The sequence below is a fragment of the Ylistrum balloti genome, unplaced genomic scaffold (genome assembly GCF_031769215.1).
Source record: "Ylistrum balloti isolate Yb309-2 unplaced genomic scaffold, AGI_CSIRO_Ybal_v1 Utg369764, whole genome shotgun sequence".
In the NCBI taxonomy this organism is placed as follows: Eukaryota; Metazoa; Mollusca; class Bivalvia; order Pectinida; family Pectinidae; genus Ylistrum; species Ylistrum balloti.
The window spans coordinates 912,651-1,056,829 of NW_026781961.1; the positions used below are offsets into that span (position 1 = coordinate 912,651).

General features: G+C 37.9%; 5 protein-coding genes across 5 annotated transcripts in view; 2 read left to right on the forward strand and 3 right to left on the reverse strand.

The window, feature by feature from the left end:
- Positions 1-19,912: 19,912 nt before the first annotated feature.
- On the reverse strand, positions 19,913-30,926 carry LOC132543743 (uncharacterized). The gene is made up of 2 exons (XM_060207267.1): positions 30,870-30,926; positions 19,913-21,256 (listed from the first exon to the last, which is right to left on the reverse strand). Exons 1-2 carry the CDS (start codon positions 30,924-30,926, stop codon positions 19,913-19,915), a joined length of 1,401 nt encoding a protein of 466 aa, XP_060063250.1.
- A 459-nt stretch (positions 30,927-31,385) lies between these two features.
- Positions 31,386-100,575, forward strand: LOC132543787 (SH3 and multiple ankyrin repeat domains protein 1-like). Its single transcript, XM_060207311.1, has 20 exons — positions 31,386-31,571; positions 31,729-31,800; positions 35,676-35,801; positions 36,273-36,344; positions 37,419-37,527; positions 37,903-38,060; positions 39,334-39,501; positions 39,773-39,889; positions 40,317-40,461; positions 42,860-43,117; positions 43,450-43,512; positions 48,677-48,781; positions 49,542-49,626; positions 75,305-75,378; positions 83,950-84,083; positions 86,068-86,245; positions 88,088-88,177; positions 88,528-88,572; positions 88,949-88,990; positions 92,615-100,575. Exons 1-20 carry the CDS (start codon positions 31,386-31,388, stop codon positions 95,764-95,766), a joined length of 5,379 nt encoding a protein of 1,792 aa, XP_060063294.1. The 3' UTR covers positions 95,767-100,575.
- Positions 100,576-102,691: 2,116 nt separating this feature from the next.
- LOC132543763 (rab-like protein 2A) lies at positions 102,692-122,918 on the reverse strand. The gene is made up of 8 exons (XM_060207284.1): positions 122,821-122,918; positions 122,417-122,446; positions 118,605-118,684; positions 113,485-113,564; positions 109,664-109,775; positions 109,173-109,270; positions 107,552-107,635; positions 102,692-105,825 (listed from the first exon to the last, which is right to left on the reverse strand). The coding sequence occupies exons 1-8, from the start codon at positions 122,916-122,918 to the stop codon at positions 105,736-105,738; spliced, it is 672 nt and encodes a 223-aa protein (XP_060063267.1). The 3' UTR covers positions 102,692-105,735.
- Positions 122,919-124,180: 1,262 nt separating this feature from the next.
- On the reverse strand, positions 124,181-124,615 carry LOC132543744 (uncharacterized). Its single transcript, XM_060207268.1, has one exon. The coding sequence runs from the start codon at positions 124,613-124,615 to the stop codon at positions 124,181-124,183; it is 435 nt and encodes a 144-aa protein (XP_060063251.1).
- A 14,060-nt stretch (positions 124,616-138,675) lies between these two features.
- LOC132543745 (probable serine/threonine-protein kinase pats1) overlaps positions 138,676-144,179 on the forward strand; it is a 6,535-nt gene continuing 1,031 nt past the window's right edge. Inside the window, exons 1-6 of the mRNA XM_060207269.1 lie at positions 138,676-138,916; positions 139,533-139,666; positions 139,845-140,203; positions 140,384-141,326; positions 141,511-141,544; positions 143,712-144,003. Coding sequence (XP_060063252.1) covers positions 138,676-138,916; positions 139,533-139,666; positions 139,845-140,203; positions 140,384-141,326; positions 141,511-141,544; positions 143,712-144,003 — 2,003 coding nt within the window. The remainder of the gene's footprint in view (positions 138,917-139,532; positions 139,667-139,844; positions 140,204-140,383; positions 141,327-141,510; positions 141,545-143,711; positions 144,004-144,179) is intronic.

Genomic DNA, 144,179 nt, shown 5'->3' on the forward strand with positions numbered 1-144,179 from the left:
TGCTGTAATATTAAATATGACTATAATGATGTCAAATACATCCTGTTTGAAAGGAAGCCAATAGAAGTAAAATTATGTTCCTTTAAATTGATCCTTATGTTCTGACAGTACTCCAGGTAACTTCCCTAACAGTGTCCTGATGTACACTCGTGGTGTTATTTTCCCGAAACACTTGCACTAATCTGGCCATATGGGCCCTTATCATTGGCTGTGTCTGCAACAAAAGAGGTCTCATCATCATTATCAATCCCTAGTGGTGTGTTGTAATGATAGCTTTGTGTCTACAGGTTGTTGTGGGTACACCGAGTTCAGGATACAGGGGAGGTCACTCGGGTTAGCTCACACACTGGTATCGTGTTGTAGTGACTTTGTCTCAGTTTCATTAAGAATCTGTATAATGTCCATTTAGAGTTCCTAGGTCTTTGTTTGAGTCACAGTCTTGTTGTTTTTTGATATGTGTTTGCTGAGTACAAGTTAAAACAACTGGTCTAGACTTGTGTTTGTATTGTATGACTTGATGTCCAGACTGGGTTAAATTGTAATGCAGACATTGTCCTCTGAATGAACTCTGATAAATGAGACAGCTGATGTACTTCTAGGTTATTAAAGTGAAATTGAATTTAGTTCTTTAACAGATGTCCTTGTTTATGCATGTTCTGTATCCCTGTATTGTGTTTGTGTCCTGTACCTTTGTGTGTAGGGTATGTAAAATTTACCCTTTGTGTGCATTTTACTTGCAGTAATGTAGACTGTATGTAAGATAGTTCATTGCAATCATTTGGTATCAAATGAAGATAAAACTGATAGTATCATTTACTGGCTCACTTGCCTTAGAGGTAAGGAAGCATATGCTGTAGCACTGCATCTGGTGTCCATTGTCATCATTTCTTTTAAATTACTTCTTCTTGAAAACCTAAAGCCCTTGGATACTGATATCTTGCCTTTAGCATGCAGGGATGAAGGGTTTCAAGTTGGTTTAAATGTTTGACCTTGACCCAAATCAAGGTCACAGGATAATTTTTTAAATCTTTAAACAACTTCTCAATAAGCATTGTAAGTTACTGATATTAGGCCTGTAGGATGCTAGGGCTACGGAACAAGTTTGTTCAAATTTAATGAACTTTACCCATTTTCAAGGTCACAGGAATCAAATATCTTAAAATCTTTGGAGAACATCTTCCCTAAAAACATGAGGCTGGAGGTACTGATCTTTGACCCACTTCCAATGTTAAAAGTTGAGGATAACCAATAGGCCTTAGCTCACATTGTAGCATGTTTCGGAAGTGGGATTTAGGTTTGCTGAACCTTCTTAATCTGCAGTTGAGCAATTCAGGCTCATTTGACATCTTGTTTTTGTGAGGCCATTATTTTGGTAAATTCCTGTTCAGTTCCCAGTAATGAATAAAACCATTTACATGTGGCTTCAGAAGAGTTCTGAGAAGCTGAAGGCTCTTGGCCTTTAGTTACGTATGCTTGGCATTTGAGGTAGTGCTTGATTGAACAGCAGAGAATTACTGATTCTTTGTGAAGTTATTGATCTATAGTAAGGTTATATTGTATCAGCACTGAGTCACATTTCTGGTATTCATTCCAGACTTGATGTCAGAAAACTATCACTAGTGAAATTTATCTTTTATTACTTAAAAACTGTCACTGAAAATGTGTACTCACACCTGTCACTGTAACCTCACACTCAAACCTGTCACTGTAACCCCATACTCAAACATGTTACTGTAACCCCATAATCAAACCTGTTACTGTAACATCATACTCAAACCTGTTACTGTAACATCATACTCAAACCTGTTACTGTAACCCCATACTCAAACCTGTTACTGTAACATCGTACTCAAACCTGTTACTGTAACATCATACTCAAACCTGTTACTGTAACCCCATACTCAAACCTGTTACTGTAACATCATACTCAAACCTGTTACTGTAACCCCATACTCAAACCCGTTACTGTACTGTAACATCATACTCAAACCTGTTACTGTAACCCCATACTCAAACCTGTTACTGTAATATCATACTCAAACCTGTTACTGTAACATCATACTCAAACCTGTTACTGTAACCCCATACTCAAACCTGTTACTGTAACCCCATACTCAAACCTGTTACTGTAACCCCATACTCAAACCTGTTACTGTAACATCATACTCAAACCTGTTGCGGTATACTTGTACTCAAACCTGTTACTGTATACTTGTACTCAAACCTGTCACTGTATACTTGTATTCAAGCCTGTTTATGTATATTTGTACTCCAACCTGTTATTTCAAATGTATATATTATGCAGTACTTTGATTTGATCACAAATGTGCACAGATGATTCAGAATTGACATTATCTGTGATTAGTACTTGTGTTTTTTTACTTAGCATAATATTGATACAAAACTAGTGACATTCAAATCATGTAAACAGTGTGTAAACAAAGTCACTAATAACAGTCCAAATATTGTGACTAGAAATGCCAGACAGTGCAGGTACTATTTGTCCAGTTGGTAGTGTCATACACAGTGTTTGATTGAAGTATGTCTGACTGTGAATGATGAGCTGGGGGCACAGGGGCTGGAGAAGCTGTCAGAGCTCATACCTGTCCTCGGGCAAAACAGCTGATAGGCGCTTTCTAAACATGTGTAATATGTTGTATGTTTTAAAATCATATTACTTGTGCCTTGTAAGCTCTACATGATGCCACAAATCTTATAACAATTTCAGATGTCACCTTTGAGAACACCCAACATTTTGGTGACTTTGAGCATTTCATCATGTCCTTAGCTAGGAATTATCATTTTCAGAAAAAAATGTTGGTTGTCACTAAGCAAGGAAAAGACCTACTAGATATTAAAACCTCAGTGAGAACTCACTAGGTGGCTGGTAGATTGAGGTTCTTTAGTATATACCTTGTAGATAGGTATTAGATTCCTTGTAAATGAATGATGTACATTATGTTATTGTTACAACACAGTTAAAGCTTTAACACTCTAACAATTCAGTGCTGTCGTAAAGAGTGTAAGGTCATGTTGGGTGTTGTGACAAAGCATAGCTGTAAATATCTATATAACCGTAGATTGAGGTGTAAAGGGATACTTAAGTAAATACACTTGAAATAATGGTATATCAGCTGAACACACCTGTATACAGGTAAAAAGATTGTCAACTATTCCCAGCATGCTTGACCATTGACCTGCGGGATTATTTGATGACCAATGATGACCGGTGCACTGCAGGCTATAGTATTGGTCAAGAGTTAGGTATGGTCTATGGTGATAGGTAATGATCAGCTGTATGTAGCTGTAGGCAGTTTGTCTCACTCCACTAGCTGGATAACATCTCTATAGCACCAGTACTGCTGGCCAGGTATACACAGGGATTGTGTGGCAGACATCACAGTTATATGGTCAGACTTGTTTCCTGTTATTTTGGTGTGACTTCAGTTATCCTGATCTGTTACATATAGCACACTACCTCTTGTTTTCTGTGTGACTACACATTTTTTGCAATTTGAAGGTATTCAACCTTTGGGATTTAAAAAAGAAGTGCTACATTCCTGTGGTTGGGAATTATCATCTGAAGGTAAGTTATTTACTCACTGATATTTTCAGTAGATTTGTTGCTTTACTTCTTTATTTATTGAACAAGTTCAGTTTCCACTATTACAGTGTTTTAGAGGGGGATTAAGAAGAGAAGAAACAGACAGTGGGTATACATATGTATGTGACTTACTGTGTGGATTCTTTACTGTATAGAAACATGTTATGATGTCACTGATTGGTCAGCTGACACAATAATGTTTCAACCATCAATCACTTGTCACATTGTAATGACATAAAAAATGTTTCGGTCTTTCCTGACTCACCAAAAAATAACTTGTCAATAGTATGATTATTTTTGACATCTGTCTGATGATTCCAACTGTTGATGTAAAAAATATATTGTATTTTTTATTTAACACGTGTCCGATTATTTCAACACTGAAGTAATATATGGTGTATAAAGCCAAAATTGTTATAAACATGACTAGATTGGCCTGATCTGCTGCTTTCTGATGTAAAGGTTTCATTTGATTTGTCGTCTCACTTTGGAATTAAGAAATGACTTGCGAGTTTTTATAATTTTTTGGAGATTCCATCTATACAGTGTAGATCTGGTAATGATTATAGTGGGTCGAGAGATTTGTCTACGTTGTCATTGATTTGTTTCTTGTCAGCTGTACTTCCTGTAGAGAAACCTAGTTAATTTAATTCTATAAATCTATATATGTACATGTTGAAGTCAAGAATGTTTGTGACAGCTGAGACTCCAGGTATGGCTTCCTAACTGTTGGGGACAGGTATGTGTACAAGCTGGAGTGTTTATATGTAGGGGAGTTTATCAGTAATTTCACGTCCTTATTACCACCCTTAGGTGTGGTAAACATATAGGTTGTCTTTATGTTTGCTTCGGAAGATCTTGGATTACTTAAACAATCTAAAACCAGAGTTAATTCTTTATTACTGTTTTCTTGATTGTAGTTGAAAATGATTGAGGCAATTTAAAAATGATCTATCAAGTGAAATTATACCATATCTTCAATTCAAATGTTCTTCTTCACAATATTATTGAGGCCTGACATGTTTACTGTTGGGATTTAACAAAAAATAAATTATCTTTATTGCTATATGTAAATAGTTCACCATGGAATTATGGGGAAACATTCACCTGTGGTATTTTTCAGACTAAAATTTTTGTATTTTTCTGTTAATGTCAAATTTCAGCACTGTTTTATTTTGTCCTAGACTAGCAGTGCAAGATACTCTCACACTTGGACTAGCTGTGTGAACTCTCACCCCTGGACTAGCTGTGTGAGATATACTCTCAAACCTAGACTAGTTGTGTGTGATACTCTCACACCTGTGACTAGTTGTGTGTGATATTCTCACACCTAGACTAGTTGTGTAAGATACTCTCACTCCTTGACTAGCTGTATGAGATACTCTCACACCTGTGAGTAGTTGTGTGTGATACTCTCACACCTGTGACTAGTTGTGTGTGATATTCGCACACCTAGACTAGTTGTGTAAGATACTCTCACTCCTTGACTAGCTGTATGAGATACTCTCACACCTGTGAGTAGTTGTGTGTGATACTCTCACACCTGGACTAGCTGTATGAGATACTCTCACACCTGTGACCAGCTGTATGAGATACTCTCACACCTAGACTAGCTGTATGAGATACTCTCACACCTAGACTAGCTGTATGAGATACTCTCACACCTATGACTAGTTGTGTGTGATACTCTCACACCTGGACTAGTTGTGTTGTGACTAGTAGTGTGTGAGAGATACATGGTCACTCCTGTGACCAGCTGTATGAGATACTCTCACACCTGTGACTAGCTGTGTGAGATACTCTCACACCTGGACTAGCTGTGTGAGATACTCTCACACCTGGACTAGCTGTGTGAGATACTCTCACCCCTGGACTAGCTGTGTGAGATACTCTCACACCTGGACTAGTTGTGTAAGATACTCTCACACCTGGACTAGCTGTATGAGATACTCTCACACCTGTGACCAGCTGTATGAGAGACTCTCACACCTAGACTAGCTGTATGAGATACTTTCACACCTGTGACTAGTTGTGTGTGATACTCTCACACCTGGACTAGTTGTGTTGTGACTAGTAGTGTGTGAGAGATACATGGTCACTCCTGTGACCAGCTGTATGAGATACTCTCACACCTGGACTAGCTGTATGAGATACTCTCACACCTGTGACTAGCTGTATGAGATACTCTCACACCTGTGACTAGCTGTGTGAGATACTCTCACACCTGGACTAGCTGTAAGAGATACTCTCACACCTGGACTAGCTGTGTGAGATACTCTCACACCTGGACTAGCTGTATGAGATACTCTCACACCTGGGCTAGCTGTATGAGATACTCTCACACCTTGACTAGTTGTGTTGTGACTTGTAGTGTGTGAGAGATACACGGTCACTCCTGTGACCAGCTGTATGAGATACTCTCACACCTGTGACCAGTTGTGTTACAGTTCCAGGCAGTGTTTATAGCCTGCCTGTGATAGCATCAGCCACATTGTGTTTATGTACTGGACATAGATTTACCTGTTGTTTTATATCATTTCCCTGATCACCAAACCTATAGTGATGGGGTGTAGGGATGGTTAGTGAATCATTCTTTATCACCACACCTAGGGTAGCTTACATTCCGTACAAGATCCAAACCTCATTCTACAGATGTTTAACAGACAATAAGTTATTGACCAGTACTAATAGTTTTGTGATACAGCCTTATTGGGATTTTTTCTGAGGAGATTCGTGGATATTCTTTATACACTGTACAGCAGTGTATCAGGTTAGTATACAACCAGTCTGTTGTCCCCTCAGATTCAAATAGACACTTTAATATTCCATTGTTTTCATATTAACATATAAAGTTCTTTGAAGATGATAAATGTGAGGATATACCTTTGATGTTGTGTGAAGTCAGAAATACTACTGACAGATTGTGTTTTATGTGACTGCTCTGTTGTCTGAGGGTAATGTGTCCATACCCTTACAATGTCAACCATGTTACTGGAGATTGGTCTGTAAATATCACAACTAGAGCTCTGAACAGATCGCTAGCTAAAGTACAACATCTGGAGACCCTTGTCTATAAAGACCATGTCTAGAGATCTATACAGACCCTGTCTATAAGGACCATGTCTAGAGAACTATACAGACTCTGTCTATAAAGACTGTGTCTAGAGATCTATACAGACCCTGTCTATAATGACCATGTCTAGATATCTATAGACCCTGTCTATAAAGACCCTGTCTAGAGATCTATACAGACCCTGTCTATAAAGATCATGTCTAGAGAACTATACAGATCTTGCCTATAAAGACCATATCTAGAGATCTATACAGACCCTGTCTATAAAGACCATGTCCAGAGAGCTATACAGATCTTGCCTATAAAGACCATGTCAAGAGATCTATGCAGACCCTGTCTATAAGGACCTCATGTAAGAGATCTGTAAAGATCTGTCTATAACAACCAGATCTAGTGACAAATCCTATCTAAAAGAAAACCACCAAGAGACACTATAAGGACTTTGTCTAGAGTTTTATGACAGGACTGATGAAAATGTATTTAGGACTTGATGATAGGATGCTTGAAGACAGATTTAGGACTGTTGAACATAGACTGTTGATGACATTCCCCATCCTGACATCTTGAGATGCTAACATTAAGATGGTGTTTATCGTCATGGCCTCTCATCAACCTCCCTAAACATGGCTTCAGACAAGATGATAGGGGTTAATCCCCCATGACTGGGTATGGATTTGTACAGTAAACATGGTCCAGTGATAAGGTACCTACCAACATGACTTTGTGGATTGTCCACAGGGTGACACTCTGATGGTATTTATTGGTCTGATAACTGTCCTTCTACCACTGGTACAGGGATTCCTTCTGAAGGCTGTCCTATCACTGGTACCGAGATACCTTCTGAGGGCTGTCCTATCACTGGTACCGAGATACCTTCTGAGGGCTGTCCTATCTCTAGTACAGGGATTACTTCTGAGGACTGTCCTATCTCTAGTATAGGGATTCCTTCTGAGGGCTCTCCTATCTCTAGTACAGGGATTCCTTCTGAGGGCTGTCCTATCTCTAGTACAGGGATTCCTTCTGAGGGCTGTCCTATCTCTAGTACAGGGATTCCTTCTGAGGGCTGTCCTATCTCTAGTACAGGGATTCCTTCTGAGGGCTGTCCTATCTCTAGTACAGGGATTCCTTCTGAGGGCTGTCCTATCTCTAATACAGGGTTAGTGAGCTCAGGGGTCAACAGGATTTCCTTCTCAAGTAAGATTTGGGGTTAAAAGAATGTCAGACTCATTGAGATTTTGGGTTTCCAGTTTTAAGACTCGAGAGAAGAATGCCATTTGTTGTTTGCCATTGAACGAAACATTTAGGCAGATGATGTCGTCGATGGTCAGTGTTGTGATCTGTTGTTTCTGATGCACATCAATGTGTGTTTAGGAAACCTTATTACTGTCAAACCATAATTACATTTTTAAAAAGTCCTTTATGATTTATCCTACTGAAACAACTTTTTTGTACATAAATGTTTTACTTTAGTTGATATGAAGCTGATTTTTCTTAACAGCAACCAAAAGTTGTTTGTGAACAGTTGATACATGGTAATAATATGTTACTAATTTTATCATGAGATAGCAAAACAATGTGATATTGAGAGTAATGTTTATATAATGTACCAATGTGTTACTGAAATCCAGACCACTTTGTATGTAATTACAGGATGTAAATTACAAGTGATAAGTTTTAATGTAGAAACTGATGTGGTGTACATTTTCTCTATAATTACACTGGGCATGGTCGAACCTTATCAGGATCATGTTTCAGATTGGTTAGCTTGCAAGTCAAATCTTATAAGCTTTTGTGGGATTTTACCCTAGTCCATGTGGGGAAAATTAGGGATTTAGCATTGGCTTCAATTCATTAAAAGTTTTGATTGTAACAGAAAACTTGAATCTAGAAGACCCTGTGAGTATTCACTGAAAAGATTTGAATCTGAAGGCTCACTGAAAGAAGTGGATGGTGAAGTCGCCATGTTAATCACCTGTCTGAAGGTATGTAGGGACAATTAACATTAGGTACAAGTCACATGATGTATAGAGTTAAAAGTTTAGATCTGGAATTTTGTATGGGAAATCCTGTCAGAGGTTGGATGAGGTCATAGAGAGACTTTGTTCACAAATAATAAGTTGGTAATTGACAATTTATTTAAGCCGTTAGAGATTGGTGTGACATGGATACAACTCATTGTTCACCCTGTTGATTGACAAGGCTTACATTTCCTTGTCCATGGTGTAGTATTCTAGAGAAAATATAGAATTGTATAAGGAAAGCTTCAGAATTCATGTAGTTTGTTTATAGTTATATTTATAGACATCCTTATATCACTGATGTAAATAGAGGGGATATATAGACTTTAAGCATCCTATTGCAGCCTATACATATGTATCAGTTGTATTAACATACCAAAAGCTTCCTTCTGGCTGGGAAGTTACCTATACCACAAGCAAGCCAGAAGTCATGGGTATTATGTGTAGTGAGAACTAAGAAATCCTGATCTCTGATGGTCAGTACTCAGAAACCATATACAGTGTGTAGGTACAACCTGATAAGGTAGTATGATGTGTTTATATTAGAATGTGGTTAATACAACTACGACCTTGGGATTTGGCTTCAAGATCTGCTGAAATTCAACAAAATATTGGTTCATGTTTTTCCTTGCCGAACTTAAAGCTGGTTCAACATAGAAACTTTGGACTAGGTATGTATATGATATGTCATGAGACTTGGTTATATCATGACCTCTGTTTGACCTTTGAAATGACCTGAGATTGAGATATATGTTGATGGTTATATATTGAAAAACCTGCTTGATATTCATGTACATGTTTATGTCAATTAGTGTGCCCCCTACCAAAGAAGATTCTACTAAAGATGTTGGGGTTAAGGAATGTGTGATTCCTCATGGACAGTGTCTCATATTGTTAGGAGAACAAGTAATTACATCAAGGACAGTGGCTCATATTGTTAGGAGAACAAGTAATTACTTCAAGGACAGTGGCTCATATTGTTAGGAGAACAAGTAATTACATCAAGGACAGCGGCTCATATTGTTAGAACAAGTAATCACATCAAGGACAGTGGCTCATATTGTTAGGAGAACAAGTAATTACATCAAGGACAGTGGCTCATATTGTTAGGAGAACAAGTAATTACATCAAGGACAGTGGCTCATATTGTTAGGAGAACAAGTAATTACATCAAGGACAGTGGCTCATATTGTTAGGAGAACAAGTAATTACATCAAGGACAGTGGCTCATATTGTTAGGAGAACAAGTAATTACATCAAGGACAGTGGCTCATATTGTTAGGAGAACAAGTAATTACATCAAGGACAGTGGCTCATATTGTTAGGAGAACAAGTAATTACATCAAGGACAGTGGCTCATATTGTTAGGAGAACAAGTAATTACATCAAGGACATTGGCTTATATTGTTAGGAGAACAAGTAATTACATCAAGGACAGTGGCTCATATTGTTAGGAGAACAAGTAATTACATCAAGGACAGTGGCTCATATTGTTAGGAGAACAAGTAATTACATCAAGGACAGTGGCTCATATTGTTAGAACAAGTAATTACATCAAGGACAGTGGCTCATATTGTTAGGAGAACAAGTAATTACATCAAGGACAGTGGCTCATATTGTTAGGAGAACAAGTAATTACATCAAGGACAATGGGCGGTGTTATTTAAACACATGTAATTACATCATGGACAATGGGTGGTGTTACTTAAACACATGTAATTACATCATGGACAATGGGTGGTGTTACTTAAACACATGTAATTAAATCATGGACTGTGGGTGGTATTTGTAAAAACAATTTAGATGTGATTAATTGATGAAATAGATATCTGTCAGTTGTTTGATCAGAAACAATAGAGCTGTCAAGTTATCACTGATTGTAGTATTGGAGGACAAGGAATTACAATTCAATCAGGCAGTATTACAGGAACAGGTAAATCAAGGTAACAGAATTAGGGAATCCCATTACATATCTGTTATAGTATTTTCTTGTGTTTGTTTGTAAAGTTTCCTGTAATTCAGGGATACAATTAGAGTGTCGGTTTTTGTTCACATTCCAAACATAAGAGTTTGTAGTTTTAGCTTCCTGCTTCATTTTATGGTGGTATATCAGAACACAGGTACACAAAATCTGAAATTTTACAGAACACCTTGCAGGTACACAAAATCTGAAATTTTACAGAACACCTTGCAGGTACACAAAATCTGAAATTTTACAGGTAACATTAATATGTAAGACCGTAATGTTGTATTATAAGCTCTGTGTTTATAATTATTACAGGTAATGATAATGTTTATTATTATAAATTACGCAAAAATATATTTCAGTACAAACACTAGTAACAACATGTTTTATTTTTTTCACATTTTCCTCTGATTGTAGAGATATGATTAACATTGATTGTGGTTATGTGGATATAAAACTAATGGTTAACAAGGTTCCTGATTATCGTGTCCTGTTGTCAATAATCATTGTATAGTGTTAATAAGTTTTCAATAATTTCCTATAATTACACAGGGTTTAAACTGAGTTGACACGTGTTAATGGGATATAGTTAAAAGTCTCTCACTATAGTTCTCCTTGTAACAAAGGGTTTGATTTAGACCATACTGGACTGTTACAACATGAACAGATTTAATATCTGTACCATAAATAACCATACTGGCCACATCCTGGTCTGTACAGGTGACCAAGGCATACCTGAGGTCAGCTCCAGGTGTGTGGGTGGGGCCCATTATGGCTGGAGACATCCATGGTCAGAGAAACCTCTGTATGTCCTGTCATCAGACAAGACCTATCTGTTAATCTTGACAAAAACAGGAAATGATAGCTTTCTATTAATGACTAATGCACTGAGAAATAGTGTGGAAGGGTTTGTTTTCTATTTTTGGTATGGTAGTGTTTTTTTTCACAGTGAATGTGTCAGCTGTGTGAGAGTTAAATAGGCGGGCAGATACAGACAGGAACATCTCATTCTCAGACTACTAGTGATATACTCTTCCTTTGTCAATCTTGACTTGTATTATATCACTATCAAAAAATATTCAACTGTCCAACTGGTACCTGTAAAAATCATGTCAGTATTTCTTTCTCAAAAAGGGCATCTGGCATGATTATCAGACCAGTATATTGAGCTAATTTTTTTTGTCGGGGATGACTTTTTCCCTGTTTCACTGTCCATTAACCTGATCACAAAAATTTTAAATGTGAAATAGTGAGACACATGTATTAGATGATCTTCGACGTCTAGATCGGAAATTTTGGTTTGATAAAATATTAATACATTTCTTTTAAAACAGAATTGTGAAAATTTTGACTAAAATTACCAACTACGGTATACGGTATTTGATGAGACAAAATTGTAGGGCCATACCACCTTGTTATATTGATCTATAAGTTATCAGATTGGTTTATCCAATAAAGCAGTACATGATCTCACTGATAGGACTGTTAAGTATGTAAGATTCTGTCCATAACTGGGGTGACTTCAGAAACTCCATCTTGTTGGTGGAGGATTCTCTATTTATTCTGCTGCCAAAGAAAAATTTCAGATTTTGCCAGCTTTCATTATTTTACAAAAAGTCAGAAGGTAGAAGGGAGATAGATAACAAGGTTAAGATGATTGTTACGGTTTCATTATCACATAAACATTGCTTTTACAGTCATTAGTGTTTTAGGTTTTTTAAAATGTCTTTTAATGGCAACAAAAATTTCAACACAGGTATCTTGTAAAAAGTAAGAATTATATGAAATAAATGCTTGGTGTAATTGTACCTAGTTGACAGGTGTCTGTCAGCTGTTTCTATATAAGTGTATCACTATATATAGGGCAGAGAATATTTCCCTAGAGATTTTATAGGATACCTTGGACAATTAAAATTGTTCTACTTTCAGAAAGGTTAAGAATGATAATACTTATATAGAGAGGTGTACTATCTGACATCAACGTTTGTTTATAATGTTGTCTAATAAACCAGCACACTGAGATCTCACACACATCATTTTCTCACCTGTTAGAGAGATGTACCATCTGACATCAACGTTTGTGTTTATAATGTTGTATAATAAACCAGCACACTGAGATCTCACACACATCATTTTCTCACCTGTTAGAGAGATGTACCATCTGACATCAACGTTTGTCTGTATATAATGTTGTATAATAAACCAGCACACTGAGATCTCATACACATCATTTTCTCACCTGTTAGAGAGATGTACCATCTGACATCGAAGTTTGTCTGTATATAATGTTGTCTAATAAACCAGCACACTGAGATCTCATACACATCATTTTCTCACCTGTCCATTTATTTCCTAGTTTCATATGAAGGTAAATGATATGGTTTTTTACTGACTTTAAAGGTCATCATAATGATATATGTTTATAAATGTTGTGTGTCATGTAGTGCATGGTTGTAGGGACACTAACAAACATATATATGTAGACCTAGGTACAGTGTGAGTAGGGGCTGTTTGTCAGGGTCATCTGACTGGTCAGTTATACATGTAGACCTAGGTACAGTGTGAGTATGGGGCTGTTTGTCAGGGTCATGTGACTGGTCAGTTATACATGTAGACCTAGGTACAGTCTGAGTAGGGATGTTTGTCAGGGTCATGTGACTGGTCAGTTATACATGTAGACCTAGGTACAGTCTGAGTAGGGATGTTTGTCAGGGTCATGTGACTGGTCAGTTATACATGTAGACCTAGGTACAGTCTGAGTAGGGATGTTTGTCAGGGTCATGTGACTGGTCAGTTATACATGTAGACCTAGGTACAGTCTGAGTAAGGATGTTTGTCAGGGTCATCTGACTGGTCAGTTATGAAAGATTTACACCTGTAGTATATAATTGATGTGGAAATGTTTTAGGTGACAGTAATCAATCATTGCTGTGTACACATCTAAAGAAATATTGGCTAATAAGACTGAAATGTCCTCACTGTAAAAATAAAAATGTTTCTAGATTTACCAGAGATTGTGTGATAGTGTAATTGATCAGTCATCAAGTTAAATGTTTTATAACCCAATTTTGTTAAATGTTTTAGGTAACTGTCTGTTTTATCACCAAACCTTGGTAAAACAATCACTGACACCTGTAATTTACATCTATCACTTATTGACACTTTCATACATGTATTATTACTTCAGTTCTTTGAAAATCATTTATGAAAATCATCTTTCACATTAAAACTCCTGGTAATTTAAAGTCGAAAGTTTTCAACAAATAATCAGTAGTAAAGTCCAAAAGCTATTTATGTTGAACTAAACAAAGGTTAAGTGTGTGTAGATAAGGTGTAGGCAAGGACTAACAGTTGTTATCACACAATGAGGTGTGCAACTGTATTATGAACCCTCTCGAGTTGCACCTCAGGTCTGCACAGTTATCTCTGGAATGGGGAAGCCTGAGACATGCTGCTCCACTACACTGATTGGACTTCTCTGTGCCTTACAATATCCTTCACTGTACAATGACCCAAGGTGGTACTACATCAGACTTTATACAGATGGAGACTCCATCATCTTCTGTAAAATTTTAGCACCCAATAGATCAAATCATGTGATCTTTACTGTATTCTATATCTGTTTACATTGTTGTAGTTCAATTTTCATCAAAAGGAAGTATTGAATTATACAACAAATAACAGTCTTCAGTGATTGGCTGTAAAGTATAACAAAAAATGATTCCTTTTAAAGTACAACAGATATACCCATAAGTTTCTCAAAATGGTTGGGAACATTCCAAGGATATTACCTAATGCAATCTAGGGACGACAAATCGTTATATAACGGGAATAGATTGGTAAACTAATACTATCTGACAGTTTATTTTCTTGGTTGTTCAGGTGGTTTGTTGTGCAGTATTTCCTGGTTTGAGGTATGACTCAGTACAACATGTGGTTTGTGAGATCTATACTGGGTGTTCTATAGTAACAGCTGGACAATTGTTCTCCTACACATAGTAGTTATCCCCTTCTATGTAAATAGATCCATGTTGGGAAATCTCAGAAATGTTGTGATTTTTGATATTTATGAATGTTTGATCTTGTGACCTTTCTGGTTTTGTTTTGTAATCCTGACACTAGGTTTATAGAAGTGACAGCTGGATTTCAGCTAGGTTTACTGTCTCCTTATTACTACACAAATGTCCAGCTAAATCTAGGTCAGTATTTTATTATGTCGCATTATTATATTTATTTATATGAGAAATGAAAAAAAATAATTGACAGGTATACAGGTTAATAAAAGTGCTCCAGCCTGATGTAATGGCTGTGATGACATCATTGAAACAGTTTTAAATGATGACATCACATATACAGCTGTAATAGGAGACATGTATAGGTAACAGTGAGGTCATCCCTGACAGGTCAAGTAATTTTTTAGTGGATTCATTTTCTGTCATGTTCTTTTGATGGATGACAGGTATGTAAGCTTTGTAGCTACATATGTATGTAACTGTGCACCACTGTACAGTATGGCTACTTCAATTTAATTACAAAACTTTTACAGTCAACTACTTTCAGATTTTCAAAAAAATCTGTGAACATTTTATTTAATCATATAAGTTATTTTGTTGGTAATAACTAACAGGAGTTACATGGATGTTTAATTACAATCATGGTGTTGATAATAACTGGGAGGAGTTACATGGATGTTTAATTACAATCATGGTGTTGATAATAACTAGGAAGAGTTACATGGATGTTTAATTACAATCATGGTGTTGTTGATAATAATTACTAGATAATAACTAAGAGGAGTTACATGGATGTTTAATTACAATCATGGTGTTGATAATAACTGGGAGGAGTTACATGGATGTTTAATTACAATCATGGTGTTGATAATAACTAAGAGGAGTTACATGGATGTTTAATTACAATCATGGTGTTGATAATAACTAAGAGGAGTTACATGGATGTTTAATTACAATCATGGTGTTGATAATAACTAAGAGGAGTTACATGGATGTTTAATTACAATCATGGTGTTGATAATAACTAAGAGGAGTTACATGGATGTTTAATTACAATCATGGTGTTGATAATAACTAGGAGGAGTTACATGGATGTTTAATTACAATCATGGTGTTGATAATCACAAGGAGGAGTTACATGGATGTTTAATTACAATCATGGTGTTGATAATAACTAGGAGGAGTTACATGGATGTTTAATTACAATCATGGTGTTGATAATAACTAGGAGGAGTTACATGGATGTTTAATTACAATCATGGTGTTGATAATAACTAAGAGGAGTTACATGGATGTTTAATTACAATCATGGTGTTGATAATCACAAGGAGGAGTTACATGGATGTTTAATTACAATCATGGTGTTGATAATAACTAGGAGGAGTTACATGGATGTTTAATTACAATCATGGTGTTGATAATAACTAGGAGGAGTTACATGGATGTTTAATTACAATCATGGTGTTGATAATAACTAGGAGGAGTTACATGGATGTTTAATTACAATCATGGTGTTGATAATCACAAGGAGGAGTTACATGGATGTTTAATTACAATCATGGTGTTGATAATAACTAAGAGGAGTTACATGGATGTTTAATTACAATCATGGTGTTGATAATAACTAGGAGGAGTTACATGGATGTTTAATTACAATCATGGTGTTGATAATAACTAGGAGGAGTTACATGGATGTTTAATTACAATCATGGTGTTGATAATCACAAGGAGGAGTTACATGGATGTTTAATTACAATCATGGTGTTGATAATCACTAGGAGGAGTTACATGGATGTTTAATTACAATCATGGTGTTGATAATAACTAGGAGGAGTTACATGGATGTTTAATTACAATCATGGTGTTGATAATCACAAGGAGGTGTTACATGGATGTTTAATTACAATCATGGTGTTGATAATAACTGGGAGGAGTTACATGGATGTTTAATTACAATCATGGTGTTGATGATAACTGGGGGGAGTTGCATGGATGTTTAATTACAATCATGGTGTTGATAATAACTAGGAGGAGTTACATGGATGTTTAATTACAATCATGGTGTTGATAATAACTAGGAGTTACATGGATGTTTAATTACAATCATGGTGTTGATAATAACTGGGGGGAGTTACATGGATGTTTAATTACAATCATGGTGTTGATAATGATTAGATAAAAACATATGAAAATGTATGGTATGTGAAGGTGTAACAGAACTTTGGACGAAAGAATATAGATGTAACAGAAATATCTTGGTGCTACAATATCAGTACTGTTGTTGGAGGATACACTGATCAATGTTTGATGAGGAAGTGAATGTCTGAGGTAAGCCTGACCTAATCTATAATGGATGTCCATCAGGTCTCGCAGGCTATACATACACCCAGCAACTCATTGATGCTGTATACCTGTGCTTTGGTATATACATCACGTAATGAAAAAGGCTGGATAGTGTCTGATGGACTTATTGTTTATTTGTTGTAGGTAAGTGTTGACAGATTTGATGTTGTTCTGCTAGAAATTCTGTATGTTGTAGAAGAAGATTTTAAATTCATTGATTTGTATACCTGAAGAGGTAGATTTGCTTACCGGTATATATAGATGTTTTGTGCATGAGGTAAATCTCCAGGTATTTACTGGTGATAAATCGCAAGTCCAGGTGGTGAGTTCTAATCTTACCAGTGGGTCTGTTCTAGTTGCCTGGTTGTGGAACAATGAAACATGCCAAGATTTCAGGCATGTGACATGAAGCATTATCCAAATTATAAAAGAAAATTATAAAAGAAATCCTCATTTATTTCTGCAACAACATAACTATTTTGATGTCAGTACTATTAGGTATAGAGGGGATTCTGTGGACCAAGTCTATGACGAAATATCCACAAAATCTATAAAAACTTATTAGTGAGTAATGTGCAAAATCAGGATTTAGAACTGTATTCCATACAATGTAACGCTACAGCTATAAATAAGAATGCAGCTATTCTATAGCTTTTTAACATTGAAGATAAAAATGATGTATCTTATCACACAAACACTGTATACAGAATAGTTATTGATCTGTCATAGATATAATTGTTGATTACAGGGTACAGATTTCATAACTAGTTATTTACTAACAACAACCTGCATGTGTATTCATGGTACCAATAGGTGTATTAATAGTAACAACAGGTGTATTTATAGTAACTGATGTATTTATAGATTAAACAAGGATATAGAGCCAACATCAGTCTTCAGGTAGGTGTGTTCTTCAGCTGGGCAATCCACTTAAACTTGTATACTTTCAGGTAAGCAGGGTGATTAACAGAAATATGTACAATATAGACAGTCAAAGGTTAATTGCAACAAGATCAAGTGTTATCCAATAAGTGGATTACTAAACTTAATAATGGAACATTTTTTCAGGTTGGTAATGTCAATAGAGTAGAAATTCTTATAACACAACCAGTAGAAGATCAGAGTGTGATGTTTTGACTACAGTACATTGTTACATTCTGGTGTTTTTTTGTCTTCTATGGACAGCCAGAGATAGGAAACTTCTCTGATCTGGTTAAACATATTCAGTTTAGCTGTATATGTTATTTTTAGGGTTCTTTGTGTACATGCAAATGTGAAAGTTTAGAATCAATATGAATTACACATAAAAGACTATTAGGATTTCTATTTGCTGAAAATGTAGGGGCTACCACAGAGATATTTAAGTCATTGACAAGGTTGTAAAGTTACTGTGTGATCAGTTGGACATTGTTGTCTTTGGGCATCACTGATAGTACACCTGGAATGTCGAGGGCAATTGCTGATAAGGTAAATGGTTGGGGGGAGATATGGTAACTAATTGACCATCTTTAGTCTGGCTACCACAGGTAATCAGGGAATAAAAGGTCACAAACTGACCATCTTTAGTCTGGCTACCACAGGTTACCAGGGAAATATCGTTACAAACTGACCATCTTTAGTCTGGCTACCACAGGTAACCAAGGAATATATGGTCACAAACCGACCATCTTTAATCTGGCTACCACAGGTAACCAAGGGATATATGGTCACAAACTGACCATCTTTAGTCTGGCTACCACAGGTAACCAAGGAATATAAGGTCACAAACTGACCATCTTTAGTCTGGCTACCACAGGTAACCAAGGAATATATGGTCACAAACTGATCATGTCTTGTCAAGTTACCAATAGTAACCAGTTGACAAGGTAGAATGGGACATGAGTGGTTTTAATAGTTACTAAACTACAACTACATAAGTAGTTTAACTTCTTATTGACATGCATCTGGGGAAACTCTTCATGGTGTTTCACAAATGACATGGAGGACTGACAGCAAATTTTTTCTCTTCTCTTAACATTGAATGACATTGTGCCATGTGGTTTTCTTTGGTTTTCTTTGCCTTTGAAGGATGATCCAGTTTTTAAGATGTACCTTTATATACCTACTTGGTATAATACATGTTTGTGCCTTTTGTCAAGTGTTACAGGGATCAGGAACAAAGTCTGCTTCACATTTGTAGATTTTCTTTATTATCGTCAAGTTCTCAAGTTTTCAAACTAGTCAGGCTGATGTGAAAAAAGCCATTTTTGTCTACTTTTATAAACTGATTGTCAGTGTAATGGTAGTGTCCAGAGTTGATCCAACTGTCACTATAATCATAGTGTCCTGAGTTGAATGTTAGATCTGAAGTCAGACCATGTTATGACCATTAGTGTACAGGTGTCTGGACTGACCAGTGTACTATACAGACTGACCGACATTGTGACTGACCATAATGGATATCTGTTGTTGTTGAAGGACACTTTGTCTGACAACATTGCTCTTAAGATCGACACGTTGTGTTTCGTAGTGCTCAGGTATGTACAGCAATCAAACACCTGTATGTCCCGATATATAGGGCACTTCATGCTGTAATCAATTGTCTTATTAGGCGTTTGAAAGGACAAAGACACTGAAAATGATGGAGGCTCATACATATTGATATTACATAACCAGCATTTTAATTGGAGATTATATACTTAGTGATAAAGTCAGCTTAACACAGACCGACTTCTAGTGATTGTATAAAAGTAGGATTTTTTTTATCGTTCCATTTTCAGGTTGACACATAGACTTTAATCTGTCATGACAGTTTTTTTTAGGAAACTTGAGTATGTTTGATCAATGGAATCCCTTTTGCTGATGTTATACCAGAAGTACAGTCTGCAAAAATGAAAATGAAGTTAAATGTCAGGGTTATTTTGACAAGACAATAATTGTTGGTAGAGGGTTAACATTATAATTGTCTATAGCTATCAGATCTTTATCTTCTGTTGAGGGTTCTGTATCTTCTGTTGAGGGTTCTGTATCTTCTGTTGAGGGTTCAGTATCTTCTGTTGAGGGTTCTGTATCTTCTGTTGAGGGTTCTGTATCTTCTGTTGTGGGTTCTGTATCTTCTGTATCTTCTGTTGAGGGTTCTGTATCTTCTGTTGTGGGTTCTGTATCTTCTGTTGAGGGTTCTGTATCTTCTGTTGTGGGTTCTGTATCTTCTGTTGTGGGTTCTGTATCTTCTGTTGAGGGTTCTGTATCTTCTGTATCTTCTGTTGAGAGTTCTGTATCTTCTGTATCTTCTGTTGAGGGTTCTGTATCTTCTGTTGTGGGTTCTGTATCTTCTGTTAAAGGTTCTGTATCTTCTGTTGAGGGTTCTGTATCTTCTGTTAAAGGTTCTGTATCTTCTGTTGTGGGTTCTGTATCTTCTGTTGTGGGTTCTGTATCTTCTGTTGTGGGTTCAGTATCTTCTGTTGTGGGTTCTGTATCTTCTGTTAAAGGTTCTGTATCTTCTGTTGTGGGTTCTGTATCTTCTGTTAAAGGTTCTGTATCTTCTGTTGAGGGTTCTGTATCTTCTGTTGTGGGTTCTGTATCTTCTGTTGAGGGTTCTGTATCTTCTGTTGTGGGTTCTGTATCTTCTGTTGTGGGTTCTGTATCTTCTGTTGTGGGTTCTGTATCTTCTGTTGAGGGTTCTGTATCTTCTGTATCTTCTGTTGAGGGTTCTGTATCTTCTGTTGTGGGTTCTGTATCTTCTGTTGAGGGTTCTGTATCTTCTGTATCTTCTGTTGAGGGTTCTGTATCTTCTGTATCTTCTGTTGTGGGTTCTGTATCTTCTGTTGTGGGTTCTGTATCTTCTGTTGAGGGTTCTGTATCTTCTGTATCTTCTGTTGAGGGTTCTGTATCTTCTGTATCTTCTGTTGTGGGTTCTGTATCTTCTGTTGTGGGTTCTGTATCTTCTGTTGAGGGTTCTGTATCTTCTGTATCTTCTGTTGAGGGTTCTGTATCTTCTGTATCTTCTGTTGAGGGTTCTGTATCTTCTGTATCTTCTGTTGAGGGTTCTGTATCTTCTGTTGAGGGTTCTGTATCTTCTGTTGAGGGTTCTGTATCTTCTGTTGTGGGTTCTGTATCTTCTGTTGAGGGTTCTGTATCTTCTGTATCTTCTGTTGAGAGTTCTGTATCTTCTGTATCTTCTGTTGAGGGTTCTGTATCTTCTGTTGTGGGTTCTGTATCTTCTGTTAAAGGTTCTGTATCTTCTGTTGAGTGTAGGGGCCACTAGTATAGTTAAGTCAGTTAGGCATTTGACATTAATACCTTAGCTTAAGATCTCATATATGCTGAAGTACATGGTTGTGAAATTAAAAAATTTATATTGTCCTCCTGTTTGGCTAATTTCATTCAAACATTTTCCTTTGCTTCTTTGCAGACAATTAACCCACATCATATCTGCTCAATTTGTACAGTTGTCATCCATCCATACCAACAAAGACTGGGAAATTTGTATAAAATTCAATGCTAAGTATGTAAACATGAACTGCGTGTGGACACTGGTTTTCTTCTATAGTTTTGAAAATGTAGCCTGTAAGTCATGCTTAAGTGTCAAACTTGTGTTCCTGACTTTATAGATTATGATACTATTCAATTTTCTGATTTGTAATGATACTGTGTGTACAACATAATGCTACTGTGTTATAGATTATCACTGTCCAGCTTAAGTCTGGACATTGATTGGTCATACTGTTCTCATTTGTTAAAGCAAATATAGTAAAGCTAATAAAGCCTTCCCTTCTAATGAGTGCTGGGTAGTCACTGGACAGTGGTCAGGCATAGCTTTAGTTAATTGTCATGTGGTTAATAACACTTATTGTTCAGGGGAAGTAACTCCCAATGGCTAGTAATTTAGAATTACAATTACTTTGTCCGGAAAGTAACTGTTTGATGAATAATGTAATGTAATGACAGTTTTTGTTCAGGGGAAGTACCTATTAATATTGTTGTAACACTGACTGGTCAGGGGAAATGACTGCATGGAAGGTAATGTAGTAGCAATGACTGGTTAGGGGAAGTAACTCTGAAAAAGGATTAATGTAGTAACACTGACTGGTCAGGGGAAGTGACTCTGTATGGAGAGTAATGTAGTAACAATTGTTGTTCAGGGGAGGTAACTTTGAATAGAGAGTAGTGATAATGACTAGTCAGGAGATGAAACTCTAATCAGGTGAAATGTTTTAGTAACGATTACTTTTCAGGAGAAGGATCAAAATCTGTACAAATATTCTGTTAATTTCTGTAACTTAGAATAAGGGAGAACTCAAAACCTGGGACAGTTTTAGGTCAACTTCTGACACTAACCATGAGGCCACACTCTACTCCACCAGGGACCAAGTCGAGCACATCAATGATAAAAGGCCATCAACTTTATTAATTATTGATCTTTGACGACAATGAACATATGTGTTAGATAGATGTGGCTTGTGATCCTGGTTATCAAATTAAATTCTTGGCTGCTATATGTGTTTTGTATTCTCTATCCAGTTATCATGGTGTTGATCAGGTCTGAATAGAGAATGTTTTCTTGTCAGTGAAACACATGGCACCATAAAAATGGGGCTTCCTCATATGTCTTTATTAGCCATATGGATAGGTACTAGTTTTCAATGGTAATTAAAGGATTCTAATTATTATTCCATTATGCATGAAATAAGAGCAGACAAATTACCTATTATATTTTACTGACTGAAAGCTAGGTAACCAGTAAAAGTGTTTGAACAGCAGTATGGTGAAGGTACTGGTGTTGTTTTTATAGAGTAAATCATCATCATCATCATCGTCATCATCATCTTGGTGCTGGTCGTCATGGTTTGAGTGAGAGGCTAAGTGCTGGTCCCCTTGGTTTGAGTGGGAGGCTAGTTGCTGGTCCCCTTGGTTTAGAGTTAGAGGCTAAGTGCTGGTCCCCTTGGTTTAGAGTTAGAGGCTAAGTGCTGGTCCCCTTGGTTTGAGTGGGAGGCTAAGTGCTGGTCCCCTTGGTTTGAGTGAGAGGCTAAGTGCTGGTCCCCTTGGTTTAGAGTTAGAGGCTAAGTGCTGGTCCCCTTGGTTTAGAGTTAGAGGCTAAGTGCTGGTCCCCTTGGTTTGAGTGAGAGGCTAAGTGCTGGTCCCCTTGGTTTGAGTGAGAGGCTAAGTGCTGGTCCCCTTGGTTTGAGTGAGAGACTAAGTGCTGGTCCCCTTGGTTTAAAGTGAGAGGCTAGTTGCTGGTCCCCTTTGTTTAGAGTGAGAGGCTAGTTGCTGGTCCCCTTTGTTTGAGTGAGAGGCTAAGTACTGGTCCCCTTAGTTTGAGTGAGAGGCTAAGTACTGGTCCCCTTTGTTTGAGTGAGAGGCTAAGTGCTGGTCCCCTTTGTTTGAGTGAGAGGCTAAGTGCTGGTCCCCTTGGTTTAGAGTTAGAGGCTAAGTGCTGGTCCCCTTGGTTTAGAGTGAAAGGCTAGTTGCTGGTCCCCTTGGTTTGAGTGAGAGACTAAGTGCTGGTCCCCTTGGTTTGAGTGAGAGGCTAAGTGCTGGTCCCCTTGGTTTGAGTGAGAGGCTAAGTGCTGGTCCCCTTGGTTTAGAGTTAGAGGCTGGTTGCTGGTCCCCTTGGTTTAGAGTGAAAGGCTAGTTGCTGGTCCCCTTTGGTTGAGAGTGAAAGGCTAGTTGCTGGTCCCCTTGGTTTGAGTGAGAGACTAAGTGCTGGTCCCCTTGGTTTAGAGTTAGAGGCTAAGTGCTGGTCCCCTTGGTTTAGAGTTAGAGGCTAAGTGCTGGTCCCCTTGGTTTAGAGTGAAAGGCTAGTTGCTGGTCCCCTTGGTTGAGAGTGAAAGGCTAGTTGCTGGTCCCCTGGTTTAGAGTGAGAGGCTAGGTGCTGGTCCCCTTGGTTTGAGTGAGAGGCTAAGTGCTGGTTCCCTTGGTTTGAGTGAGAGACTAAGTGCTGGTCCCCTTGGTTTAGAGTGAAAGGCTAGTTGCTGGTCCCCTTGGTTTAGAGTGAAAGGCTAGTTGCTGGTCCCCTTGGTTGAGAGTGAAAGGCTAGTTGCTGGTCCCCTGGTTTAGAGTGAGAGGCTAGTTGCTGGTCCCCTTGGTTTAGAGTGAGAGGCTAGTTGCTGGTCCCCTCGGTTTGAGTGAGAGACTAAGTGCTGGTCCCCTTAGTTTGAGTGAGAGGTTAGGTGCTGGTCTCCGTGATTTGAGTGATAGACTAGTTGCTGGTCCCCTTAGTTTGAGTGAGAGGCTAAGTACTGGTCCCCTTTGTTTGAGTGAGAGGCTAAGTGCTGGTCCCCTTTGTTTGAGTGAGAGGCTAAGTGCTGGTCCCCTTTGTTTGAGTGAGAGGCTAAGTGCTGGTCCCCTTGGTTTAGAGTTAGAGGCTAAGTGCTGGTCCCCTTGGTTTAGAGTGAGAGGCTAGTTGCTGGTCCCCTTGGTTTAGAGTGAGAGGCTAGTTGCTGGTCCCCTTGGTTTAGAGTGAGAGGCTAGTTGCTGGTCCCCTTGGTTTAGAGTTAGAGGTTAGTCAGAGGTTTGGTGCTGCTCTCCCTTACTTTATTACAGGATATGTACGGTATGTGGGTGTAGACACAGAAAGGATGAAGAAGATCTTGTGTAAGCTGAGAGAGTTATGTAATCAGATCAAGTGATAAGGTATTGTGGTTGACACATCTAGGTTTGTACTGCTACAGCTACATGTTGTGTTAACTTTGATACATGGTATGTAGAGTCGGACTAGAAAAGTCTTTTCTAGCACTTGTGTTATGAGAAATCATACTGCTTCCTGCTGGCGGTGGCAGGTGATATTTTTTATCTTGCTTCGTGCCTATAAACTGCACTTGTGTACCTTGCTGTAGTATTAAGTACATCACAGCTACTCCTGTGTACCCAGCTGTAGTATTAAGTACATCACAGCTACTCCTGTGTACCCAGCTGTAGTATTGAGTACATCACAGCTACTCCTGTGTACCCAGCTGTAGTATTAAGTACATCACAGCTACTCCTGTGTACCCAGCTGTAGTATTGAGTACATCACAGCTACTCCTGTGTACCCAGCTGTAGTATTGAGTACATCACAGCTACTCCTGTGTACCCAGCTGTAGTATTGAGTACATCACAGCTACTCCTGTGTACCCAGCTGTAGTATTAAGTACATCACAGCTACTCCTGTGTACCCAGCTGTATTAAGTACATCACAGCTACTCCTGTGTACCCAGCTGTAGTATTAAGTACATCACAGCTACTCCTGTGTACCCAGCTGTAGTATTAAGTACAGCTCTCTTTCACTTTCTCAGTATTTTTTGTGGACATTGTTTTGGTGACCAGATCCACTAATTAATCACTGGCGGGTGATGTGTTATTAATTTCTATGATGTAGACATGTGGTTAAGCAAGGAAGCCCATTAGTGCTTTTATCAGTAAGAAATTGATTTCACTGAGAACACGTTATATTTCTGGTATACAATGAGGTCTTCATTAATTCCATTTTACCCAAGCTAACTGGTCTAGCTGTCCTGAAACAAGTGTCTAATGGAAGTTATTGAACCCATGTTGTTCAGGTCTCGATATTGTTCAGAGGAAGAAATGCTGAAAGATTTAGTCCTCCGTACACTTGACTAATAATAATCTCTCCATATTATATAGATTGTAATCCTAGACTAGAAGTGTTCACTGCTTCATATTGTACATGTAAGCTTCTGTTCCTGTGTAAAGAGTTTTTCTCTAGCAAGTGGATGAATGGATGGAGTTGATGAAGGTCATATCATTATCTGTAAACACAGGTGTAAGTTACAGAACTACACAAGGATGGTAGTACCAACGTCCTTGTATTGGAAAGTAGAAGTGGTGGTATAGGGAAATCAGACCTGTTAAACTGAGGACTGGCTTATAAGGTTACTTTAGTCGGAGTAGTTAGTGGAACTGTGGTTGGAATTTTACTCAATGGTAGATGTGGGTTCTTTGTTTGGTGGTCTAAAGCTACATATTTATTGTGAAGGCCCGGGCTCTTTGTTTGGTGGTCTAAAGCTACATATTTATTGTGAAGGCCCGGGTTCTTTGTTTGGTGGTCTGAAGCTACATATTTAATGTGAAGGCCTGGGTTCTTTGTTTTGTGGTCTGAAGCTACATATTTGTTGTGAAGACCTGCATTAGAAAGGAGGTACCTTTGTGACATGCACAACGACACGAAGTTGCTGCATGTGTCCTAATGCCGGTATCACTGTCACATATGGACTATTTATACTTATGTAGGCGTGGGTCGCACAAATCCGATTAGTAAATGGTCACAGGAGATAAGTACATGTTATGTGTTTCATTGTGTGTGATTGATTTATGTTATAGATTGATTTATGTTATAGATTGATAGATCTGATCACTGACAGCTCTACAGACAACAGAAGTTACACGTTCACATTGTTGTCAAGACATCACTGACAGCTGTACAGACAACAGAAGTTCTCAGTTAACATTGTCCTCAAGACATCACTGACAGCTCTACAGACAACAGAAGTTACACGTTCACATTGTTGTCAAGACATCACTGACAGCTGTACAGACAACAGAAGTTCTCAGTTAACATTGTCCTCAAGACATCACTGGTAGCTCTACTGACAACAGAAGTTCTCAGTTTACACTGTCCTCAAGACATCACTGGCAGCTCTACAGACAACAGAAGTTCTAAGTTAACACTGTCCTCAAGACATCACTGACAGCTCTACAGACAACAGAAGTTCATGTTATCATTGTCCTCAAAACATCACTGACAGCTCTACAGACAACAGACATTACAAGTTAACATTGTCCTCAAGACATCACTGACAGCTCTACAGACAACAGAAGTTCTCAGTTAACACTGTCCTCAAGACATCACTGACAGCTCTACAGACAACAGACGTTACAAGTTAACATTGTCCTCAAGACATCACTGACAGCTCTACAGACAACAGAAGTTTTCAGTTAACATTGTCTCAAGACATCACTGGCAGCTCTACTGACAACAGAAGTTCATGTTATCATTGTCCTCAAAACATCACTGACAGCTCTACAGACAACAGACATTACAAGTTAACATTGTCCTCAAGACATCACTGACAGCTCTACAGACAACAGAAGTTCTCAGTTAACACTGTCCTCAAGACATCACTGACAGCTCTACAGACAACAGACGTTACAAGTTAACATTGTCCTCAAGACATCACTGACAGCTCTACAGACAACAGAAGTTTTCAGTTAACATTGTCTCAAGACATCACTGGCAGCTCTACTGACAACAGAAGTTCTCAGTTTACACTGTCCTCAAGACATCACTGACAGCTGTACAGACAACAGAAGTTCTCAGTTAACATTGTCATCAAGACATCACTGACAGCTCTACAGACAACAGAAGTTCATGTTATCATTGTCCTCAAGACATCACTGACAGCTTTATAGACAACAGAAGTTACAAGTTAACATTGTCATCAAGACATCACTGACATCTCTACAGACAACAGAAGTTCTCAGTTAACATTGTCATCAAGACATCACTAATAGCTCTAAAAAACAACAGAAGTTCTCAGTTAATACTGTCCTCAAGACATCACTGACAGCTCTACAGACAACAGAAGTTCATGTTATCATTGTCCTCAAGACATCACTGACAGCTCTACAGACAACAGAAGTTCTCAGTTAACACTGTCCTCAAGACATCACTGACAGCTCTACAGACAACAGAAGTTCTAAGTTAACACTGTCCTCAAGACATCACTGACAGCTCTACAGACAACAGAAGTTCATGTTATCATTGTCCACAAGACATCACTGACAGCTCTACAGACAACAGAAGTTAATGTTATCATTGTCCTCAAGACATCACTGACAGCTCTACAGACAAAAGAAGTTCTCAGTTAACATTGTCATCAAGACATCACTGACAGCTCTACAGACAACAGACGTTACAAGTTAACATTGTCATCAAGACATCACTGATAGCTCTACAGACAACAGAAGTTCCAAGTTAACATTGTCTTATCACCAGTACAGCACCACCTTACAGAATGCTTTATAGAGAAATATTTGAAGAGAAGATGATTAAATAAGTAATGTTTGTGCTGTCTGTTGAAGTTACCTATAACTTATTCACAGTGACGGTGCCAAACTCAACAGAGAAAGGGTAGTAATAGGGTAGTAATAGGGTGTAATATATCTCAGGATTTGTCTCCTGTGTGTAAACACTACAATTTATGAATGACAAACAACTACCTATACTTTTACTTACCTATATAGCAGGTTTATCACCGGCAGACAGTGATTGCCTTTTAAAATATAAAACTTTATAGGCCAAGTGAGTGGTAATACAGGAATGCTTATTGTAGAATATTTCAATAATCTTGTGTCTCTGCATGTCGATAGAGTTATTTTCTAGTAGTACAGTGTGTTGGATGAATTAATGATTTGACTGTGAATTCTAGTCGTTCCATGTTTGATTTACATCTCAGTTTAATCACAGCAGAACAGAGCATCTTGTTGCAGATAGTGAAAGTAAAAGTTGAGGTTATAGCAGTATTAACAGCAAAATAGCAAAGTTTTCCATTGTATGTTGCCTAAGAAAACTCTCTGTGTAATTTGTATTCTTGCTTTAACAACAATGGACATCAAGTGATAATGACTTTCCCTCACCCTTAATTGTGATACAATACTACTGTATCTCACCCTTAATTGTGATACAATACTACTGTATCTCACCCTTAATTGTGATACAATACTACTGTATCTCACACTTAATTGTGATACAATACTACTGTATCTCACACTTAATTGTGATACAATACTACTGTATCTCACACTTAATTGTGATACAATACTACTGTATCTCACCCTTAATTGTGATACAATACTACTGTATCTCACACTTAATTGTGATACAATACTACTGTATCTCACACTTAATTGTGATACAATACTACTGTATCTCACACTTAATTGTGATACAATACTACTGTATCTCACCCTTAATTGTGATACAATACTACTGTATCTCACCCTTAATTGTGATACAATACTACTGTATCTCACACTTAATTGTGATACAATACTACTGTATGTTGACTTTCCCTGTGTACTCTTCTGATCATAGAAGTCAGGTCATCAACATGTTTGCATCTTGACCATATGTTATAGTGTACACCATTGTCTATTTGTTGTTTCCAGTGAAAGGTCACTGCTCGGCTTTTCTATATCAAGACATCTACATGGACTGAAAACATAACACCCTCTGGTCATTATGTTTGTATCATCAAAAAACTTGGTTTGTACATAATAATATGCAATGTGTTGCTTGGGGCAGTCAGTTTATATAGACCAAACCGGCCCATATTCTGTCAAGGACCTTATAACTTCAGGCCTGATGTAAGTAGACAATTACATATCTCAAAGTGACATGTGATCATCAGGTTGTCATATAGTGGCAAGCTATTGTTCTTAAGTTTGTTGTCACTCAGGTGTGGTTCTAGGATACATGTAACAGTGTTGGAGACAGGAAATGTGTTTCTGTTGTAACTGGATTATCTCTCAGGTGTGGTTCTAGTGTTGGAGACAGGAAATGTGTTTCTGTAGTAACTGGATTATCTCTCAGGTGTGGTTCTAGTGTTGGAGACAGGAAATGTGTTTCTGTAGTAACTGGATTATCTCTCAGGTGTGGTTCTAGGATACATGTAACAGTGTTGGAGACAGGAAATGTGTTTCTGTAGTAACTGGATTATCTCTCAGGTATGGTTCTAGTGTTGGAGACAGGAAATGTGTTTCTGTAGTAACTGGATTATCTCTCAGGTGTGGTTCTAGTGTTGGAGACAGGAAATGTGTTGCTGTAGTAACTGGATTATCTCTCAGGTATGGTTCTAGTGTTGGAGACAGGAAATGTGTTTCTGTAGTAACTGGATTATCTCTCAGGTGTGGTTCTAGGATACATGTAACAGTGTTGGAGACAGGAAATGTGTTTCTGTAGTAACTGGATTATCTCTCAGGTGTGGTTCTAGGATACATGTAACAGTGTTGGAGACAGGAAATGTGTTTCTGTAGTAACTGGATTATCTCTCAGGTATGGTTCTAGTGTTGGAGACAGGAAATGTGTTTCTGTAGTAACTGGATTATCTCTCAGGTGTGGTTCTAGGATACATGTAACAGTGTTGGAGACAGGAAATGTGTTTCTGTAGTAACTGGATTATCTCTCAGGTGTGGTTCTAGGATACATGTAACAGTGTTGGAGACAGGAAATGTGTTTCTGTAGTAACTGGATTATCTCTCAGGTGTGGTTCTAGTGTTGGAGACAGGAAATGTGTTTCTGTAGTAACTGGATTATCTCTCAGGTGTGGTTCTAGGATACATGTAACAGTGTTGGAGACAGGAAATGTGTTTCGGTAGTAACTGGACTTCTTAATCTCTCAGGTATGGTTCTATGATACCCACATTTTTGTGAGGTAAAGTTAATTGACTGAAGATAAATTCTGAAACCTTTCTATGACAGAAAATGTGTTGCATGCATATCTTTATGGACAATTTCATATCACAATTGAAGGTCCCCCTCTTTTGTATGACTGTCCTTAATTGGCAGCCTTCAGGGGTTCTAAAAGAGGTCATCTTTTCCGAGAGGTTTTGTCAAGATCAATTTAAATAAATCTTCATAACATACATTGTTTTATAAAAACTCATGATATTGAAATTTTCACAATGGACATATATTACAATGTATTGATAGTTGAACAGGAGCTGAAATAACTCAGTCAGATGATTGATTCACTACACGCTGTCTGATGAAGATTTGATGTGTGTTGTTTAATTCCCTATAAATGACAGTTTGTTTCTGAGGAGCCAGAGAAACAGGTCGGTCTAATGTGGTTGTGTCCTTAGGGAAGACACTTACTCTAATTGCATCATTGGTCTGGTCATGTGATGGGCCTCCTTTATGGTCTTCAGTCATGGTACAACCATGCAGCTACTACAAGGATCTCCACCCCCACCTGGCTTTTAATGTGGCCATTAATCAAGCAAACAGACAATTGATACCAGAAAAATATTGTATAATAATAGGTGTGTTACAATATCACATACAAAATATAAACCTTGGTGGAAGAGTCAGAAAGCCCTGGATCCTATACCTCACAGGGCTGACAAACTTCAGTGTTACTGACAACTGTTTGTTTGAGGTTTTTTTAGATGATAATGTCACACAATCAGTACCAGGCGGTATCCAGTATTTTCAATTAATTTTTTGGACAGTCACTCAAATGACATTTCAAAACATAGATTCCCTGCATAAACAAAAAAAAAAACAACAGTTTACTAATGGCATTTTTTTTTTTATATTTACAGGGATAAGATGAAATAAACTTTGCTTTTGTTGCCATGACGATGCCTTTAATAGAAGGCTGATTTTGAGATGGATGTTGGTAATCCCTACCATGTCAGCCCCAACAGGAAGTCCTATGTGGGGCCGTCAATGACCTACAATGGAGTCCCAGCAGAGCTACGAGAATCTAACCACTATATGGAGAGTTCCTTCACATCTGACAATCAGACAGGAACTGTGTTTATACGAATCTCCATACCAGACCTTAAAGTCCAGGTAGACTTTCTCTCAATAGAAACAGATGTTTATATCACAGCAATCTTTTATAAAAATGTTTTATGATGATTAAAAGAATATATATGTATATATATTGGCAATCTTGTTATACATCAAGTGAGAATTCACACATTGATGTGTTATTTTATATTTGTAGAAGTGCCTTCAATTTGAGTTAGATGAAACAGTATGGCAGGCCAAACAGCGACTACTGGGCACATTTGCCAAGGTAAAGAGATGTCACAGGGACCTTCAGGTCTCTTCTGTCACACCAGCTAATCAGATCTGTTGATTTTGTTACTAATAATGAAACACTTTATAATTCAAAATCAATGAAACTTCTTTGTAAAAAAAAAATAGTGTTGTTATAATTAACAAATCTCCATGATATTGAATGACGAATATATAAAGTTTAGTTTATCTGTATTTTAAAATCAAAGATTATCTGTACATTTCACACAGAACTAGAGTTTGTCTGTACACTTTACACAGAACTAAATTTCTCTGTATACTTCACACAGAACTAAAGTTTGTCTGTATACTTTACACAGAACTAAAGTTTGTACCCTTCACACAGAACTAGAGTTTGTCTGTACACTTCACACAGAACTAAAGTTTGTCTGTACACTTTACACAGAACTAAAGTTTGTCTGTACACTTTACACAGAACTAGAGTTTGTACACTTCACACAGAACTAAAGTTTGTACCCTTCACACAGAACTAATGTTTGTCTGTACACTTCACACAGAACTAGAGTTTGTCTGTACACTTCACACAGAACTAAAGTTTGTACCCTTCACACAGAACTAATGTTTGTCTGTACACTTCACACAGAACTAAAGTTTGTCTGTATACTTTACACAGAACTAGAGTTTGTACCCTTCACACAGAACTAGAGTTTGTCTGTACACTTCACACAGAACTAAAGTTTGTCTGTACACTTTACACAGAACTAAAGTTTGTCTGTACACTTTACACAGAACTAAATTTCTCTGTATACTTCACACAGAACTAAAGTTTGTCTGTACACTTTACACAGAACTAAAGTTTGTCTGTACACTTCACACAGAACTAAAGTTTGTCTGTACACTTCACACAGAACTAGAGTTTGTCTGTACACTTCACACAGAACTAAAGTTTGTCTGTACACTTCACACAGAACTAAAGTTTGTCTGTACACTTCACACAGAACTAAAGTTTGTCTGTACACTTAACACAGAACTAAAGTTTGTCTGTACACTTTACACAGAACTAAATTTCTCTGTATACTTCACACAGAACTAAAGTTTGTCTGTATACTTTACACAGAACTAGAGTTTGTACCCTTCACACAGAACTAGAGTTTGTCTGTACACTTCACACAGAACTAAAGTTTGTCTGTACACTTTACACAGAACTAAAGTTTGTCTGTACACTTTACACAGAACTAAATTTCTCTGTATACTTCACACAGAACTAAAGTTTGTCTGTATACTTTACACAGAACTAGAGTTTGTACCCTTCACACAGAACTAGAGTTTGTCTGTACACTTCACACAGAACTAAAGTTTGTCTGTACACTTCACACAGAACTAAAGTTTGTCTGTACACTTTACACAGAACTAAAGTAAGAACACTACTTCACACAGAACTAAAGTTTGTCTGTATACTTCACACAGAACTAAAGTTTGTCTGTACACTTCACACAGAACTAAAGTTTGTCTGTACACTTCACACAGAACTAGAGTTTGTCTGTACACTTCACACAGAACTAAAGTTTCTCTGTACACTTCACACAGAACTAAAGTTTGTCTGTACTTCACACAGAACTTCACACAGAACTAAAGTTTGTCTGTACACTTCACACAGAACTAAAGTTTGTCTGTACACTTCACACAGAACTAAAGTTTGTCTGTACACTTCACACAGAACTAAAGTTTGTCTGTACACTTTACACAGAACTAAAGTTTGTCTGTACACTTTACACAGAACTAAAGTTTGTCTGTACACTTCACACAGAACTAAAGTTTGTCTGTACACTTCACACAGAACTAGAGTTTGTCTGTACACTTCACACAGAACTAAAGTTTGTCTGTACACTTCACACAGAACTAGAGTTTGTCTGTACACTTCACACAGAACTAAAGTTTGTCTGTACACACACAGAACTAATGTTTGTCTGTACACTTCACACAGAACTAAAGTTTGTCTGTATACTTCACACAGAACTAAAGTTTGTCTGTACACTTCACACAGAACTAAAGTTTGTCTGTACACTTCACACAGAACTAAAGTTTGTCTGTACACTTTACACAGAACTAAAGTTTGTCTGTATACTTCACACAGAACTAAAGTTTGTCTGTACTTCACACAGAACTAAAGTTTGTCTGTACACTTCACACAGAACTAAAGTTTGTCTGTACACTTCACACAGAACTAAAGTTTGTCTGTACACTTCACACAGAACTAAAGTTTGTCTGTACACTTCACACAGAACTAAAGTTTGTCTGTACACTTCACACAGAACTAAAGTTTGTCTGTACACTTCACACAGAACTAAAGTTTGTCGGTACACTTCACACAGAACTAGAGTTTGTCTGTACACTTTACACAGAACTAAAGTTTGTCTGTACACTTCACACAGAACTAGACTTTGTCTGTACACTTTACACAGAACTAAAGTTTGTCTGTACACTTCACACAGAACTAAAGTTTGTCTGTACACTTCACACAGAACTAGAGTTTGTCTGTACACTTCACACAGACTGTACCCTTCACACAGAACTAATGTTTGTCTGTACACTTCACACAGAACTAAAGTTTGTCTGTATACTTCACACAGAACTAAAGTTTGTCTGTATACTTCACACAGAACTAAAGTTTGTCTGTATACTTCACACAGAACTAAAGTTTGTCTGTACACTTCACACAGAACTAAAGTTTGTCTGTACACTTCACACAGAACTAAAGTTTGTCTGTACACTTCACACAGAACTAAAGTTTGTCTGTACACTTCACACAGAACTAGAGTTTGTCTGTACACTTCACACAGAACTAAAGTTTGTCTGTACACTTCACACAGAACTAGAGTTTGTCTGTACACTTCACACAGAACTAAAGTTTGTCTGTACACTTCACACAGAACTAGAGTTTGTCTGTACACTTCACACAGAACTAAAGTTTGTCTGTACACTTCACACAGAACTAAAGTTTGTCTGTACACTTCACACAGAACTAAAGTTTGTCTGTACACTTCACACAGAACTAAAGTTTGTCTGTACACTTCACACAGAACTAAAGTTTGTCTGTACACTTCACACAGAACTAAAGTTTGTCTGTACACTTCACACAGAACTAAAGTTTGTCTGTACACTTCACACAGAACTAGAGTTTGTCTGTACACTTCACACAGAACTAAAGTTTGTCTGTACACTTCACACAGAACTAGAGTTTGTCTGTACACTTCACACAGAACTAAAGTTTGTCTGTACACTTCACACAGAACAAGAGATACTCTCAAAACTTCACACAGAACTAAAGTTTGTCTGTACACTTCACACAGAACTAAAGTTTGTCTGTATACTTCACACAGAACTAAACTTTGTCTGTATACTTTACAAAGAACTAGAGTTTGTACACTTCACACAGAACTAATGTTTGTCTGTACACTTCACACAGAACTAAAGTTTGTCTGTACACTTAACACAGAACTAAAGTTTGTCTGTACACTTCACACAGAACTAAAGTTTGTCTGTACACTTCACACAGAACTAGAGTTTGTCTGTACACTTCACACAGAACTAAAGTTTGTCTGTACACTTAACACAGAACTAGAGTTTGTACACTTCACACAGAACTAGAGTTTGTCTGTACACTTCACACAGAACTAAAGTTTGTCGGTACACTTCACACAGAACTAAAGTTTGTCTGTACACTTCACACAGAACTAGAGTTTGTCTGTACACTTCACACAGAACTAAAGTTTGTCTGTACACTTCACACAGAACTAGAGTTTGTCTGTACACTTCACACAGAACTAAAGTTTGTCGGTACACTTCACACAGAACTAAAGTTTGTCTGTACACTTCACACAGAACTAAAGTTTGTCCGTATTCCATTTACAGGATCTGAAGGATGCCTTAAATTTTGGTCTATACAGTCCGCCAGTCAATGGCAGGGCAGGCAAATTCCTGGAAGAGGAGAGACTGCTCCGTCACTACCCCTTACAGGGACCAATCGGATTCCTAGAGGTAAGTCACTTGGTATACTGTTATTTTAAGGAGTGTCTTGTGAAGATCACAGAATACAAACAGTTACGACTTGGCTATCCTCTATCCATGTCATCTGTATGTAAAACTTTTGTTAGAATTTAAGTCTGATTTACAAGTCAGAGCTTTAGGACAGTAAACACACTTGTTCATGTCTAGCTTTATTCAAACGTAAATTTATAGTTATAATTTGCATTATTTCAAAGATCTTTATATATTGTTATGTTAAACATTATATAAAATTTACAGTTATGGTTAGACTGTGCACCATTTCTATCTAAATTATCATCTGTTTAGGAATTGAAATAATTTTATGTGTCTTTACAAGTTTAAATCTATCATCTGTTTAGGAAGTGAAATAATTTTATGTGTCTTTACAAGTTTAAATCTATCATTTGTTTAGGAAGTGAAATAATCTGATGTGTCTTTACAAATCTATTTCTGTTATTTCAGTTTAAATACAAAAGAAGAGTATATAAACTGATGAACTTAAATCCAAGAAAACTCAAGCAAATTAATACAAAGGTATGTACTGGTCCTCAAGTAATGGCACTTGAGCTTTAAATGTTTGGTGTAGTATGTCTATACATCACTCTAATGGTTGGATCAGGGTGTTATTGGTAATAATATCTTGATCTTAAAATATTGTTAAACAGTTAAGCTTTTCATAGCATCTTTATTTAGGTTATTTCATCTCCAATCATTATTAAGTGGTTGTCCTTTAAAGAGTTATATTGGGACATCCCAAATCATTATTAAGTGGTTGTCCTTTAAAGAGTTATATTGGGACATCTCCAGTCATTATTAAGTGGTTGTCCTTTAATGAGTTGTATTGGGACATCCCCAATCATTATTAAGTGGTTTTCCTTTAAAGAGTTATATTGGGACATCCCCAGTCATTATTAAGTGGTTGTCCTTTAAAGAGTTATATTGGGACATCTCCAGTCATTATTAAGTGGTTGTCCTTTAAAGAGTTATATTGGGACATCTCCAGTCATTATTAAGTGGTTGTCCTTTAAAGAGTTGTATTGGGACATCCCCAATCATTATTAAGTGGTTGTCCTTTAAAGAGTTATATTGGGACATCTCCAGTCATTATTAAGTGGTTGTCCTTTAAAGAGTTGTATTGGGACATCCCCAATCATTATTAAGTGGTTGTCCTTTAAAGAGTTATATTGGGACATCCCCAGTCATTATTAAGTGGTTGTCCTTTAAAGAGTTGTATTGGGACATCCCCAATCATTATTAAGTGGTTGTCCTTTAAAGAGTTATATTGGGACATCTTTAAAGAGTTATATTATTAAGTGGTTGTCCTTTAAAGAGTTGTATTGGGACATCTCCAGTCATTATTAAGTGGTTGTCCTTTAAAGAGTTGTATTGGGACATCCCCAATCATTATTAAGTGGTTGTCCTTTAAAGAGTTATATTGGGACATCCCCAATCATTATTAAGTGGCTGTCCTTTAAAGAGTTATATTAGGGCATCAAAGAGTTTTTTTTTGTGTTTTTTTTTGTGTTTGTGACATTTTGTATTGATCTGCTGTGAAATGTTTAACATAGTTTTATTGATTGTAAAATATCATTTGTTTTTGCTTTGTAGAGTAACTTTAAGCACTTCATTGACCATGTGAAAAACTGTAATGTTGAGAAAGTGACCAAACTGACCAATAAGGGGCTTGACCCCAACTTCCATGACTCCAGCACAGGTGGTAAGTTTATTAGGGGAAATGAGATGTCCAAGATATGTATAGTTTTCTTATCTAACCTATAAATGGTAAAACAGGATTAAATAATTAAATAGCCAGCATGGTTTCAAATGACTAATGAAAAACATTTCTACCAATCAGGAAACGTTTAAACATAGTAAATCTCCTTTCAACAGGTAAGTCAATTAAACCCTTTTTAAAAATTATATTTGATGAAGGGTTGAGTTAAATATTTCTGTGACAAGCTTAAGGTAGATTTACTGAAGATATCTGTAGTTGATAATCATCATTAGTCTGTCAAATAACCTGGCTGTGTTTTGCATAACCTTGTACGTGAGGGAGTAGAGAGTAAGCAGTATCTATTTTTGCTGTTGACAGAGACACCCTTGAGCCAGGCCATGATGTTAACCAAACAGAAGTGCAGGGAGCTTATTATCAGCCTAGTAGGTGGAGGGGCTCATCTCGACTATCGCACCAAGAAAGGCCTTACCCCACTACACCGGGCAGTCCTGGCTGGTAACACAGAGGCTGTCAAGGTAGGTTTAGGGTGTTGCAGTTAGTTAAAAGGGTATAACATCAGAGTGGGATGTCAGCTTGTGGCTTGTTTACTGGCGAGTACCACTAGAGGTACAGTCTATGTCCTCCCTACATTAACACTGGCCAGTGTGATGTCAGCTTGTGGCTTGTTTACTGGAGAGTACCACTAGAGGTACAGTCTATGTCCTCCCTACATTAACACTGGCCAGTGTGATGTCAGCTTGTGGCTTGTTTACTGGAGAGTACCACTAGAGGTACAGTCTATGTCTTCCCTACATTAACACTGGCCAGTGTGATGTCAGCTTGTGGCTTGTTTACTGGAGAGTACCACTAGAGGTACAGTCTATGTCCTCCCTACATTAACACTGGCCAGTGTGATGTCAGCTTGTGGCTTGTTTACTGGAGAGTACCACTAGAGGTACAGTCTATGTCCTCCCTACATTAACACTGGCCAGTGTGATGTCAGCTTGTGGCTTGTTTACTGGAGAGTACCACTAGAGGTACAGTCTATGTCCTCCCTACATTAACACTGGCCAGTGTGATGTCAGCTTGTGGCTTGTTTACTGGAGAGTACCACTAGAGGTACAGTCTATGTCCTCCCTACATTAACACTGGCCAGTGTGATGTCAGCTTGTGGCTTGTTTACTGGAGAGTACCACTAGAGGTACAGTCTATGTCCTCCCTACATTAACACTGGCCAGTGTGATGTCAGCTTGTGGCTTGTTTACTGGAGAGTACCACTAGAGGTACAGTCTATGTCCTCCCTACATTAACACTGGCCAGTGTGATGTCAGCTTGTGGCTTGTTTACTGGAGAGCATAATGTACCACTAGAGGTACAGTCTATGTCCTCCCTATATTAACACTGGCCAAGCTTGACAGATGATAAATAGCACCTGCAGCTCTCTTGTAAATACTGCATCACCTATCCCATGGAGAGATGACAAAAGGGTTGGTCCGGCAGGTCATTGGCTGTCAGCCATGACCTAAAGCTTCTGTTCAAAGTGAGGCTGAGTGATTCACAGTGGACTGACATGGTGGCAAGTCTATAACATTGGATATTTATAATGAATTCTCACAAATATTGTCATGTAAGTTGTAATATATTAACATTCAGGAAGGTGTATTGAACAAGTTAATTCATTAATTAACTTTTTAGAGATACAAGGTTCTTATCAATTCTTAAAGTTGTCTAGACATCATTCTTCCTAAAATAACAGTGTTCCAAGCACTGAAAACTGGCTTGTACTTAATTATGTTGTTTTGGTTTCAGACTCTGTTAGACCTGGGGGCGTCCCCTAACCTGAAGGACGCCCGAGGACTGACTCCCTTGTACTATTGTGCAGCCCATTCCTGTAATCCTATTTGTGTGGAGATGCTGCTGATGGAGAAGGCCATTATTGGGGCTACAGACGAACAGGGCTGGATGGAGATACACCAGGTAAGTGTTTTATTATCTATGTATGGCTGTTTACCTGTTCATCAGGCCTAATGGATAGCACACCTGTAATCAGCAAATATTGTTTATATGCAATCTTGTTAGATAAATTTTGGGAACTGTGACATTTCTACTCACTTCTGATGAATAATTTCAAATCAAGTATTGAATAATGTTTTAATATCAAGGTTATATATATGAAATAGATCTGTAATTCATCTCTATGTGTTATCTATATATGATTCGTATTGAAACGTCTTTTGTGATATAACAGGCCTGTCATAATGGTCTCGTCCAACACCTGGAGTACCTACTGTCTTATGGAGCAGATATGGACATCCAGAATGCCAATGGTAACACAGCCCTACATGTGTGTGCTATAAACAACCAGGTAAGATTTAGTTGTCAGATAAATCTGAAGGTTCCCTCAATGATTTACAATAAGGATCAGGTTGTCCAGTACCCGTATTTACTGGGTTTATCGCCCTGACAACAGCCAGGGTTATAATGCTTTGGCTTTTCCTGTAGTTGATGGCTACCTCTCTGAACAGCATGCTAGAGACTTTTCTTGTACCAATGCGCTTACTGTCCTGTACAGGTTTTGAAGTAAGAATCAGTGTATTGAACATACCAACCTCTCACCCTGAGAGTAGGTTTGTGTTGAGGTATACTGGAATCACCATGTCTTTCTTGTCTTCTCATCCAACTTTGAAGCATATTGCTGTCAAACTAAGATCTTCATTCTTACTGAAGATTAAGAATATATCCCAAAGAAGGGATGTTACATAAATTTTGACGAGTGTTTGGCTTTTCTCCAGGAGTCATGTGCGCGTGTGCTACTGTTTCGGGGTGCTAACAAGGAGATCGTCAACTTGAACCATCAGACGCCGTATCAGGCAGCCATTATCGCTCAGAGTCATGACCTGATACTGATGCTGGAGCAACACCGTAACGAGGATGTAGGTCAGTCACCATGGTAACCAGTTAAGCAGTGTATGATAAATACAATGATGTTGATATAAAGATACAAGTTAAAGGGTATACTTGTAATGTTTCAGTACTGATGTAACAGTACAATTAAAACTGCTCAGGTAACACATTACAGATGTAACTGTACAGTTAACACTGCTCGGGTAACATATTACAGATGTAACTGTACAATTAAAACTGCTCGGGTAACATATTACAGATGTAACTGTACAATGAAAACTGCTCGGGTAACACATTACAGATGTAACTGTACAATGAAAACTGCTCGGGTAACACATTACAGATGTAACTGTACAGATAACACTGCTCGGGTAACATATTACAGATGTAACTGTACAATTAAAACTGCTCGGGTAACATATTACAGATGTAACTGTACAATGAAAACTGCTCGGGTAACACATTACAGATGTAACTGTACAATGAAAACTGCTCGGGTAACATATTACAGATGTAACTGTACAATTGACACTGATCGGGTAACATATTACTGATGTAACAGTACAATTAAAACTGCTCGGGTAACATATTACAGATGTAACTGTACAGTTAACACTGCTCGGGTAACATATTACAGATGTAACTGTACAATTAAAACTGCTCGGGTAACATATTACAGATGTAACTGTACAATTAAAACTGCTCAGGTAACATATTACAGATGTAACTGTACAATGAAAACTGCTCGGGTAACATATTACAGATGTAACTGTACAATTGACACTGCTCGGGTAACATATTACAGATGTAACTGTACAATTAAAACTGCTCGGGTAACATATTACAGATGTAACTGTACAGTTAACACTGCTCGGGTAACATATTACAGATGTAACTGTACAATTAAAACTGCTCAGGTAACATATTACAGATGTAACTGTACAATGAAAACTGCTCGGGTAACATATTACAGATGTAACTGTACAATTGACACTGCACGGGTAACATATTACAGATGTAACTGTACAATTGACACTGCTCGGGTAACATATTACAGATGTAACTGTACAATTAAAACTGCTCGGGTAACACATTACAGATGTAACTGTACAATTAAAACTGCTCAGGTAACATATTACAGATGTAACTGTACAATGAAAACTGCTCGGGTAACAAATTACAGATGTAACTGTACAATTGACACTGATCGGGTAACATATAACAGATGTAACTGTACAATGAAAACTGCTCGGGTAACATATTACAGATGTAACTGTACAATGAAAACTGCTCGGGTAACATATTACAGATGTAACTGTACAATGAAAACTGCTCGGGTAACATATTACAGATGTAACTGTACAATTGACACTGCACGGGTAACATATTACAGATGTAACTGTACAATGAAAACTGCTCGGGTAACATATTACAGATGTAACTGTACAATTAAAACTGCTCGGGTAACACATTACAGATGTAACTGTACAATTAAAACTGCTCAGGTAACATATTACAGATGTAACTGTACAATGAAAACTGCTCGGGTAACAAATTACAGATGTAACTGTACAATTGACACTGATGGGTAACATATTACAGATGTAACTGTACAATGAAAACTGCTCGGGTAACATATTACAGATGTAACTGTACAATGAAAACTGCTCGGGTAACACATTACAGATGTAACTGTACAATGAAAACTGCTCGGGTAACACATTACAGATGTAACTGTACAATTGACACTGATCGGGTAACATATTACAGATGTAACTGTACAATGAAAACTGCTCGGGTAACATATTACAGATGTAACTGTACAATGAAAACTGCTCGGGTAACACATTACAGATGTAACTGTACAATGAAAACTGCTCGGGTAACACATTACAGATGTAACTGTACAATGAAAACTGCTCGGGTAACACATTACAGATGTAACTGTACAATGAAAACTGCTCGGGTAACACATTACAGATGTAACTGTACAATGAAAACTGCTCGGGTAACATATTACAGATGTAACTGTACAATGAAAGCTGCTCGGGTAACATATTACAGATGTAACTGTACAATGAAAACTGCTCGGGTAACACATTACAGATGTAACTGTACAATTAAAACTGCTCGGGTAACATATTACAGATGTAACTTTACAATGAAAACTGCTCGGGTAACATATTACAGATGTAACTGTACAATTGACACTGCTCGGGTAACATATTACAGATGTAACAGTACAATTGACACTGCACGGGTAACATTGTTATAAGGATTCCTGTCTCTGTAGTTTAACTCCACAAACAAACAAAATTCAGTACTAGAATGTGTAACAATAATGAGCTGTAAATGTACAGTTGTGATTTGTCGTATAACTTCCACTGCTTCCTTAATTAGTCACAACTTTGATTTCTATTGTTGATTTCAGTGCCTATCCGTGAGATGCCTCGCTATAGTAATCGGCGCCGTGACAATCCAGCATTACAGTCTATTTATGGGATGTCTCGTAGTCGTAGTGATCCGAGAATCAATGCTATTTCTATGATGGATGATAAATATATATCTACTTTCGCGTCTATGCATAACTTGGCGTACCTCAACAACAATCACCCAGACACGCCCTCTGGTGGTTATGAGACAGACTCGCCTCGTTCCATGTCGGTGTCTAGTGCCAGCTCTGGGATGGGTGAGTAACTGACAATATTTCTTTCTCCTTGTAGTTCTATCTTCTTTCAGTCATTTTGAAAATTGATAAATTGTATCAGGAGATTATTGTTTGGAACATGAAAACTTGTTTATAACATAAATAACGAATGGAAAAGATAAAAATATGACTATTAAAAATCTGACTATTACACTGTATAGAAATCAAGGTATAAGATAGCGCAACAACTGCTGAGGCCATGTTTGGAAAATATGTTAGAATGTCACACTTTTGGTGTGATCAACTGATACTATGGAACACTGATTGGATATAAGGTATGAGCTATAGAAGAGTTGTATTGGTATGCAATTCAGGCAAACAAAAAGCAGCAGCTTCCAAGGATGTTGTTACCATGGCTACATGTCAAGAGGTTAAAGGTAAAGGTCACAGGCATATACTCTTACTCAGCTTTGCTGTAAAGTGAAAAAGTTACCAGTGCTTCCCAGGCAGAGATTCTGGCTGCTTTAGAGATATAGCTGTATAATGGAATCGGTGATATTTTTGTGATTTTCATAGTGCTATCTGGGAATCAAATAGAGCTAACACTTGAGCTAACAGTTGCAGTAATGTAATTAATTACTAAAAACCTTCAGTCTCAAATTGCAAATTCATCAATGTGAAAATCCAAAAACATCCCACAAATGTAGCACTTTGCATTTCTAGCTTTGCCATAATTGCTGCTAGACATCATTTTCTGTATCAAAAAAAGCTGTAAATTATGTTAAGATTTCTGCAACAAATATGTCATCACAGGCTTGTATTGTATGTTATGATAAGTAAGGATGAGACATGTGCTGCTTCCTCAACACAGGTATTCCTGAACATGGCTCAAGTGACTTTCGCCCTCAGTCATATTGGTCACTACTACAGTGCCCTCACCCTCAACACACCCAATTCTCCCCCAGCTCCAAAGTGCCTCAGCGCAGTCACAGTATGGTTCAGTATGTGACTAGTCCAAAGACGGCCAACCCTTCATTATCAGCAGACCTCCACAACCACAGTGATCTTTCAGCCATTTGCGACAAATGCCACCGCCTTAGTGTACCCCAGGAGGGTCGGTCACATCGCCATAGCATGTACAGCCACTACACGTCGCCACGTGGCCTAAGCAGGTGCCCATCACTACAAGAGGAGATGATGTATGGCCAAAGTATACAGCATGCTGACCACAGCTTGGAGAGAAATGTGGAGGACACACATATAAACAGACGGCCTAGAAGACTGTCACTTTTCAGTAACCACAGTGCCACCATGTGCAATCACCCTAGTCCCTCTTCTTCCAGTGGCAGTATTGGGGCCACTATATCAAGTGGCAGCAATACCACAATATCAAGTGGCATCACAGTTAGGATAAACGGTGACACTGAACACAGTACCCAAGAGGAAAGAAGTATTCCAACAACTACCTCACAACAATCCAGTCGGTCATTGAGTGTACCACACAGCGCAGTGACAGTACAGAACAGTAGTAGAGGCAGGAATGTGTTCAGTTTGTCAGCCCTCCCTATGTACAAGGAGTCCCAGCCACAGGGACCCATGATTAACCTCACCAATCCCAACAGTCTCCATGTGTGTGTCAAGTCGTACGAGGCAGTCAACCCTGTAGAGCTGACTCTCATCAAGGGAGAAATCATTGAAGGTCTACTTTTATATTTTGCATTGTGGTTTTTTTCAGCATGTTTCTATTTTCTTCAGTTTGGTCAGTTATTTGGATTTTTTGTTGAGAATTTTTACAAGCATGGAAATAACTGGTCCAGGCTGGCATGCAGGTTTATGATGAGGAATTAACACGACACAACCCTAACACTAAGGAAATGTTTACCTGTATAAACAGCCCTCTTAATCAGTCTGCTTCCTTACTACAGGAATGATATGATTGGTATCTGCTATATATATAACCAGCTTTCTATCAGCCAGGCTTGTTTTCAGGGTGATGTTGTGTTCCTCTCATTGACACTGTCCAGGCTGTCATTTTACAGGGTAGAGGTTTCATTGTTTGATAATTAAATTGTTTCTTTAGTCTCTTGTCTATCATTCATCTTTGTTCAGTATCTTTGTGTTTGCTGTCCATTCACTTTGGCAGGCTTTAAATTATAGCCAGATATATAATTCAGTGGAGGCAACTCCATTCTGTCACATCATGAACACTTCCTTTTTACAATTGATGGCTTTTTTCACATTATTTTAGTTTACTGGAACACATCACTAGATAATATGAATGATTTTATATAAAATTGCACTGCTTAGATACCTGTAATGAGATATACAGTACGCTTCAACACACATAATATATATTTTCAGTGTATTCAAATTACACACATTAGGGACATATATAGCAGATTTATAGTTTCAAACATCTGTCTGTATAAATCTAGCTCTGTAACCGTACTTTATCTTGATTTTATCACCCCTTACAAATGAGATGAATTTTCAGAAATGTCTTGTTTATTCTATATATAATTTCATCAATTATCAGTTGTTAGTGATAAAGCAATGTGCTAAATGTGCTTCAATCAGTAAAGAATAATGACATCATAATTATGTGTTAATGACAATGTGATCTTTATATAACAGATAACCAATGTGACCTTTATATAACACAATGTGATCTTCATATAACGGAGAACCAGCGTGACCTTTATATAACGGAGAACCAGCGTGACCTTTATATAACAGATAACCAACATGACCTTTATATAACAGATAACCAGCGTGACCTTTATATAACGGATAACCAGCGTGACCTTTATATAACGGAGAACCAGCGTGACCTTTATATAACAGATAACCAACATGACCTTTATATAACGGAGAACCAGCGTGACCTTTATATAACGGATAACCAGCGTGACCTTTATATAACGGAGAACCAGCGTGACCTTTATATAACGGAGAACCAGCGTGACCTTTATATAACAGATAACCAACATGACCTTTATATAACAGATAACCAGCGTGACCTTTATATAACGGATAACCAGCGTGACCTTTATATAACGGATAACCAGCGTGACCTTTATATAACGGATAACCAGCGTGACCTTTATATAACAGATAACCAGCATGACCTTTATATAACGGATAACCAGCGTGACCTTTATATAACAGATAACCAACATGACCTTTATATAACAGATAACCAACATGACCTTTATATAACAGATAACCAGCATGACCTTTATATAATGGAGAACCAGCGTGACCTTTATATAACAGATAACCAACATGACCTTTATATAACAGATAACCAGCATGACCTTTATATAATGGAGAACCAGCGTGACCTTTAGATAACAGATAACCAGCGTGACCTTTATATAACGGAGAACCAACATGACCTTTATATTACGGAGAACCAGCATGACCTTTATATAATGGATAACCAGCGTGACCTTTATATAGCAGATAACCAGTGTGGCCTTTATATAACAGATAACCAACATGACCTTTATGTAACGGAGAACCAGCATGACCTTTATATAACAGATAACCAACATGACCTTTATGTAACGGAGAACCAGCGTGACCTTTATATAACAGATAACCAACATGACCTTTATGTAACGGAGAACCAGCGTGACCTTTTATAACAGATAACCAACTTATGCATAATTTAAAATCTCCTGCTGCTTACTGGTTAGCTTTGTATTGTTACTAAAAAAAGCCAAGGTGGTATATCTAATTTACCTTAATGACTGTATATCTAATTTAACTTTACAACTGTATACCTAATTTACCTTTACAACTGTATACCTAATTTACCTTAACGACTGTATACCTAATTTACCTTAACGACTGTCTACCTAATTTACCTTTACAACTGTATACCTAATTTACCTTAACGACTGTATACCTAATTTACCTGTATACCTAATTTACCTTAACGACTGTATACCTAATTTACCTTAATGACTGTATACCCAATTTACCTTAACGACTGTATACCTAATTTACCTTAACGACTGTATACCTAATTTACCTTAATGACTGTATACCTAATTTACCTTAATGACTGTATACCCAATTTACCTTAACGACTGTATACCTAATTTACTAAATTTAACACTATCAGTCTTCTAACACTCAATTACAAAAAGTAATTTTCTTTTTGGTGTTGATGTTTTGAGATGACTATCATTCAGTACTAAGACACTTTTGTGCGTCAGGTTTGATTTAACATATGCTATGGAATGATAAAAATTTGTTTGCAGAGCATAACCTGTATGCTGGCTATAATCATACTCAAGCTTTCATGTCTATTTTGCAATTATCTGTACTGTATGTTATATATTTGTACTAAATTGATCAATCAGCTATTTTATTGAAGTTTCACACAATATTTATATATATACCTTGTATTCTGAGAAAATTATAATTTACAGTGTCTGATTCATACATAAAAATATAATAGAATGGGAAAGACTTCTGATTAGTAAAGCATTAACACTTTCTATCAAATCTTCACACATTTATACATTGGTTTGCTGCCTCAGTATGTCTACATGGTTACCTACATGGTAACACATTGTAAAGCATCTCAAGTTATGATACGAAAGCTTTTATGCTTTACTAGAAAGACACTTAGAAGTTTCTTCAATTTTATTATTCAGATTTATATATATATATATATGTAAACACTGATAAATACTAGCTGTAACCTACTGTTCAGTTAGGGAGAGCTTCTCTTTAGCTCAATCGCTGGAGTGTCAGACTAGTAAACCAGAATCCCAGAACTTGAATCCTAGCAGAAGCATTGAAAGAATCAATGATATCTGTAACAAATATATTCTGTATGTTATGTGCAAGTAAAATACAAAGGAACGTCCTAAATTAAACCTTTATGGTACAACCAGATTTATCTAATAATGCACTAATTTTACTTGTGTATTATCTGTTTGGTACAGATGGTACAAGACTATTTTCATTAATTTGACTTAAGGTGTAAATAACCTTCAGAATGCAATTTAATCTTTAAGATAACTATAGTTAAACAATACCATATGATATGTATGTTATCGACAAATACTTTTTCTGTAGTTCTGTATTTGTTTCAATGTTCAAAACTAGAAGTTTTATTTAATGGTAAAAACTGTTGTAGTTAGTAAGTGTGATATGTAATGTTATGTGGTGATATTGGTGACTGATCACAACTCACTTTTATAGTACTACCACCCATACAAGGTAAACTGTGGTTTATTTTATAATTGATTTAACAGTATTACATACATGTTCTTACAATATCACTGATTCTGATTAATGAGAAACATTTGATTTGAAGTGGTGAGAGGAGAGTGATAATTTATGTAGTAGAACAGTGTTGTCAGTCCCTGTCAGTAAGATTTATAATATAGATTATGTAACACAGAACTTTGTCCTAACAGTTTATAAACACATGTCTACAATAAACCTCAGCAGATATTTGGTATAGATATAAACAGTGTTGAATTGTAATGAGGGAACATACAGCCCTAGCCACCCTATATGTTACTGTGATTTGTGTAAGGTGGCCTACTTCTGATCTCAGAAAGTTTCTGTTTCCAGTGACCGGTGTGAGTGACCAGGGCTATTGGGAAGGTCGCAACATGAACGGTCAAGAGGGTTGGTTTCCTAGCGACAACATACAGGAAGTGCGACTACGACGCAGAGGTAATTTATTTCTATCAGTTCTGAAAAAAATATCAATGACACATAAATAAAGACATGCATGTTGTTTGATAAGTAATCATGCTGGTGTTGTTTGGGATGGAAGGATTTGGGGGATATAAATTAGTACACACATCAGGATCCATTTCAAACCATTGTCAGGGGTTTTGATCAGAATTGATAGGACAAGTGGGAGGTAATCATGGATGAGTTCTTGTTTAAGGGTTTGAAGGTGAAGGTCACCATTACTATTTATAGAAAACGATCAAATTAATTTGCATGAAAGCTGGGGAGTTCATGAGATGTTTATAATTTTTACTTGAAATATATGTACACAATGGAATATGTATACTGTTTGTATAGTGATATAGGTGTATATAGCACTGTCTGCTTGTGATCAATTTCAATGTTATAAAAGTTAACATCAGTGAGAGATATTCCATTTTATTGATTATATATACTAACATATGTTGGGGTTGTGAAATATTTGTAAATATTTATACTTATCTAGGACAATTTACACCTAATGTTACCTAATTTTCTATAAAATGATATTGTAAATATGAATTCAGTTCACTTTGTTACTGTTCATACTGAAATGAGAGTCGGCAATCTTGTTTTTTTAATCTAACAGAAATCACCCTATAGACACTTTTATCTTATCCCCGAATGTTTGATTTTCAGTGCAGCCTTTAGTTTCTTTCAGTTTGTTTAGTTTAGTTTTTCTGTAAAGCAATATTTGACCTTTCTATGTATTTGACAGCTGGGTCCTTGGGAGATATCATGAAAGTTTCCAGAGACAACGCCCTCAATAGGAATACCTTAGCCACACTGGTCCAGCCTTACAGGTAAGTTATACTGTTTAATACTAATGGTGGATTGGTGAAAACTGTGTAATTAATGAAACTGTGGACAAAATTGTCTTGTATCCTGATAAGGTATTGAACAGATTGATTCCAGTGTGGTGCAGTGGAGATAAATCTAGATCTAGGCTGTTGCTGTAAGGGGAGATAACTCTGACAGTTCTATTGTGTTGTAGTCACAGAGAACAAATTCACTGTGGACATATCTGACATAATGAACAAGGTGTTTAAATCTAGAATTCTCAGAAATCTTTGTCTTAGCTGAGGAGTCGACCATTAAAATCTAAGACTGGAGGTTACAGACAAGGTTGTTGCCATGACATTTTTACTGTGTGAATGAAATTTTTTAGTATGAATGTCATTTTTTATCGGCAACTTATTTAATAATATCTCTTGTCAGATGTCCTTAATATAGAAAATATGTGAATTGAATAATTTTATTCAGTAAAATGATTTCTTTTGTTGTTTATCAGTCAAGCTTCAATTTCCTGTTTTGATTTCACCTTAGTGTTTGAGATAATGTATAATCTTGATCAGGATACTGGGTGATTTTACAGATATCATTGATGTATACTTTCCTGTTATTTCACTGATGTCACAGTCAGCTTTTTAACATGTATTCTACTTCAGTACTGAAGCTACCTCTTGTTATTAAAATGGTCTGAATGTTCTCAAACATTTAAGGTTTAGCATTAAAAGAATTGAGACAGACTTTGATATACAGGACCTATACATATATTATTGTCATGTGAGTTGTGACCTTGGCACTGTTTTATAAGTAGACTGACAGTATTGTTATATCTTCAGTGTGCAGTCATTCACAGAAACCATCATTTAGTTCCTGAAAGTACTATATAACAATTAAAAACATGGAGGGTAATGGGCTTTAGTCTGTGACCAAAGCTTATACAAGCAGCTTTTTATGCCCTGGAGATGAAGTATAATCTCGGAGCCAAAATATTTGTTCTGTAGATGTGATCTCCAGTAAAAAGTTTAAATATGGATAGTGTTTGGACTTATGCCAGACAACTTGCTATCTAGGTCAGATTGATGTTTTACCTTAAGGGCAAATTGATGGTATGTATAGGCAAAGAAGTAATACACCTGATTGAAAATGTACAACATATTGATGAGTAGGCCTGGGGATACATGTGGGATAATTCAATTTCAGGAAATGTTAACAAACAACTGGTAGAATGTCATCTTATAACATGACTTTAATACAGGCACAATCTTATAAAACGAGATACAGGTGGTCTCACTTGTGTAGTGACAATATATAATCATATGGTGCTCCTTATGCAATATCAAATTATAATATATCAACAACTTTGTCGTTGGCATACAAAGTCATGTTGTTGGAATATAACGTCTTGGGTTTGTCATTGAGATAAGAAGCCATGGATTTGTTGTTGGAATATAAAGTCTTGGACTCATCATTGCGATATGAAGTTAAATATTAGTCATTGGAAAATATGAGTTTATGGATTTGTCATTAAGATATGAAGCCTTGGGTTCATTGTTGGGATATTAAATTTCAGGTTTGTGGTTGGGATATTAAATTTCAGGTTTGTGGTTGGGATATTAAATTTCAGGTTTGTGGTTGGGATATTAAATTTCTGGTTTGTGGTTGGGATATTAAATTTCTGGTTTGTGGTTGGGATGTAAAGTTTCAGGTTTGTGGTTGGGATATTAAATTTCTGGTTTGTGGTTGGGATATTAAATTTCTGGTTTGTGGTTGGGATGTAAAGTTTCAGGTTTGTGGTTGGGATATTAAATTTCTGGTTTGTGGTTGGGATATTAAATTTCTGGTTTGTGGTTGGGATGTAAAGTTTCAGGTTTGTTGTTGGGATATTAAGTTTCAGGTTTGTGGTTGGGATATTAAGTTTCAGGTTTGTTTTTGGGATATTAAGTTTCTGGTTTGTTGTTGGGATATTGAGTTTCTGGTTTGTTTTTGGGATATTAAGTTTCTGGTTTGTTGTTGGGATATTAAATTTCTGGTCAGTGGTTGGGATATTAAGTTTCAGGTTTGTGGTTGGGATATTAAGTTTCAGGTTTGTTGTTGGGATATTAAATTTCAGGTTTGTGGTTGGGATATTAAGTTTCAGGTTTGTGGTTGGGATATTAAGTTTCAGGTTTGTGGTTGGGATATTAAGTTTCAGGTTTGTGGTTGGGATATTAAGTTTCTGGTTTGTTGTTGGGATATTGAGTTTCTGGTTTGTGGTTGGGATATTAAATTTCTGGTTTGTTGTTGGGATATTAAATTTCTGGTCAGTGGTTGGGATATTAAGTTTCAGGTTTGTGGTTGGGATATTAAATTTCTGGTTTGTGGTTGGGATATTAAATTTCAGGTTTGTGGTTGGGATATTAAATTTCAGGTTTGTGGTTGGGATATTAAATTTCTGGTTTGTGGTTGGGATATTAAATTAAAATTCAGGTTTGTGGTTGGGATATTAAATTTCTGGTTTGTGGTTAGGATATTAAATTTCAGGTTTGTGGTTGGGATATTAAATTTCAGGTTTGTGGTTGGGATATTAAGTTTCAGGTTTGTGGTTGGGATATTAAATTTCAGGTTTGTGGTTGGGATATTAAATTTCTGGTTTGTGGTTGGGATATTAAGTTTTGCAATTGTTGTTAGGATATGAAGTCATGGATTTGATGTTGGTGAGTTTTGTCTAAAATATGAAAAGTTTGTTAATACCAATATTATTGTTAGTCTGACTTTGGAGAAAGTGTCAACTGCTTCCCTATGTCCAGTTGCTTAATTGTTTATATTGGTGGCAAGTGACACAGGTGATCAGCTCACCTGGTGACATGGACACAGGTAACCTCGTTAATAAGCTGATACAGGTCAGATTAGTATTGATTTGATATGAAGGACTTAGCTATCTGCCCGTTAGTCGTGTGTGTCTGTCGTGGTAACATAATTATGGTTTATTGAATCAAGGCTTGGTGGAGTATAATCTGATTATAATAAGAAGACTGAGGATTATCTCCGACCTAGATAAATAAACACATGTTAAATTATCACTTTATGTAACTAGTCTTTGATCACTTAATTGATTAAAACATATGTGAATAACAGGGTTATAATTCTGCTGTCTTTACCAGTGTGTTGTAGAGGTGACAGGGTTATAATTCTGCTGCCTTTACCAGTGTGTTGTAGAGGTGACAGGGTTATAATTCTGCTGTCTTTACCAGTGTGTTGTAGAGGTGACAGGGATATAATTCTGCTGTCTTTACCAGTGTATTGTAGAGGTGACAGGGTTATAATTCTGTTGTCTTTAACCGTGTAATTATACTGTCTTTACCAGTGTGTTGTAGAGGTGACAGGGTTATAATTCTGCTGTCTTTACCAGTGTGTTGTAGAGGTGACAGGGTTATAATTCTGCTGTCTTTACCAGTGTGTTGTAGAGGTGACAGGGATATAATTCTGTTGTCTTTACCAGTGTGTTGTAGAGGTGACAGGGTTATAATTCTGCTGTCTTTACCAGTGTGTTGTAGAGGTGACAGGGTTATAATTCTGCTGTCTTTACCAGTGTGTTGTAGAGGTGACAGGGATATAATTCTGTTGTCTTTACCAGTGTGTTGTAGAGGTGACAGGGATATAATTCTGTTGTCTTTACCAGTGTGTTGTAGAGGTGACAGGGTTATAATTCTGCTGTCTTTACCAGTGTGTTGTGGAGGTGACAGGGATATAATTCTGCTGTCTTTACCAGTGTGTTGTAGAGGTGACAGGGTTATAATTCTGCTGTCTTTACCAGTGTGTTGTAGAGGTGACAGGGTTATAATTCTGCTGTCTTTACCAGTGTGTTGTAGAGGTGACAGGGTTATAATTCTGCTGTCTTTACCAGTGTGTTGTAGAGGTGACAGGGTTATAATTCTGCTGTCTTTACCAGTGTGTTGTAGAGGTGACAGGGATATAATTCTGCTGTCTTTACCAGTGTGTGTGTTGTAGTCTTTACCAGTGTGTTGTAGAGGTGACAGGGTTATAATTCTGCTGTCTTTACCAGTGTGTTGTAGAGGTGACAGGGTTATAATTCTGCTGTCTTTACCAGTGTGTTGTAGAGGTGACAGGGTTATAATTCTGCTGTCTTTACCAGTGTGTTGTAGAGGTGACAGGGTTATAATTCTGCTGTCTTTACCAGTGTGTTGTAGAGGTGACAGGGTTATAATTCTGCTGTCTTTACCAGTGTGTTGTAGAGGTGACAGGGATATAATTCTGCTGTCTTTACCAGTGTGTTGTAGAAGTGACAGGGTTATAATTCTGCTGTCTTTACCAGTGTGTTGTAGAGGTGACAGGGTTATAATTCTGTTGTCTTTACCAGTGTGTTGTAGAGGTGACAGGGTTATAATTCTGCTGTCTTTACTAGTGTGTTGTAGAGATGACAGGGTTATAATTCTGCTGTCTTTACCAGTGTGTTGTAGAGGTGACAGGGATATAATTCTGTTGTCTTTACTAGTGTGTTGTAGAGATGACAGGGATATAATTCTGCTGTCTTTACCAGTGTGTTGTAGAGGTGACAGGGTTATAATTCTGCTGTCTTTACCAGTGTGTTGTAGAGGTGACAGGGATATAATTCTGTTGTCTTTACTAGTGTGTTGTAGAGATGACAGGGTTATAATTCTGCTGTCTTTACCAGTGTGTTGTAGAGACAGTTATAATTCTGCTGTCTTTACCAGTGTGTTGTAGAGGTGACAGGGATATAATTCTGCTGTCTTTACCAGTGTGTTGTAGAGGTGACAGGGTTATAATTCTGCTGTCTTTACCAGTGTGTTGTAGAGGTGACAGGGTTATAATTCTGCTGTCTTTACCAGTGTGTTGTAGAGGTGACAGGGATATAATTCTGCTGTCTTTACCAGTGTGTTGTAGAGGTGACAGGGTTATAATTCTGCTGTCTTTACCAGTGTGTTGTAGAGGTGACAGGGTTATAATTCTGCTGTCTTTACCAGTGTGTTGTAGAGGTGACAGGGATATAATTCTGCTGTCTTTACCAGTGTGTTGTAGAGGTGACAGGGTTATAATTCTGCTGTCTTTACTAGTGTGTTGTAGAGATGACAGGGTTATAATTCTGAGTTTTAACTCCTGAAGGGAAGAAAATTGATTATTTTTACATTAATCTCGGTGTATGTTTTTAATCTTAATATAATTGCTGTAAGCTGTTACATAACCATTGGCTAGAGATTTCTACCCTGTGCTGATGTAATTCTGAATCTACTTTCAATAAAATGGCTCCAGACTGATCCATTAATATAGAAAAGGATATAGCATTATCTGTAATATAAGTAACAGAATGACATATTGCTTGACAAGCTGAAAAGATATATGTAATTCTACAGATATTCATTACTTACTGTATAAACATTTTCCTGGATACTTAACGTGTCACACAAGCCCTTTAACTGTGCGTTGTTCATCAGTATTTACTTAAGATAAGAGTGAAGTTTGCCAGATACATATTCCATGGTAAATATTTTACTAAGTACTTTCACAGCCAGACAGTTTAGAAAAGAATTGAACTTTATGTCAAAGACTCCTCCACAATTCCACTTTCTCCAGTGAAACTGATTAATTATGTATAAATGCAATTTTACCTGTCTAGATACCTGGTATTATTGTTCACCTGTTGAGATTTCCTGACCATTTAGTGTGGTACATAAAACATATGTCAAAGTAGAATCACAAAACAATGCGATCATGCATGTTTAATGATGGTGAATGGAGGAGAGGATTTGGACCATACATCACCAGAGGGCTGGCAGGGCAGATTCAACATCCCACCAACAATATTCTTTTGATGATACCTTGTGAGAGGCAATATAATCATACCTGGAGACTGAATGTTTTATTGATTTTTACTGTTAACCCATGAAAAGTGGGAGGCTTATACCAGCCCGGGCAGACTTTCTTTGTCAATGGCATGGTCGTAGTGTTATTTTCTTGGTTCAGTGTGTGTATTGGTGTTCAATGTCTTGGAAAACTAATGAAGAAAACATTAAGTAGATGTGATATAGATTAACTGAAAGCCAAGACATTTTGTACACAACACGAAAAGCACAGCTAAGCCAATCTGCATGTGTATCGGTCAAACACGGATGAATGATGGTAAAAATTTGCCTCGTAAAATTTAATTTGGATATTCACAACAGAAACATCACTGTGTGTTGTAAAGGTATATTGGAACTGAGCCATTTCTGCCGTCCAAGCACTCTGGTATAACTCTCAAGAGCCTAGGACAAGTCCGAACGAGACCTTTTGGGGGAAATAATATACACAGGTCGGAGGAAGTATTTGGGTCTTTGTCACAGAAACAATAGTGAGGTATGTGGTGATAATGCCTGGTGATTAACAGGTCAGGATTACCCCACTACAATTTACACCTGATACTTGGGGACAGTACGAGGAGGATCATCATGCAGGTATTGATTAGTGCAGAGTGAAAATGGAGGCATTATTGATTCCTGACAGTGACTGATGTGTCGGAGTTACACCTGGTGAAATTGACATTAGACGTTAGATGGCGAACAGGAGTGGACAGAGAGGGTGTATCATGTTTATTTTTATTTCTGTGATATAACGGAGTGCGAGAAAAAGGGCGGTGTCCTGTTATATACATCTGGCCACCTCCCACACTACACACATGTGAGTAACGATAACATAGGTGGGTCATAGGTAAACAAACCTGTTAGGTCATTTAACTGTATACAGGATACTCCACATTTAAATTCATCACAGGGAGGAGGTACTGATTCCTTGTTTAATATGTGTTCATTTATAGCTGATTTGTAAGATATATCTTTAATTAGATACTTGTTTCTGTAAAATTTCATATTTAAGAGGGGATTATTTTTAAAAGGTAATATATGTGCAGAGCAGTATATGATACATATTCAAGAAAAAACAAATGTTTTAGAAATTCAAATATTTACTTTTGTTATTGGACTAAATCTGTATAAGTTTAACATAGCTTCGCACCAATAAACATGTTAAAATTTGAATGTTTAATCTTAAATATTCAATATCCAAGTTATCCAGGTGTAAACTTTTCATATTAAATATGTAAGTCAATAGCATGAACAATTTTTTCTAAAAATAAACATAGAAAACATGATTCTTCATTTAAGATAGAATACTTAAACAGTAGTGATTAATAATGTGTGTGAGGAGTGCCACATTTAAACGTGTTGTGTTACTGTTTGTTACAGACTTGGATTATCACAAGTCAAGTAGAAAGGGAACTCTTTAGGAGGAGTTGTGTGTTTGAACTTGTGTAGTACTTCATTAATTACCTGTGTATACCTGTAAGACATTAATTACAGGTGTAAATCTGGATTTACAGGTGTGATAATCTACCTGACTAAACGTGTCTCTGTAGAAAGACTGAAGATGTATCTTATATACTACCAGATTGGTGCCACACTTTAAATGGACTTGATATTTATGAAATGTATGCAATCCAGGATTAGCTGTGTAATATGTGAAATACCACAGAGTACTTAAACAACCAGTGGAGCACAGTAACTATAAGCCACGTAAGTACAGCAAACAACACCCATAATGACTCACAAAGACTCAGGAACAATAGACAGTCAAGGTGCTGGCACTAGCCACACAGATGGTAAAAAAATTCCTGACTCTGCCTTTGCTTTCAAGAAATTTATAGCTTTACCACAAGGGCTGAAAGTAAAGTCTGGGGATACCCCTGACCCATCTAACCCCAGACGTCCCCTACCAGTAAAGGCAGTTCCCTTGAATTCCTTTCATTCGGCCAATGACACACAGCAAATAGGGGTATCCACTACCTATGTGCCCAGTCAACTGGAACCCAGTGAAATAATAGGTAGTGGTGGCAGTGTAGTGTCGCGCGGTCGCTCAAGGAGAAGTAGTGTCTCATCGACAGGCAGCTCAGGAACACCCAATGGTAGTATAAGTTCTATCCCCTCGGACGTATCATATACCCCACGGTACAGGAAACGCTCCTCCTCCACACCCCCAGACCTGGGAAGGCAGAGAGCCTCTCCTGTTGACCGGCGTATAGGTAAAGTAGTGAACCAGTACTACAGTGGTTTGTTCAACAATAACAACGACCCCTACACTAACGGTAATGCCTGGAGTCAGGATGGGGATGACCTAGGCTTCTATACCATCGACCAAGGAGACGACCCCTTAGTGTATAGTGTGGGACTGATAGGTAACCCAGGGGCCTACCCAGGTAACCCACAGGGCTATCCAAACGACACAAACAACCATGAGGATGCATACCTAGTCTCTAGTGACAACACTAAGGTGTTGGAGAACTGGCAACTTCACCCGTCAAGTAATAAATCAGTAGGTGACGACCTGACGTCCTCAGGCCACGAATCTGTCATGCATCCTCACTACGTAACTCTGCCCAGAGGTGGCAGTGGCCAGGTAATTCACCAGAGACAGCCATTACACCAAGTCCAATCCAGGAGGCCGGTCATGGCCCACACCAACGGCACCCTCCCCAGAGGAGGGGCACTTGTTGTGTACCAGCCCAGCCAGAGAAACAAGGAAATGCTTATAGTGGGCAATGGACATGCCAACCATACCAACGGTTCTCAGGGAAATCTGTACAAATCTAAGGCACTGTCATCTAGCATGCCTACATTACTGGATGGTACTAAAAAGGCAGACAAAAAGTTCTTAAAGGAGTTAAAAAAGCGTGAAAAGGAGGAGAGAAAAAGACTTGAAAAGGAAGAGAAAAGAAGATTGAAAGAAGAAAAGAAACTACAAAAGGCTTTAAAAAAGGCTCATTCAAGGACCTTACCCAAAAGTTTTGGATCATATGTGAACAAACCTATTGAATCTGTGTACTCGCGTCCAAAGCTATCTTTCTCTGCTGTGCCAATAGACTATGAAGATAATCCCTCCCGTCCCCAAAGGTTCAGTGCCCCTGCCCCTACACAGTCCCCTCCTCCCCCACCCCCTGAGCCCAGCGTGAGGACACGTTCTCTCTACAGTAGTGCACCGGATCTTCTTCGTCTGGAACAGGTTTACGGTGCCACAATTAGGGGTCACCACCATCACTCTAAACAGCCTGCACCCCGCCCCAGGACTAGTATAAACCAAGGAATATATACTGTCAGGTAAGCTTTAAATACTCTGTAACAATATGTCCCTCATTGTCACCACACATGTGGTTTAGAATATGTGTATATAGTCTAACACCACACATACATAACTAACTTGTAGAAATGGCATTTTATTTCTGTCCTGTTTTTGGTAAATGCTTCGTGAATGTGAGTTGAGAAACACCACCTGTAATAATGACTACCTGTACCTTCCTGGTATGGGTTAGTGTAAATGACTGGTGTTAAAGTTAGCAGATAAGTAAAAAGGTATGTTGGCTTTAACATCACAATGGAATGCTGTGTGTACAGTACTATCATCAGGCTGTGTTCCTACAACAAAATTGTAACCATGCAATTCGATGACAAGAAAAATCAATATGTGAATTGATCTGGGAAGTTTATAAACACAGGTGTTACTTAGTACAGGCAGTGCTGGGACAGCCTAATGGATCTCTAGCTTCTTCTTATTTCCTGGGGACATCAGCTAATAGCATCACTAAATGATGAGTATGTCCAGGAAGTATTCTGTAGACACTCAGGTTCCATATATGTCAGGGTATAGGTTAAGGTCGAAAATGGAATCTGAATGTCTGTTCAGAACTGGAATATTTCTGACAGAATCCACCTATGAACTTCTGTGTTTGTATATTTTCTCTTTGAGTATTACTGAGGATTTTGTAATACATAGGTGTGATCTGATCACAAAATACAACATCTATGATAAGATTGTTTAAGTTTACTGGTCACAAGTGACAGTTGATGTAGAGGCTTTCTTATCATATAGCTTTCTTTTTCTCATTACATTGATGATGATTTGGAGGCTGGGGAAGTTTAAAGGTTATAGGTTGATAAAGTTAGTACTTGTAGGCTGGTAGAATATAGGATTGGTAGGCTGGAGGAATATAGGATTGGTAGGCTGGTGGGATATAGAATTGGTAGGCTGGTGGAAGGTAGGATTGGTTGGCTGGTGGAATATAGGATCGATAGGCTGGTGGAAGATTGGATTGGTAGGCTTGTGGAATATAGGATTGGTAGACTGGAGGAAGATAGGATTGGTAGGCTGATGGAATATAGGATTGGTAGACTGGAGAAAGATAGGATTGGTAGGCTGATGGAATATAGGATTGGTAGACTGGAGGAAGATAGGATTGGAAGGCTGATGGAATATAGGATTGGTAGACTGGAGAAAGATAGGATTGGTAGGCTGATGGAATATAGGATTGGTAGACTGGAGGAAGATAGGATTGGTAGGTGGTGGTGGAAGTTTAAAGGGTATAGGTCTCTATAGATAGTTCATCTAGATGAGGGGAGGTCGTTAGTGTCCACAGTGCTGATGGTATGTTCCAGGCAGGATAGCCAGACACCAGGACTTGATTGGGTCAAAACAATGATACACATCAAGTAATATATAGGTACAACGGAATTTATATTAGCTGATTTGTCAACTTAAGGCAAATTTTTCAAATTTTGTTTCTGTATACTAAGATAACAGGTTTTAATTGTACTTTCTGGCTAGAAACCAGTTTTAGTCTGTGACATTTTGAATGTGAAAAGCAATGATGGGTTAAAGCTTTTATAAACGGGAAACACTTTCTCGTTGTATAACAAAACAAATTGGATGATAAATCAGTTTAGAAACATGAAAGGATACCTGATATATAAAGGATCTATTTACTGGAAAGTAAAAAAAACAAAACTATCATTGACATTAAAGGTATGGGAGATCAAACACATGACTTTAGGTCAATATTCAGACCCAAATTTAAGTGAACAAGATTCTATATCAAAATGTTTGAGTTGAATGCTTTTGTAATATGTGAGAAAGGCAGAGGAAAGAGAGAGAAATTGACAATGTCTCACTCCTTGTTGTTTAAGTAAGATCTTGTGATAATGTATTGTATACGTAAAACATTGTCACATAGGGTTATAGTGTTGGGTGTTTGCTCGGGGCATACACAGGCCCAGCAAGGATATTGACTGTTCTGTAAATGTGAACACCCTACTGCTTACATAACAACAACCACTTAGACACAATACCAAATACCAGGAACAGGTATAATAAAGAAAATTATTCTAATACAAAAAGACAAGAAAGCACTTTCTGGAGGCCTGAATTCAGATTTGATTGTAAATATAAATGTTGTTTATGAATTGTTATGAATTCCCAAACTCATGATAGTTGTACTCATATTTATTTTTATAACATGGCAACTTTCATGACAAATAATGATTGATAGCTGTGGGATTTTTTAATCCTGACATTAGAACATTCCATATAACTATGAGTCATACTGAGTTAACTGTCAATACTATAGACTGGGAACATGTCAGTATCCTTAATATCTATCTCGAGTAACTCCGAAAACAAATTCATGAGTCATCATTCTTATGTACTATAATTGTATGCTAATTATAAACAAAGTTTCTACAGGAGGAGAGTGTAATGACAGAAGTTTATGTTGAGTGACGTATGATATTGACGTGATCCTTTGTTGTGAAATGTAGTCCCAGATCAATAAGATCTTGTGAGCGTCACAGTTCAAATTATTATATTTGTGCAGTGGAGATCAGTCCTAATTGAAGAGCCACAGTTATTATATAGACAACACCATGGTAGCTATCTCGTCCCGTGGACCAAATAATTACCCAGATACACCATTTCAACCTCAGTATGTGTCAATGACCTTGATCTGAGACAATTCATTTTAGAATGAGTTGACAATATGTGAGAAGTGTTTGGGGGCTAGTTACTGTGCTTTTTAACTGAGTGCCAAGGTTTATAACAGAGAGTGACATGTTGTGAGCAGACTTGGTTATCATAACAACATTCCCTGATTCACCATCAGCATATAGTAAAAACATCATATTATGACAGCCAGTTTTAAATGTTGATATTCTGAAGATTTTACCCCAGAGATGTCGTGTCAGTGAGAGTTTGGTACAGATATGTATACAGTAATGGTTTGGGGCTATGTATTACACGTAGGTAGAAAAGTTCAGGATCGGGTTAGAAATGGACTAAATGTACTGGTATCAGACAGGAAATCAGAGTTGATGGTAGAAAGATGACAGGAATGTTCGCAGGGGCTTTAGAGTGGGTGAGAATGATATCCACACCCTTCTGTTAAGTGTTTGTAGTCCTTATTGAGACAGGACCACCCCTATAAGTCCTGACGTAAGTAAGAGTTCCGCTCACTAAAGCATGCAGACTGGCACATACCTACCTTATACTCGGTGACATAATCGGCCAAATAACAGTCTACAGTGACACCTGTAACTTGATGTATAGCTAGATTACATACTGTATCTCAGTTTGTACACAAAACGTACAGTAATGTTTAACAAGTTTTTGAGGAATAAATACATCAGTTAATCAAGTGATTTGTGTGACTTGTGTCAGTAGAATTATTGGAGTGTCCAGATTATTCTAGGTATCGTATATCTGGTTAGAATTCACAGGGATGATGTCTGTTTAGTGGTACATTAACGTGATCATGTGATCACCTGTGAAATAATGATAAACATTTAGGAGATGTTATTTTACATCTGGATTGTGAAATCATAATTCATTTAAATATCATTTGGTACTTTTGAAGGAAAATGATAAAAAAAATTTTGACCCATGAAAATTACCAGCTGTACAGTATGTCTCAAAAAATTACCAGCGATACATTATGTCTCAGAAAGTTACCAGCGATACAGTATGTCTCAGAAAATTACCAGCTGTACAGTATGTATCCGAAAATTACCAGCTGTACAGTATGTCTCAGAAAATTACCAGCTGTACAGTATGTCTCAGAAAATTACCAGCGATACAGTATGTCTCAGTTTTAACATGGTAACATTGAAATGTTTGTTATACATATTGTAATGATAATTTTTTGGCATTTTAATAATCCTTATTATTCATAGATGTAGGTATTAACCTACATACTACTCTTAGCTTAGTTTTCTTGTATTACCGGATCATTAATCTGATATAATGTTCTCTCTGTGATCATATTAACATGTAGTTAGATGTTGTTAAAGGTAAACACTAAATTATGTACAATTATGTCTGTTGAAGATGACTGTCATATGGTTGTTGATAGAACAGAGGAGAATTGAGGATTCTTGGTGGTTAATGGGAAGACCAGACTCAGTGTACATTTACAGTCTGTTGTTATGGTTACATCCTGGTCGACTGTCTCAGTAGACTGGGTAACAGCAGTCAGGACAGGTGCTGAAGTAGAACACATTGATGTCTCTTCCACTGAGTCCTGTTGTTCTATACTCAAGAGAAACTTTTATATATGGTAAAGAGGGACAGAAAAAGAACAAGGGCCTTAGGTAAAGAAAGGAAATGAAAACAGTATGGAGATAATTGTTTAAACTGAAATGAGTTTTAATGCCGAATCTGAAGCTTAGAAATGCTGAAACACTGGTCCTTCAGTCTTGGGTTTGATCTGAGTCCCAGTTTTTGTCACACTGGTCCTTCAGTCAGCAGTCAGGATTTGATCTGAGTCCCTGTTTCTGTCACACTAGTCCTTCAGTCAGTAGTCAGGATTTGATCTGAGTCCCTGTTTCTGTCACACTGGTCCTTCAGTCAGCAGTCAGGATTTGATCTGAGTCCCTGTTTCTGTCACACTGGTCCTTCAGTCAGCAGTCAGGATTTGATCTGAGTCCCTGTTTCTGTTACACTGGTCCTTCAGTCAGTAGTCAGGATTTGATGTGGGTCCCTGTTTCTGTCACACTGGTCCTTCAGTCAGTAGTCAGAGTTTGATCCGAGTCCGTTTCTGTTACACTGGTCCTTCAGTCAGTAGTCAGGATTTGATGTGGGTCCCTGTTTCTGTCACACTGGTCCTTCAGTCAGTAGTCAGAGTTTGATCCGAGTCCGTTTCTGTCACACTGGTCCTTCAGTCAGTAGTCAGGATTTTATGTGGGTCCCTGTTTCCGTCACACTGGTCCTTCAGTCAGTAGTCAGGATTTGATCCGAGTCCGTTTCTGTCACACTGGTCCTTCAGTCAGTAGTCAGGATTTGATCTGAGTCCCTGTTTCTGTCACACTAGTCCTTCAGTCAGTAGTCAGGATTTGATCTGAGTTGTACTTGTCCAGTATTACACCTAAATCCTTAATGTAGACCATTGGTGCGTTCCTTGTCTTCAGACAGATTAGTAAAGGATTAGGGCAGGTAAAATAGTATTAGACTACTGTAGTAGTAGGCAAGATCTAATGTTACACTACTGGACACTGACTTGTACAAATAAATGAGAATCTATGGGTTTTAGTATTAACCATAGATGGGTCACTTACTGACAATCTGGATAGTCACCTGACCATTGGGATATGCTTATAAGTGACCATGGAGATCACCATTGTTTATCAGTGGGTAAACAGGTAAACTATGATATTAGTGTTAAGCTGTTCTCTTCATGTACATGTTTTTTATGTAATAATTGAAATGATATTGTACTTATGTAAAGGATTTCACTTTCAATGAAATTGCTACATAAATGTGAGTTGGGACTTCCAACACATTGACCTATATAAGTCACACTCTCCATATCTCTGTCCTATAACCATTCCTTATCTCTCTGTCCAATACCCATTCTTCATCTCTCTGTCCAATACTCATTCCTCATCTCTCTGTCCAATACCCATTCCTTATCTCTCTGTCCAATACCCATTCCTCATCTCTCTGTCCATTACCCATTCCTTATCTCTCTGTCCAATACCCATTCCTTATCTCTCTGTCCAATACCCATTCCTCATCTCTCTGTCCAATACCCATTCCTTATCTCTCTGTCCATTACCCATTCCTTATCTCTCTGTCCAATACCCATTCCTTATCTCTCTGTCCAATACCCATTCCTTATCTCTCTGTCCAATACCCATTCCTCATCTCTCTGTCCAATACCCATTCCTCATCTCTCTGTCCATTACCCATTCCTTATCTCTCTGTCCATTACCCATTCCTTATCTCTCTGTCCAATACCCATTCCTTATCTCTCTGTCCAATACTCATTCCTTATCTCTCTGTCCATTACCCATTCCTTATCTCTCTGTCCAATACTCATTCCTCATCTCTCTGTCCATTACCCATTCCTTATCTCTCTGTCCAATACCCATTCCTCATCTCTCTGTCCAATACCCATTCCTCATCTCTCTGTCCAATACCCATTCCTTATCTCTCTGTCCAATACCCATTCCTTATCTCTCTGTCCAATACCCATTCCTTATCTCTCTGTCCAATACCCATTCCTCATCTCTTTGTCCAATACCCATATATATTCTCTCTGGCCATAGTCCATTTCTGTCTCTTTGTCCCTTTGTCCATTGGTCTGTCTCTCTGTCAATTGGTCTGTCTTTCTGTCCATTGGTCTGTCTCTGTGTCCCTTTTTCCATTCCTTCATCTCTGTCCATCTATCTCTCTGTCCCTTTGTCCATTGGTCTGTCTTTCTGTCCATTGGTCTGTCTCTGTTCATTGGTCTGTCTCTCTGTCCCTTTGTCCATTGGTCTGTCTCTTTGTCCCTTTGTCCATTCCTTCATCTCTGTCCATCTATCTCTCTGTCCCTTTGTCCATTGGTCTGTATCTCTGTCCATTGGTCTGTCTCTGTGTCCCTTTTTCCATTCCTTCATCTCTGTCCATCTATCTCTCTGTCCCTTTGTCCATTGGTCTGTCTTTCTGTCCATTGGTCTGTCTCTGTTCATTGGTCTGTCTCTCTGTCCCTTTGTCCATTGGTCTGTCTCTTTGTCCCTTTGTCCATTCCTTCATCTCTGTCCATCTATCTCTCTGTCCCTTTGTCCATTGGTCTGTATCTCTGTCCATTGGTCTGTCTCTCTGTCCATTGGTCTGTCTCTGTTCATTGGTCTGTCTCTCTGTCCCTTTGTCCATTGGTCTGTCTCTTTGTCCCTTTATCTATTCCTTCATCTCTGTCCATCTATCTCTCTGTCCCTTTGTCCATTGGTCTGTATCTCTGTCCATTGGTCTGTCTCTCTGTCCATTGGTCTGTATCTCTGTCCATTGGTCTGTCTCTCTGTCCATTGGTCTGTCTCTGTTCATTGGTCTGTCTCTCTGTCCCTTTGTCCATTGGTCTGTCTCTCTGTCCCTTTGTCCATTCCTTCATCACTGTCCCTCTCTCTGTCTATTGGTCTGTCTCTGTCAATTGGTCTGTCTTTCTGTCCATTGGTCTGTCTCTCTGTCCATTGGTCTGTCTCTCTGTCCATTGGTCTGTCTCTGTTCATTGGTCTCTCTGTCCATCATCTGTCTGTTATTGTGTTTTCCATCCTTCATCACTCTGCTGCGACTTTTTTCAGCTAATAACCTTACCTTTGTCTGATCATATTAGAGGGCCTTACAACTAGTGACATATATATGTAGTCATATATGTAAAAACATCATGATAGCTCAGTCATTGGAATGTTAGTTTGACACTGTGAATTCTCAGGAAGCTGAGGAACGGATTGGTCTGTGCTGATTTGGTTGTGTTCTTGGGCAGGATGTTTTAACCTAAGAGTGACCCTACCTGTTCATAGGACTAAGAGGGCATTTTAACACCACATTGTGTATCCTATCAAAACATAACACCACATTGTGTATCCTATCAGAACATAACACCACATTGTGTATCCTATCAGAACATAACATTACATTGTGTATCCTATGAGAACATAACACCACATTGTGTATCCTATCAGAACATAACACCACATTGTGTATCCTCATAACACCACATTGTGTATCCTATCAGAACATAACACCACATTGTATATCCTATCAAAACATTGTGTATCCTATGATCATATGTTTTTGTATCCTCATAACACCACATTGTGTATCCTATCAGAACATAACACCACATTGTGTATCTATCAGAACATAACAACATTGTGTATCCTATCAGAAATAACACACATTGTGTATCCTTGGAACATAACACCACATTGTGTATCCTATGAACATAACACTACATTGTGTATCCTATGAGAACATAACACCACATTGTGTATCCTATCAGAACATAACACCACATTGTGTATGCTATCAGAACATAACACTACATTGTGTATCCTATCAGAACATAACACTACATTGTGTATCCTATGAGAACATAACACCACATTGTGTATGCTATCAGAACATAACACCACATTGTGTATCCTATCAGAACATAACACTACATTGTGTATCCTATGAGAACATAACACCACATTGTGTATCCTATCAGAACATAACACTACATTGTGTATCCTATGAGAACATAACACCACATTGTGTATCCTATCAGAACATAACACCACATTGTGTATCCTATCAGAACATAACACCACATTGTGTATCCTATCAGAACATAACACCACATTGTGTATCCTATCAGAACATAACACCACATTGTGTATCCTATCAGAACATAACACCACATTGTGTATCCTATCAGAACATAACACCACATTGTGTATCCTATCAGAACATAACACTACATTGTGTATCCTATGAGAACATAACACCACATTGTGTATCCTATGAGAACATAACACCACATTGTGTATCCTATCAGAACATAACACCACATTGTGTATCCTATGAGAACATAACACCACATTGTGTATCCTATCAGAACATAACACTACATTGTGTATCCTATCAGAACATAACACTACATTGTGTATCCTATGAGAACATAACACCACATTGTGTATCCTATCAGAACATAACACCACATTGTGTATCCTCATAACACCACATTGTGTATCCTATCAGAACATAACACCACATTGTTTATGCTATCAGAACATAACACCACATTGTGTATCCTATCAGAACATAACACTACATTGTGTATCCTATCAGAACATAACACTACATTGTGTATCCTATCAGAACATAACACTACATTGTGTATCCTATCAGAACATAACACCACATTGTGTATCCTATGAGAACATAACACCACATTGTGTATCCTATCAGAACATAACACCACATTGTGTATCCTCATAACACCACATTGTGTATCCTATCAGAACATAACACCACATTGTGTATCCTATCAGAACATAACACCACATTGTGTATCCTCATAACACCACATTGTGTATCCTATCAGAACATAACACCACATTGTGTATCCTAGCAGAACATAACACCACATTGTGTATCCTCATAACACCACATTGTGTATCCTATCAGAACATAACACCACATTGTGTATCCTAGCAGAACATAACACCACATTGTGTATCCTCATAACACCACATTGTGTATCCTATCAGAACATAACACCACATTGTATATCCTATCAAAACGCTTACTTGATCATTATGTTTTTTTATGCTGGTCTCATCTTATAGAAGTTGAAAATATAGATACAGAAGGCTCTTTACAATTAAAAATGAGTAAAAATCAATTTTATGTTGGTACAAAATCATTATGAACTGATATTTATGTATGACTTAGTTTACCTACACAGTTGCCTAGGGGGTGTACAACCTATACAGACCAGGTAGTGATAGTGTGTATCTGATGAGCCATGACAGGTACCACTGACCAGGTACATGAGGCATCACTCTAGTTCCTGGTTACTGTGATGTAATGCTCTGACTTCACTGAACATGTAATTAAGTTGTCAGACTGTTTGTTGATCATTGTTGACAATGACACTGGACACTGGTCACAAAATAGTATGCACCTTATACACACTGGTCAGTTAGAACCACGGTTGATGTTTGTTTTGCTGTCATGATGTCATACTGGTCGGAAGCTACACTCAGTACGTCAGATAAGTGATTTCTGTGTGATGTCACTGGGTCATGACTTATTGTGTCCTATTATGGGTTGGTTTCTGCACGAAAAAGACGATAACTTGACAAGTTGTCATGGAAATGTGAATTGGACCTCCACTCCCTTACTTTATTATCAGAGGTAGCGTGATTTCCTTATTTCAAAATCGCTATACCCTATCTCTGGTTTTAATCAGCATTTACTAGCAAACATGCTGTCTAAATGGTTCTTGGATGTTGACTGGCACCAGGGAGCTGTTAGGCTGTCACCATGATCTAACTTCACTGTTGTCTGTACTTATAGGTCTTCTAATCCCACAGCAAAATTCTGGGATTGTAAATTTACAGAAAATGACATTCGATAATCTCTACAAATACCCTATTATAATATCTGACTACAATGCTTGGTACGTAACTTAGTCAGGGTTGTTTTTGTGACCAGTACATGTCACATGCTGGTTTGTAGGGGGTAGATTTACCTGTATATACTACCAGGCTGTGTGATGTTGCCTGGTTTGATGTAGTTTACTGTAATTGTAGAAGCCCCTACAAGGTTTCAGTAGATATACATAACATGGTATATATTTTACATGTCCTTGTGCCAGATATGTCGGGTACTGCATATCTCTAGGTATGACGTGACCAACCATCTATCATCATGATACTTACAGGTCTGTGGTTTAGTCACTCAGATTTCACAGACGAGCTCCACCATGATAAACATTTGTGTCACTGGGTATCAGTGAGTCTTACTTATGTGTTACAGTTATCACCACTTTATATTATAGGATTCCTTCTTTTACTGAAAATGTATTCTATGTTGTTTTTGGAGAATTTTGGAGGGCCTTGCAATAAAATGTTCCTCTGTAAAGTTGGGTTTTTTTTATTTTGATAAGTGTGATATTTTCGTTCCCCATTAATAACAACTCTGATCAAACGTTTTAACATACAGTCTGGTGATTCAGCTGTGAATTTCAGAATGATTCTCTACAGTCTTTGATGAACATAAAAACTGAACCACTCCAGCAAGTTCCAGCATCTTTGAAAATTGAATTGGACAGACAAGCGAGGCAAAAAAGCTAAAAATGTGTAAAAAAAAATATATTTCTGATTTCATTATGTATATGGTGATATTATATTAGCAATAGATAAGTATTTTAAGGTTTTGTCGTTGGTTGTTTGTAATCAGGTAAAGAAGGCTATTGTCACTCTGACACCACTCACCATACTCGGGGGAAGTGGTTTCCGGTAGAAACAGAGATAATATCACTGGATATAGATGTTACCATTATATTTCTGCAGTGACTCCGACTTTTTACAGGTGATCCTGTAATTTTCTGGATCAATAGACCATTCTCTGATGTCCTGCCTATATAACCTGGGAACTCCTCTTTTTTACATTGACTCACCCTCGACTTGATGAAGAAATTCCTTACATTGAATGACCTAAATTCTTCTTACGTAAATAATTACTTTATTTATGTATTTTTTTAAACATGACAAGGAAAACAAAAGATACTTGTGAACACAAACACATATAAAGAAAAAAAGATGAAAGAGGTGTTACTTAGTTATTGTTGAACTTTTTGTGTTTTCATGGCGTACATATGTTTAAAAATGTCTTGTACAAAGGGCGTTTATCATGAAAACAATGAATACAAATAAAATTGACTACATATGAACATAGACACCAGAAATAAGCTGTCATATCAGTAACCTCTCCACAATACATATAGAACACCAAATACTGTCTTTCCTACAGACACCAGAAATAAGCTGTCATATCAGTAACCTCTCCACAATACATACAGAACACCAAATACTGTCTTTCCTACAGACACCAGAAATAAGCTGTCATATCAGTAACCTCTCCACAATACATACAGAACACCAAATACTGTCTTTCCTACAGACACCAGAAATAACCTGTCATATCAGTAACCTCTCCACAATACATACAGAACACCAAATACTGTCTTTCCTACAGACACCAGAAATAAGCTGTCATATCAGTAACCTCTCCACAATACATACAGAACACCAAATACTGTCTTTCCTACAGACACCAGAAATAAGCTGTCATATCAGTAACCTCTCCACAATACATACAGAACACCAAATACTGTCTTTCCTACAGACACCAGAAATAAGCTGTCATATCAGTAACCTCTCCACAATACATACAGAACACCAAATACTGTCTTTCCTACAGACACCAGAAATAAGCTGTCATATCAGTAACCTCTCCACAATACATACAGAACACCAAATACTGTCTTTCCTACAGACACCAGAAATAAGCTGTCATATCAGTAACCTCTCCACAATACATACAGAACACCAAATACTGTCTTTCCTACAGACACCAGAAATAAGCTGTCATATCAGTAACCTCTCCACAATACATACAGAACACCAAATACTGTCTTTCCTACAGACACCAGAAATAAGCTGTCATATCAGTAACCTCTCCACAATACATACAGAACACCAAATACTGTCTTTCCTACAGACACCAGAAATAAGCTGTCATATCAGTAACCTCTCCACAATACATACAGAACACCAAATACTGTCTTTCCTACAGACACCAGAAATAAGCTGTCATATCAGTAACCTCTCCACAATACATACAGAACACCAAATACTGTCTTTCCTACAGACACATACAGAACACCAATACTGTCTTTCCTACAGACACCAGAAATAAGCTGTCATATCAGTAACCTCTCCACAATACATACAGAACACCAAATACTGTCTTTCCTACAGACACCAGAAATAAGCTGTCATATCAGTAACCTCTCCACAATACATACAGAACACCAAATACTGTCTTTCCTACAGACACCAGAAATAAGCTGTCATATCAGTAACCTCTCCACAATACATACAGAACACCAAATACTGTCTTTCCTACAGACACCAGAAATAAGCTGTCATATCAGTAACCTCTCCACAATACATACAGAACACCAAATACTGTCTTTCCTACAGACACCAGAAATAAGCTGTCATATCAGTAACCTCTCCACAATACATACAGAACACCAAATACTGTCTTTCCTACAGAAATCTTGTATATATTTAATGGTGGTTTTCAAGTGCATTTCATTGTGTCGTGATCTATCAGAATCTCCACTAAATTTTCTCATCCGATCAATTTTCCTCTGACCTGGTGTTCTAATTGCCAAACTAATTGTCAGTCGTGCATGATAGACTAGAGAAGGTATACACCTGTGTACCGGTAGGGCTTATGTGTTATAGATTAGATTACAATGTCACGAGTCCATACCATATCTTATACTAATGAAGTGTTATCATTGTCACTACTGCTATACAACGTTATCAATATCGGGGTGGATCTTCACCTACTCTTCATCTCTTCATTCTTGGAAATTTACATTGGAAAACTTTTGGAATTTCACTTCCTTAACCTTAGGAAGGATGGTGCATAGGGAAGACGTTGTTATGGATAACTTTGATGATTTACAATTGTCAGCAATGTAAATTACATAACCTCACACAGCCTGTAAATATTGTCAAGGTCGTGAATGATCCTACCTGATATGTTGTCTGTTTGAAGATGTGATTGAAGGCTGAAGTCTGTTGTAGTAATATTCTGTGATATAGACTCTGTGGAATACTGAGGACAGTAACTTTGTAGACACACCTGGACATACTAGTGTCATAGAATGCTGTCACGAAAGTTTTCTAAGAAAAATATGTAAGTTGTGGTACATAAAATATTGGCGCAACATTGAATAAGTTTTATGATGAGTTTGGGGGGAATATGCTGATGATGTTTAAAATGAGTTGGGAGGGAATATGCTGATGATGTTTAAAATGAGTTGGGAGGGAATATGCTGATGATGTTAAAATGAGTTGGGAGGGAATATGCTGATGATGTTTAAAATGAGTTGGGAGGGAATATGCTGATGATGTTAAAATGAGTTGGGAGGGAATATGCTGATGATGTTTAAAATGAGTTGGGAGGGAATATGCTGATGATGTTTAAAATGAGTTGGGAGGGAATATGCTGATGATGTTAAAATGAGTTGGGAGGGAATATGCTGATGATGTTTAAAATGAGTTGGGAGGGAATATGCTGATGATGTTAAAATGAGTTGGGAGGGAATATGCTGATGATGTTTAAAATGAGTTGGGAGGGAATATGCTGATGATGTTAAAATGAGTTGGGAGGGAATATGCTGATGATGTTTAAAATGAGTTGGGAGGGAATATGCTGATGATGTTAAAATGAGTTGGGAGGGAATATGCTGATGATGTTTAAAATGAGTTGGGAGGGAATATGCTGATGATGTTAAAATGAGTTGGGAGGGAATATGCTGATGATGTTTAAAATGAGTTGGGAGGGAATATGCTGATGATGTTTAAAATGAGTTGGGAGGGAATATGCTGATGATGTTAAAATGAGTTGGGAGGGAATATGCTGATGATGTTTAAAATGAGTTGGGAGGGAATATGCTGATGATGTTAAAATGAGTTGGGAGGGAATATGCTGATGATGTTTAAAATGAGTTGGGAGGGAATATGCTGATGATGTTAAAATGAGTTGGGAGGGAATATGCTGATGATGTTTAAAATGAGTTGGGAGGGAATATGCTGATGATGTTAAAATGAGTTGGGAGGGAATATGCTGATGATGTTTAAAATGAGTTGGGAGGGAATATGCTGATGGTGTTTAAATTGAGTTGGGAGGGAATATGCTGATGGTGTTTAAAATGAGTTGGGGGGGAATATGCTGATGGTGTTTAAAATGAGTTGGGAGGGAATATGCTGATGGTGTTTAAAATGAGTTGGGTGGGAATATGCTGATGGTGTTTAAAATGAGTTGGGTGGTGACTCAAACACCATTATCTATTGATGACTTGTGTGTATTATTTATAGATATGTATGATATGTATATACCATACCTGTGTAGCTAGGTTGGCTGATCAGCCTTTATTCTGGGATATTTTGGTTGCAGGTATTGTTTCCATGTTACTTTTAAGAATGGCAACTTTGTCCGTAGCATATATGTAGTTTAGAGTACAGCACTTATCGCCTGTGACGGTCACTAACCTTTGGGTCATCACTCTAACAGCTTTATTTTAATTCTATTAGGAGTTTGAGTTTTTTGTTCCAGGACTCGAGGGTCAAGGTCACAATAAGTATTTAAAGAAGTTCATCTATCCATCAAGACACTTCAATCTAGCAGCTTTATTTCAGAAAGAATCATGATCAAATTATATGTTAACTTTAAGAAAGTTTATATATAGAACTCTTGTATGAAATTGTATTTCCAGGTTCTAAGTTCAAGGTCACTAATGCTATTTATAGAAAGTTATCAACCAAAGTCATCTCTCTAGTGTTATGAGAAACCTCAAATGAGCTTGTGTTGATGGTTCCAGTTTTTAAGATCACTTTAAACTATATCTAGAACTATATCAAACAGTGGCAGTTATTTGGATGGGAGTGCTTTATAAACATTTTCTATTCTTTTGTGATTAATATTATAACACTATTTGTACAGCTAGGTAGACTAAAAAATTGATATAATAACACTACAGCTATAGATAGACTAAAACATTAAGCTGACATCAATAAAGTGATCCTGATCAATGAAGTCCTTGGTAAGACTTCCAATGGGTGCTGGAGGTCAGCATTGCTACTCTTAAGGTTAATGTCTCTATTGAACGTGTCTGTGGTCCTGGCTGGAAAATCCAGGTATCTCTGAGCATGCAGGTCTATATATAAAGTTATTGTAGATTGATGGAAATATATGTAGATTTGTGTTTCTTTTGTGTGAGAAGATAACACTTGATGTCTCCATCTACCTACAGTATGTATCTGTCACACATCAGGTTTACCTGCTTCAGGTGAGATACACATCAGTTGATCTGCTTCAGGTGGGACAAACATTTTGCTTTACAAAAGAAGATATTTGCATGACTTCATAAATCTTTAAATCTATAAAAATAAAACAACTTAAATATGATAAAGGCTCCAAAACCTTTTTTGTTATCGTTTTGAACTCCATCTGTGTACACTGGTAATGTGTATATTTGATTGTGTCAGGAGTTAACAGGTAACAATTTATAATAACAGTCTGGAGATGAATGAGAACATTTGTCTGCATGGAAAAATAGTCTACATAGAGCAATGATGAATCACATTGTACGTAAAGACACTGCAGAGGTATAGACACAGTAGGGTGTGTTTACCTGTCCCACTACAGGTAGCTCTGCCTTCTGAAGTTGTATTGGAAATCCAATACTCTGACCTTTATATATGTTATGATGTCGTTCAAGACATGAACAACAATTTCTCAGATGCTTCATGGTACATTTGATTTGAAGCAGCTTGAAACTGTTCTGTGATGATGAGATATGTTTTATCTGCAAACTTATACAAGTTAAATTTGTTGACTGAAAGAAAGACTTTTGTAAACATGAACAGAATCATAATTGGTGTGTGAGTGAACCCATAGACATGTATGGTCAAAGAATCAAACCCAAAATGTCATGGTAAAATCTCTATAACCTCTTGGTTTTATTGGTTCCAAGTTGTCTACATCAGTCTTCCTCTAAGTGTTTTGTCATCGACAGTCATCAGTGTTCTTAGGTGTCATGTCCATCCCCAGTCTGTCAGAGACTTAAGATTGTAGTATTTTGATCACAATTTCTAATTTTATGTGAATCGGTCTCAGATTTGTGAATGTTTTAGTAATGTTGATAGATTTTATGAATCGTACAACACAATATATTGATGAATGTTGTAGTAACGTTTGACTGCTTTATTACAGTTCCTATTCGGCACGAACAGTTGTACTGCAGCGTGGACCTGAGGGATATGGCTTTGTTCTACGAGGAGCAAAATGTAAGTAAACCACGGAAAATGTACAGATGTTGAGCCTTACATTACTAGGATAGACTTTAGACATATATACTGGTTATTTCTATAGAGCCATGAACTTTGCTGAATGAAGTTAAGCTGAAGTATACTTGAAGTAGAGAAGTTGTGCTATCAACATTTATGACTGGGTTTGGTCAAACATCCATTCGGTCAAGGACCATGTTGTTACATCTGGGTATTATGGGCGTACGTCATCAAGCCTTGTGTGGTAGGTGGTGTCAGGATGGTTCTTAAAGCTTTGTCAGTAGGAATTACATTCGGTGTTAGGATTTAGGGTATTTTTTGATGGTTCAAAGCATGATTTAATTTCCTATATTTTTGATGGTTTTTTTAGATATAGTCCTGACAGTTTGGGTCTCGTACATCATGGTTTAAACTTTATATATTTCTCTGTGTAAGTTCTGGTGTGGGTCAGTTAGTACCTGAATAGTTGGCCAGGGTATTCGATCGGTTTACATTTGATAGATTTAAACCTGCAACAACAAGAATGTTAAAATAACAGACCAATAGATATTGTTTTTGCAAGGATGACACTGTGACCCTACTTGAGATAGCAGCACATCTCTTTCCCTCCAGTACAGGAGAATCTGATAATAAATGTTTGTACATGGTATGTATCTCTGATTGGACTATAATCTTTATACATTACATCTAAACATTTAACTTTCAAACATAACACATATCATGTGAAAGATTCATTTTCTTCCCGATTTTGAAAATTATCCAACCTCAATATACTGTATAGGTTGTGACTTCAATATCGCATTGAATTTAGAAGAAATTCAGGAGCAGAATGTTAAAATCTGCTGTTGAACTGTGGTGACTGTGAACCACGTACCAGGGTCAATGATGTGATCCACTTTGTCTTATAGATTGTGTAATATTGTACACTCTTTAGCTGTGATTAGGGCCAGATTGTAAATACACTACCTGTGATACATTAGGAAGTAAAAAATTCAAATTTATGACTTTCAGGGCTTTGATATTTGTTTTAAGAAGATCAGTTTTGTTGAATGTGTTTTTGAGTTGGTTGTTATAACTGAAGGGTCACAGGAGAAGTGTGCTTAGACTCAAGTGTTCAAGTCAGGATCAATGAATTTGGCCTAGTGTGGTAAAACATATCAACAAATTTTACACGTCAGTAGGTTGGCCATGAACACCACCAAGTGTTGGAGAAACATGACAGGAATGGCTGTTCAGTCGCCTGAGTTTATTGAAGATCCTAGTTTTGTTGACAGTACACCTGAGGTTTTGGTCGTCCCCTTCCCCCGATATCTACTAGTTAGCTTTCATGTCCAGAGACCTGGAATCACCACCAGATTCAGCTGACTCTGACTGATAAGTCATTTAACAAGATAGAAGGCATGTACAGAACATTGCTTACTTCTGATGATTTAGATACATTATTGAGTAATTTATTGTTTGTTGAAGACATTTTTTTCAGTAAGTTAAGTACACAATATGGAAGCTGTGTTTCTTTGCTGGTCTGTTATTGGGACTAAGTGTTACCCTGTGTCACTGAAGGTGAATAACACAACTGGATCATCTAAATGTAAAACATGGAAGGCACACAAACATTTGATTTATCTGGAATTAAGTGACGAAATCACAAGCCTGAGGGATTTTGTGGGAAAAGCTGACCTGAACATGTACCTATTTCACACTTGTCAGGTGAACATTTTTTACCTGTGCTAAACTTATTAAACTTTTCAGTGTAAAACAAGCAAGAGCTCAGATACAACATTTGGTCCTGACTAAACAATATCATCAGTGTTTACAGACAAAAATGTAGAACATTCTTGAAGTTTTGTACTAAGGAGCAATCAAAGGTTTGCCCCACTAACAAATTCTACGGGATTCTTCACACAGGGGCCTGTAACAATGTTTCTGGGGGATCCTTCACACAGGGGCCTGTAACAATGTTTCAGTGGGATCCTTCACACAGGGCCTGTAACAATGTTTCTGGGGGATCCTTCACACAGGGGCCTGTAACAATGTTTCTACGGGATCCTTCACACAGGGGCCTGTAACAATGTTTCAGTGGGATCCTTCACACAGGGGCCTGTAACAATGTATCAGTGGTATCCTTCACACAGGATATGGGACTATATAGATTTGGGACTATATAGATATATATATGTGATTAATATTTTATGATATACGTAACTACATCAACAATGATTTGTGAAGTGTGTTGTTGTCAAGTAAAAACTTGAAGCATGAAATTGACATGTAACACAGGATTTTATAAGTAATACTAGGATATAAGTGAGACAAGTGTCGTAATGACATCTGGTGAGTGTATGTGTTGTTTAAATATCTAATTAATCACTGGGATCTAAGTCACAGATCTATCAATGTCATATGTAAAGGCTTTTGTTAAGGTTTCTGATTTCTAAGAAAATATTTGGATTTCTTCACCAGCTATGTTAGATACTTCCCTGGGGAAAGACTTCAGCAAAATTGTGACATGAATTGTTATGGTCTAATGTGTGATAATTCTATATAAAAGTTGCCTCCTGTTGGAACAGCTGTATCTATAACAAGGTGACATCCCTAGTCTCCCTCCAGTTTCACTGACTGATCAGTATGAAATCCTTCATTGATTTGTTCACCTTGACCACCCCTCACTACTCTACTACATTATGATCATTAAAATCCAGGTGGGTCCATCACAGAATTTCAGGGGTTTAGTTTGGGTAGGAAGAAGATGCCAAGCTGTTGCCACTGTTTAAAACATATGTTGGCAACGCCTCAATTAAATCAATTCCTCTTTCAGACTTCAGGCTTTGTGAAGTCATGACTAGTGTTAAGATTTACTCATATTTTCTTGAGAAAACCTGTGATTCCTCTAGCTGCTGGGTTGTATCATTGTGACATAGGATGGCCTGTAAGCGGAAAATCATCAAGTGTTTTCGATGGAAAAGATTGAAAAATCGAGGAGACCCTGGTGTTGGAGATTTATGGTTGAATGAACCATGTAGGTAACATCCTTTAGATGTTATTATTTATGGAATCTTATTGAGTTATCTCCCCTGTATATGCATTTTGCCAAGACTATAGTGTGTAAGAAACCATGTAGGTTGATTGAATTTGAGTTTAAGCAGTAAATGATGAATATTCTGTCTTATTTTATAAGTTTTTCTGATGATTGTTGCACTATTATGGCTACAGTATACAAAATTACTGTTCAAGTTTGCACAGAAAAAGGTCAAAAATAGAGCTAGGGGGGGGGGTGGGGGGGTTAGAAATGTGACATTTTTGTAGATCATTCTGGCCGGAATATTTGTGATCAGGGTTGACTTAGCAACTATAAGATGCTTTATTGTTAGATGTTACCTCAGATCAGCGAAATTTAGCAACAGTAATACATTTCTCTGATCTGGGGGTTAACTTGGCAACAGTTTAACTTTTTGATTATCAGGGTTACCTTAACAACAGTTAAACATCTTGGGTTACCTTAACAACAGTTAAACATCTTGGGTTACCTTAACAACAGTTAAACATCTTGGGTTACCTTAACAACAGTTAAACATCTTGGGTTTACCTTAACAACAGTTAAACATCTTGGATTATCTTAACAACAGTTAAACATCTTGGGTTTACCTTAACAACAGTTAAACATCTTGGATTATCTTAACAACAGTTAAACATCTTGGGTTTACCTTAACAACAGTTAAACATCTTGGATTATCTTAACAACAGTTAAACATCTTGGGTTTACCTTAACAACAGTTAAACATCTTGGGTTACCTTAACAACAGTTAAACATCTTGGATTACCTTAACAACAGTTAAACATCTTGGATTATCTTAACAACAGTTAAACATCTTGGGTTACCTTAACAACAGTTAAACATCTTGGGTTTACCTTAACAACAGTTAAACATCTTGGATTATCTTAACAACAGTTAAACATCTTGGGTTTACCTTAACAACAGTTAAACATCTTGGATTATCTTAACAACAGTTAAACATCTTGGGTTTACCTTAACAACAGTTAAACATCTTGGATTATCTTAACAACAGTTAAACATCTTGGGTTTACCTTTTAAACATCCTTAACAACAGTTAAACATCTTGGGTTTACCTTAACAACAGTTAAACATCTTTGGTTTACCTTAACAACAGTTAAACATCTTGGGTTTACCTTAACAACAGTTAAACATCTTGGATTTACCTTAACAACAGTTATACGTCTTGGCAATTAGGGTTAAAGGCCAGGACTGTGAACTTTGACCTGTGTAGAAATGCTGCTGTCCTCTTATCTTGGCTCTGATCGTGAGACAGAGGAGAAATCTTTAGTACATCATAAATGTCAACAGATCTGTATGAATAAGGAATTCTCTTAACAGAATACTCCTTTTTATAACAGCCAGTTTACATCACATTATCAGACAATTTGTTGGCAAAGGAATTTGACATAAAGATGAAGTTGGTCCTGTTTTATGGTGAGATGGACCACACCTTAAGCCCATAGTACAGTGTCCTGTAGTAAATTAGCATGATAATAATGATACTATAGGGATTAGTCTACATATCAGTGGTCTGAGGTAAACAGTATGTTGACCATTATCAACACAAATATAGGGTCAATAAAGGCCAACTGCCTGGACACACTTTTAACCAATGGTATATTAGCAGTCTCTTGACTATTGTACCTAAGGGTTATTGATAGTGTTTTAAAGTTTTGGAGAAATCTTTGCCCTATGCTGGGAAATGGAAAGCCTCAAACAGGCTCTGGTTATAAAAAAGCTTATTTCATTCTGAGTAGATCTACCCGATTCCTGATATCTGTACAGGGATGGTGGTGTAAATGGTGATATAGCTATAATCCAGCAGGTGCTGCATGGTTTAATTAGAGTTCATAATGATTGGAGGGGAAGGTGTTGTTTAGAGATTGGAGGGGATGGTGTTGACTAGAGATTGGAGGGGATGGTGTTGTCTAGAGATTGGAGGGGATGGTGTTGACTAGAGATTGGAGGGGATGGTGTTGTCTAGAGATTGGAGGGGATGGTGTTGTCTAGAGATTGGAGGGGATGGTGTTGTCTAGAGATTGGAGGGGATGGTGTTGACTAGAGATTGGAGGGGATGGTGTTGTCTAGAGATTGGAGGGGATGGTGTTGTCTAGAGATTGGAGGGGATGGTGTTGTCTAGAGATTGGAGGGGATGGTGTTGTCTAGAGATTGGAGGGGATGGTGTTGTCTAGAGATTGGAGGGGATGGTGTTGTCTAGAGATTGGAGGGGATGGTGTTGTCTAGAGATTGGAGATGGTGTTGACTAGAGATTGGAGGGGATGGTGTTGTCTAGAGATTGGAGGGGATGGTGTTGTCTAGAGATTGGAGGGGATGGTGTTGTCTAGAGATTGGAGGGGATGGTGTTGTCTAGAGATTGGAGGGGATGGTGTTGTCTAGAGATTGGAGGGGATGGTGTTGACTAGAGATTGGAGGGGATAGTGTTGTCTAGAGATTGGAGGGGATAGTGTTGTCTAGAGATTGGAGGGGATGGTGTTGACTAGAGATTGGAGGGGATGGTGTTGTCTAGAGATTGGAGGGGATGGTGTTGTCTAGAGATTGGAGGGGATGGTGTTGTCTAGAGATTGGAGGGGATGGTGTTGACTAGAGATTGGTTGAACGTGTATTATTACTGCTACATGATTGAGAAGAGGTTTGGTTGTCTCTAGACACGAATCTGATCAGCATTGTAACATTAGGCATGTATCTTAAAATCAACATAGCATGTTTAATGAAAATATGAGACATTCTTTAACAAAGATTATCAACAAAGAGTTTTCAATAGAAAGCTGTAATAGTTTACCTAGACCTCTATTCTAAGGTCTAGTAGCATCCTATTTTCTTATTTCATCCTACATACCATGGTAGCGTCTGATTATAGTGAATCAAGCGATATTCCAAAATAATTGTTGTTATGTTTCGGAGTTAACAAGAAGTGATATTGTAGATTTTGTAAATCTCTATCAGACAAGAAAGAGGTTGAGGTTTGACACACTTGTCACCATCCCAGTTGAATTGGACAGCTCAAACTTTCTGGATATTGGGGGCAATCAATTGTATTAAAACCAAATTTTGACTTCAGACTATTTTTATGAACTAATCACAGACAGATATAAGTATCATTGTACAGCGACCCACATTGTGGTCAGTCAATAGAAATGTAGGACATTGAAATGTTTTCTGTTATAAGTTATAAATAGAAGGCTACAGTTCTATGTTGTAAGTCCTTGATACAGTTCTATGTTGTAAGTCCCTGATACAGTTCTAGACATAGGACCAATAGTTACAGTATATTGTGTAGATGTATATAACAAATCCCTGTAGTATTGAGATAAAAAATCTATTTAGTGTGTCAAACAGTCAGCTTTATGATTCATTCTGGCCTATTACACTGATGTTTATGGACAAATTGACATATTTAGTAGGAGACCTTGTAGTCACTGTTCAGGTAGAGTGACCATTACTAGATCAAACTGACACCCACAGTCACATCTCCTTGTTTCAATGCTTATATACCAACCTTCCTTCATTTAGGAGACAGATTCCAGATTTTGTCTCAAGATTTTACACAAAAAATATCAGTAAATCTTGCATCAATTGTAGCAAATTTGACAGTAAGTACATGTGTTTTTCATTGAAATTCCATGAAGTTGACATTATTGTGGAAAACGCAACAAAACAAGAATTAGTGTAAAACACTATAGATGTTTACTGAGTTGTATCACTTCTCTGTTAACTGTTCATGGTTTTCACTGGTCACCAAATCTCACAGTTGACTGCCTACTTTTCTAACACGTTTCAAATACCTGCTGTCAATGTTTTCTCAAAAGATAATTAACTTGGGCCAACTCAAAATCTGTTGCAAACAACTGCCTGTTTCAAGACCTGTTCAAGTGAACTGAAAAAGTTGGTCGACTTTAAGAATCTGAGGTTTAAAATGCTTATAAGTTAAGTCAGCTGTAAGGTCCAAGGCTCATCAAGTGAATTTGTTCTTTTGTTACACTCAACAAAAGTACAATGTCACTGTCATAATTAGAGGCATGTTTGTTGCAAAAACTCCACTGTGTTTTGTGTTGTAAGGCTGTAGAAGAGATCTAACAAAGAGTATTGAAGTACACTTTATACACCTGGTATTAATAACCTTTCTAGTGTATTGAACATGACAGCGATTATCAAGAGAGATTGGTCAGGGTTGAATGAAACACACTCCCACAGAAATTCCTCACCCATATCACAATCTGACATATTTATGTACTGGTGCTGGTGGAAAAGATTTCATTTTCTATTGATAATAATGTTTGAGTGTATGGAAAAGTTAAAACGTTAGATATTTCAAGAAATGGAGATGTTGAAAGACTACCATATTTCTCACTGTCATCGCTGTTAATCATCTGCCTAATGATGTGTTTAAGGAGTTGTGGACCAAGTTGATAATGATGTGTTTAAGGAGTTGTGGACCAAGTTGATAATGATGTGTTTAAGGAGTTGTGGACCAAGTCGATAATGATGTGTTTAAGGAGTTGTGGACCAAGTTGATAATGATGTGTTTATGGAGTTGTGGGCCAAGTTGATAATGATGTGTTTAAGGAGTTGTGGACCAAGTCGATAATGATGTGTTTAAGGAGTTGTGGACCAAGTCGATAATGATGTGTTTAAGGAGTTGGATAAGTAACCAGAAATTGAATTTAAATTTGATATGGTTTGATGTAACAACTGAATCAGTACTTGTTTTTTGTTTACCAGACACAATTGGTACTTAAAGGTGAAGGAATTTGGAAATAGAATGCTGTGTATTCATGTTTCTTCAAGTTCAAAAATATTGATCTCCTGTCAGAAATCACCTGTGTTTCTCAAAGAAATGCATTTTGATAATTGAATTGCCTTTTCCATAAAAAATTTATAATGATGGAAAGTGTCTGTCATGGCATTTTATGATAATCAAATTACTGTCGCTCCTAGAGAGGTATTTTGTGATAATCAAATTACTGTCGCTGCTAGAGAGGTATTTTGTGATAATCAAATGACTGTCGCTCCTAGAGAGGTATTTTGTGATAATCAAATGACTGTCGCTCCTAGAGAGGTATTTTGTGATAATCAAATGACTGTCGCTTCTAGAGAGGTATTTTGTGATAATCAAATGACTGTCGCTCCTAGAGAGGTATTTTGTGATAATCAAAATTACTGTCGCTCCTAGAGAGGTATTTCTAAAATAGTGGCTGACGTTGCTCAGGATGGGAAATGTTGTTAAGTCAGGACGAACCGTCAGCTTCTCTGCCAAACATACAAAGTCAGCAGGGGTAGATGTGGAATCAGACACACAGACAGACACAGTGTCTGTCACATCACAAACACCTGACGAAAGTGTTCTTAAAACTTGGAAAAGGAGCCTTAGTAGAGGATTCTTGGCCAAAAAGAGAAAGAAATCTATTGAACCTGGTAATGACTATTGGTTGTTAAATGTAGATCTAAAACTAATCACACCATGAAGATAACATGTTCTAACTTTTCTCCATTTGTTACAGCCCAGACAAATGCAACTGGAGAACTCGACTTTTGTCCCACAGCAGAGTTTCCTGCCCTTCAGTACCTGGACAGTGTTGACCCAGGAAGTCGATCGGACAGAGCAGGACTCAAGTCTGGAGATTTCTTATTGGAAGTAAGTTACCTCCCCTCTAATGCAGTTGTCTCCCCCTTATCTCATAATAAGATGTTAGGAATGTTTTCATTAAATGTTTATCACTGTGGTGCTACAGTAATTTCTCAGCTTCCTTATGTCACTATAAACCATAATAATAAGATGTTAGGAATGTTTTCATTAAATGTTTATTGTTTGATGGCTGCTGTTGTATCCAGACAGCAGTAATGAGCTGTCACACTTAAGGCTATATCCTTCTTTACAACGATATTATTTCAGTATATTTATTATATTAAAGGGAGGTAACTGTAATGTAATACTATAATGTGTAAGTAGCCATTATATTTTATCCTAATATCTTGGATAATATTAGATCTCTCACAGCTTATCATAAAATACTGTTATAGCTTGGAATGACATAATCTAGAATGTGTATACATATACCTGAGTCATGTGACACTTGAACAGATGAGAAATCGACCTGATATTGATAATGTTTGATAAAATAGTTTCTGGAAACAGAAAGAAGATTTCATTCTTTGAATAGGGGATAGGTACCTGACCTACATATTTGTGTTCAGGTGTTGATCCTATGTAGGTATGAGGTTAACATGTAGTTGTCATGTGATCTGACAATCTGTGATAACTGGGGTTATGGGGTCAGCCTTGTCTGGGTAGCCTGGCATGATATAATTTTAAAACATTCAAAGGTCGAAGAAATTCAAATGAATATATGCAATCACCAATAGCTTAAGTAAAGGGAGAGCAAAAATTTAATACAGATCATCATACCAAATACATAGTTTTGTCAAATTATTAATTTTTCGAGTTTTTTAAAGATTTGTTTAAATCATAGATAACTCTGTGTATGTCCTCAAAATGGTACATAAAAGTTGACATGGATTATAGTACATATTCTACTGGATGTTGTGAGCAAGATTAATTAATAAAATCAAGTGCTTACCAAAACAAATATTTTTGAAAAACTACAAATTGAGCCCCATGAAGTAAATAATAGTTTTAGAGATTTCACTTGTGGTAGGAAAATATCTCTAGTCTGGATGTGTTAGTAATCAATCTATATCCTGTATGTATGTCGAGATTAATCGGAAAGGAAATGCAGAAAAAAAGGTAAAAATCACAGTGTTTTGTTTAGATTGGGATGGAGCCAGCTGAACATGAATCACGAGCCATTGATAGTTTTAAATAAGGGCTCATTTGTGTTGACTTTGTAGGCGTTGGCTTCTGTTATCACCAATTGTGATTTGTACCAGCAGATATTTGTTATGAATAATCAAAGACATTATTCTACTTAAATGGAAATGACATTACCTTAAAATCTTTTGATTACATGAATAGTTATAATTGTCAATATGATAAGGTATACATTTTCAAGGGTATATTTTTTCAAAACCAGAATAATTGATGTTAAGGGGCCCAGATCTGTAAATACGATATCATACTTCCTGTGTGATGTTAGGGGCCCAGATCTGTTAATACGATATCATACTTCCTGTGTAATGTTAGGGGCCCAGATCTGTAAATACGATATCATACTTCCTGTGTGATGTTAAGTGGCCCAGATCTGTAAATACAATATCATACTTCCTGTGTGATGTTAAGGGGCCCAGATCTGTAAATACGATATCATACTTCCTCTGTGATGTTAGGGGCCAAGATATGTAAATATGATATTACACTCCTGTGTGATGTTAGGGGCCCAGATCTGTAAATACGATACTACACTCCTGTGTGATGTTAGGGGCCCAGATCTGTAAATATGATATTACACTCCTGTGTGATGTTAGGGCCCAGATATGTTAATATGATATTACACTCCTGTGTGATGTTAGGGCCCAGATATGTTAATATGATACTACACTCCTGTGTGATATTTGGGGCCTAGATCTGTAAATATGATATTACAAAATCTCTGTTTTCTTTATCTTGTCACTTTTACTGTATCTTGATATTACTTATGTATTTTAATCCTTCTTTATTTCAGATCAATGGAGAGAATGTGGTACGAGCTTCACATGATCGTGTGGTGCAGCTGATTCGACAGGCGGGCGACACCCTCGCCATGAAAGTGGTCACAGTACAGCGGCAGGAGACAGCTGACCAGTGGCTTCAGCACCAAGATGGATCGATGACACTCCCTACCCGCGGGGGCAAGAAAGCTGGTGGGTATATAGGAGTATAGAGGTCATAAAGAACACTAAAGTATAAAATAGGGTTAGATATTCAACCTGCCATAGGGAAACAACAGAGACTTAGGTAGGAAACACTACAGGTATGGAGATGGTATAAAACACCACAAGTATGGTGATGGTATAAAACACCACAAGTATGGAGATGGTATAAAACACCACAAGTATGGTGATGGTATAAAACACTACAGATATGGAGATGGTATAAAACACTACAGATATGGAGATGGTATAAAACACTACAGATATGGAGATATAGGGTAGGATTCGTAGTCTCCCACAGGCAAACGAGAGAAATGATTTAGATCAAGAAAGACAGGTGGTCATTCAGGTTATTCCACATTATAAAGCCTGCCTCTGTCTCTGTAGTCTGAAAAATAAAAATCAATAGGGATTGTCATTGTCTGTGACGACGACGACGACGACAAAGACGACGACGATGACATCTAATTAACGGGATAAAAAATTACATAAAATGTTTTGAGGAAAAGAGATAACTTTGTTGTATAGGTGGATATTCTGAGGTGGCGTTTTGTCAGGGGATGACAGTTTTACACTAGAAAGTCTTAGCATGCTGTACTTAATTGTAGAACTCTGACACCTTCTCAACACTCTGTGAATGTTATTAAATTTATCAAGTTAATGTCATCAGTGTATTTTTTTGTCGTACAATTATTACTCAACATGCTGTGTCAATAATTGCATTAAAACTACCCAGTGTTAATATGTGACCCTTAGATTTGGTTTAGTATGGAATAGATGGTGTTGGTATAAATTGATGAAACAATGTTATGTCCTCCTATATACAGAGAATTTTTCTTCACTTTCCATCCATTAGGGATATGTAGTAAGAATTGTTCATTTTACTGAGTCTCTGGTGAGGTGAAATGAAAAATATAAGTCTAGTTTTATAAATCTCACATTAAATGTAAAGGAATGTAAGATTCTATTTATCACATAACTTCGATTTCTATATCAATTTCTTTGGTGACAGCCCTGATGGCATCACAAGGTATCTATGATGTGACAGAGTTACGAGCGTGATCAAATGAAATGTCTGTGATAACAAAATGATAATGTAGTGGATGTTATTAAACTTACAATAGTGAAGAGCCGCAATAGCTCAGTCAGTAGTCTCAGGGTTGGCTTACACATAGTCAAATGATTATAAGAGGTGCCTGGTTTGATGCTCTTTGGTGAAACTTTACCCTAATTATGTCATGTGACAGACTTCCAGTATGTTGTTCAAATGATAGTGAACCGTGCTGTTTATGGGGCGATAAACCCAGAAAATAAAACAACTGATAACGGGGTAGCTATGTGATAAATCCCCTCTAGAGTCTGATGTGATGGTGTAGCTTACCAGTAGACGTCAGTGGCAACATCCTACCTTATGTAAATACATGTGTAGAAAGACCATCAGCTGATTAAAGAAGCAATCTGTTGATTAAGGCTGTGATTGAAGAGACAATTTAAGTCAGGATCGATTTTTGTGCATTGTTTGGATAATTGTAATTAAAAATGACAGAATCTTCCAAGGATAAGGTTACAATGGACTTTAATGGATGTTTAATTATTGAAAGGCAAAATCTTCGAGATGTGTTTACAACCAATCCTAATTAAAATAAAATTAAAGAAAATAGATTAAAGCAGAAAAAGGTTTGATTTATGTTATCTTTGAAATATCTACATCTATATGTGTATAAGGTATGGTTGCCAGTAATAAATGTATATACTCCCTTAGATTGTTTTCTGGGTGTATACAACCAGCATGATAGGTGCATGTATTATAACTAACAATGGATCTGTTTGCAGCGCCCCAGCCTCCCCAGCGTAACCCTCACACATCTATCTCTCTGACCAAGACCCAGGGCAAGCAGATCGCAGAGGGCATGGCAGAACTAGGTAACTAAAATATCCAATCAGAATCAATCTTTCTTTTCAGCCAATCACAACCCAGGACACAGTGTGTATCACTAACTGGTGTAACTAATTAGACCTTCATTTAAATTGCTGATATTTTACTTAAAAATGAAAACTTGTCTGCATTAAGGTTTCAAAACCATCACCACCATATAGGTATAAAGAATTAAAAGTATCCTGGTATATGTAAATAAAGGAGTATACTCAGTAAAGGATTATTACTGTAGGAGTGGTGTTTTAATGTTAACAGTAAAATGTTACCATTCTATCCACACTTGTCAGATGATGTGTCATTGTGTTGAGGACTAAAATTCTGTTTTATCTGATTTAAGAAAAAGACATGGAAAAGGAATCAGCAAAGAAAGTCATTAATCGGGGTAAAATCTTGTTTACAAGTTCTGCACGAAGCCTTCACCACAAACAGATACCCTTCCCATATACCCTTATTTGCAGATGATATTTTGTTTGCTTTTTTAAATTTTTTTTTGCAAGAATATGAAAACAGTAAATGACATATATAACAGTTATCATGGTATTTTTAGATCAACACACACTTTTCAGTAAGACTTGTTCTGTCTTTTTTAGCATATTTTTTTTTTCTTAAAATGTGATAAAGATTATATTTTATAATTCTGTGTGACCAATTTTCGATGTGAGATTTTTGGTTTTGCTGTAACTCTGTTTTTACACATCTATTTTTTATTTGCTCCAACCCACTTGTGTGACACATTTGTTTTATTTGTGGTTTCACAGCTGGAACAAAAAGAAAATCAGTACAAGCTCCACTACCACCTGGTAAAATGTTTCTCCTAGTAGCATATCAGTACACTTCATGCTTGTACCACACCTATTAGCTCTATCTAGTCTGTCCCAAACAAGGCTTGGTCTCTTTAAGTTCTCCAGTGCTTGATCTGTCCCAAATAAGACCAGTGCCTGGTCTGTCCCACACAATTTCTTAAGTGCTTGGTCTGTCCCACACAAGTCCAGTATCTGGTCTGTCCCACACAAGTTCTCCAGTGCTTGGTCTGTCCCACACAAGTCTAGTGTCTGGTCTGTCCCACAAAGGTTCTCCAGTGCCTGGTCTGTCCCACACAAGTTCTCCAGTGCTTGGTCTGTCCCACACAAGTCCAGTGTCTGGTCTGTCCCACACAGGTTCTCCAGTGCCTGGTCTGTCCCACACAATTTCTTAAGTGCTTGGTCTGTCCCACACAAGTCCAGTGTCTGGTCTGTCCCACACAAGTTCTCCAGTGCTTGGTCTGTCCCACACAAGTCCAGTGTCTGGTCTGTCCCACACAAGTCCAGTGTCTGGTCTGTCCCACACAAGTTCTCCAGTGCTTGGTCTGTCCCACACAAGTCCAGTGTCTGGTCTGTCCCACACAAGTTCTCCAGTGCTTGGTCTGTCCCACACAAGTCCAGTGTCTGTTCTGTCCCACAAAGGTTCTCCAGTGCTGGGTCTGTCCCACATAAGACCAGTGTTTGATCTGTCCCACACAAGTCCAGTATCTGGTCTGTCCCACACAAGTCCTCCAGTGCTTGGTATGTCCCACATAAGACCAGTGTTTGATCTGTCCCACAAGACTTGACCTCTATCTGGTCTGACCTCTGAGTTTGATCTAGTCTGTCACTCAAAAGACTCTGCACCAGCTTGTTTTCCTCATTAACCCCCTACTGCTTTGTCTTCTACATTGCTATCCGATAAGTATGATATTAAGCATTGTCATTAGTTTCACCCCAAACAACACCACATCCCTCCCTTCTCAGCATTACCTCAATCCCATCAAATTTTATTCTACATGTCCTTGCCTTGTATACAATATTGAAATTCTATGGATGATCCCACCTCCCCATAACTCTCAAAACATGTCTCCATCCTATACTCAGACAAGGATATGTTACCTCAGACTTATCTCCTCTGACTTTAATTAGCTCCATTCTTACCCCTTGTGTTTGACGGTACTGGGTGTGGATGTATTGGATGAAAGTTTGATACCTGAATGTTTTTGGTGAATGAGTTTATGTCCTATTTGGTTGACTGTTTGATACCTGAATGTTTTTGGTGAATGAGTTATTTTTACCTTGAAGCGGTGATTGGATTGGTTTTTTTTCTTTTTATTATCAAATAATGCATGTCTCCATAGTTACAAGTCAAAATAAAAAATCCATCGTATTGATTACTGAATTTGTACTTAATTGGTTATGTACAGAAATACATGATATCATTTCATGTTTATATCACAGAATGCATTAGAACAATTTTATTTAGTTACAAGGATTATAGGGTAGTTGTGAGAATGGCAGTCAGGACAGTACAGTATAGACAATAGTAGTTTGTGTGATAGTATGTGTTAAACTTCAGAGCAAACAGATGACTTTCAGCACACCTGAGCTTTAACATGAAGGTTTTACATAAAAAGACTTGCAATCACATATAACAGAGATGTTTTTGGTGAAAAAGTTATTTTTACCAGCAAACTGATTGGAAGGCTTTTTTTTCACATTTATTATCAAATAATGCATCCTTCCATAGTTACAAGTCAAAATAAAAAATCCATCGTATTGATTACTGAATTTGTTTAATTGGTTATTACAGAAATACATGATATCATTTCATGTTTATATGACAGAATGCATTAGAACCATTTTATTTAGTTACAAGGATTATATGGTAGTTGTGAGAATGGCAGTCAGGACAGTACAGTATAGACAATAGTAGTTTGTGTGATAGTATGTGTTAAACTTCAGAGCAAACAGATGACTTTCAGCACACCTGAGCTTTAACATGAAGGTTTTACATAAAAAGACTTGCAATCACATATAACAGAGACTTTTTTTAGTTGAGAAAAAAGTTAATATCCCTACCAGCAAACTACTAAGGCTTCCTATGCACATTCAGTCCCACAGCACCTTCCTTTCTCAGACACCATCAGTCCCACTGACAATGTTTACACGGCCATCCTCCCTCAGACACCATCAGTCCTACTGACAATGTTTACAGGGCCATCCTTCTCAGACACCATCAGTCCCACTGACAATGTTTACACGGCCATCCTCCCTCAGACACCATCAGTCCTACTGACAATGTTTACAGGGCCATCCTTCCTCAGACACCATCAGTCCTACTGACAATGTTTACAGGGCCATCCTTCCTCAGACACCATCAGCCCTACTGACAATGTTTACAGGGCCATCCTCCCTCAGTCCCACTGACAATGTTTACAGGGTCATCCTTCCTCAGACACCATCAGTCCCACTGACAATGTTTACAGGGCTATCCTTCCTCAGACACCATCAGCCCTACTGACAATGTTTACAGGGCCATCCTTCCTCAGACACCATCAGCCCCACTGACTGTTTACAGGGCCATCCTTCCTCAGACACCATCAGCCCTACTGACAATGTTTACAGGGCCATCCTTCCTCAGACACCATCAGCCCTACTGACAATGTTTACAGGGCCATCCTTCCTCAGACACCATCAGCCCCACTGACAATGTTTACAGGGCCATCCTTCCTCAGACACCATCAGTCCCACTGACAATGTTTACAGGGCTATCCTTCCTCAGACACCATCAGTCCCACTGACAATGTTTACAGGGCCATCCTTCCTCAGACACCATCAGTCCCACTGACAATGTTTACAGGGCCATCCTTCCTCAGACACCATCAGTCCCACTGACAATGTTTACAGGGCCATCCTTCCTCAGACACCATCAGCCCCACTGACTGTTTACAGGGCCATCCTCCCTCAGACACCATCAGCCCTACTGACAATGTTTACAGGGCCATCCTTCCTCAGACACCATCAGCATTATAACCACTTATATCCACAGGAATCTGGCCAATATTACACAGTTATCATTGTGGATCAATGCTTTATAATTTTTATCTAGTTTATTTTCTTGTTTATAATGTTTCAGGTATTTTCTCTTGAATAACCACATGCATCATATTGTACCATGTACTAGTGAAGTAGATTACTAACAAAAATGTAAAAAGTGATATCACGATCTACACCGTTTTCAGCTACAACTGAACAAACAGTCTTTGCGATTCTAGCTGCTTTACAAATTAAGATACCATCACTGGCTATAAATGATGTACAGAGCTTACATGTTTCCACTCAATATTATTTTTGGCTTTTTAATGCATTTTTCTTAACATTATATTATATATAACATTATACTTAGCACATCACATGTTTGGTACCATTAGAATTCTTTATGAATTTGGTAGAAATGTAGCAATATGAAAAAAAAGAGAGACAACAAACGTAAAATTGGTGACAAAGCTTTCATAGTTTTCAAAGGGAGTTAACTCTTCACAAAATTGCTATTCAATAGCTTCTGTTCAGTTCAGTTATTTTATTTGTTTTGTTCTTTGAATCCGACATGTTTTAACAAGAGGTTTTTATCCTTCACAGATCAACTAGACAAGGTGTTGGCTGAAAATGACAAACAGGAAGTGATGTCACAGGAGCAGAAGACGGCATCAATACGATCCAGTCACTCTGCCAAACGCGTCTCGTGTGTGGAGCTTGGAGGCTTGGAAAATGGAGGTGCACATTCATCTGAAAAATACATGAGTCCATCGGAAATGAGGATTAAAAAATATCACCAAAAGAAAACTTCAGGTGGGTCCATTATCAGTATGGAAAGGTCACGAAGTACATCTGACCTTCTGGAAGGAAAACGGAATGAGCCAGTGTATGCCACTCCAGTAGCAGTGCCAAGTGTGGCTTCCAAACACAAACGCACTGCAAGTGGTTCTGGGGATGTAGTAGACAAATATGACTATGATGGTGCTGACAGTGTGTCATTAAAGAGTGCTTCTTCTTATGGCGGATCTACAGGCAACCTAAAAACAGCCACAAGTGAGCGACCTAAAGCACCACCTCCACCTCCCCCAGGTAGCAACAACGTACCAAAACGACAGGCACCAGCGCCACCCAAAAATGTTGAACCTGTGCGACCAGCAAAGACAGAACTAGTGACAATCAGTACAAATAAAAAAGTGTATGCCACAACAACTGAAATAAAATCTAGTCAAGTTGTTGACCAATCAGATCAATCCAGTTTCAAACCAACCAATCAGGTCAAAGTGACAGATGAGCCCAAAATCAAAATCAAATCTACAGTGGATGTTACAACATCACATCAGAGGAATGTTAGTAGTGCCTCCAAACGGTCTGATAGTAGTCATGATGATGCCTCAGAGAAACACTCTGTATCATTTGCTGAAGACAGGGTGAATGACAATGCACAGAAGTTTTTACAGAAACATCCCAATGCTCAGCTTCTTGTCACAGCAGATGTCCACATGCGAAAGAAAAAGGTGTCTGAGCCAGAGCCAGACTATGATGTGGAGAGCGATGAGGAGAATGACAAGGCCCGTAACTCTGTAACTGTCATATCAGTCGGAGACAGGAAGTCAAAGTCAGAATCAGCAAAACAGTTAACGATCAAACGTTCAGATATCCCATCCTCCCCAGTCTCAAAGAAACAAAAAGATGTGCAGATCCCTCCCCCTCCTAGGGAGCCTGCCCCTAAGCCCCCAACAAAGACACAGCCTCCTCATTCACCGAAGGCATCCTCACCTCCATCACCAAAGGCAAATGCCACACCTTCATCATCTAGGCAAGCCTCCCCTGCCCGCCAAGCATCGCCAAGTGCACCTACAGCCAGACAAGCCTCACCTGCACGTCAACCATCACCAGTTAGACAAGAAACTCCAAAAGAGAAACAGGTAGAGGAAATTGTAAAGGAGGAAGTGGAGGAGTTGCCAGTGTTTGCTCCTCCCCCTCCTGCCCCACCGGCACCCCCACCTCCTCCTCCTCCTCCTCCTCCAGCCCAGGAACAGTCATCCTCTCCCAAGGTAGGCATGCGACAGACAGGTGATGGTCCTACAACTTCACTACTGCCGACTGGGGACATCTTGGCTGCAGTAGAGAAACGACGTAACAGGATGGAGAATGAAGGACCTAAAGTAACACCTGTTACTCAGAGAAAACCAGATCCGAATGATAATCAGGCAGCCATTATAGCAGCTGTAGCAAGACGACGACAACACCTGGAGCAGAAGTCAGATACAGATATTCTTGACCAGATTGAGTCCAAGTTACACAAAACCAAGAAACTTCAGTCGGCCAAACTTTCCTTTTCAAGTGAAAGTATAGGCAAAAAAACAGAAGCAAAGACACAAGAAACACAGAAATCGAAAACAACCCCAATTGTCATCTCTAAAGCCAAACAAAGCACAGTGGGACCGTCAAAGGTGTCTACAAATGTCTCACCCAAGGCTGAGACAAAGGTCATACCAAAGGTCGAGACAAAGGTCACACCAAAGGTTGAGACAAAGATTACACCCAAAGTTGAGATGAAAGTGGAAACTAAGACAGAAATTGTCAACAAGAAAACTACAGCCTCTGCTCCAATGATACCATTGTTTGATAGTAACGCTGTGGGTAAATCCACTGAGAATAAAAAGGTTGTGACCAAGCAGAAGTCAGTAGAATCTGACAAGAATGAAAAGAAAACTACTACAGATTTCCTAGCAATGGCAGAGAAAGCCCGACAAGACTGGCTACAGAAAAAAGCAAGTAGCTCATCACTCTCCACAGGAAGTCCAACTCACACTACTATCACTGCAACTACAGCACGAGCCAAGTCTGAACCACCTAAACCAGTTGTGAAGGAGGCAAACTCCATCCAGTACTCAGGCAAACCCACATCACCTACACCTCTCACCACTAGTACCCAGCTCTTCAACACCAAACACAAACCTAAAGTCAATGGGGTTGCAGGTAAAAGCTTGGCCCCTACCCCTCTAAAAGCATCCAGGGACACCGACCTGATATCTCGCACCACCTCTATACGTGACAGGATTGCAAGCTTTGAGAAAAATAAAAAAGTTGAAGTAACAAACGGAAAAGTGCATGCAACTTCCCCCAAATCTCCACACTACAAAGTTCAGGGGGTGACAACAGACAGTTCGCCCACAGATACAGGCAAGTCTAGTGCTCTACCACCACCTCCTGAGTTTGGGGACATGATACATGTGGATATCATTCCACCTCCTTCAGGTTACAAACATGAGGACACAGACAGTGTGGTATCGTCTGTCTCTACTCTGTCTACACTGTCAGATGAACATGCTGACTCCGGCTACAGTTTATCTAAGAAAAATTCCTACGAGGACCTCATCCCTCCACCTCCCCCAGGCTTTGATGATAACACAGACCAGGGGTATGATGAAATGCCCGCTGTGATCCCTCCACCTCCAGACTTTGAGAGTAACAAAAACAATAATGTAATAGTAAAGCCAGTGAGAACAAACAAGCCATTTTCCTCTAAGGCTGTTGACACATGGCAATGTCTCGATGTTCTTGATTGGTTAGATAGTCTAAACATGGCATCATACAAACCTAGTTTCCAGGAACACTGTATTGATGGGAAAAAACTGGCAGGGCTCACACGCAATGATTATATAGAGTTGGGTGTCACACAGGTAGGGCACCGCATGAACCTTGAACGCTCCATAAAGAAAGCTGCGATGCGTAGCAGTAGTTTGTCTTGAGGTCACCAGTCTAGTTTTACACTGCAGGTACAGTGTATACGTTATTGCAAACTCTAATGGATTAAAGCTGTGGTGGTATTGATCTCGTGATCAGCATTAATCAGTGAACAGAACACAGAGTTTGTATACAGGAACATAAGATTTTATCATTCATAGGAATGTACCAGAGTGTCGTAATGGTCACACACATTTATATAGAAGTGAAGTAGAACCTGTGTTGTGATGAATATACATTGTGAAAGGTGAACTATTCTATATAGATAATGGGATACATTCCAGGAGAATCGGGTATATACTCAGAGTTCAGTGAAGTTAGTGACTTGATGATGGTGGCCAGTAACATTTACCCAACAATGTATCTGTGTGAAGTCTTGTGGGTCACAGTGACGGGAGATGTGCACTCCCCATGTTGTCAAACAATGGTGTAAGGACACATAGCTTTCTTATTGGTGAGATTTCTTGTAGCAGCATTATTATTCAACAGACTGCATGGATTATCTGTGGTGTGGATTGATATCCGGGGGATTGTTGTTAAAATTGTTGTAGTGATGATGTGGGAAGTGTACATTTGTCTTCCAAACTGGAAAAGTCATGCAATCGTGCTATATGTGTGTTCATTTTATTGGCTCTTTTTTTCTTATGCTTAGAGATCTACAGAGTTGTTTCCCTTGCCAGACTTGACATTGCAGTGTTGAGTCTTAAAAGAACAAATGTGATATTACAACATTGATACAGTAGATATAGGTATATTTATACAGATTCTGCACTATACAGGTACCTATAATATTGGGTCAGTTATTCCCTTAGTACTCAGTGATGGTTGTGTTTGTACATACAGTATACATATAACTACAGCGATTTGTTTTCTCCTTTCATTTGATATATCAGAGGATAGCAAGGTAGAGTGATATCATTTAATCATACCCAATATTCAGTTTATAAGAGAAAATATTTGGCTATCCAAACATGATCCTGCAAATCAGAGTTAGACAGTACTTAGGTAGTAAGCTGGGACATCATCTTGTATAAAATCATAAGATATGAATTTCTATTCAGTTGAATATAACATACACCCATGAATTGAAAATTAAAAACATTTTTTACTTGTAATGAAGATCGATCTGTAGAGAAAGCAACATTTAAATCCTTGTTTATTTTTACCTGCCATTTAGTGTAAACGTAGTTCACATCACCAGTGTGTGTTAACATGTACCATGTAATGTTTATGTTTTGTGTAATTCACATTTCATAAAGGTCAAAATGACCTACTTAATATTTCATCAGTATACAGTGACATTTATCCGTTAAGGTCACATGACCTAAATATATAGAAATTGAGTTCTATATCAGACATATGTAATCAATTATAGTGATGCATTAAACAGAAATTAACTACTTTATACTCATTTTATTTGTATAAGAATAATTAATGGAAAAAGAAAATTTCCTTGTTGTTTAATATACAACCTCCTTCAAAAACCTAATTGTCTCAAAGTAAAAGTTCTGTCTCTTCCCTATAATACAAAGAAGAGTCTAATCCATTGATCTGTCACTCAGTTTTCTCATTTTAATATGAAAGTTCCTCCAGATTAGGAGACATTTCTTCATCAGCTCCAAACTGATTCATGTTTACCAGAAGAAAATGATTATGATGTCCATGGTTTCCTTATTTTAACAGACTCAGATTACAGGTACTTGTTTTCCTATAGAAATGTCTTTAGGTTTATCCTTACCCATATAGAGGGTGTAAGGTTACCCAGACTGGCAGACTTATTATTGGTTCATGGTTACCCTCTGAATCTAAATATTAGGGCTATAGTTGGCCATAGAAACTGTTAGCAGGTTCATGGTTACCCACTGAATCTAAATATTAGGGCTATAGTTGGCCATAGAAACTGTTAGCAGGTTCATGGTTACCCATAAAAGCAGCCATTTGATCAAAGTTTACCTGTTGTGGAGTGGAGTATGAGGTTATGCTAGGTAGCTGGGTTAATTAATGACAAGTAACGGGAAGGCTAGATAGCTGAGTTAATGACAAGTAACTGGAAGGCTAGATAGCTGGGTTAATTAATGACAAGTAACTGGAAGGCTAGATAGCTGGGTTAATTAATGACAAGTAACTGGAAGGCTAGATAGCTGGGTTAATTAACGACAAGTAACGGGAAGGCTAGATAGCTGAGTTAATGACAAGTAACTGGAAGGCTAGATAGCTGGGTTAATGACAAGTAACTGGAAGGCTAGATAGCTGGGTTAATGACAAGTAACTGGAAGGCTAGATAGCTGGGTTAATGACAAGTAACTGGAAGGCTAGATAGCTGGGTTAATGACAAGTAACTGGAAGGCTAGATAGCTGGGTTAATGACAAGTAACGGGAAGGCTAGATAGCTGAGTTAATGACAAGTAACTGGAAGGCTAGATAGCTGAGTTAATGACAAGTAACTGGAAGGCTAGATAGCTGGGTTAATTAATGACAAGTAACTGGAAGGCTAGATAGCTGGGTTAATTAATGACAAGTAACTGGAAGGCTAGATAGCTGGGTTAATTAATGACAAGTAACTGGAAGGCTAGATAGCTGGGTTAATTAATGACAAGTAACTGGAAGGCTAGATAGCTGGGTTAATGACAAGTAACTGGAAGGCTAGATAGCTGAGTTAATGACAAGTAACTGGAAGGCTAGATAGCTGAGTTAATTAATGACAAGTAACGGGAAGGCTAGATAGCTGGGTTAATGACAAGTAACGGGAAGGCTAGATAGCTGAGTTAATGACAAGTAACGGGAAGGCTAGATAGCTGGGTTAATTAATGACAAGTAACTGGAAGGTTAATAAGTATGACGTTAATAGTCGTTATTAACACTGTAGTGTGGATCGGTCGGGACAAGAAACAAATAAACGCTGCAGTATCGACTGGGCAGGATAGGAAATTGTGTGCCATGTGACTTGTGCAATAGTTTATATTAATACTGATACTTGGATTCAGTTTGACGGGAAATATGTGAACAAATGTCACTTTGTTTTTATTTACAGGGCTGGCATCACTTGTAGGTTTTCATTTTACACTACATTTACTTAATTTGTGGAAATTTAGTTATATTACTGGTAGATCAAATAACTTGATTGAAATTTAAATGATAAAAAAAGTGTTTATGTGAATGTTTCTCTTGTCACTTTATCAGGTTTGTGGGTATAAATTCTCAGGTGTTGTAACATATAAGCCAAAATCTGATATAGCTAATTTATCAGAAACATTTGTACATGTAGCTGTATACAATAAATGAGTTTTTCAATTCAGTTTCATCTTTATGCATCAATAGGATTTTCTGTCCGATTCTTTGTGCATCAGTAGGATTTTCTGTCCAATTCTTTGTGCATCAGTAGGATTTTCTGTCCGATTCTTTGTGCATCAGTAGGATTTTCTGTCCGATTCTTTGTGCATCAGTAGGATTTTCTGTCCAATTCTTTATGCATCAGTAGGATTTTCTGTCCGATTCTTTATGCATCAGTAGGATTTTCTGTCCAATTCTTTGTGCATCAGTAGGATTTTCTGTCCGATTCTTTGTGCATCAGTAGGATTTTCTGTCCAATTCTTTGTGCAACAGTAGGATTTTCTGTCCGATTCTTTGTGCGTCAGTAGGATTTTCTGTCCAATTCTTTGTGCATCAGTAGGATTTTCTGTCCGATTCTTTGTGCATCAGTAGGATTTTCTGCCCGATTCTTTATGCATCAGTAGGATTTTCTGCCCGATTCTTTATGCATCAGTAGGATTTTCTGCCCGATTCTTTATGCATCAGGAGGATTGCCTGCCTAAATCTTTGTGTCATTGACTTTAAATACAGAACTGTCTTACACATTCCTCACACGTTGGGATCCTACTGGATCTGTGATTATGATGTATTAACTCAGTATCACTGTCACTATAATATTCCTCCTTTATTAGTGAAATAAAATGAAATCTAGCCTGTGCTCCTCTGTAAGTATTTTGCCTGTCATTGTTACAGATACTGGAGAGAGAACCACTGTGGAGGATTAACAATGTTCTGTTCAATATTATAAAGCCATACCAAACTCCCTCGGTTGTTGTGCAATATCATTAAGTTGTACACTCCAGATGGAGGATGTTAAAGAATGTATCAAGCCTGGTATTTACAGTGTAGATGATGACCTTTTTCAATTCTTATAAAGCATCGTTACAATGTACATTTATAATATGCAAGACTGGTTACTTATATCATATTTACATCATATTTTATACATTCCAAGGGGTATTAGTTTTGTCATCTCCTTAAACATTTCCTTCCTCCTCTCCTGTATCACAGATCAAATGATCTGTTTGTTGTCTTACGGAATGGTGGAAAAACTGATTTCTGTTTTCTCCATGCTACACAGCAAAAGGCCAAATCTTCTTCTGTGCTGTGGTATTCAGTTTACATTGTTTGCTTATTTCATTGAAATCAAAGAATCTTTATGTAATATATATTGTTTGATGTACTTACGGACTAGATTAGTTACGGGTGTGATGAGAAAGTGTAAAGTAAGGGTGTTTGAACGCTGCTTGATGCCATAGTTATTTTATAAATTGTTTATACTGGTGTACTTCATAGTAAAGGATATATACACAATATCATTGACGAAGGTATACACTGAAAATAATTTATTAATTTTCAAGTATGATGAATAATTTGAATATTAAATATATCACATGTATTTAACAGATTCTGGCTATTTTGCAAGAAAAGTTATTTTCGTATCATCCAATGATTCCTCATGGATCACAATAATATGATGAAATAAAATTTGAACAGTGCAAAAATGACTTGTGATTATATTGACAAATATTGTACTCATTAGGTTTTATGTCTTGTGTCTGTAACTACATGTATGTCCATCATCGTTCTTCAATAACCCACCTGTGTCTGTAACTACATGTATGTCCATCATCCTTCTTCAATAACCCACCTGTGTCTGTAACTACATGTATGTCCATCATCGTTCTTCAATAACCCACCTGTGTCTGTAACTACATGTATGTCCATCATCATTCTTCAATAACCCACCTGTCTGTAACTACATGTATGTCTATCATCGTTCTTCAATAACCCACCTGTGTCTGTAACTACATGTATGTCTATCATCGTTCTTCAATAACCCACCTGTGTCTGTAACTACATGTATGTCTATCATCCTTCTTCAATAACCCACCTGTCTGTAACTACATGTATGTCCATCATCGTTCTTCAATAACCCACCTGTCTGTAACTACATGTATGTCTATCATCCTTCTTCAATAACCCACCTGTCTGTAACTACATGTATGTCCATCATCGTTCTTCAATAACCCACCTGTCTGTAACTACATGTATGTCTATCATTGTTCTTCAATAACCCACCTGTCTGTAACTACATGTATGTCTATCATTGTTCTTCAATAACCCACCTGTGTCTGTAACTACATGTATGTCCATCATCGTTCTTCAATAACCCACCTGTGTCTGTAACTACATGTATGTCCATCATCGTTCTTCAATAACCCACCTGTGTCTGTAACTACATGTATGTCCATCATCGTTCTTCAATAACCCACCTGTGTCTGTAACTACATGAATGTCTATCATTGTTCTTAAATAACCCACCTGTGTCTGTAACTACATGTATGTCCATCATCCTTCTTCAATAACCCACCTGTGTCTGTAACTAAATGTATGTCCATCATTGTTCTTCAATAACCCACCTGTCTGTAACTACATGAATGTATATCATTGTTCTTAAATAACCAACCTGTGTCTGTAACTACATGAATGTCTATCATTGTTCTTAAATAACCCACCTGTGTCTGTAACTACATGAATGTCTATCATTGTTCTTAAATAACCCACCTGTGTCTGTAACTACCTGTATGTCCATCATTGTTCTTCAATAACCCACCTGTGTCTGTAACTACATGTATGTCCATCATCGTTCTTCAATAACCCACCTGTGTCTGTAACTACATGAATGTCTATCATTGTTCTTAAATAACCCACCTGTGTCTGTAACTACATGTATGTCCATCATCCTTCTTCAATAACCCACCTGTGTCTGTAACTAAATGTATGTCCATCATTGTTCTTCAATAACCCACCTGTCTGTAACTACATGAATGTATATCATTGTTCTTAAATAACCAACCTGTGTCTGTAACTACATGAATGTCTATCATTGTTCTTAAATAACCCACCTGTGTCTGTAACTACATGAATGTCTATCATTGTTCTTAAATAACCCACCTGTGTCTGTAACTACCTGTATGTCCATCATTGTTCTTCAATAACCCACCTGTGTCTGTAACTACATGAATGTCCATCATTGTTCTTAAATAACCCACCTGTGTCTGTAATTACATGTATGTCCATCATTGTTCTTAAATAACCCACCTGTGTCTGTAACTACATGTATGTCCATCATTGTTCTTAAATAACCCACCTGTGTCTGTAACTACATGTATGTCCATCATTGTTCTTAAACAACCCACCTGTGTCTGTAACTACATGTATGTCCATCATTGTTCTTAAATAACCCACCTGTGTCTGTAACTACCTGTATGTCTATCGTTGTTCTTCAATAACCCACCTGTGTCTGTAACTACATGTATGTATATCGTTGTTCTTCAATAACCCACCTGTGTCTGTAACTACATGTATGTCTATCGTTGTTCTTCAATAACCCACCTGTGTCTGTAACTACATGTATGTCCATCATTGTTCTTCAATAACCCACCTGTGTCTGTAACTAAGTGAATGATATACTTGTGACAGTGAAGGTTACTACCATACACTACCTACTGAATGTTTAACACAACTATACATGTAGTAGACCTTACCAACCAAGAGTGGACGTTAGATTTGTGATTTCTTGTTTGAAATATGAAGGAACGAAAACAAACAACCACATTGTCTACACATATAAATTTTAATGGTCTAAAACAACCTTCCACTTCACTTTTGTAAAAAAAAAATGGACAATTGACAGATATCAGAGTGCTCCATCAAAGTACTGCAAAGTCCAATGTTTAATTTGTATTTCAATTTCAATAAAGATATGTGTGTACAAAATTAACCTAAGCATCAATATTTGTTCACAAGTTTACCAAAGTTCAAAGTTTCAATCAGAACAGGTATCACAGATATGTGTTCATATAAGTATACACTAACACACCTTCACTGAGGATAATGGTGCCACTCACTGAAGTTTGTTTGAATTGAGCACATCTAGTCAACATTCATTGAGAAAAGCTGTAGTCTTCAAGCATTCAAGGTTCACATGTGTACAAATGTCTACAAAACTGACATGACAGTGTAAAAAGCTGGCAACCACCTTTGTCAGATTTACAACTAACTAACCTCTCTTCCAGTGCTGAGGTAGGAAAACAACTAAGAAACATCAGTTCCATAGTGTCTTGTAAATATCAGCACTGTAACACAGGACAAGACAAACATAAACCTCACATCAAACTGTAGAGTGGGTAGAAAATTCCACATGGATACTGATATACTGACCACATGGAAACTGATAGACTGACCACATGGATACTGGTAGACTGACCACATGGAAACTGACAGACTGACCACATGGATACTGGTAGACTGACCACATGGATACTGGTAGACTGACCACATGGAAACTGACAGACTGACCACATGGATACTGGTAGACTGACCACATGGAAACTGACAGACTGACCACATGGAAACTGACAGACTGACCACATGGATACTGATATACTGACCACATGGAAACTGACAGATTGACCACATGGATACAGATATACTGACCACACGGAGAGAGGTTTTGGAAATCACAGACAGAGGTGTAAACTGTCTAATCAGATCTTATAAATGATAAAATTAGAAACACTTGTGATTAGTAAAGCATAAGTACTTTCACATTTAATCTTGGACATTTTACTTTATATTTGTTTTGCTACATCAGTAGGTCTACATGGTATAACAATAAGATGTCATCAGTAACAGCTTGATTGTCCATTATGACATCATAGGAAAGGGAGATAATTATGTATGTTTATAATAGTCTATAATGCTTTACTGATCAGTGTTTTAATTTCATTATTCTTTTGTGTACGTATCAGACACTGAATTTTAACTTATATTACACATAATGAAATGACCATATCTTAATAATGAACAGGAATTAATGAAATTTTAATTTCTATCAACGTATACCTTACACACGACTTATCAAGTACTTCTGCTTTAATCACAATATATCTGAAATAACCTTTTCTAATTGTCACGTCTCTTAATTATAATCAGAATTATAACTCTGCTAGTCACCTGGTTCCTTTCATGCCACACAGAATTCTGGCTCTACCAATCACCTGGTTCCTTTCATGCCACACAGAATTCTGGCTCTACCAATCACCTGGTTCCTTTCATGCCACACAGAATTCTGGCTCTACCAATCACCTGGTTCCTTTCATGCCACACAGAATTCTGGCTCTACCAATCACCTGGTTCCTTTCATGCCACACAGAATTCTGGCTCTACCAATCACCTGGTTCCTTTCATTCCCATTTACAATCTTGGCTCTGCGGATCACATGATATCACACAACATTCTAAGCCTAATAGGTACATTTATACATACAATTGTGTGGTCTACACTTGTTACTGCTTAGACACCATCTAGAAACTCTACTATAAAACAAACACATTTGGTAATATCAGCATACTTATAACTATTTATTTACTGAAATGATATGGTGCATCAGCTTTGGTATTCTAGGAATTTTGATTAAATCAACCCGACACTAAAGATACAAAACTCTCACATATAAAACAGAATTATTGCATACTCATGTTTTCTATTGTTTTGTTTTTTTTATAATAACAGCCACCATCAAATTTTTAGCACTTTTCACTAAATCAGGACAATTCATTGCAAAAATATTAAGAACAAAATGAATGTGCTGGTGTGATATGAATGCTGAGGTCAGCAACCAATGAGAAGTTTGTTTTTAGCTTAACTGGCTTTTTGAGTGTTGCTTTCTAACCTTTCAGCAGATGTTGGTTGACTAAGCTGACACGGTGCAAATAATACAACTACAGATTTCAGGTCAGTATCCCCATCTAGTACAAAGATAATGAGTGTAAAGTAATTGAGAGTTCCTTTAAAATTTCAGCTCAATACTTCCATCCAGCTCAGTGAAAAACTGAATTTCCTGAAGTTTTCTATGTTTAACAGCCTTAACTCCTGTCACAGTGTACATCAGCAGAAATCCTATTGTTACAGAATGATGGCCAGGAGAGGCACTCAGCCACGTCATGAGAGGGAGATATGTCTTTGAGTATATGACAAATACCTTATATGTAAACCTCTCTGAATGATTGAGCCGGCTACAATAAGATTCAAAACTACATAATGGCAGCTATTTTGTCTTCATTCTCGCCATCCTTTACATCACTAATATTTATGGAATTCTACCTACACATTTATAATGCTACTCTTTATTGCTTCACAATCTTATAAAATCTGACCGCGACAAGTTTTAGAACTTAAGAAGTTGCTGTGATAATAAAAAGCTTCACAACCATTACACACTAAGATCACCCCTTACCAGGGCAGGAACTCCAGTACTCACACTTTTTAACACTTCTCAAATGTGAGAATAAAGCCATGTATTACGAGCCTACAAACAATAGTTATCTCCCCTTATCTATCATTGACATGAGAAGTAATCATATGTGGTCCATCTCTATTGCTCCACAAAACCATGCAGTCATTAAAGTAATGCCAACCTCTGCCATCTTTTGGTGAGTGTCGATAGGCATGGCAGAGAACAGGCAAGACCTAGGCAACACAAGAGTTGTCTACTCTTCCATATAACTTCATCATGTTCACATGTCTTTAAGAAATGTCAATAAATAGATGAAAACTTTAACTATAAGATGAGAAGGTCAATGACCTTCACCTTGACCTCAGCTCTCTGTCTGCTGTATTCCTTTATCTTCAGAATTACCCCCAGAATCTGGTTCACTGTCCTTCTGCTCTTCCTCCAATTCAAAATTCTAAAACAATATACAAAAAATATATTCATCTAAACAAAAATGAGTTTTCCATTTTAAATTCTTGATAAAAGGAATTTTTGTGCGATGGTGAAGTTACAAGATTTTGCCTCCTAATCTAATATCATTTTTGTGACACCTTTAATTTTGTGATTCTCTGATAGATGACAACAAATCATTTCATTACTGTATGTTACAAATGTAAAACAAAAAGAGACACTGTGTTTATCCTAATTTAAGTGACACCTTTTGAATGGAAATTTTTGTCTACAACCATCAAAATATATCTCGATAGAAGTATTGAGCAACATTAACCACTGACTATCTTCGGTTGAATCATCTTTAGAATTCTGCATGGTCACTGATAACAATATAATCAGTTGAGAAGTGTATACAATGATCTCCAATAAGATTGAGTGGACCATCAAATTTCTATTGTTTTTGTTCTTGTTACAGATGATATAACCATTAAAGTGGATTTCAATCTTAATCCCTTTTCAACTTCCATTAATTAATTTAAACTTGGTCACAATTGCAAGAGCCTTCCTATCTCATGGAGGCAATGATTAATATTCAGTTTTGGTGTTATTTACACACTCTCTCGTACACTAGAATTTCACACATGGCTGCACATTTACAATAACATATAGCTATGAGTATTAACATGTATGTATGTGGATTTAACACTTGTCACAGCATTGTTTCAAGTAACTCTATGTGGTTATCTTCCTCGAAAAACATCTCATTCTACCTGGGTAAAACTGACTGGATAACAAGCCCAAAGACTTGAAAATCACTTTGTAAAACATGATATCCTGTTATAGGCAATCTTGTTATTTCAGGGACAAAAATACGAAGACAAAGGGGGTTTGCCAGGAATTTATTTTCCACCATTATTATATTATAATCATACACCAGATGTTTCGTACTAGACAATTCTGTTAACTGTGGAGTTTACTATATATACATGTGTAAAGGGTGCATATTGTTCTTCCAAAAACCTACTACAGTGTTCACCAATTAACCGTACTTCCATACCAGCCAAAATAAACATTTGGTAAATTACATTCTCTCACAGAATATGTAATTGTGTGCAAATTTTTCCTTTGATGTAGGTCAAAATGTAGGTCAGGTTGATCACATGACACATTGCCTTACATCAAGATCATACCAGAAGTATGAAGTTCCAGTAAGAAGAGGTGAAGGACAAAGAGCCCGCACAACCTTTTAATCTAATATTTATGGGTAAAACTCACTATTGATATGAAATTGAGTGCACTGTTGTGATATTTGATTTTAATTCATAACAATAATTTTTTATTCTGAAAATTCTCATACAGATGTACATTTATTTACAAAAATATACTTAGACGAGACAAAGAAATTTATCTGTAATTACAGTAAATACTACAGATTTCTCAAAACCTTCAGCAGCATCACACACAACTGAATGAAATAACACTGCTTACATTGGTCAGTAACCTGAACTTGATAGTGCAGGAGACTTTAATATGTACAATTCTGGCTGAGAATGAGGATGTCTGGATCATCCATTGTCTATCAGTATGTAATAATAGATGAAAATTCCAGTTACACAAATGATTTGACAGAAAATAAGTGTGTCTGTATTATACAGAGTTCACTGTTGACACAAACCAGGTGATACTTGAATTCTTATTGTCTACTTAATTACATCAATTTATGTCAGCAAAACAGATAAAATTCATACCTCAAGTTCCTTCATGATCTCATCCATAAAGTCAGTGGAATTGGACTTGTAGTCTACAGCTGCTCGTATCGCATCCTTAAACATCTGTATGATCATAATACATTACAATATCATATCTGTGACAAACATCTATAACATTATAATAAATTATAATATCTGTGACAAACATCTATCACATTATCTATTACAAACATCTATCACACTATCTATTACAAACATCTATCACACTATCTATTACAAACATCTATAACAATATCTATCACATTATCTATTACAAACATCTATCACACTATCTATTACAAACATCTATCACATTATCTATTACAAACATCTATCACACTATCTATTACAAACATCTATAACATTATCTATTACAAAACATCTATAACAATATCTATTACAAACATCTATAACATTATCTATTACAAAACACTATCTATCTATTACAAACATCTATCACACTATCTATTACAAACATCTATTACAAACATCTATAACAATATCTATTACAAACATCTATAACATTATCTATTACAAACATCTAACATCTATTACAAACATCTATCACACTATCTATTACAAACATCTATAACATTATCTATTACAAAACATCTATAACAATATCTATTACAAACATCTATAACATTATCTATTACAAAACATCTATAACATTATCTATTACAAACATCTATCACACTATCTATTACAAACATCTATCACATTATCTATTACAAAACATCTATAACATTATCTATTACAAACATCTATCACATTATCTATTACAAACATCTATCACATTATCTATTACAAAACATCTATAACATTATCTATTACAAACATCTATAACATTATAGCATTATCTATTACAAACTGAAAATATACTATACTGAAAACATCCCATACTGAAAACATCCCATACTGAAAATGTACTATACTGAAACATCCTATACTGAAAACATTCCATACTGAAACATCCTATACTGAAAACATTCCATACTGAAAATGTACTATACTGAAAACATTCCATAATGAAACATCCTATACTGAAAACATTCCATACTGAAACATCCTATACTGAAAACATTCCATACTGAAACATCCTATACTGAAAACATTCCATACTGAAAATGTACTATACTGAAAACATTCCATACTGAAACATCCTATACTGAAAACATTCCATACTGAAACATCCTATACTGAAAACATTCCATACTGAAACATCCTATACTGAAAACATTCCATACTGAAAATGTACTATACTGAAAACATTCCATACTGAAACATCCTATACTGAAAACATTCCATACTGAAACATCCTATACTGAAAACATTCCATACTGAAAATGTACTATACTGAAAACATTCCATACTGAAACATCCTATACTGAAAATATTCCATACTGAAACATCCTATACTGAAAACATTCCATACTGAAACATCCTATACTGAAAACATTCCATACTGAAAATGTACTATACTGAAAACATTCCATACTGAAACATCCTATACTGAAAACATTCCATACTGAAACATCCTATACTGAAAACATTCCATACTGAAACATCCTATACTGAAAAAAAGGTAAAGCTGCCAGAATATCATAGAAAAAACACTTACCCGTACAACATTGGTGCCATCCGAGGCAGATACAAAGTAAAATGGCATTCTATATTTCTTTGCGAAATTAAAATTTTTCTTTGTTACACTAATGTCAACTGAAACAGAAAAGAAATCAATCATTTGTGAAATGTTTGAATCTTCAGTGATATACCATATTAAGAGTTACTTGAAAATGTCATATTGTGGCTATTTTTGTAAATATTCATTTCTATATAGTAAAATGTCATATGACTGATTGATTCTGAATTGATAATGACATATAAATACTTGTATTAGAGAATGTTGTAAGTTTTTATTAGAACTAAGAGCAGTTCTTGGTCTTATAAGAAGGAATAAATGAGAGTTGGTGCTTATAACCAAGTGTCCCTCTCAATATCTTAGTAACTGAAAGCATGTGTATGAAAGAATAGTTTCCAAAATTTTTCTTCTCTATCAAACTTCATTTGATCATCAAAGGGAGGTAATTCCTATATTTCAGCATTACTTACCATCTATTTTGTTACCCGCTACTAAACAAGGTATTTCAGGACGATACTCTCTTAATTCTTTCAACCAATTTGGTAAATTTTTATATGTTACTTTTCTTGTTGTGTCAAAAACCTGAAACGGAAGTTGAAATAATATGATGATGAAATAACATCAAATTTTGAAAACCTAATATAAAGTGGAATATGACAAAATTTTAGATTGTTTATATTTAAAATTAATTCGTTTTACACAATTACATGTACTGTACATACAGTTAGCTGTGCATGTGAACTCCTGCACAATACACTGTTCTTAAAAGTGTTAAAGCCATTTAAATCTGAATGTCCAAATAGATTTGGTAACAAAAGTGCCTTTGAAAAAGCTTACTGCCCAGTAAAAAGACAGCTGATGTAACACACTTAAATGCTTACTGCCCAGTAAAAAGACAGCTGATGTAACACACTTAAATGCTCATGGCCCACTAAAGACAGCTGATGTAACACACTTAAATGCTCATGGCCCACTAAAGACAGCTGATGTAACACACTTAAATGCTTACTGCCCACTAAAAAGACAGCTGATGTAACACACTTAAATGTTTACTGCCCAGTAAAAAGACAGCTGATGTAACACACTTAAATGCTTACTGCCCAGTAAAAAGACAGCTGATGTAACACACTTAAATGCTTACTGCCCAGTAAAAAGACAGCTGATGTAACACACTTAAATGCTTACTGCCCAGTAAAAAGACAGCTGATGTAACACACTTAAATGCTCATGGCCCACTAAAGACAGCACTAAAAAGACAGCTGATGTAACACACTTAAATGCTTACTGCCCACTAAAAAGACAGCTGATGTAACACACTTAAATGTTTACTACCCACTAAAAAGACAGCTGATGTAACACATTTAAATGCTTACTGCCCACTAAAAAGACAGCTGATGTAACACACTTAAATGCTTACTGCCCACTAAAAAGACAGCTGATGTAACACACTTAAATGCTTACTGCCCACTAAAAAGACAGCTGATGTAACACACTTAAATGCTTACTGCCCACTAAAAAGACAGCTGATGTAAAAAGACACACTTAAATGCTCACTGCCCACTAAAAAGACAGCTGATGTAACACACTTAAATGCTTACTGCCCACTAAAAAGACAGCTGATGTAACACACTTAAAAAGAAATGTAACACTTACTGCCCACTAAAAAGACAGCTGATGTAACACACTTAAATGCTTACTGCCCACTAAAAAGACAGCTGATGTAACACACTTAAATGTTTACTGCCCACTAAAAAGACAGCTGATGTAACACACTTAAATGCTTACTGCCCACTAAAAAGACGGCTGATGTAACACACTTAAATGCTTACTGCCCACTAAAAAGACAGCTGATGTAACACATTTAAATGTTTACTGCCCACTAAAAAGACGGCTGATCTAACACATTTAAATGTTTACTATCCACTAAAAAGACACCTGATCTAACACATTTAAATGCTTACTGCCCACTAAAACGACAGCTGATGTAACACACTTAAATGCTCATGGCCCACTAAAGACAGCTGATGTAACACACTTAAATGTTTACTGCCCACTAAAACGACGGCTGATGTAACACATTTAAATGTTTACTACCCACTAAAAAGACAGCTGATGTAACACACTTAAATGCTCATGGCCCACTAAAGACAGCTGATGTAACACACTTAAATGTTTACTGCCCACTAAAAAGACAGCTGATGTAACACACTTAAATGCTCATGGCCCACTAAAGACAGCTGATGTAACACACTTAAATGTTTACTGCCCACTAAAAAGACAGCTGATGTAACACACTTAAATGTTTACTGCCCACTAAAAAGACAGCTGATGTAACACATTTAAATGTTTACTGCCCACTTAAAAGACAGCTGATGTAACACATTTAAATGTTTACTGCCCACTAAAAAGACAGCTGATCTAACACATTTAAATGTTTACTGCCCACTAAAAAGACAGCTGATGTAACACACTTAAATGTTTACTGCCCACTAAAAAGACGGCTGATGTAACACACTTAAATGTTTACTGCCCACTAAAAAGACAGCTGATGTAACACACTTAAATGTTTACTGCCCACTAAAAAGACGGCTGATGTAACACACTTAAATGTTTACTGCCCACTAAAAAGACGGCTGATGTAACACACTTAAATGCTTACTGCCCACTAAAAAGACAGCTGATGTAACACACTTAAATGTTTACTGCCCACTAAAAAGACAGCTGATGTAACACACTTAAATGCTTACTGCCCACTAAAAAGACAGCTGATGTAACACACTTAAATGTTTACTGCCCACTAAAAAGACAGCTGATGTAACACACTTAAATGCTTACTGCCCACTAAAAAGACAGCTGATGTAACACACTTAAATGTTTACTGCCCACTAAAAAGACAGCTGATGTAACACACTTAAATGCTTACTGCCCACTAAAACGACGGCTGATGTAACACATTTAAATGTTTACTGCCCACTAAAAAGACAGCTGATGTAACACACTTAAATGCTTACTGCCCACTAAAAAGACAGCTGATGTAACACACTTAAATGCTTACTGCCCACTAAAAAGACAGCTGATGTAACACATTTAAATGTTTACTACCCACTAAAAAGACAGCTGATGTAACACACTTAAATGCTTACTGCCCACTAAAAAGACAGCTGATGTAACACACTTAAATGCTTACTGCCCACTAAAAAGACAGCTGATGTAACACACTTAAATGCTTACTGCCCACTAAAAAGACAGCTGATGTAACACACTTAAATGTTTACTGCCCACTAAAAAGACAGCTGATGTAACACACTTAAATGTTTACTGCCCACTAAAAAGACAGCTGATGTAACACACTTAAATGCTTACTGCCCACTAAAAAGACAGCTGATCTAACACATTTAAATGTTTACTGCCCACTAAAAAGACAGCTGATGTAACACACTTAAATGCTTACTGCCCACTAAAACGACAGCTGATGTAACACACTTAAATGTTTACTGCCCACTAAAAAGACAGCTGATGTAACACATTTAAATGTTTACTGCCCACTAAAACGACGGCTGATGTAACACACTTAAATGCTTACTGCCCACTAAAATGACAGCTGATGTAACACACTTAAATGCTTACTGCCCACTAAAAAGACAGCTGATGTAACACACTTAAATGTTTACTGCCCACTAAAAAGACGGCTGATGTAACACACTTAAATGCTTACTGCCCACTAAAAAGACAGCTGATGTAACACACTTAAATGTTACTGCCCACTAAAAAGACAGCTGATGTAACACACTTAAATGCTTACACTGATGTAACACACTTAAATGTTTACTGCCCACTAAAAAGACAGCTGATGTAACACACTTAAATGCTTACTGCCCACTAAAAAGACAGCTGATGTAACACACTTAAATGCTTACTGCCCACTAAAATGACAGCTGATGTAACACACTTAAATGCTTACTGCCCACTAAAGACAGCTGATGTAACACACTTAAATGCTTACTGCCCACTAAAACGATGGCTGATGTAACACACTTAAATGTTTACTGCCCACTAAAAAGACAGCTGATGTAACACACTTAAATGTTTACTGCCAACTAAAAAGACAGCTGATGTAACACTGAACTGATATGAACATTTCAGAACTGGTTTATTCCTGTCCATCTTCATTCTACCAACTACAATTTGCATTGCTTTAATCATGATAAATCTGGGGTTTTAAAACACCCTTACATATCTATGCTGGGAAGCATGTCAGTGATATACTTAGCTTACAATTAATCATACCTACCAGTATACAGGCATGTGCTTGGTGGTAGTAAGAAGGATGCATGTTGTTAAATCTCTCCTGACCTGCTGTGTCCCAGAAATCTGAAACATCACACCAAATGTCACATTATCTAATTATCTCAACAAACTAGTGTAAAAATTGATACCATGTAATTAAATGTGCACAATATTTCCCAAGATCTTAATCACTTACTTGGTAATGCAGTGATCACTGAAACATTCTGGTACATACCAACACACACTTACTGGTACATACCAACACACACTTACTGGTACATACCAACAGTCACTTACTGGTACATACCAACAGACACTTACTGGTACATACCAACAGACACTTACTGGTACATACCAACAGACACTTACTGGTACATACCAACAGACACTTACTGGTACATACCAACAGACACTTACTGGTACATACCAACAGACACTTACTGGTACATACCAACAGACACTTACTGGTACATACCAACAGACACTTACTGGTACATACCAACAGACACTTACTGGTACATACCAACAGACATTTACTGGTACATACCAACAGACACTTACTGGTACATACCAACAGACACTTACTGGTACATACCAACAGACACTTACTGGTACATACCAACAGACATTTACTGGTACATACCAACAGACACTTACTAGTACATACCAACAGACACTTACTGGTACATACCAACAGACATTTACTGGTACATACCAACAGACACTTACTGGTACATACCAACAGACACTTACTGGTACATACCAACAGACACTTACTGGTACATACCAACAGACACTTACTGGTACATACCAACAGTCACTTACTGGTACATACCAACAGACACTTACTGGTACATACCAACAGACACTTACTGGTACATACCAAACACTTACTGGTACATACCAACAGACACTTACTGGTACATACCAACAGACACTTACTGGTACATACCAACAGACACTTACTGGTACATACCAACAGACACTTACTGGTACATACCAACAGACACTTACTGGTACATACCAACAGACACTTACTGGTACATACCAACAGACACTTACTGGTACATACCAACAGACACTTACTGGTACATACCAACAGACACTTACTGGTACATACCAACAGACACTTACTGGTACATACCAACAGACACTTACTGGTACATACCAACAGACACTTACTGGTACATACCAACAGACACTTACTGGTACATACCAACAGACACTTACTGGTACATACCAACAGACACTTACTGGTACATACCAACAGACACTTACTGGTACATACCAACAGACACTTACTGGTACATACCAACAGACACTTACTGGTACATACCAACAGACACTTACTGGTACATACCAACAGACACTTACTGGTACATACCAACAGACACTTACTGGTACATACCAACAGACACTTACTGGTACATACCAACAGACATTTACTGGTACATACCAACAGACACTTACTGGTACATACCAACAGACACTTACTGGTACATACCAACAGACACTTACTGGTACATACCAACAGACACTTACTGGTACATACCAACAGTCACTTACTGGTACATACCAACAGACACTTACTGGTACATACCAACAGACACTTACTGGTACATACCAACAGACACTTACTGGTACATACCAACAGTCACTTACTGGTACATACCAACAGTCACTTACTGGTACATACCAACAGACACTTACTGGTACATACCAACAGACACTTACTGGTACATACCAACAGACACTTACTGGTACATACCAACAGACACTTACTGGTACATACCAACAGACACTTACTGGTACATACCAACAGACACTTACTGGTACATACCAACAGACACTTACTGGTACATACCAACAGACACTTACTGGTACATACCAACAGACACTTACTGGTACATACCAACAGACACTTACTGGTACATACCAACAGACACTTACTGGTACATACCAACAGACACTTACTGGTACATACCAACAGACACTTACTGGTACATACCAACAGTGGTACATACCAACAGACACTTACTGGTACATACCAACAGTCACTTACTGGTACATACCAACAGACACTTACTGGTACATACCAACAGACACTTACTGGTACATACCAACAGACACTTACTGGTACATACCAACAGACACTTACTGGTACATACCAACAGACACTTACTGGTACATACCAACAGACACTTACTGGTACATACCAACAGACACTTACTGGTACATACCAACAGACACTTACTGGTACATACCAACAGACACTTACTGGTACATACCAACAGACACTTACTGGTACATACCAACAGACACTTACTGGTACATACCTTACACTTACTGGTACATACCAACAGACACTTACTGGTACATACCAACAGTCACTTACTGGTACATACCAACAGACACTTACTGGTACATACCAACAGTCACTTACTGGTACATACCAACAGACACTTACTGGTACATACCAACAGACACTTACTGGTACATACCAACACACACTTACTGGTACATACCAACAGTCACTTACTGGTACATACCAACAGACACTTACTGGTACATACCAACAGACACTTACTGGTACATACCAACAGACACTTACTGGTACATACCAACAGACACTTACTGGTACATACCAACAGACCCGGTACGCTACCAACAGTTCACTAACTGTTCACATACCAACAGACACTTACTGGTACATACCAACAGTCACTTACTGGTACATACCAACAGACACTTACTGGTACATACCAACAGTGGTACATACCAACAGACACTTACTGGTACATACCAACAGTCACTTACTGGTACATACCAACAGTCACTTACTGGTACATACCAACAGACACTTACTGGTACATACCAACAGTCACTTACTGGTACATACCAACAGACACTTACTGGTACATACCAACAGTCACTTACTGGTACATACCAACAGTCACTTACTGGTACATACCAACAGTCACTTACTGGTACATACCAACAGTCACTTACTGGTACATACCAACAGTCACTTACTGGTACATACCAACAGTCACTTACTGGTACATACCAACAGTCACTTACTGGTACATACCAACAGACACTTACTGGTACATACCAACAGACACTTACTGGTACATACCAACAGACACTTACTGGTACATACCAACAGTCACTTACTGGTACATACCAACAGTCACTTACTGGTACATACCAACAGTCACTTACTGGTACATACCAACAGTCACTTACTGGTACATACCAACAGTCACTTACTGGTACATACCAACAGTCACTTACTGGTACATACCAACAGTCACTTACTGGTACATACCAACAGTCACTTACTGGTACATACCAACAGTCACTTACTGGTACATACCAACAGACACTTACTGGTACATACCAACAGTCACTTACTGGTACATACCAACAGTCACTTACTGGTACATACCAACAGTCACTTACTGGTACATACCAACAGACACTTACTGGTACATACCAACAGACACTTACTGGTACATACCAACAGACACTTACTGGTACATACCAACAGTCACTTACTGGTACATACCAACAGTCACTTACTGGTACATACCAACAGACACTTACTGGTACAGACCATCACTGGTACATACCAACAGTCACTTACTGGTACATACCAACAGACACTTACTGGTACATACCAACAGTCACTTACTGGTACATACCAACAGACACTTACTGGTACATACCAACAGACACTTACTGGTACATACCAACAGTCACTTACTGGTACATACCAACAGACACTTACTGGTACATACCAACAGACACTTACTGGTACATACCAACAGACACTTACTGGTACATACCAACCACTTACAGTACATACCAACTGGTACATACCAACAGACACTTACTGGTACATACCAACAGACACTTACTGGTACATACCAACAGTCACTTACTGGTACATACCAACAGACACTTACTGGTACATACCAACAGACACTTACTGGTACATACCAACAGACACTTACTGGTACATACCAACAGACACTTACTGGTACATACCAACAGACACTTACTGGTACATACCAACAGACACTTACTGGTACATACCAACAGACACTTACTGGTACATACCAACAGACACTTACTGGTACATACCAACAGACACTTACTGGTACATACCAACAGTCACTTACTGGTACATACCAACAGACACTTACTGGTACATACCAACAGACACTTACTGGTACATACCAACAGACACTTACTGGTACATACCAACAGTCACTTACTGGTACATACCAACAGACACTTACTGGTACATACCAACAGTCACTTACTGGTACATACCAACAGACACTTACTGGTACATACCAACAGTCACTTACTGGTACATACCAACAGACACTTACTGGTACATACCAACAGACACTTACTGGTACATGGTACATACCAACAGACACTTACTGGTACATACCAACAGACACTTACTGGTACATACCAACAGACACTTACTGGTACATACCAACACACTTACTGGTACATACCAACAGACAGTCACTTACTGGTACATACCAACAGACACTTACTGGTACATACCAACAGTGGTACATACCAACAGACACTTACTGGTACATACCAACAGACACTTACTGGTACATACCAACAGTCACTTACTGGTACATACCAACAGTCACTTACTGGTACATACAAACAGTGAGACAAAAAAACAGACACTTACTGGTACTGGTACATACCAACAGACACTTACTGGTACGTACCAATAAACACTTACTGGTACATACCAACAGACACTTACTGGTACATACCAACAGTGTTACATACCAACAGACACTTACTGGTACATACCAACAGACACTTACTGGTACATACCAACAGATACTTACTGGTACATACCAACAGTGATACATACCAACAGACACTTACTGGTACATACCAACACACACTTACTGGTACATACCAACAGTGATACATACCAACAGACATTTACTGGTACATACCAACAGACACTTACTGGTACATACCAATAGTGGTACATACCAACAGACACTTACTGGTACATACCAACAGACACTTTCAGGTACTTACCAACAGACACTTTCAGGTACTTACCAACAGACACTTTCTGGTCGTTGACCTCTGTTCTATAGTTAAAAAGTGTAAGAGCAAATGTTGAAAGTTGTTGGGGTTTGCTGGGCTACATCAAGGAAAGAATAATGAAAGTTTTCAATGCTGCTGAAAAATAGGAAAATCATAAAGGGAATCAAACTGTAATTCAGGGACTTTAATATGTTTGAGAAACTATCTTGAGTTGTACCTTTGACAAATATACCCACTAACAATATATATTTTTACCTTACTCTCTTCATAACTGTAAAAGAAGTATTTTCAACTATTTCAAATTGCTAAAAAATGTAACAAGCCAGTCATCAATCCAGTCTGTAGTTTTCATTGCTCACCAGCACGGACCGTCCAAACCGACCAGCACGGACCGGGACTTTAATATACCAGCTTCCAAACCTACCAGCAATATATGGACCATCAAAATCCAAAGACCAGCATGGACTATCCAAAAATGTAACAAGCCAGTCATCCATCGAAACCGACCAGAATGGACCATCCAAACCGACCAGCACGGACCATCGAAACTGACCAGCACGGAGTATCCAAACCGACCAGCACGGACCATCCAAACCGACCAGCACGGACCATCCAAACCGACCAGCACGGAGTATCCAAACCGACCAGCACGGACCATCCAAACCGACCAGCACGGTGTATCCAAACCGACCAGCACGGACCATCCAAACCGACCAGCACGGAGTATCCAAACCGACCAGCATGGACCATCCAAACCGACCAGCACGAAGTATCCAAACGTATCCAAACCGACCAGCACGGACCATCCAAACCGACCAGTATGGACCATCCATACCAGCTTGCACGGAGTATCCAAACCGACCAGCATGGACCATCCAAACCGACCAGTATGGAACATCCATACCCGACCAGCATGGACCATCCAAACCGACCAGCATGGAGTATTCATACCTACTAGCACGGAGCATTCATACCGACCAGCACGGACCATCCATACCGACCAGCATGGACCATCCAAACTGACCAGCATGGAGTATCCAAACCAGCCAGCAAGGAGTATCAAAACTGACCAACATGGAGTATCCAAATCGACCAGCATGGAGTATCCAAACCGGCCAGCACGGAGTATCCATACCGACCAACATGGAGTATCCATACCGACCAATATAAAGCATCTAAACCAACCAGCATGAACCATCCAAACCGACCAGCATGGACCATCCAAACCAAACAGCACTGGGCATCCAAACCGACCAGCACTGACCATCCAAACCGACCAGCATGGAGTATCCAAACCAGCTAGCATGTAGTATTCATACTGACCAGCTTTGACCATCCAAACCGACTAGCATGGATCCTCCAAACCGACCAGCATGGAGTATCCAAACCAGCCAGCATGGAGTATCAAAACTGACCAACATGGAGTATCCAAACCAACCAGCATGGAGCATCCATACCGACTAGCATGGACCATCCAAACCGACCAGCATGGACCATCCAAACCGACCAGCATGGACCATCCATACCGACCAGCATGGAGTATCCATACCGACGAACATGGAGTATCCATACCGACCAACATGGAGTATCCAAACCGACCAGCATGGACCATCCAAACCGACCAGCACGAAGTATCCATACCGACCAACATGGAGATCCATACCGACCAACATGACCGACCATCCAAACCGACCAGCATGGACCATCCAAACCAACCAGCATGGACCATCCATACCGACCAGCATGGAGCATCCATACCGACCAACATGGAGTATCCATACCGACCAACATGGAGCATCTAAACCAACCAGCATGGACCATCCATACCGACCATCATGGAGTATCCATACCGACCAGTATGGACCATCCAAACCGACCAGCATGGAGTATCCAAACCAGCCAGCATGGAGTATCAAAACTGACCAACATGGAGTATCCAAACCGACCAGCATGGAGTATCCAAACCAGCCAGCATGGAGTATCCATACTAACCAACATGGAGTATCCATACCGACCAACATAAAGCATCTAAACCAACCAGCATTGACCATCCAAACCGACCAGCATGGACCATCCAAACCAACCAGCAATGGGCATCCAAACCGACCAGCATGGACCGTCCAAACCGACCAGCATGGACCATCCAAACCAACCAGCATGGAGTATCCAAATCGACCAGCATGGACCATCCAAACCGACCAGCATGGATCCTCCAAACCGACCAGCATGGAGTATTCAAACCGACCAGCATGGAGTATCCAAACCAGCCAGCATGGAGTATCAAAACTGACCAACATGGAGTATCCAAACCGACCATCAAAACCGACCAGCATGGACCATCAAAACCGACCAGCATGGACCATCCATACCGACCAGCATGGAGTATCCATACCGACCAACATGGAGCATCTAAACCAACAAGCATGGACCATCCAAACCGACCAGCATTGGGCATCCAAACCGACCAGCAAGGAGTATCCAAACCGACCAGCAGGGAGTATCCAAACCAGCCAGCATGGAGTATAAAACTGACCAACATGGAGTATCCAAACCAACCAGCATGGAGTATCCAAACCAGCCAGCACGGAGTATCCAAACCAGCTAGCATGGAGCATCCATACCGACCAGCATGGACCATCCAAACTGACCATCAAAACTGACCAGCATGGACCATCCAAACCGACCAGCATGGACCATCCATACCGACCAGCATGGAGTATCCATACCGACCAACATGGAGCATCTAAACCTACCAGCATGGACCATCCAAACCGACCAGCATTGGGCATCCAAACCGACCAGCATGGACCATCCAAACCGACCAGCATGGACCATCCAAACCAACCAGCATTGGGCATCCAAACCCACCAGCATTGACCATCCAAACCGACCAGCATGGACCATCCAAACCAACCAGCATTGGGCATCCAAACCGACCAGCATGAACCATCTGAACCGACCAGCATCGACCATCCAAACCGACCAGCATGGAGTATCCAAACCAGCTAGCATGGAGTATTCATACTGACCAGCTTTGACCATCCAAACCGACCAGCATGGAGTATCCATACCGACCAGTATGGACCATTCAAACCGACCAGAATGGACCATCAAAACCGACAAGCATGGAGTATCCAAACCGACCAGCATGGACTATCCAAACCGACCAGCATGGAGTATCCATACCGACCAGTATGGACCATCCAAACCGACCAGCATGGACCATCCAAACTGACCATCATGGAGTATTCATACCGACCAGCATGGATCATCCAAACCGACAAGCATGGAGTATCCAAACCGACCAGCATGGACCATCCAAACTGACCAGCATGGAGTATTCATACCGACCAGCATGGATCATCCAAACCGACAAGCATGGAGTATCCAAACCGACCAGCATGGACCATCCAAACCAACGAGCACGGACCATCAAAACCAACCAGCACGGACCATCCAAACTGACCAGTATGGACCATCCAAACCGACCAGCACGGAGTGTCCAAACCGACCAGCATGGACCATCCATACCAGCTAGCATGGAGCATCCAAATATCAATTTCACATATTTGACAAACATTTGTTGAATGTTTATTTGTGTAAATAGATACAATGGAGTAGTAAGACTGTATGGTAAAAACCTCAAAATCACAGAGGAACCTTCATAACTGATTATACAGGTGTACTCATGACCAGAACATGAGTCGCTGTGAAGAAAACAAGGCAGATTCAAAATGTCAATCATCTAGAGATATTTCATGAATGTATTTCTAATCAACTGCAGGCTTATCACAGCAGGTTTTAAAGTATACTACAAAGGATACTATCCATCCATTAGGAATCTCTCCACCAACCTACAACAGAATGACAGAATTGAGATCGAGATATAAATGATAAATTTTGGCAGGTATATATCAGAACAAGTAACTCCACATAGAGACTCAATCACTTCACATACTCAGAGTAAGTCGGACATTTAGTATACATAGAAAGAAACAATAGACAAGTAATTTGTGTCATGTAAGATTATAATTCATATTAAATATGAAATAATCGGATTTGAGGGGATGCAGTGGAACTCAAGTGCTCAAAACAATCCTAACCACAAACTCGGCCTTTACAAAACCAATGGACTATTAAATATAGCTAAGTTCAGAAGCAACTTGACAGAATCATTGCATGTACAGAGGCATGATGCATTTGAAATTGCAAATAAACTTCTATTTACTTTGATTTCCCGACCGCACTGTCTCCTAAACATATCACTTTCACTCTGACGGAATCATCGTCCCCAGCTTGGTCGTAGTCAGGTTCAACATTCGCCATTTTCGCCTAAGAATGTCAACTGAGGATTGTGGGATTGATTGATCTAAGCGTCGTCAATGAACGACGGTTCACAACCTAAATAATACAGTCGTTGTCAAACGAAAACTACTTTAGCATATTTTAAAGAGTGTCGCAAATTTTGATTGGGTTAAATTATTACTTATTCCACTCTAGAACTTCCATGGCTTCATTTCCGTCACTACCATCTCTCTCTTTGTGCAAAAAAAAATCTGCTGATCGCAGTTATCGATTGCACACTTAAAAATCTTTCTTATTCAGAACGCCTAGAAAGATGAAATCTTCCTACTCTTCATTATAGAAGGAAAAGAGGGGACATTATAAATGTTTACAAATTAGTTAACGATATATATGACTGCAGAGTTACTGGAAACTTCTTTCAAATTAGAACACTAGTCTCGACATTAGAAAACACTTTTTTAGCCATAGAGTGGTAGATTTAGGGAACACTTTACCTCTAGGTGCCGTTAATGCAAAAACCGTATTTGGGTCTGAAGTCATGTTAGACAAACACTAGTAGTTTAATGTATGTACATTGTAATTATCAAACCATGGATATCGAACTGATTATAATTGATTATAAATGTTTATGTACGATATGGACATAGAGGGTCTAAGCATGCGTCCATTATTAATACTATTAATATTCGCTTTTAATTCCTGGCCGTTAGCTTTGGGCGTGATGGTATATTTGAATATTTTTGTTAAAAATAATTTCATTGCCACTTGTTTTGTGTGTACTGTCGTGCACAGTAACAGATATACACCGATCGATGTTACGTCACACAATGTTCACGGCATGTAAGTGTAAATGTACACCTGTACTGCGAATGCGGCATTAACATGGTCTGTGTCATTTGAAAGTCCGTCAAAATAAAACTCAAAGCAACTTAAAAGCATTTATCAGTAGTTTTTTTTATATCCGATCGTCGAAAGCTAACTTGCTCATTAGTAAATCATAGATATGTTGAAAGTATCAATTTGTCGGTCTCAGATATGTAGGCTGAGTGACCAGAAAGGGATGTTATGTAAAGATTCTCTATACACAACCAGGAATTTTAATATGTGACGTTTCGGTGACCAGTACGATCCGTACGCTGTCACCTTCCTCAGACAAATGACCAGTAAAGCATGTACACAAAGGTGTGATATGTGTACGAGTTGTCGTGGAATAGCGTCGATTTCGGACGTGCTGACAAGTTCCGAAATGACTGTTAGCGAATAGTAAAACCATTCGGCTACGGTTATTTTATTACTTGGTCATAGATGTGCGAGAGTCTATGAGCCCCCTCATCTCGGTTCAGAACTGCCCCGCTGCGGCGTATCCAGATGGCTTCTTTGATCTGTCGCTTCAGAAGATGGTTCTCCCTATCGAGCACCTTTGAGTTTTCCCAGTCAATCACATGGTTTTCCTGCATGGCATGGTCAGTGATTGCCGATTTGTTTAACTGGGACTCTGACTGCTTCCTCTCTGATCGGGTGAACTTCTTTTCCTCTTGTCTTTCGGTGTCTTTCCGGTGCTCCCCAAGGCGAACCCCGAATCGCCTTCCAGTCTCTCCAATATATGACGCGTCACAGTTTTTGCACCCGATCTTGTATATGCATTCTGCGACATTCTCTTTGGTTATCTTATCCTTAGGGTGGACTAGGATATTTCGAAGCGTCTTGTGGGGCTTCATGGCTGTTGCTATGCCATGGTTGCGGCATATCCTTTGGATGGTTTCAGATATACCCTTTATATATGGGATGACCACCTGGATTTTTGTTTTGTTTTGATCTTTTTCTGTTTTTTCCTTTATTTTGACACTGTTTTTGTACCCGTTTAAGGGCCCATTCCGGATATTCACGATTTTTCATTGCTTTCATGATGTGGCTCTGCTCTTGAATTTTGTCCTGTTGTTCTGTGACTATGGTCTCACATCGATTGAGCAACGTGCGTACGACCCCTAACTTCTGATGTAAAGGGTGGTGGGATTTAAAGTTGAGGTATTGGTCTGTGTGGGTCTTTTTCCTGTAGACCAATAACTTCACTGTTCCGTCTTCTCTTCTGGCTATACGTGTGTCTAGGAAGGGCATTCCGCAATTGGTTTCTTCCTCACATGTAAACTTGATGTTGTTAGTGGTGTCAATAGTGTTTATGTGGTTAGTTAGATCTTTCTGTGATCCCTTCTTGATTATTTCTAAAATGTCATCGACATATCGTTTCCATAGGCCTGGCTTGCAATCTATGGGGGCAGTGGCTATTGCTTGTTGTTCTAGATGTTCCATGAACAGATTGGCGACAATAGGCGACACTGGACTCCCCATAGCAGTTCCAAAGCGTTGCTGGTAGATGTTGCCTCGGAATGTGAAATATGTTGTGGTTAGTACAAATTCTAGCAGATCCATGATGTCCTTGATCTGGAGGTTTGTGTAGTCGAATGGTTTTACTATTCGCTAACAGTCATTTCGGCACTTGTCAGCATGTCCGAAATCGACGCTATTCCACGACAACTCGTACACATATCACACCTTTGTGTACATGCTTTACTGGTCATTTGTCTGAGGAAGGTGACAGCGTACGGATCGTACTGGTCATCGAAACGTCACATATTAAAATTCCTGGTTGTGTATAAAGAATCTTTACATAATCCTTACTTTCCAACCTGACGAAAATGTTCAGTATTATCCGAACAAAGAAAGTGATGTTGTACCTCTCCACCAACGCAACTAGAAACTGATATTGTACCTCTACACCAAAGTAACCGGAAACTGATGTTGTACCTCTACAGCAGAGTAACTGGAAACTGATGTTATACCTCTACACCAAAGTAACCGGAAACTGATGTTGTACCTCTACAGCAGAGTAACTGGAAACTGATGTTATACCTCTACACCAAAGTAACCGAAAACTGATGTTGGAGGTACACCAAAGTAACCGGAATCTGATGTTGTACCTCTACACCAAAGTAACCGGAAAGTGATGTTGTACCTCTACACCAAAGTAACCAGAAACTAGTGTTGTACCTCTACACCAAAGTAACCAGAAACTGATGTTGTACCTCTACACCAAAGTAACCAGAAACTAGTGTTGTACCTCTACACCACGATTTCTTTTGTATGTATTCTATAATTTTATTGATTTTGATATATTTTAAGGTACATGGATATCAATATGTCAATCTCATAGAACTAGGCATAGTTTGTACCAGATATTTTATCCTAAATTGGCATATACAATTATATTCTAATGATCAAATTCATAATACACCTGTACTTTAATAGGTATAAAAGTAAAGATATGATATTTTTTTTATATAGAGATAGAGTACCTGCCATATATTATGTATTCTATTACCTGGTACATTACTTACTTGGATTGACCAAGGTTTACATGGCAGGTATCGTGAAGCAGAAAACACTTACACTTCCGGAACACGTGATCTTATTCTTCTTTTTACTTTTCAGGAGTCTCCATGTAAAACTTTCTATAGTTCATATTTTCCCCTAGTTTTAAAGAATTTGAGTTTGAATTATGATTCTGTTGCCATGGTTATATTTTCACGATGTTTTCTCTAATAATGCAGATACCCAGTGTTAAAGAAACATAAACAGTCTGTTGCAAGTAGGTTGAAGTACGGGATTTTGTCTTCATAATTAACTAGGATGTAATTCAGTTACAACAGGAGATATAAATGGAAGTACAAGTTGTAAAGTCCTGCTGGATAAGTTGATGGGGAAAAGGGTTGACGGTCAGGTTGTCTAAGTCGATCACATGTTACTATTGGAGGTTGTCTTTGTTGACTAGGGCAGTAAGTAGCCCGAATTCAATGTGGGTTGCTTTTGAAAGCTGTCTGGATTGACTGTAGGGAAAATGGCCTGCACGGAGGGAAATTCATTATCGTATAATTATGTCACGATGAAAATATATCACTGTCTCCGTCTTTGCTTAAAAATCACCCACTTAGGGTTTCCGGAAAAATGTTCTATACACTTGGAAAGGTGGATTGATTGATTCATAGCAATAAAGCATGGGCTTAAAATGTCAGATTTATATCATCTTTAGAAATCCTGAAAGAGTCAAGAGTCCCTTTACTATCCGAGCACAACACTCAAAGCATCGTCAATAACTCGAGACATTTTACCAATAAAGGATTAAAAACAAAACAAAACAAAAACAAAAAAGAACTTTGTTAAAACTGCAAGAAAGCAAAGACAATTTGGAATAGACCATGCTTTCCAGAGCAAACGCTAACTAACACTTACATTTTCAAGCTACTTTCTTCAGCTCGGGCGTGTCAAGTCGTTTCTGCAACTACAACATTCTCCATTTAACTATAAAAGATAATGTTTTTAACTGTGAGTGACTGGTTTCAAGCTATACAACATGATTGGTCTTTCAATAAAAATGAGGCATTACAGACAAAACAATGAATGCCATCATACATTCATATTTCATCAATGATTGTATGTTCAAACACGTTCTAAAATATTGAAAGCGGGGAAACAAATATGAAGAAAAGTGGGTTCTACAGTTGTACCGAGATGCTGTTCACTTTCAACGCCAATTCTTTGAGATTGAAGGTGAAAGATTGTCTTGGTGGACTTTGTTTCCGTACTTGAATTTCTTTTCAAATCATTCTTGACGAAAACTTATGAAATTTGTTGAATAATGACGTCATAGGACCTCCCGATCTACTTTTTTTAGATTTCATTGAGTCCAACTTGAGTGGAAATTGAAATATCGGGCGAAACAAATAAAACGAGGACGAACTTGAGCAACAGAAGCTATCCTACATTTGTGTCCAGGTGTTGCGGAAAGATAAACGTCTTCTGCTTTGTCGATGTCATCCGCTGTATAAATATGGGCAAATACTCGTTAGTAATGTAACGATACTATTAAGAGGACCTAGGACGTCTTATTTAGTATAACACCAGGAAATAATATTACCATGCACGTTTCCAGCAGTCTATATCTCGATCAAAGGAATCTTGATATCTGGACCAACCACTGTGTACAGACTAAATACAATGCCAACATCACTGGAGTAAAGGTTTGCAGAAAAAACGCCCGCCAGTTTATGGTCTGCATTGGTTGTTGACGAGTCTATAACAAGTGCTTTATACACCCATTACACAAAATCCTGTTCATACATTGGCCGATATAAATAACATCTGGTAAATCCTATTTAAAGACGGCAGTGTTTGTTAAACAGAGGACACGGGAGCCATTCTCGTATTTTCAGTAATCGTAGATTTGTGCACACAAGAGTAAGTCATACACGAAAGTTGTGGTCAGTGGCGTTTCTATATATATATTGGATTATTGTTAAATAGGAACATGCCGATCAATCAGCTAAATGTGTACACACTGACTAGTCCGTGAAGGGATAGTGAAGTGTTTATAATATTAATCCATTTTGAATGTCAATCCAGTGACGTTCGGAAGTGGAACCAGGTAAGGAACACATATTGAAAGTGGAACCAGGTAAGGAACACATATCGAAAGTGGAACCAGGTAAGGAACACGTATCGAATGTGGAACCAGGTAAGGAACACGTATCGAAAGTGGAACCAGGTAAGGAACACGTATCGAAAGTGGAACCAGGTAAGGAACACGTATCGAAAGTGGAACCAGGTAAGGAACACGTATCGAAAGTGGAACAAGGTAAGGAACACATATCGAAGGTGGAACAAGGTAAGGAACACGTATCGAAGGTGGAACAAGGTAAGGAACACGTATCGAAGGTGGAACAAGGTAAGGAACACGTATCGAAGGTGGAACAAGGAAAGGAACACGTATCGAAAATGGAACCAGGTAAGGAACACGTATCGAAAGTGGAACCAGGTAAGGAACACGTATCGAAAATGGAACCAGGTAAGGAACACGTATCGAAAGTGGAACCAGGTAAGGAACACGTATCGAAAGTGGAACCAGGTAAGGAACACGTATCGAAAGTGGAACCAGGTAAGGAACACGTATCGAAAGTGGAACCAGGTAAGGAACACATATCGAAAGTGGAACAAGGTAAGGAACACGTATCGAAAATGGAACAAGGTAAGGAACACATATCGAAAGTGGAACCAGGTAAGGAACACATATCGAAAGTGGAACCAGGTAAGGAACCGGTTCTCGAAAACTCAATACAATAGATCATGATTCATAGATTACTCAAGACACCATTTAATCTTTTTGTACATAAAACCATTCAGAAGATAAGCGGTGTGGTAGTTGATGATAGTCAGCAAAGTGTTCTTGATCACATTTGGTCGTTATTGATAACTATCGTGGATTGCGTTCCGTCTGTTATCGCATTTCTATAAAAACAACTTTTTACAATGTGCTGTATGTTTTATTAATAACTGTTCCTATTATCACAGTAAGTCATGCCTGTAATGACGATACAGAGATATGACTGGATCGAATCTGAACGCAGTCGATACCCAGTGTTGTGGTCAGCCTACACCGGGGACCTTGCCGGACTCCAGCAACAGTTGACACAGGTAAAGGACATTACAGAAGTCAAGGACACTAAAGCCGAAGCTTCCGTTCTGTGTTGGGCGGTAGTTGGTGACCAGGTGACCATTATCAAATACCTGGTTGACCGATACCCAGAATTGTTGAAATTAAGTAACAAGTATGATGCCTCTCCACTCTTTTTATGTTCTGTATCGGGAAACGTGGATATGTTTAAATTCCTGGTCGGGAAAGGTTTGTCTCCGTACAAGAGAATCACTCATCTAGATACCGTTCTTATGATGGCGGCAGCCAGAGGCCATATTGAACTCACACGCTATATCGTGGAATCATATCCGGATATGTTGAGGAAAACTTCAAGGCATAAAATGGACGTGTTTCTGTATTCATGCTACTCCGGAAGTATCCAAATGTTTAAATACATGTTACAACTCAACTTTGACCCCAGGGTGTCGGACGTCGACGGTATCAACTGTATTATGATCGCCGCATGGTGTGGCCACAAACAGCTCACGAGGTACATTCTTGATAATAGTGAGAGATTTGAAATCGACGTCCACGCAACTGACGCGAGCGGTAGCTCAGCAACATCGATGTCTTTGTACAGAAACCATCCCGACGTCACGGAGATGCTGGAACAATATGGTGTAAAATCACATCTCTTTAAAATGTTGATATATTTGGAACTAGCCGTTCCGTCGAATGTATCGAAAGTGGAACAAGGTAGGAACAATTAGATTTGCATTATCTTATCTAAATCTAATGTTTAATTGAAATGTAACGTATTAAATGTAGTTACGATAATCTGACTACTAACACCAGCAACAACAAAAAAGGAACAGTATCGTTGAAGTGGAACAGGTAAGGCTTACAACACATAGTTTCATTTGATCCATATACTAAAATATTTTTACTCAGTTTCAGAAGAATCGACAGATATGGAAAGATGAAATATTTGAAAGTTATTTTCCGGACATTCAGAAAAATATAGACACATTCGAAAGTGGTGTTTGTTGGAACCAGAAAATGTTGGCAAGACAACTCTCATGTCTTCATAGACTTCAAGGCAAATCCGTGGACATTCAGAAGATAAGCGGTGTGGTAGTTGATGATTCGAAGAGTGTTCCAACGTTGGGGGTCGTTATTGATAATATCGTCTTCCTTCATTTCTATATACGAAATAGTGCTGACTATGTTTTATTAATAACTGGTTACCTATGGATACACCATGCCTGTAATGTGGTTATCCACAAACGACTGGAGGAATGCTCAAAATACCCAACAGAAACTGCTCACAACACCAGAACCAACAATGATGGTAAGCTAAAAGAGATTCGTGGACGTTTCATAGAGAGAGAGAGAGAGAGAGAGAGAGAGAGAGAGAGAGAGAGAGAGAGAGGGGAACAAGTCAGGAAGGAAAGTATAAATCTCTCACACTCTTTTTATGTTCATCGGGAAACGTGGAGATCCAGGAAAGTCATAAATCCACAATGTCACTCATTCTAGATACCGTTCTATATGATGGCGGGAGGCCATATTGAACTCACACGCTATATCGTGGAATTCCTTCCGGATATGTTGAGGAAAACTTCAAGGCATAAAAACGTGTTTCTGTATTATGCTACTCCGGAAGTCATCCAAATGTTTAAATACATGTTACACCATTGAAGGGTGTCGGACTGTCGATGTTATCAACTGTATTATGATCGCCGCATGGTGTGGCCACAAACAGCTCACGAGGTACATTTGATAATAGTGAGAGATTTGAAATCGACGTCCACGCAACTGACGCGAGCGGTAGCTCAGCAACATCGATGTCTTTGTACAGAAACCATCCCGACGTCACGGAGATGCTGGAACAATATGGTGTAAAATCACATCTCTTTAAAATGTTGATATATTTACTCCTTAGGCCGTTCCGTCGAATGCGAACTGAAGGTATAATTAGATTTGCATTATCTTATCTAATTATCTAATGTTTAATTGCAATGTAAGATTAAATGTAGTTAGATAATCTGATACTAACACCAGCAACAACAAAAAAGGTCAGTATCGTTGAAGAACACTTAAGCTTACAACCTCATAGTTTCATTTGATCCATATACTAAAATATTTTTATACTCAGTTTCAGAAGAATCGACAGATATGGTTGATGAATATTTGAAGTTATTTTCCGGATCTTCAGAAAAATATAGACACATTCGAGTGGTGTTTGTTGGCCCAGAAAATGTTGGCAAGACAACTCTTTGTCTTCGACTTCAAGGCAAAGCCGTGGACATCAGCATTCGAAGACCAACGTTGGGGGCCGAAGTCTTCCTTCAACTATACGAAATAGGCTGGACTAGCAAGCGCTGGATACGCCTGGATACGACCAGACCGGAAGTGGTTATCCACAAACGTCTAGGAGGAATGCTCAAAAACCCAACAGAAACTGCTCACAACACCAGAACCAACAATGATGGTAAGCTAAAAGAGATTCGTGGACGTTTCATAGAGAGAGAGAGAGAGAGAGAGAGAGAGAGAGAGAGAGAGGACCAACAAGTCAGGACAGGAAAGTCATAAATCCACAATGTCTCATTCCCAGGGAGATCCAGGAAAGTCAGAATCTGGAAGTTCCTTGTTATTTGGAAATATTCCAAACAGTTGTTTTTTTATGTTTAAGATATCACGAGACACCATAAGCTGTCGTGTTTCCCATTAGCAGTGGATAACGTGCCATCGTCAATTTATAAAGAGTTATCGCTGCAACCCTTCAGGTGTCAGATTTTGTTATACCGTCGTTGTCTCACCGGCGTCTGTCAGTGTTCTAACGTTTCAGAAAGGTTGCTAGCTTTTATATACATCATCATGGTTACCTATGGTGACAACGTTATGAAAACATGCTGTTTGTAATTATTGCTTACCAATATGACAGATTATAATATGTAATTAGTGTTTGATGGTTTGAATTTTCTTTTTGCAGAAACTCAAACTCTGCCTTCAATTCTCGAACCGGCCTCTATTCAGCCTGAACATGAAAAGGGTGATCATTGTTTGGTGAAATTGCCTTTATTTGATATTTACATTTTGACATGTATAGTGTTAATATCTATTGATCATAGATCTATTGCCGTTCTACCTGATATATAGTTACACGTGGAACATAGATCTATTGTCGTTATACCTGATATATAGTTACACATGCGTCATTATATTGTCGTTATACCTGATATATAGTTACACAAGGAACATAGATCTATTGTCGTTACACCTGATATATAGTTACACGTGGATCATTATATTGTCGTTATACCTGATATATGGTTACACGAGGAACATAGATCTATTGTCGTTATACCTGATATATAGTTACACGTGGAACCTAGATCTATTGGCGTTCTACCTGATATATGGTTACACGTGGATCATAGATCTATATATATAGATACACATGAGTAACTTTTTTTTGTGTTACACGTGGATCATAGATCTATATATATAGATACACATGAGTAACTTTTTTTTGTGTTTGGTGAATGCAGTTTTTTTTTTCATTATCTTCAGTAATATGACGTTTCAAATATCGAATACGTAACATGATTTGATCACTGATCGAATTGATTACTTAATGTACCATATGTAGATCTAAATTGTGATATATTGTAACTGTTTCTTTCCTAATAATGATATTAATATTATATTAATATTTATAATGAACAATACCTTCAGGAGATCAAACGCCGCCTTCTGAAATTGATGCGACAAGGATTCCACTGGAAACTGAGATCGGTAAGTTATTTTGTCATTCTTAATCCCCTTGGTTTACAGTTACCTTCGTGGTATGTGTACTGTAGGAACTTACTGACAGTACTCCGACTGTGTGCGTGTACTGTAAGAACTTACTGACGGTACTCCGACCGTCCGCGTGTACTGTAGGAACTTACTGACGGTACTCCGACTGTCCGCGTGTACTGTAAGAACTTACTGACGGTACTCCGACTGTCCGCGTGTACTGTAGGAACTTACTGACGGTACTCCGACTGTCCACGTGTACTGTACGAACTTACTGACGGTACTCTGACTGTCCGCGTGTACTGTAGGAACTTACTGACGGTACTCCGACTGTCTACCTTACAGAATTTCTTACGCCTTTTGTTAACCACCAGCTTTATTTCTTCATTAAGGGAAACAACCAAAGACATGTCCACTTTCCGTAGGAATATCTGTGTTGATCATAGTGATGGTGATTGTGATAGCTGTTTTGATGGCCAGGTTTGATATTACTTGTGAGTATCATTATGTATGTAGGTAATAGAATTAAAGAAAAAAATCGTTATGAATTTCAGTAAATAGAGGATGTATCCGTTGCCTAGGATGAATATAATTTTCATCAAGTAACATGTTTTTTATGATTATGTGAAAAGATATCTTAGTATTCGTATTTACACTTTATTCAATTCCTTGATATATATTAACACACTTAAATATAACGTATGTAATTTAAAAGTAAACTTTATCTCTCTTATTTTCCCCACTAGACATAACAAGAGGAAATGCGGGCAGCTTTGTTTCCACCAAACGTCATTTAGCGTTGCATATTGAAATCTACTATAGCATTCGTGAAAAGGAACAAGTATACCAAACCTTAGTTACAATATCTGCTGTATTTTTCAGCCTCTTCCAAAGCATTGACGGCTATTAACTCAGCATATGAATCATTGGCCCAGATCTGCTGTCCACTACAGAGAGCTATTTCACAGCATGTATTCATCATTGATATAGGTACGCTGAGTGACAAAGGGTCATATTTAATCACTGCTTCTTCGCCGGTAACTTTGTCGTTGTGATAGACAAATTGTCGTTAATGGCTTCCATGTCATATTGTGTCACTTCTTCACCGGTAACTTTGTCTCTGTGATAGACAAATTGTCGTTGATGTCTACCCTGTCATATTGTGTCACTTCTTCACCGGTAACTTTGTCATTGTGAAAGACAAATTGTCGTTGATGACAACACTGTCATATTGTGTCACTTGTTCTTCGGCAAATTTGTCGCTGTGATAGACAAATTGTCGTTGATGTCTACCCTGTCATATTGTGTCACTCCTTCACCGGTAACTTTGTCTCTGTGATAGACAAATTGTCGTTGATGTCTACCCTGTCATATTGTGTCACTTCTTCACCGGTAACTTTGTCATTGTGAAAGACAAATTGTCGTTGATGACAACACTGTCATATTGTGTCACTTGTTCTTCGGCAAATTTGTCGCTGTGATAGACAAATTGTCGTTGATGACAACCCTGTCATATTGTGTCAATTTTTCACCGGTAACTTTGTCGCTGTGATAGACAAATTGTCGTTGATGACAACACTGTCATATTGTGTCACTTGTTCTTCGGCAACTTTGTCGCTGTGATAGACAAATTGTCGTTGATGACAACCCTGTCATATTGTGTCACTTCTTCACCGGTAACTTTGTCGATGTGATAGACAAATTGTCGTTGATGACAACCCTGTCATATTTTGTCACTTCTTCACCGGTAACTTTGTCGTTGTGATAGACAAACTGACGTTGATGGCTACTCTGTTATTTTGTGTCCACCTGATCCATTCTCTCCCTCCTTTGATATCTAATAGTTAAACAATAGACCATATTCCATATGCGGCGTATTATATTGGTGATTAAAACAAGGACGAACCGATAGTGTTATCAAGGAATTACCGTCATATGCTGTAATATAAGATTATTACGACAATATCCACCAAAATAAAATAGTCATCGTTAATACTTGACTTCAACTAACAAAGAGAGTACTTTAAAAGTAGCACAGGAAGACCGGTAAATAAGATACACCTAGGAGATATATCATGTACATGTTCAGGAGTGCACGGGAAGTTCCCGAGAAGTGACCCTTGCACGTAAATTGACGCGACTGATCTTTTTTCACGATAAACACCTATATTTCCAAATCTATAGTTGGTAGAATGACTCAAATAATAAATAATAGACAAATGATGTAATATATTGACTTTGGGCAACCTCTTCATCTTTGACATATATTCCGATTGCTGACTGGTTTCAGATAATATGATAACTTAATGAGGACTTTAGCCAGTCTGCTGTTCTATTCACTTGAGTGTCTTGTGCACAAGATACATGTCCAAAAGCAGAAGATGTTTGATGTTAACGTCATTGATCTCGTTCTTTGTTAGTGTTGGCATGAGTATGTTTTTGTTCTGTGAGTGATGAACACTTTATTGTTTCAGTGTTACTCTCTCTTCTCTTCCTTGTCAGTAAAAGGATGTTCTCTGCTATGGTTGCTGTAATTGCTGTTGATTACGGAGGTATGTATTCAAATGTATTCAACATCGTAAAGATAATATTGATGATTGTATAAACATAATGCATATATATAAATAGATAAACAGGAAGACATTTCCTGTATACAAAAATAACTTGGCTTGCTTGATAACAAAGGGTACCTCGCCTATACATTATGCAATCTTTGTAAAGAAGAAATACTGACTAATCATGCTTCGGTATTACAATAATTACTAATTATTATTATGACAAGGATAGGGACATCCCCTGTTTATATTTTATTCCTGAACTTCATAAGAATCCATAAAAAACAAAGTTTTATTGCTAGCACGTTTAACTGTTCAACCAAGCCCTTGTCAAAACTACTTACCATCATACCAAGTGCTACCAGATCTGAGTTACAGTCTTATTCTAACACTATTAACTCAAGAAGTAGGGCTATTAATACATTTAAAGAATCCTAAAGAACTTTTGACCAAAACATTTGATTTTTCCACCCTGTATACCACTATAACCCATTCTAAACTGAAAGGACGTCTTCGTTCTCTTGTTATGAGAGCTGTCTTTTCCAAGAAAGATGAACGATGGTGTGAATAAATGGTTGTAAGTTATGTTAAGGGTATTTAGTAAAATTTAGTAAAACAAAAACACGTACAATGTACGGAATCGTAAAAAACGAGTTCTGTCTGACATCGTCATCGAGTTTGGTGGCAAGATCTGTTCGCACACCAGACCACACAGACCTTGTTGTTAGTTAATTTCACTTTCACTTGTGATGACGTCTTGTCTTTAAATAACAAGAAATTTATCGACCCATGGTATGTATCAACCAGGATTTGAAGTCAAAGACACGACAGACTCTCCTATATCGTTCGATCTCTATATACAACAAAACCAAACAAACCCCATACATTCCTAACCAATGGTGTTTGCATAGTCGCAATTGATTCGATAGAAGGGCATTTTCCCATTTTCACGCTTTTCGTGCAAGAAGTCGTCAACTGACAGGAAAACTAGTATCAATACGGTTTCAACAGATGCAGGACAATGAAAATTATGGAGAAGATTAACGGTCGTCATATTGATCTCATTAAGAAAATTCTTTGTTCGATTTAAAGCTGGACGTGTTTGATGTACGTTAGTTTGCCTGTTGGTTCCGTTGTATGATATGAAGCTGGACGTGTTTGATCCTCGTTAGTTTACAGGTTGGTTCCGTTGTACGATATGAAGCTGGACGTGTTTGATGTACGTTAGTTTGCCTGTTGGTTCCGTTGTACGATATGATGCTGGACGTGTTTGATGCTCGTTAGGTTACATGTTGGTTCCGTTGTACAATATGAAGCTGGACGTGTTTGATGTTCGTTAGTTTACCTGTTGGTTCCATTGTACGATATGAAGATGGACGTATTTGATGCTCGTTAGTTTGCCTGTTGGTTCCGTTGTTGTATTCCTTTTTTCATTTGAGAACAGGATATTACTTATTTGGATTAATCAAGTTTTTGGATTAATCAAGTTTACATGGCGGTTGTCGTCGATAAAACAGGAGAAGCCTGCTCCTCCGGAACATTCAGGAGTCTTAGTTTTATCTAATTAGAGTTTGGATTATGTTGATATGTAGGTATTTTCCTCGTTGTTTTATGTTACTGAAGAATCAAGACTTTCTTCCACATGTGTTTGAAATGTTTGATATGTGAGAACTTAGATTTTTTTACTGACTATTAAAATCATACCACGTGTGTGTTGTAGCGAGAGTTTTCCTTGACATATACATGGTGATAATCACATGTGTATGCTAGTTCTATTTGTATTTTTTTATATTAATATTCCTGTTGTTATATCACTTCCGGTGAGAATCTGATAAGATTGTGATATTGCAGTACTGATCATTTATAGCCGATCAGATAAGATGATTTTTTGTCTGAATTTAATAAGGCTTTATATTTTAGGGTGTGTTGTGCAACAGTTCCAACCTTACCTCTGGTTTTTTCATTCACTTTCCAACAGTGGAATTATAAAAAAAACAAATGGATAAAGTGAATACTTGTCAGGAGCAGATAAAATAATTCTTGGCTTTTTCCCTCTCTTTATTGTTCTCTTCTGTGATATTTTTCAGTTATAAACAGCAATTTCGTCATCCTTTACCGTGTCATTCTGTCGGTAATTATATCCGTGAATTTTTTCCGAAGGATACGGAAGTGGCTTTCCAAAGGTAATAGGGAGTGCTATTCCTCCTCCACTGTTTACATGGTATCATTGACAAAACAATTTGATGAAATTTCTATTAAATTTAAATAAAGTTTAAAATAATTATTAATATGAAACATATTTTTATGACATCAGAACATATGACACACAAAGAGATATCTGAAAACTTTTTTATTCTGATGAGTCTTTTACTGAAGATAAAACTGTTTGTTGAGAAAAGTCGTATACTACTCGTTCACAGTCTAACACACCTTGTTGAATGCCAATTTTGAACTCGTTCCAACATAGTTTACATGAACCAAAGTCATGTTTTATTTACAAAATTACTTATTTTCATGATGCAGAGCTGCGTTGATCTTTTCATATATGAATACAATTTTGAACAAATATTATCATAGGAAAATATAAAAAAGAGAATTAAATTTGTAGACAGCCTCGAATTTATGTAAAAATGTCGTTTCTTCAATTGGATATCCTAAACATTAAACTATATTTCAACACGGGAAATATCTCCTATGTAGCATTATCTGATATGCCAAGCATGAAATGAATGCAGAAACTGAAACGGGCTTTATTTGACTATTGAAATAAGAATACAATACTATTTGAATATGAAGGCCAAACAACTTTTGATCACCTTAGAAATGTACAAATGTCTCAGATTAATTAGTGTTTATTAACTTAATTATTTAAATTATATTAATTATTTTATTTTTGTTATTTTTAGTTGGTATTTTAAAGAGATTGAATAATGAGATTTATAACGGTAGAAAATTTATGTTCCCAGGTAAAGACAAGGTAGGTAAATGGAGAGTATCAGAGGTAACTCGACAAGATGAATCCGAGGAAGTGTATCACCAGTCTCGACAGCAACACGAGAGCGTGGCCTTCATGTCAATGTGGGACATGGGTGGAGACCTTGCCTTTCAAGCTACAAACTCTGTGTTCATAAGCGCTCATGGTGTCTACATAGTTACGTTTAGGGCTATAGACTACTTCACAGACAATTTACAGATGGGTAGGTAGCAAGTTTTAAATAGGGCAAACTTTAATCATTTGACAAATACTAATTGATGTGAAGAAAATAGTACCACATGTAATGAAATTGCACAATAAATACACAAGAAATACACTTTTCAATAAAACTAGATAATATTTATTTGTGATATAGAGAATCAGCTCCATCGTTCCTGTTGTCGTTAGTGATGCTGGTGGCAGAAAATATCAACATCTAGAAGGCGAATGGGAACATAGAGAATTTAACCGGCGTTTGTATATATATCAGATAAACCAATTTCAAGCTTAGAAAAACAGACACGAGTTGAGTCTGTTTCGTCTTAGAATAAAGCAATATATCATGTTATGATTATATACTATCATACGTGTAAAAATTATAGAAATGAATATGTTCTAGAAGCAAAATAAAACCGTATTTTATGATAATATTGATGTGTAGTCCTACTGAAGAGCAACACTCGTACAGACATTTACATCACTTGCATCACTAATGACACCTAGAACAACGAATCAGATGTAGGACGCAGTGTAATTCATTATATTGCTTTGCTGTATTCTATGGTCATGTTGTTATTTACCTTGTGTGTCTTACGTTTTTATTTAACATATTAAAACAGTAAGACTGAAAAACTGGGTTCGAAACATCGGAGCCTACTCCTCTCGAGCGTACAACCCGAACAAACTACATCCCCATCACCCGCCGATCATTGTGGTGGGTACTCACATGGACCAGGTTAACGCCAAGTTTAAGGTAAAAAAAATTATAACTCCATGCGCTACGGCGAGTAAAATTTCCCAATTTGGTATGCAGTCAAAAATAGAAATTCAAGCTAAAGTGTAAATTTCTTTTTTAACGTTTTATAAATCACTTATTTACATATTGTTATGTGAATGAGCACAAATGTGATTTCCTGCCGATATCATTGTAGGATGAGACAACAGAGGAAAAAGATAAACGACTACAGAACATGCGGATCAAAATATCTAGTATCACAGAATTGACAAAGGAAAGGAAAGGCGAAGGATTTGTCTTCCTCAGATTCTGTACAGTGGATAATTCCATAAGCGACGACCCGGCGTTCGAGAAGATAAAAGGGTACATCCTTGAGGCGGCAGAGTATCAGGACCAGTGGGAAAGAAAATTGCCATGCTCATGGCTAGCCCTGGAGAGAGAAATTCTAAAACAAAGACAATGGAGACACGTTTTGACACTTCAAGATATCAAAGACATGGATTCCAAATGTGAATCTCCTATTGGTGACGAGGAAAAAATCCAGCTGTTTTTAGAGTATGATTATATTTTACTATCAATATTTGACATGTTGATCATGATTTACTTGTTTTTAATTTTGCCCGTAAAATTTAAGGGAATCACTGCAAATAATACAAAAGTCGTTGGTATCATAGGTATAAATATTCACATTTCGATACAATGAAAAGTTAATGAAATATTTACACGTTTTTGTAGATACCTTCATTCCACAAGATCTGTTCTGTACTTCCGAAAATACCGGAAAGTGATCATCAACCCTCAGTGGGTCATCAACGCCTTCAGAGAAATCCTAACGGACGAAAAGTTTCTGCCATCCGATGATCTCCTCCATACGGCTGACATTACCAAATATTTGCAAAATGCTGTCCTGACAGTTGATCTTGCAAAAGAACTATGGAAGTTAAAAGAAGACAATTCGTACATTCAACATATCGACATTCTTTTCGCCTTCCTTGAAGAATTTGGTCTCCTGGTAAAAGGATATCAAGGTCAGGACCAATATGGAAATCCTGTATATGACCACGACTACACTGTTCCAAGCAAACTCCAAACTGCACCGGACATTAATCAAATATCAAGTCTTCTGAAAGCAAAAGGAACAGTTTGTTCTCGAACACTTTGCTTCGTATTCGAGGAAGTCTTTACTCCTCAGGAACTGTTCCACCGAATATACGCAGGCGTCATCAAGAAATTCAGACCAGCTAAGGTAGCATCAGAAACAGGACCAATCACAACGTATGAAGAAAAACAGATCTACAAAGAACTTGGCTTCTTCAAGGTAGACGATCTATGTAACATGGTCGTCAGTACTCAGTGGGAGCAGTCTGTGATAGCAGTCACGCTCTACACGACTTCGGAGCCTCGGATTCTCGGAGACACCTGTTTGAAAGTGAGACAGACAATGGAGACCATCATACAATACACTCTTGAGTTGAGCCGTCAACAACACTTGAAATACTCATTCAAACTTCACTGTAGGTTTTACCTGCAACCGAACGACATTCCGCGAGACGGAGACGGAATACGGAAAACAACTAGAGGTCTTCCCTGTCAAGGAGATGATTGTGCCGGGAAACACATCCTTATAAATCATGATTGGTTCCTATGGTTTCCTGCTCCAGTTACGAGGACGGTCTGTGTAAGTAAAATCTTTTTGATGACCTCGTTTTAAACACTGAAATTTTGAACTAAAGTCGATAGTTTTTTTCTTGATTCCATAGATACGTATCTGTCTGGATCACCTAACATAAAGACACTTTTCCCGTTTTTATTATTAAATAGTGTATGTTTAGCAACTCTTCAATGTTTTCTTTTAAATTTAGAATGCTCTGAGCGGAAACACACCAAGAACATGTGGTATGTATTTACTCTAAAACGTTCCTGTTTTATTTGCCCATTCACTGTACTATCATTAAGAAACTGAAGTGAATTTAGTTTATTCGTTCATACCTGTATTTGCATCAACACAACAAGCTCTAGAAAATACTATAAAACGGTGTCTAAACATGGCTTTACATCTTCCTTCTTCGACATTTCGGTCGTAGCTCTGTTCTTTGTTACATTACCAATTTGATTGGAGGCTTAGTAAAACGATGTAAGATCCTCAGCATCACTGGTGAGTCCTAGGAGGACGAAACAGCTGTATGATGTAGCATCACTGGTGAGTCCTAGGAGGACGAAACAGCTGTATGATGTAGCATCACTGATGAGTCCTAGGAGGACGAAACAGCTGTATGATGTAGCATCACTGGTGAGTCCTAGGAGGACGAAACAGCTGTATGATGTAGCATCACTGGTGAGTCCTAGGAGGACGAAACAGTTGTATGATGTATCATTACTGATGAGTCCTAGAAGGACGAAACAGCTGTATGATGTAGCATCACTGGTGAGTCCTAGGAGGACGAAACAGCTGTATGATGTAACATCACTGATGAGTCCTAGGAGGACGAAACAGTTGTATGATGTAACATCACTGATGAGTCCTAGGAGGACGAAACAGCTGTATGATGTAGCATCACTGGTGAGTCCTAGGAGGACGAAACAGTTGTATGATGTAACATCACTTATGAGTCCTAGAAGGACGAAACAGCTGTATGATGTAGTATCACTGGTGAGTCCTAGGAGGACGAAACAGCTGTATGATGTAACATCACTGATGAGTCCTAGGAGGACGAAACAGTTGTATGATGTAACATCACTGTAGAGTCCTAGGAGGACGAAACAGCTGTATGATGTAGCATCACTGATGAGTCCTAGGAGGACGAAACAGCTGTATGATGTAACATCACTGACGAGTCCTAGAAGGACGAAACAGCTGTATGATGTAACATCACCGACAAGTCCTAGACGGACGAAACAGCTGTATGATGTAGTATCACTAACGAGTCATAGAAAGACGAAAAAGCTGTATGATGTAACATCACTGATGAGTCCTAGAAGGACGATACAGCTGTATGATGTAACATCACTGTAGAGTCCTAGGAGGACGAAACATCTGTATGATGTAGCATCAATGATGAGTCCTAGGAGGACGAAACAGCTGTATGATGTAACATCACTGATGAGTCCTAGGAGGACGAAACAGCTGTATGATGTAGCATCACAGATGAGTCCTAGGAGGACGAAACAGCTGTATTATGTAGCATCACTGGTGAGTCCTAGGAGGACGAAACAGTTGTATGATGCAGCATCACTGATGAGTCCTAGGAGGACGAAACAGCTGTATGATGTAGCATCAATGATGAGTCCTAGGAGGACGAAACAGCTGTATGATGTAACATCACTGATGAGTCCTAGGAGGACGAAACAGCTGTATGATGTAACATCACTGATGAGTCCTAGGAGGACGAAACAGCTGTATGATGTAACATCACTGTAGAGTCCTAGGAGGACGAAACATCTGTATGATGTAGCATCAATGATGAGTCTTAGGAGGACGAAACAGCTGTTTGATGTAACATCACTGATGAGTCCTAGGAGGACGAAACAGCTGTATGATGTAGCATCACAGATGAGTCCTAGGAGGACGAAACAGCTGTATGATGTAGCATCACTGGTGAGTCCTAGGAGGACGAAACAGCTGTATGATGTAGCATCACTGGTGAGTCCTAGGAGGACGAAATAGCTGTATGATGTAGCATCACTGATGAGTCCTAGGAGGACGAAACAGCTGTATGATGTAGCATCACTGATGAGTCCTAGGAGGACGAAACAGCTGTATGATGTAGCATCACTGATGAGTCCTAGGAGGACGAAACAGCTGTATGATGTAACATCACTGATGAGTCCTAGGAGGACGAAACAGCTGTATGATGTGGTATCACTGATGAGACCTAGGAGGACGAAACAGCTGTATAATAAATTTTCAAGTATTATTTGGCTTACTGTATCTATTGATTTGTATTTAAAGGTGTTATTACTTTGTGTGTCTTTTGTGCAATCTTGAAATTTCATCTTCTTTTGTAAATATCGAAATAGATGAAAATTTGTGTTCCTCTTCAAATTCTAAATTCCTTTTTCCAAGACTCCGAATTGCTGACGGACAAAGGTTTACAGGAAAAGGTCGCCGCCAGGCTTGGCATAAACTGGGAATCTGTGATGACCTCTCTGGGTGTTCAGAGCTATCAACTTGACCGGATAAAGCTGGCTCACCAATACGCTCCTCTTACACAGATAACCAGCGCGCTAATCCATTGGCGTGACACCTATCTCACTGACAGTCCAGAAGAGGAAATGTTGAAGGACTTGTCTAAGGCTTTCCGACAGTTTGGGGTAGACAGTGACGTGATAGATCAGGAACTGGAGATATTTACTAGGTAAGACAAGTCATCGTACACTATATGTACCATTGTATGTGTCACGTGCATTCCATAGGTCGTATTTGTGTATTTGTATGTTGTGTAACGTTCTGTTTCGTATCGTGTTGTGGCGCGACGGCAGTTCCGTAGATGGTAAGTGAGACGCACGAGCAGGAGCTATGACAGGTGTTCTA

Bases quoted from the DNA above. Each gene is read 5' to 3' on its own strand.
- LOC132543763 (XM_060207284.1), bottom strand. From the start codon at position 122,918: ATGGCGAATGTTGAACCTGACTACGACCAAGCTGGGGACGATGATTCC. The intron at 109,776-113,484 runs GTAGGTATGATT...CTTCCGTTTCAG, and splicing joins AAGCACATGCCTGTATACTG to GTTTTTGACACAACAAGAAA. The intron at 105,826-107,551 runs GTATGAATTTTA...ATATTGTTTTAG, and splicing joins AGATCATGAAGGAACTTGAG to AATTTTGAATTGGAGGAAGA.
- LOC132543787 (XM_060207311.1), top strand. From the start codon at position 31,386: ATGGATGTTGGTAATCCCTACCATGTCAGCCCCAACAGGAAGTCCTAT. The intron at 37,528-37,902 runs GTAAGTTTATTA...TGCTGTTGACAG, and splicing joins CCATGACTCCAGCACAGGTG to AGACACCCTTGAGCCAGGCC. The intron at 49,627-75,304 runs GTAAGTTATACT...GCTTTATTACAG, and splicing joins ACACTGGTCCAGCCTTACAG to TTCCTATTCGGCACGAACAG.
- LOC132543743 (XM_060207267.1), bottom strand. From the start codon at position 30,926: ATGACTGAAGACCATAAAGGAGGCCCATCACATGACCAGACCAATGAT. The intron at 21,257-30,869 runs GTAAGTGTCTTC...TAACTATACTAG, and splicing joins AGACCAATGATGCAATTAGA to TGGCCCCTACACTCAACAGA.
- LOC132543744 (XM_060207268.1), bottom strand. From the start codon at position 124,615: ATGAAGCCCCACAAGACGCTTCGAAATATCCTAGTCCACCCTAAGGAT.